The sequence below is a fragment of the Oryctolagus cuniculus genome, chromosome 19 (assembly GCF_964237555.1).
Source record: "Oryctolagus cuniculus chromosome 19, mOryCun1.1, whole genome shotgun sequence".
Taxonomy (NCBI): domain Eukaryota; kingdom Metazoa; phylum Chordata; class Mammalia; order Lagomorpha; family Leporidae; genus Oryctolagus; species Oryctolagus cuniculus.
The window spans coordinates 51671078-51815256 of NC_091450.1; the positions used below are offsets into that span (position 1 = coordinate 51671078).

At 45.3% G+C, this 144179-nt stretch overlaps 1 protein-coding gene and 1 pseudogene across 5 annotated transcripts; both read right to left on the reverse strand.

The window, feature by feature from the left end:
• Positions 1-6274: 6274 nt before the first annotated feature.
• Positions 6275-68880, reverse strand: LOC103347328 (uncharacterized). Of its 5 annotated transcripts, XM_070064682.1 has the most exons (32): positions 68756-68880; positions 67023-67143; positions 60473-60583; positions 39592-39689; positions 34102-34299; positions 32746-32842; positions 31787-31995; positions 30576-30627; positions 29599-29774; positions 28178-28226; positions 27387-27568; positions 26247-26310; positions 25303-25484; positions 24217-24286; positions 22892-23073; positions 21911-21980; positions 20876-21060; positions 20388-20457; positions 19364-19545; positions 18222-18291; positions 17361-17542; positions 16227-16296; positions 15558-15739; positions 14621-14690; positions 13637-13842; positions 12518-12587; positions 11530-11711; positions 10427-10496; positions 9358-9539; positions 8311-8380; positions 7293-7473; positions 6276-6719 (listed from the first exon to the last, which is right to left on the reverse strand). In XM_070064682.1, the coding sequence occupies exons 5-32, from the start codon at positions 34262-34264 to the stop codon at positions 6681-6683; spliced, it is 3507 nt and encodes a 1168-aa protein (XP_069920783.1). In that variant the 5' UTR covers positions 34265-34299; positions 39592-39689; positions 60473-60583; positions 67023-67143; positions 68756-68880; the 3' UTR covers positions 6276-6680. The 5 variants fall into 5 exon arrangements, with proteins under 5 accessions (XP_069920786.1, XP_069920783.1, XP_069920784.1 ...); XM_070064685.1 differs by lacking the exon at positions 68756-68880 and having other exon boundaries at positions 6275-6719; positions 14621-14684; positions 67023-68078; XM_070064683.1 differs by lacking the exons at positions 60473-60583; positions 68756-68880 and having other exon boundaries at positions 67023-68077.
• Positions 68881-105402: 36522 nt separating this feature from the next.
• Positions 105403-108276, reverse strand: LOC127489487 (serine/threonine-protein kinase LATS2 pseudogene; annotated as a pseudogene).
• Between the last annotated feature and the right edge of the window lie 35903 nt (positions 108277-144179).

Consider the following 144179-nt stretch of genomic DNA (forward strand, 5'->3'; position numbering starts at 1 on the left):
CCTGGTAAAGAGATAATGACTACTTATAATTGAGTTATTCCAATGGATGGAGCTTAAATTTGATGAGCAAAGCTTCACAGAGTCACCACTTTATTGTAACAATGCCATAGAAGTAACCCCTATGTTGTGGCTCCTTCACCCACAGCAGCCCCCAGTGTCCAGATTCCAGACCCAGTGATATTTTTACACAATATTTTACTTGCTTACAATAAATGCATGGTAGAAATGTCATGGGCATTGCATGGGTTTCACTTGAAGAAGCCGCTCTGGGGGTCCTTGCAGCCACTGTGTCACACCAGCATCATGTGCAGGCACCCATGGCATGCATACATATTTGCTCTCTTTCCATTTGCAATGCATTTTCAGGATGCTGTGAGTAGGTCTTCCTCAACACAAAAAAGCAAACTGGAAGAGCAAGTTTGATGTGTGACTTCCAGTGACCAAAGTGGAACAGAAGCATTGTTTCCTGTTATTCTTGACCTGTACACCCTGTCCTGTGGTCTGAATGGCAGGATCACTCCATCTCCCAAAATATATGCAGCTCAAGGTTGTTTCGGGGCCAGGGATTCTGCATTATCATCTCACCACCAGGTTCCTCTAAGACTGGGTGTATGTGAGACTCACCTGTCTTGTTGATATAACATGGATACCTGTGTGAGGGCTGCTGAATGGTGACCCCAAAGATGCCCACACCCCAATCCCTACACCTATGAATATACTTCCTACCCAGAAAAAGGGGTTTGCCAGACATTATGATTGGGGACACCAAGATGGCACATTTGACTGGTTAGTCCCCTGTAAGCTTGGATCCCTTCTAAAAGGACAGCAGGACCCAGAAGCAGAGGAAGAAGCATGTGAGGCCAGGGCCACATGCCAATGAGTGCAGACACCCTCCATACACTGGCAGTGCAGCACACAGATTGTGCCCCGGGGTCTGCAGAAGGAAAGAATACAACAGTGGAAGGCCTTTTCCAGGTAACATGGTGTGGCTTGTTCTGCAAAGCCACATTATTGGAGTGTCCTTCCCAAAAGAAGCACCAGAGACAAGTTTCAGTGACCATGTCCAACTTTATTTGCAGCATGTACACTTTTTAAAGGGCAGGGATAAAGAGAAGGGGTGCAACTAACTCTGGGGAACACTAACTATAGGACAGAACTGACACTGGCGCCCATATGCCTCTCCAATCAGCTTGAGGGTAGGTTTCCATGTGGGCAGTTTGCCTGACTGGCAGAAGGTGGGGGTGGGGAGAAATGTGCCTGGGCTCAGGCTCACTGCTGGGATCACCCACTATGAGGTCCTTGGCTTCCAGTCCATGACAGATGGTTGGACTGTGTAGATAGCCTTGGGAAAGAACAACAAAGGCCCAATGTCTCCCTTCACTTGTAAATGCAAACTGCTTTTCACTCTCAGGAGCTACATTGATGGAGAAGAAGGCATTAGCTAGGTCCACTATATAGCAGTACCCTCCCAAAATCAGAGTCAAATGATCCAGAGGTTGGTAATCAAGGGAACAGCAGGATGCAGAGGTGGTGTCACCTTGTTTAACTCTCAATAATCTATATTCATTCACCAGGTACCATCTTGCTTCCACACCAGCCGTATTAGTTAGTTGTGGGGACTGTGTGCAAGATACACAATGTCAGCTTTCTCCAATTTCAGGATAGTCCGTCCAATTTCTTCACTTCCTCTAAGCAATCAATATTGTCACACCCAGACTACTAATTAGGGTGCTTCCAAAGTCACTACCACATGCAGCAGGTGTCCCCTGACCATGGCTTTAAAATTCACACCCACAATGGGAATTCACTCTGTGTGGTGAGCACAGTCAATCCTTTGAGCACATCTATTTTAAAATATACTCTGGTACTGAGGAGACATAAATTGTGTATGCCTGGGCAGAAGATGGCCTATGCCTAAAGTCATTGTTGCCTGTCACACCAGATTGTGTGGTCTCTATAGCCATCAACAGATGCCACAGAAACACTGGAGCAATCAGGAATCTTATACAGAAGGTTGCAGTCAGCTCCAGTGTCAACCAGTATCAGCATATGCTGAACATTAGGAGGGACAATAGGTTGTTAATTCCACATGTGGCCTCCCATTCACCTGGGTCCCCCACAACTCAGTTCCTCAGCCTTTCCAGTAGTCTAATAGGGAAAACTCTTCTCTTGGGGCCCCCATGAAATCTTGGAGGCATATTGGGTGAATTGAGTTCTTTTCTCTCATGGGTATTTTCCAATAGTGCTGTCCAGTGGGCAGCTGTCACCTAACATTAACAGCACGTCATTGGCTGGTGATTGATTTTGTCCCTTCTTATTCCTGCCATTGGCAGGTCAATCCACATTTATATCTGGGACATTTTAATGACCCATTTTCTTGTTTTTCCCTCTCCCCGAGGCAGAATTTTCATTTGTTTGCCTTTATTTTTTTCCTAGCAGTTGTACCACCCTGTGATCCTGCTGCTTTATCTCTACATCATCTACATCTTTCCATAACATCGGTCACCTCACAAACATGGCGGTCAATACAGGTGGTTATTATGGCTGCAGAGACCCAAAGGCAGGAGGAGGTAAAGAGGCCAAATTTTTCATTTGAGTGGTTAAGTGCTCAACACCAGTGCCCCTAGTATTCACATTAAACATACCCTGCCACATGGGCATTTATCTAATAACGTGAGCCAAGTCCACATGCATGGCCCATTTACTCACACAGTAGCCCTTAAGCACTCCATCAGGGAATGATCCCCTTGCAAGTCTCCAAGGCAATGGCTGATTTACAGACATTGTCATAGTAATGGGTGAAATGTAATGGAAGTTAATTTCTTTATTTCTAATGGGGACAACTGGAGGCTATCAACTCCATCACTCCACAAGCACAAAAGCCATACTTTCCTTGGTTCTCCTGGCCTCTGTCTGCTTGCTTCCCCAACTCCCTCTGCTTGGTTGGGGTGTAAGCAGTATTAGCAAATTCACTTCCTGAGGGAGGCCTTGTGGCCCATGTCCTGGGGCTATATGCTGGTTGAGCTCCAGCTGACACTTTCTCCCATGGTGGGCATGCAGAGGTGGCAGGGGCCCAGCTCTTCACTGGGTCCTTCCTCACTGGGCTGCTCACTTCCCATTCATACTCTGCCCTCTACAGACACGGCCAGTCCTGCTCCAAAGCCTGTGCCCAGATATTCAGCTGCATCTCCCCAGCACATAGCTCCTTTACCTGGGCATCACTGATATGGGTGTCTTTACACTGACACCTTAACACAGTGAGGAAGCCTTCATGCTGCCACCCTAACATGGTGAGCGACATCCATCCTGTCCACACAGCACTGGTCTGATCTCCTTCCAGCATTATGACTTCCAGGACATGCAAAGCCCATTTTACCTGTTTCCACTCCTGAAGAGGAGTCCAAGACATTAGGACCTCTGCCACAAGGTATTATGGTCCTATAAGAGGCCACATGTTCCCTGGCAGGAAACCCAAATACTGTGGACTGTGAGAGATGTCAAACCCATGCACAGTCATCAGGGATGCTGAGGCACTCTGGGTCAGATTCTGAAAGAACACTCCCAGAGCTGTAAGCAGATGCAGAGTCTTTATTCAGCCAGGAGCAGCACCAGCAGCAAGGTGACCTAGCAGAACAGCAGCATCCCACAAGGCTCTTTCTATGCAGGGTTACACAATAATGGCCATTAGCCAAGGAGGTACTTGGATTGAGATCCTGGCTCCAGACTACAGTCCTGGCTGAGGCCTGAACATCACAGGCATTTAAATCGTAAACCATCAGATAAAATCACATGTGCATGCTCTCTCTCTCCTACACACTCTCTCAATTAAATAAAATTTTCAAAAGTTAAATGATAGTGGAAGAGGAAGCATCAAATCAATAGTGACGCTTATACAGCTTAGTGTGGTAGCAGTTTATACTAAGGGAACTGCAATGAATTCCTTTGAAATTTCATAAATTATTGGACACTGTTATGCCAAAATGCAGATATAATAGTACATATATTTTAGACTTTTTCTTGGGTATTCATTAAAATCTTGCAATCCACTGGTGAGCTTCAGCTTAATATATATCTGTTGCATCAAAAAGATCCACAGGTGTTTTTTTCATTTTTGTTATAATTACAATAAATTTAATGTATATACATAGCAAGATTTAAATCATGTATTTCCAGCCTCCTCTTGAGAATTACAACTGATTTAGACTGCTTAAATTTCTGATTTCCTAATTCTGTCCAGAATTTTGAATCTAAAATATTCATGACTTCCATATGAAATATATTTTGTACCAGTCTATAACCATCAGTGTGATGATATATTTATGATGTATTTACCAATTGATTTTCTTATACTTGTTGAAACAAATAATTATAAAAGTATTTTCATTATTTTTGAAGTATGTCTTAAATGTTCCTTTTTTGATTTATTGAACATCTATTAGTATTTTATTAGCAGAAACTATTTTTTGTTTTCATTCTTTTTCCAATGATATAAATTGTTTTTGTATTTTTAATTAAGATAGATAGAAAATTTTTACTCCCAACAATCTTTCCCAAGGCATTTCAGAGTACATTGACACTCCATGGGTTCTCACCAAGTGTATCAGTGTGTATTTCCCAAAGCAGGGACAGTCTCTGGTATATACAAATGGTAATGACTGAAGTCAGGCAATTGGAACATGTTACTACTACTGGAGCCTCAGGACACTTCTAGGCTTTGCAGTTGTCTCAAAAATGCCTTTTATGGGTGCGAGCATTGTGGCATAGGCAGCTAAGCCACTACTTGCAACACTGGCATCCCATGTGGAGCACAGGTTCCAGTCCTGACTACTTTAATTCCAATCCAGCTTCCTCTTAATGAGCCAGTTAGGGTCACCCAAGTGAGAGACCCAAATGGAGGTCCTGGCCCCTTTCTCTGTGATTACTGAATGCTTTGGGACTTTGAAGAGAAGCAGACATGACTGTTTCCCATTGTACAAAGGGGACTGATCTCTGGCACATGCTTCCCAGCATTGCCCAAACAACATGAAATGGCCACACAGCTGCCTGGTGTACCAGGTGTTTTTTAAAAATCCCCTTTTGCATACACTAGAGAGGCAGAGAGAGAGACAGAGGAACAACAGACAGACCTCTCATCCACCGATTCCTCCCACAAATGTTCAAAGTAGTCCCTGGTTGGGGCCAAAGCCAGGAGGTGGGGTCCCAAGCCAACTCCATCCTGTGTGTGACAGGAATCCAATAATTACTTGAGACATCTGCTGCCTCCCAGGGTCTGCATTACAGGGTTCTTAGTCAGGAGCACGGTTGCAAAGTGAACCCAGGTGAACTCTAAGGTGGGACACGGGCATCTTAACCTCTGCACTAAAGATTCGGCTCCATGTTATGAGCTCCTAATTTGTTCCACCTGGCAAGGGAAGGATGCACTCCTGAAATGTTCTCACTTTCCTCCCTTGAGAGTGCTCAGGAACCATTCTATGGTTTCTCAGCTGTCTCTGTCATAAGAAATACAGACCCTGAGCCACAGTGGCTCAGACGCTCATGAGGCAGACGGAGTTCCTGGCCCAAGATGTAATATCTTTTTAAGAACCTTACTGGTCATCTCTGCCTTTCCCTTTCCAGGATTCCCCTGGTTAACTTCTGCTGTTTGACACAGCAGGGACTACACCCCTTGGGACAGCAACATCCTGTATCAGAGTGCCTGAGTTCAAGTCCCGGCTCCACGTCCAGGTGTAGATTTCTGCTAACACACACACTTGGAGGCAGCAGGCAGTGGCTCCAGTTGTTGGGTCCTTTCCTTTCCAGGGTTTCTGTCTCTTCTTCTATTTAACGGGTCCACCAGCCTATTGCCTGGTGGTTGTAGCATTGCACTTGTCACGGGCATACCAGTGGATGGAAGATCTCTCTCTCTTTCTCTCCCTCTCCCTCTCTCTGTTTCTCTTTGTCTCTTTCTCAGCTTCTCAGAGACACTGAGTCAGTCCAGGGACATAAGTTTGGTTCTACAGTTGCCAACACTCTCCTTGGAGGGAGGCCTCCACCAGTCATACACCACCACTGGGGCCTGGCTGGGATGTGGGCCACCTCCTACCCTTTGCTCAACAGTCAGGCAGCAAGGGGCCCAAGGCTCACTGCACTGTGCAGAAGAGAAACAGCCAAATTTTGTAGTTCTCTGTGTGCTTCCTGTGATGATGTGCTGACAGGAAATGATCATTTTCCTTGTTTTGTAAACCAGTATGGAGAAAGACCCATGAAATTCAAGGGGACACCTTCATATGTTGTTGAAAGTGAATATCCCCACTAAGATTCCAGAAGAGTCCCACAAGCCTTTCTAATGACACTCCCTCACTGTCTTGAGAGATTCTCATGCTCATCTTGAGTATATGCATTCTTGCGTTCACCTTAGAACTGCCTCCTTACTGTGCACTCCTAGCAGGTCTGCTTTAACCTGTACTCACATGGTATTGGACTATGTCTGGCTTTTTTCACTAGACTTGATGCATGTAGACACATCCTGTGGCATAGGAGCAATCTTGACTACAGTTATCAGAAGACACCTAGAATTCCAGGTTCCAGTGTTATACTAATCCATGTATTTGTGAGGTTTAAAGATTATGGAGCAAAATATTCAACCCAAATAATTAACAAAACCAAACTTTAATATAAATGGGGTACTGGAATGAACAGAGTCAGGTTTCATGGTATCCACCAGAGGAAGTTCTTAGCACCTGAGAGGGAGACAGAAAGAAATCAAATGAGAGTCTTGGTCAGGGCCTGCTGCCAGCCGAGTCTGGAGGGACTGCTCAGCAGTGACAGAGACTAGGACCAAACCTAGCTTGTCTGCAGTGCATGAGTTACTAAGAAAACCTAGAATCTACAAAACAATTCTAAGTCAGACATTCTGAAAACCATTAGACTTAATAGTCCAACAGAAAGAATACAGATTTTTTTCCCAAAACCCTCAAATGAGATATAAATACTTAAGAGTAAATAATTTGTTCAGCAACAAAAGTTTAGTAACAAAAGCTGGGGCCATGCCCCATCACGTGCTTCAGGCACATCAAGTGTGTCAGAAAGGGGGGCATAACCTGGGACTATGAGGCTAAGACACACCAGCCACACTACAACTGTGCTGCAAACTCCACCATGGGTTCTGCCTCTGTCCATCCAGATATAGCCCAGGGGACAGCCTGCCACATCACCACCTTTCCCTGCGGAGTAACAGCAAGCAGGCCTGAATCATAGGAGTCCACTCGGGCACTTTGACAGGTCTGCAGCAAGATTCACATCTAAGGACTCACCCAAAAAGCCTCAGCACAGCAGATGGGCTGCTGGGTTTTTGCATGCCAGGCCTCAGCCCAGACCTGGGCTGGGGCTTCAGGCTCATCTGCCCAATATCCACAGAGGAGGTAGGATCCATCATCCTTGAGGATAGGCACAATGACATCTGGCCCTTCCAGTGGGGGTGGATCTCCACACACCCTGAGGTGTGAATGCAGAGGGGAGGACGGAAGAGGTAGAAAAGATGAGGGCTTAGCACAAAGTCATTTAGTTCCAACCCTGTTCCACCAAACCTTCCTAGCAGTCCAGAAAGGTCTGTCAGCCAACAGGGAAAGGATCAATCTCTATGAGCCATCTGATCTAGATCCTCCCCTGGTGCAGACAAAGTGAGCCTTCACACAGATAGCTAAGACCCAGCAGGATGCAGAGAAGGATGGGACAGGAAGACAGAGGAGAGAAGGATGGCAGCCGAAGGGCAGAAGGCACTGAGGATCAGAGGGTTCTGTGTCCCTCTCCCAGCCCCCTGGGACAGGAAAGGACAAGCTGACCAGAAGCCTGTTTAGTTTCAGGGAGAAGAATCCCCTTGGTCTGGAATGCTTCCAACCAATGAAAGCAGTTTAACAACCAAGATGCCCTTGGCATTGATCCCATTTCACTAAGCACTGTGGAAAGCATTGGTGCATTGGACATCCCTGTCTTTATTGTTGTACTGCAGGGATGTGGATGAAGCACAAGCAGAGGGGCTGAGGGAGCTGCCAAACACTTTTTATGGAGGTGACATAAAAGTGTGGCATGAGGAATGTCCTCGGCATGACTGGACCCCAGGAAAACTTATGTAGGTTCCAAAGAGGATATGTAGTTGGTGACCTGCACAGTGTTTGTGACCTGCCTCAGCACATGGGGCTTTCAAGACATGGTCCACAGTCTGTAGGATGAGATTTGAATGGGAAAAATGGCTCATGGGTCCCTTTCTCTCCTCCCGTGTCTGGCATGCCAGATGTCCAGAGTAAAACACCCTCAACCCATCTGTAGATTTACCTCTGATTAGCCTCGGCCTGGTCTGCATGTGCCACCTTCCCTTCCTCCTCTTGTGATGAGGGCTCTTCCACTGCAAAGATGTGCAAATGGGGCAGGACATGGTAAATGAGATGACAAACAAAAGAGAAGGTATATTAAAGCTCAGGTACCACCCACAGTCACACAGGGATATCTATGCTGTCCAGCTGTGGCACTATCTTGCTTAGCAACAGCTCCCAAACAGGAGGACATGCCTGTTTAGACAGGTCCTCTGCCCAATAGTGGAAATTTCCCTCCCTGCTGGGCGTGTGTCCTCTCACTCATTTGGCATCCTGATCTTCCAAAAGTGATCAGCTGCTCTCAATCCCATGGCTATATGTTGTAAGTTCCAGGTGTGGGTTACTTTTTTAAAGATTTTATTTATTTTAATTGAGAGTTAGGGTTACAGACAGTGAGAGGGAGAGACAGAGAGAAAGGTCTTCCTTACATTGGTTCACTCCCCAGATGGCCACAACAGCCAGAGCTGCGCCAATCTGAAGCCAGGAGCCAGGCACTTCTTCCTGTTCTCCCATGCGAGTGCAGGGGCCCAAGGACTTGGGCAATCTTATATTGCTATCCCAGGCCATAGCAGAGAGCTATACTGGAAGTGGAGCAGCCAGGACTAGAACAGGTGCCCATATGGGGTACTGTCACCACAGGCAGAGGATTAACCTACTGCACCATGGCGCTGACACCCAGATGTGTTTTAAGTGATCAACCACACAATGGGGGCTCATCCAATCCTAAGCCATGGTGAGGGACTCCCAGACTCCTCCACCATGCCAAAATATGAACATGTGAACCCTCAGGGCTCCACACACACAGGAGCCTTTTGGTGCCATGCTGACACTGTGGTTCTTAGTAGATCCTGAGAGGCATGAGCCAGCACAGGCAACCACAGGATGGAATCCTCAGTACATTCCCTAGGATTCCAGAAGATGAGTGGAGTCAGAGCACCAGGCCAAGGTTATAGGAGTGCACTCAGGAGGTTTATCAGGTCTGCAGCTAGAGTCACATCAAAGGACTCACCGAGAATGGCCTCAGCACAGCAGATGGGCTGCTGGGCTGTAGGGTGCAGGGCCCCAGCCCAGGCCTGGACTGGGGCTTCAGGCTCATCAGCCCAATATGCACAGAGCAGGTAGGATCCATCATCCTTGAGGATAGGCACGATGACATCTGGCCCTTCCAGTGGGGGTGGATCTTCACCCACCCTGAGGTGTGAATGCAGAGGAGGGGACAGGAGGAGCGGAAAAGATGAGGACTTAACACAAATTCTTTCAGTTCCAACCCAGTCGCACCAAGCCTTCCTAGCATTTTGAAAACATCTTTCACCCAATAGGGATAGGATCACCCTCTAAAAGCCTCTGATCTAGATCCTCCCTGCTTCAGACACAGTGACCCTTCACACAGATAGGGCAGACCCAGCAGGATGTAGAGAAACTGGACAGCAAGACAGGAGACAAGGAGGTTGTCAGTAGAAGGCCAGAAGTCTCACTGGAGCACAGGGCTCACCGCCCCTCTCCAACACTCACCCCCCTTCCCCAGGGGGGACAGAAAAGGACAAGATTGCCAGAAGCCAGTTGCCTAGTTTCAGTGAAAGAGTCCCCTTTGGTGGAATTCTCACACCCTCCTAAAGCCCGTTAACACCACAGAGCACCTCAGGATGGTCCCCATTCCCTCAGCACTAAGGAGTGCATGGGTGCAGTGGACATTCTCTGTATCTACCATTGTACTGCGGGGTGGGGGGGCTGATGAGAGACAACCGACAGGCTGAGTGAGTGGTCATTCTCTCAATGGGCCACACAGAGGCAGTGGCATTAGGAATGCCCTGGCCTGGTGACTTTCCCAGGGAAACTTCTGCAGCTGTCCAATGGAGGCTGGACATGGGGCTGACGTGGAAAGTGTTTGGGGCCCACCTTAGACATGGAGCTTTCAAGAGGTGCTCCCAGAGTCTACTTGGAAGGAACTCTGAATGCTATAAATGGACTCCAGTTGCACATTGTCACCCCCCATGTCACGAATCTCCAGATATCCACACTTAAAAAAAAAAAAAAAAAAGAAAGAAAGAAAGAAAGAAACACCCCATCTGCAGATTTACCTGGGTATGGCCTCAGTCTGCTCTGCAGATGCCACCTCTATTTTCTCCTTCTGGCTGGAGGCATCTTCCACTGCAAGGAGGGCAAATGGGGCAGGACATGGTCAATGAGATGGCATGCAAACACATTCTCATAGTAAAGCCCAGGTATCACAAATGCCCCACCAGCTTCTGAGGACGCCTATGCTGTTCACTTAGTGAACAGGTGTTAGCAACAGCCTCACTCCCAGGGGACATGTCTGCAATGGCAAGTCCTCTGCCTACCAATGGAGAGCTCCCTGCCTGTCTGGAGTGTGATAGCCACAGATCAGGCATCCTGATCTTCCATGACGGGCCAGCCGCTTTCACCACGTGGCTCCTTGGTCTATGTCTGATGTGTCACAACAGGGGGCTCATCCCCACAGCAGTCATTGGTGGGGGACTCCTGGGCACGTACACCCTGCCACAGTATAAACATATGAAACCCACAGAGCTTCACACACAGAGCCTTTTGGTGTCATTCACACAGTGGCCCTTAGTGGATCCTGAGAGGCACGAGGCCAGCACTAGCAACCTCAGCATGGAACCCTCAGGACATGGCTCAGGGTTCTAGATGAAGAGTGACATCAACACAATTGGAATGAGAGAGACAGCATGCCCAGTTCATCGGGATCTGAGAAAGATATCAGGCTGAGAAGGTAACCCGAGTAGAGCTGTGGTGGCAGGCATGCAGTGTAATGGCATCTAGGGCAAAGGCCTCAAGGGAAGCCTGTCACTGGCCAAAGGTGCCCCACTCTTCCATGTGTAGGCTAGAAGAAACCCTTGACACATGCAGGAGCACAGGCTGGGGCCCTGCCATCACACTTGCCTCTTATGCAGCAACATGGTCAGCTTGCTTGTCAGAAAATGGAGCATCACCTGGGGCTCTGAGGTTATGAAATACCTGCCTACACTACATCCCTGCTGCAAACTCCACCCAGGGCTCTGCTTAGTCCATCCAGAAGTAGCGCAGAGTTCCTGCCACATCACACCTTTCCCCAGGGGTATAGAGCAAGCAGGCCTCTGTCACTAGGGTGCACTCAGGTGGTTTGGCAGGTCTAGAGCAAGATTCCCACCAAAAGACTCACCCACAATGGCCTCTGCACAGCAGATGGGCTGCTGGATTATAGGGTGCAGGGCCCCAGCCCAGGCCTGGACTGGGGCTTCAGGCTCATCAGCCCAATATGCACAGAGCATGTAGGACCCATCATCCTTGAGGATAGGCACGATGACATCTGGCCCTTCCAGTGGGGGTGGATCTCCACACACCCTGAGGGGTGAAAGCAGAGGGGAGGATGAGAGGATTGGGAAAGATGAGGGCTTAAACCAAAATCATTGAGTTCCAACCCAGTTCCACCAAACCTTCCTAGCAGTCCTTAAGGTCTGTCACACAATGGGGACAGGACCATCCACTAACAGCCATCAAAATGGATCCTCCCTTGATTCAAAGTGAGTCTCACAGGGACAGGGCAGACCCAGCAGGATACAGAGAAGGTGAGACAGGAAAATAGGAGAGGAGTCTGTCAGCCCAAGGCCAGAGGGCCCTCTTACAGCATCCTGGGACAGAGAAGAACAAGCTGGCCAGAAGCCAGTTGTCTAGTTCCAGGGAAAGAATCCCCTTGGGGTGCAATGTTCCCACCCAGATAAAGCTCTTCAGTACTCCAGACAGCCTCGGGATGGGTTCCATTTCCATCAGCACTGTGGTGCCATCATGCCCTGCACACTCCCTGTCTCACCATCACACCACAGGGATGCTGATGAAGGACAAGCAGAGGGACCAAGGGAGTGGCCCTCACTTTTTAGAGAGGCCACACAGAAGCAGTGGCATTAGGAGTGACCTAGACAGGTGACGGGTTTCCAGGGAAATTTATACAGGGGTCCACTGAGGGTAAATGGGCAGTGAGCAGGACAGTGTTACAGTGCAACTCAGCACATGAAGCTTTCAGGATGTGCATCCAGTCATTGTGGGAGGAAAACTGAATGATATAAATCACACGAAGGGCACATTCTCTCACCTCACCTCTGATATTTCCCCATGTCCATACTAAAACACCCTGAACACATCTGTCGATTTACCTGGAGGTAGCCTCAGCCCAATCAGCAGTTGCCAACATGACTTTCTCTTTTTGGTAGGTGGCATCTTTCACTGCAAAGAAATGCAAATGAGGCAGGACATGTGAAATGAGATACCATGCAAATGCGATGGCCTAGTAAAGCACAGGTACCACACCATATTCTAGCATCTTCCTAAGAAATGTGTGGTCACATGACCTTGGTCAGCCACTGCCTCACTCCCAGGAGGGCAGGCCTGCAATGGCAAGTCCTCTGCCTGACAATGCAGCCCTCCCTTTCTTGGGAGTGTTTCATCACACACAACAGGCATCATGATCTTCCACAAGTGGTCAGCTGTTTTCAATTATATGGGCCCTTGGCCTATGAGTTAGATATGTTCTAAGAGACCAACCAGACAATGAGAAGCTCATCCCAGGGGAACTCCAGGCTCACACACTCTGCTGCAATATGAATATGTGAAACCCTCAGAGCTTCACACCACTAAGACTTTTGGTGCTATGCAGACACTGTGTCCCTTAGTGAACCCCGAGAGGCAATAGGCCAGCACTGGCTACCACAGGATGGAGCCCTCAGGACATGGCCCAGGGTTCCAGATGAGGTATGGCATCACCACAGTAGGAATAAGAGAGACAGTATGGCCCTGTTCAAAGGGATGTGATTAAGATCTCAGTTCAGCAAGGTGACCAGAAGTATAGCTGGCCTAGTGGGCAGACATTGTCTTTGCAAATTGCTGGCCAGAGGTCTCACAGAGAAGCCTGCCACTGGCAAAAGGCATCCCACTCTTCCAAGAGGAGCCTTAGAAAAATACCTTGTCGCATGCATGAGCACAGGCTCATGGTGGATCGATGCCACAACATCTGCCTTGGGCACAGTGACACAGCCGGCTTTGGTGCCAGAAAGTGGAGAATAACCTGGGCTCTGAGGTTAAGAAACACCTGCCTACACTAAACAGTTGCTGCAAACTCCACACAAGGTTCTGCCTCAGTCCACCTCAATGAAGTCTAGTGGATAGCCTAAGATTTCAGACCTTTTCCAGAGTGTTGCAGAAAGCAGGCCAAGGGTTTATGGGTGTACTCCTGTGGTTTGGCTGCCCTGCACCAAGTTTCACATCAAAGAACTCACCCACAATGGCCTCAGCACAGCAGATGGGCTGCTGGGTTGTAGGGTGCCAGGCTTCAGCCCAGGCCTGGACTGGTGCTTCAGGATCATCCATCCAAACTGCACAGAGCATGTAGGACCCATCATCCTTGAGAATAGGCACAATGACATCTGGCCCTTCCAGTGGGGGTGGATCTTCACACACCCCGAGATGTGATGCAGAGCAGAGGCTGGGAGGGGTGGAAAAGATGAGGGCTTAATACAAGGTCATTCAGTTCCACCAACCCAGTCCCACCAATCCCTCCTAGCAGTCTGAAAGGGTTGTCACCCAAGAGAGACAGGATTATCCTCTAAGATCGATCTGATCTAAATCATCCTCTGGTTCAGACAACATGAGCCTTCACATGGACAGGGCAGACACATTAGAATGCAGAGGGGCTGGGACAGGAAGATAGGAGGAGAGGAAGCTGTCAGTAGAAGGCTTGAAGGAGGAGCACAGGGTGCTGGTGCCCACTCTCACAGCCCCCTGAGGACGATGAAGCACAAGCCGGCCAGAAGCAAGTTGTCTAGTTTCAGGGAAAAGATTCTCATTAACGTGAAATGCTCCAACCCACGGAAAGTACTTTAACAACCCCAGGATGGGTCCCATTTCTGTCAGAACTGTGCAGTGCATCCCTGTCTTTATCATCGTATTGCAGGGTTGCTAATGAAGGAAATGCAGAGGGGCTGAGGGAGTTGCCCTCAGTTTTTAGAGAGGCCACACAGAAGCAGTGGCACAAGGAATGACCTCAACAGGAGACTGGGCCCAGGAATATTTGTGCAGGTGTCCAAAGGAGGATAAGTGATGGCATCTGGCAGGATTTGGGGTCCACCTCAGCACATGGAGCCTTCAAGAGGTGCTCCAGAGCATTTGTAGGAAGAGATTTGAATGGGGCAATTTCTCTTCTCCCACGTCTTCCATCTCTAGGGGTCCCTAGTAAAGCCCCCTCAACCCATCTCTAGGTTTACCTCTGATTAGCCTCGGCCTGGTCTGCAGGTGCCACCACACCTTCCTCCTCTTGAAATGAGGGCTCTTCCACTGCAAAGATGTGCAAATGGGGCAGGACACGGCAAATGAGATGATAAGCAAATGTGAGGGCTAAAGCACAGGTACCGCCTACTGTCACACCAGATTCCAAGGATATCTATGCTGTCTGGTTGTGGTACTATCTTGGTTAACAACAGAACCAAACCATAAGGACATGGCTGTTTTGACAAGTCCTCTGCCCATCAATGGAAATCTCCCTCCCTGTCTGAGAGTGTGTCAACTCACTCATCGGGCATCCTGATCTCCCACAAGAGGTCAGCCACATTCAATCCCCTGGCTCTCTTAGGTGTCTCAGTGTTCAACTGCACAATTAGAGGCTCATCTGATCCTGCAGGCAATGTGGGGACTCCCTGGTTACTATCCTCTGCCATAAAATGAACATGGGAAACCCATAGAGCTTCCCACACACAGGCACCTTTTGGTGCCATGCAGACACTGTGGTCCTAGTGGATCCCGAGATGCACGGGGCCAGCATTGACAACCTCAGGATGGAACCCCCAGTACATGGTTAAGGGTGCCAGAGGGGAAGTGCAGTCTCCACCATGGGAACAAGAGAACAAACAGCCCAGTTCAAGAGCATCTGGTTAAGATCTTGGGCTGAGAAGGTAGCCAGGAGTACAGATTTCCTGGGAGAAATGGCAGGGTCATGGCACAGAGCTGGGGCAAGAAACACCTGCCTAGACTACATCCATGCTGCAAACCCCACCCAGGGTTCTGCCTTAGTCCATCCAGATGTAGCCCTGGGTAAAGCCTACCACAACACCACCTTTCCCCAGGGGCTTAGAGCAAGCAACTAGGGTCATTGGGATGCTCATAGTTTTATCATACCTGCAACAAGAATCATATCAATGGACTCACCCAAAGTGTCCTCAGCACTGCAGATGGGCTGCTGGGTTGTAAAGTGCCAGGCCCCAGCCCAGGCCTGGACTGGTGCTTCAGGCTCTTCAGCCCAATATCCACAGAGCAGGTAGGATCCATCTTCCTTGAGGATAGGCACGATGGCATCTGGCCCTTCCAGTGGGGGTGGATCTCCACACACCCTGAGGTGTGAATGCAGAGGGCAGGACAAGAGGGGAGGAAAAGATGAGGGCTTAACACAAAGTCACTCAGTTGCAGCCCAGCACTGCTAACCCTTCCTAGCTCTCAGAAAGAGTCTTTCACCAATAGGGACAGGAGCATTCTCTAAGAGCCATCTGATCTAGATCCTCCCCTTGTTCAGACAAAGAGACCCTTCACAGGATTGGGCAGACACAGCAGGATGCAGAGAGGATGGGACAGGAAGACAGAAGGAGAGGTCACTGTCAATAGAAGGCCAGAAAGCATTCTAGGAGCAGAGGGCTCTGGTGTCCCTCTCCCAGACCCCTGGGGCCAGCCTCACCACATGAAACTTTGAAGAGGTACTCGCAGAATATTCATGGGAGGAGATTTGAATGGTAAATATTGCTTATGGGGCACATTCTCTCCTCCCCATGTCTGCCATCTCCAGGAATCCATAATAAATAACCCCCACCCCATCTGCCGACTTACCTGGGTATAGCCTCGGCCTGCTCTGCAGATGCTGAGTCCCCTTCCTCCTTTTTGCAGGAGGGCTCTTCCACTGCAGAGAGTGCAAATGGGGCAGGATGTGGTCAATGGGATGACATGTACATGAGATGGCATAAAGTAAGGCACCACCCACTGTCACACAGCTTCTGAAGACACCTATGCTGTCAAGTTGTGGAACTGCCTGTGTTAGCCACAGCCTCACTCACAGGAGGACAAGCCTGGAATGGCAAGTCCTCTGTCTAATAATGTAGCCCTCCCTCCCTACCTGGGAAGTTTTTCATAACACAAAACAGGCATCCTGATCTTCCACAAGTGGTCAGCTATTTTCAACCATATGTGCCCTTGGCCTGTGAGTCAGATATGTTCTAAGAGATCAAACACACAATGGGAGGACCATCCCATGCAACATCCAAAGTGGGAGATTCCCAGGCACACACACTCTGCTGCAATGTGAACATGTGAATCCAACAGGGGCTCACAGCACTGAAGTCTTTCGGTGCCAGGCAGACACTGTGCCCCTTAGAGCATCCAGATAGACATGAGGCCATCACTGACTACTTCAGGATGGAACCCTCAATACATGGCTGAGGATTCCTGATTTGGAATGACATCACCACAGTGGGAACGTGAGAGTGTGACCCTACTCAGCGGGATCTGGTGGAGATCTCAGGCTGAGAAAGTAGCCAAAATAGCTGTCCTGGCAGGCATGCAGTGTCTTGGTAACCAAATGGGGCAGAGGTTTCACAAGGAAGCCTGCACTGACCAAAGGCATCCCACTCTTCAAGTGGAGGCCTGGAAGAAAACCCTGTCACATGAATGAGCACAGGCTCCAAAGCCCGGGCCATGCCATCACACCTGCTTTGGGCACAGTGACATGGTCAGATTCATTGCTGAGCATGGGGCATAACATGGGGATCTCTGGTTAAATAACACATGCCTAAATTAGTGCAGCAAACTCTACCCCAGGTTCTGTCTCTGTCAATCTAGATCTGCCCCATGGTTCAGCCTACCCCATCACAATCTCTCCCAGCAGTGTTCAAGAAAGCAGGACAGGGTCACCAGGTGCACTCAGGAGGTTTATCAGGTCTGCAGCTAGAGTCACATTAAAGGACTCACCGAGAATGGCTTCAGCACAGCAAATGGGCTTCTGGGTTGCAAGGTGCCAGAGCTCAGCACAGGCCTGGACTGGTGCTTCAGACTCATCAGCCCAAAATCCACAGAGCAGGTAGGACCCATCATCCTTGAGGATAGGCATGATGACATCTGGCCCTTCCAGTGGGGGTGGATCTTCACCCACCCTGAGGTGTGAATGCAGAGGGCAGGACAAGAGGGGAGGAAAAGAGGAATGTTTAACACAAAGTCATTTAGTTGCAATCCAGTCCCCCCAATCCTTCCTCCCCGTCCAAAAGTGTCTGTCACCCAACAGATACAAGATCATCCCTTAAGAGCCATCTGATCTAGAGCCTCCCTTGGTGCAGTCAAAGTGAACTGTCACATGGACAGTGCAGACCCAACAGAACACGGGGAGGATGGGACAGGAAGATAGAAGGAGAGGAGGCTGTAGGCAATTGTCAGAAGGCATGCTGAAGAGCAGAGGGCCCTGGGGCACCTCTTGTCAACCCCTGGAGACAGAAAAGGACAAGGGATGCTGATGAGGGACAAGCAGTGGGGCTGAGGGCATGGCCCTTCACTTTTTAGGAAAAGCACACAGAAGCAGTGGTATTAGGAATGATCTAGATAGGTGACTGGTTTCCAGGGAAACTTATGCAGGTGTCCAGGGGAAGATAACTGGGCAGTGACCTGGGCAGCAGTACAGTGTAACTCAGCACATGGGGATTTCAAGAGGTGTGCCAGGTCTTCCTGGGGAGGAGCAATGAATGTTTTAAAAATCTCACAGGGCACTTTCTCTCACCCCATTTCTGCCATCACCAGATAGCCATACCATACTAAAAACCCTGGAGCCAGCTGTCAACTTACCTGGACATAGCCTCAGCCTGATCTGAGGATGCCCCCTTGACTTTCTCCTTTTTGTTTGAGGAGTCTTCCACTGCAAAGGAGTGCAAATGGGGCAGGGCATGGTAAATGAGATGACATGCAAATGCAACGGGCTAGTAAGGCACAGGTATCACAACTGTCCCACCATATTCGGAGTAAATCTGTACTGTCTGGTTGTGGCACAGCCTTGGATAGTGACAGCCTAATTCACAGGAGGACATGCCAGTAATGCTCAAATCCTCTGACTAACAATGCTGCTCTACCTCCTTTTGGGGGAGTGTTTCACAACACACAACAAGAACCTTAACCTTCCCAATTGGTCAGCCATTTTCAACGTTTTGTGTCCTTGGCCTGTGGGTCAGATATGTTCTAAGAGACCAAACACACAATGGGAGGACTGTCCCATGCAACAGCCAATGTGGGAGGCTCCCAGGCTCACACACTCTGCTGCAATATGAACATGGGAAACCCAGGGAGCTTCACACCACTGAAGTCTTTTGGTGCCATGCAGACACCGTGCCCCTTAGTGAATCCTGAGAGGCTCGAGGCCAGCACGGGTAATTTCAGATAGAACCCTTAGTACATGGTCCTGGGCTTCAGATAAGGGGTGATGTTACACAAAGGAAATAAGAGAGACAGTGTGGTCCTGTTTAGGGGGGTGTGGTTAAGAACTCAGGCTGAGAAGGTAAGCCAAGACTACAGCTGTCCTGGCAGGCATGCAGTATCTTAGCCATGGTTGGGGCAGAGGTCTCACAGGGAAGCCTACAACTGGCCAAAGACATCCCACTCTACCAAGTAAGGCCTAGGAAAAAACCCATCCCATGCATGAGCATAGTATATATCACTGGATCCATGCCACCACACCTGCCTTGGGTGCTGACATGACCGGCTTTGGTGCCAGAAAATGGAGCATAACCTAGGGCTCTGAGGTTAAAAGACACCTGCCTGTAATACATTTTTGCTGCAAATTCTACCAAGATTCTACTTCATACCATCTAGATTGAGCTAAGGGACATCTTACCAAATCAGGACATTTTCTCTGGGGGTTAGAACAAGCAGGCCAGTGTCACTGAGGTACAATCAGGTTTGGCAGGTCTGAAGCACGATCAAATCAAAGGACTCACCCACAATGGCCTCAGCACAGCAGAGGGGTTGCTGGGTTGTAAAGTGCCAGGCCCTAGCCCAGGCCTGGTCTGGTGCTTCAGGTTCATCTGCCCAAGATGCACAGAGCAGGTAGGATCCGTCATCCTTGAGGACAGGTATGATGGCATCTGGCCCTTCCAGTGGGGGTGGATCTTCACCCACCCTGAGGTGTGAATGCGGAGGGGAGGATGGAAGAGGTAGAAAACATGAAGGGTTAACACAAGGTCATTCAGTTCCAACCCATTTCCACCAAACCATCCTAGCAATCTGAGAGATCTGTCACCCAATAGGGACAGGACCGACCACTAACAGCCATGTGATCTAGATCCTCCCCTGATCCAAAGTGAGCCTTCATTGGATAGGGAAGACCCAGCAGAAGGCAGAGAGTATGGGACAGGAAGACAGAAGGAGAGGAGGCTGGCAGCCAAAGGCCAGAAGACACACTGAGGAGCAGAGGGCTCTGGTGCCCACTCTCAAAACCCCCTGGGGACAGAGAAGGACAAGCTGGCCAGAAGCCAGTTGTCTAGTTGCAGGGAACAGAATCCCCTTGTCGTGGAATGTTGCCACCCAGCTAAAGCACCTGAGCTCCCCGGACAACCTCAGGATGTGTCCTAATTACATCAGCACTGTAGCATGCACCCGGGCATTGGAATCCCTGTCTTTATGAATGTAACACAGGGATGCTGATGAGGGACAAGAAGAGGGGCCGAGGGAGAGGCCTCTCACTTTAATGGAGGCCACACAGAAGCAGCGGCATTAGAAATGACCTGGACTGCTGACTGGTTCCCAAGGTAACTATGCAGGTGTTCAGTGGATGTTGGGGGGAGTTGACTGGACAGTCTTTGGGGACCTCAACAGCACATGGAGGTTTGGAGAGCTGCTCTCAGAGTCTCTGTGGGAGGAGTTTTGAATGGTATAAATGGCCCTTGGGGCACATTCTCTCCTTCCTGTGTGCAATCTCCAGATGTCCATGCTGAAACACCCTGAACCCATCTGAAGGTTTACCTGGGTATAGCCTCCGCCTGGTCTGTAGATGCCAACTCCACTTCCTCCTTTTGGTGGTAGGGGTTTTCCACTGCAGAGAGTACAATGGGGCCGGATGTGGTAACCAGGATGATATGCAAATGAGATGGCACAGTAAAGCTCAGGTACTGCCCCCCATCACACAACTTAGAGACATCCATGCCGTCTAGTTGTGGCATTACCTGTGCTAAAAAGAGTGTCACGCCCAGGAGCACACGCTTCCAGTGGCAAGTCTTTGCCAACCAAAGGAGAACTCCCTCCCAGGGACTCTGAGGTTAAGAAACACCTGCCTACATGACATGTGTGCTCTAGCCCCACCCAGTGTTCTGCATTTGTCCATATAGATGTAGCCATGTGATTGCCTACCCATCACCTCCTTTCCTGGGGGGTTACAGCAAGTAGGTCAGAGTTCTTGGGGTGGTCTCAGGAGGTTTGGCAGGTCTCATCAAGATTCCCATCAAAGGACTCACCCACAATGGCCTCAGCACAGCAGATGGGCTGCTGGATTATAGGGTGCCAGGCCCCAGCACAGGCCCAGATTGGAGCTTCAGCATCATCATCTGCCCAAAATCCACAGAGCATGTAGGACCCATCATCCTTGAGGATAGGCACGATGACATCTGGCCCTTCCAGTGGGGATGGGTCTCCACACACCCTGAGGTGTGAATGCAGAGGGGAAGACGAGAGGGGTGGAAAAGTTGAGGGCTTAACACAAAGTCACTCAGTTCCAACCCAGACCCACCTAAGCTTCCTAGCATTCTGAAAGCATTTTTCATCCAATAGGGATGGGGCCATCCTCTAAGAGCCTTGTGATCTTGATATTCCTCATGTTCAAAAAGCACCTTCCCATGGATAGGGCAGACCCAGTAGAATGCAGAGAGGAAAGGACAGGAGATAGGAGAGGAGGCTGGGAGCAGAAGGCCAGAAGTCACACTGAGGTCAGAGGGCTCTGGTGCCCCCCCCTTATAGCTCCCTGGGGACAGAATAGGAGGACACACTGACCAAAAGCCAGTTGTCTAATTCCAGGGAAAAGAAGTCCCTTTGTGTGGAATGCTCCCAACCACCTAAAGCACTTTGGCACCCCAGACCACCTTAGTATTGAGTCCCATTTCCTGCAGCACTGTGGAGTGTATCCGTGCACTGGACATTCTCTATCTTAATTACTATACTGCAGGGATGCTGATGAGGGACAAGCAGAGGGCCGAAGGAGGGGTGCCTGACATTTTATTGAGGACACACAGGAGCAGGGGCATGAAGAATGACCTGGACAGTTAAATGGCTCCTAGGGAAACTTAGAGAGGTATCTAATTGAGGTTAAGGGGGTGGTGAACTGGACAGTGTTTGGGGCCCCCCTCAGCACATGGAGCTTGCAAGAGGTGTTCCCAGAGATTTCATGGGCAGAGCTTTGATGGTATAAATGACTCATGGGGCACAGTCTCTCCTCCCCGTGTCTGCAATCTCCACATGTCCATACTAAAACACCCTCAACCCATCTGTAGATTCACCTGGGGTTTGCCTCGGCCAGGTCTGGAGATGCCACCTCTCCTTCCTCCTTTTGGCTTGAGGCATCTTCCACTGCAAAGGAAAGCAAATGGGGCAGGACATGGTAAATGAGATGGCATTTACCAAAAAGAATTCCCTCCCTGTCTGGGGAGTGTGACACCCCACACATATCATCCTGATCTTACATACATAGTCAGTTGCTTTCAACCATGTCAGTCAATGGCCTTTTTGTCTGAATGTTTTAAGAGACCAACCACATGATGGAAGACTTGTCCCATTCAACAGCCACTAGAGGGGGCTCCCCAGCTCATACACTCTGCTGCCATATGATCATATGAATGCCATCGAGCTTCACACACACAGGAACCTTCTGGTGCCATGCAGACACTGTGCTTCTTGGAGGATCCTGAGAGGCACGAGGCCAGCACCAGCTACCCCAGGATGGAACCCTCAGAACATGCCCAGGATTCCAGATGAGGACTGCAGTCACCACAAAGGGATCAAGGGAAGGAATGGCCCAGGTCACGGGCATCTGGTTAAGGTCTCAGACCAAGAACATAGCCAGGACTATAACTGGCCTGGCAGGCATGCAGTGTCATGACACATAGCTGGGACAGATGTCTCACAGGAGATCCTGGCACTGGCCAAAGGCATCCAGCTCTTCCATGGGTAGGCCTAGAATAAACCTGTCATGTGTATGACTTCAAGCTGGGGCTATGCCATCACACTTGACTCTGGTGCAGCATCTTGGCTGGTTTCAGTGCCAGAAAGGAGAACATAACCTGGGACTCCAAGGTTAAGAGACACCTGCCTACAATTATTTTGTTCCCCTTCACCCAGAGTTCTGCCTCTGTCCATTCAGATGTAGCCATGGGACAGCCACATCACCACCTTCCCTGGGGGAGTTCCAGCAAGCAGGCCAGGGTTATTGGGGTGCAGGAGCTTTGGTAGGGCAACAGCAAGATTCAAATCAAAGGACTTACCCACAATGGCCTCAGCACAGCAGATGGGCTGCAGGGTTGTAAGGTGCCAAGGCTCAGCAGAAACCTGCACTGGTGTTCCAGACCCATCAGCCCAATATCCACAGAGCATGTAGGACCCGTCATCCTTCAGGATAGGCAGGATGACATCTGGCCTTTCCAGTGGGGGTGGATCTCCACACACCCTGAGGTGTGAGTGCAGAGAGGAGAGGAGGGTGGAAAAGATGAGGGCTTAACATAAAGTTATTCAGTTCCAACCCAGTCCCACTAAATCTTGCAAGGAGTTTGAAAGGTTGTTACCCAACAGGGACAGGATTATCCTCTAAGAGCTATCTGATCTGGATCATCCCCAGGTTCAGATAAAGTGAGTTTTCACATGGATAGGGAAGACTCAGTAGAACTTAGGGAAGACTGCACAGGAAGACAGAAGGAAGGCCAGAAGCCATGCTGAGGAGCAGAGGTCTCTAGCACCCATTCTCAGACCCTGGGGACAGAAAAGGACAAGCTGGCCAGAAGCCAGTTCTCTAGCTTCAGGGAAAAGAATCAGCTTTATGGAATTCTGCCACCCAGTTAAACTACTTTAGTATCCTCAACCACCTCGGGATTGAGTCTCACTTCTGTCAGCCCTGTGGAGTGTGTCGGTGCATTGGACATTCCCTGTCTTTATCAACATACTGCATCAATGTTGATGAGGGACACTTTTATTTTTATTTATTTTTTTTTGACAGGCAGAGTGGACAGTGAGAGAGAGAGAGAGAGAGAAAGGTCTTCTTTGCCATTGGTTCACCCTCCAATGGCCGCCGTGGCCAGCACACCGTGCTGATCCGATGGCAGGAGCCAGGTACTTATCCTGGTCTCCCATGGGGTGCAGGGCCCAAGTACTTGGGCCATCCTCCACTGCACTCCCTGGCCACAGCAGAGAGCTGGCCTGGAAGAGGGGCAACCGGGACAGAATCTGGCACCCCAACTGGGACTAGAACCCGGTGTGCCAGCGTCGCAAGGTGGAGGATTAGCCTAGTGAGCCACGGCGCCGGCGAGGGACACTTTTAATGGAGGCTGCACGAAACAGTACATTAGGAATAAATTGGACTGGTGACTGGTTCTGTGAGAAATTTATGCAGCTGTCCAATGGAAGTTGGAGAGAGGTGGCTGACCTGAACAGTGTTTGAGGCCCACTACAGCACAGGGAGCTTGCAAGAGTTGCTCCCAGAGTCTCGTGGGAGGAGCTTTCCATGGTATAAATGGCTCACAGGGCACGTTCCCTCCTTCCAGTGTTGCCTTATCCAGATGGCCATGATAAAACACCCTCAACCCATCTGTAGACTTACCTGGGGATAGGCTCGGTCTGGACTGCAGTTGCCACCTCCCCTTCCTTCTTTTTGTAGGAAAGGTCTTCCACTGCAAAAAGGGCCATTGGGGCCGGATGTGGTAAGTGCGATGACATGTAAATGAGATGGCATCATAAAGCTCAGGGGCTGCCCACTGTCACGGAGCTTCCAAGGATGCCCATGCTGTCTGGTTGTTTCACTGCCTATGCTAATAAGAGCCTCACACCCATGTGGACATGCCTGCAGTGGCAAGTCTACTGCCAACCCAAGGAGAACTCTCTCCCCATCTGGGGAGTGTGGTATCCCACACATTAGGCATCCTGATCTTTCACAAGGGGGAAGCAGCCATCAGCCATCTGGGTCCTCGGTCTATGTGCTCTAAGAGACTGACTGCACAACATGGGGCTAGTCCCAGGCTCATATGAGCACCCTGCCACAACATAAACATGTGAAGCCCATAGATCTTCACACACACTGGAACATTTTGATTTCATGCAGCACTGTGGCACTTAGTGGATCCTGACAGGTCAGCAGAGGCTACCCCAGGGTGGAACCCTCTGTACATGGCCCAGGGTGCCAGATGAGGAGTGATGACAATAGAACGGGAATGAGAGAGACAGCATGGCCTAGTTCAGGGGCATCAGGTTAGGATCTCAGGCCGAGAAAGTAGCCATGATTACAGTTCCCATCAGGCATGCAGTGTTATGTCACATGGTTGGGGCAGGGGTCTCACAGGGAAGCCTGCCACTGCCCAAAGGCATCCTGCTCATCCAATTCACAAGCATGAGTTAGCACAGGCTGCATAGCTGGAGCCATGCCATCACTCTGGCCTCTGCTACATAGACATGGATGGGTCCAGTGCAGGAATACAGAGCATAATCTGGGCTCTGAGGTTAAGAAACACCTGATGACACTACATCTGTGCTTCCAACTCCACCCAGGGTTCTCCCATAGTCCACTCAGATGTAGCCAGGGGACAGCCTCTCACATCACCACCTGTCCTTGGCAGGTTAGATCAAGCAGTGCATTGGGGTGCACTCAGGAGATTTGGCAAGTCTGCAGCAAGAGTCAAATCAGAGGACTCACCCACATTGGCCTCAGCACAGCAGATGGGCTGCTGGATTGTACATTTCACAGTCTCAGACCAGGCCTGGGCTGGTGCTTCAGGCTCATCAGCCCAAAATCCACAGAGCAGGTAGGATCCATCTTCCTTGAGGATGGGCACGATGGCATCTGGCCCTTCCAGTGGTGGTGGATCTCCACACACCCTGAGGTGTGAATGCAGAGGGGAGGATGGAAGAGGTGGAAAAATGAGGGCTCAGCACAAGGTCATTCAGTTGCAACCCAGTTCCACCAAACCTTCCTAGCAGTCTGAAAGGGTCTGTTAATCAAAGTGACAGGACCATCCTCTATAAACCGTCCAGTCTAGATCTTCCCCTTGTTCAGACAATGTGAGTTTTCACAAAGATAGGGCAGACCAAGCAGGACATAGAGAGGGTTAGACAGAAACACAGGAGCAGAGGATGCTGTCAGCTAAAGGCCAGAAGGCACATCAGGAGCAGAGGGCTCTGGTGCCCCTCTTCCAGCACCCTTGGCACAGGAAAGAACAAGCTTGCCAGAAGCCAGTTGTCTAGTTTCAGGGAATGGAATCCCCTTGGCGCTCAATGTCCCAATGAAGCTAAAGCACTTTAATACCCCAGACCACCTTGGGACTGTGTGCCCATTTCTGTGAGCACTGTGGAGTGTGTCAGGGCTTGGATATTCCCTGTCTTTGTCACTGTACTGCAGGGATGTGGATGAGGGACAAGTTTATGAATGCCGCACAGAAGCAGTTCATTCCCAGTTGTCCAGCGAGGTTAAGGACACAGTGTTTGGGGCCTGACTCAGCACATGGATTTTCCAAGAGGTGCTCCCGGAGTCTTCATGGGAGGACCTTTGAGTGGTATAAATGGCTCTCAGGGCACTTCTCTCCATGTCTGCCACCTCCACATGTCCATGCAAAAATACCCTCAACCCATCTGTAGATTTACCTGGGGATAACCTCAGCTCTGTCTGCAGATACCACTTCGTCCTTTTGGGAGGAGGTATCATACCCTGCAAAGGAGAAAAATGAGCAGGAAATGGTAAATGAGATGACATGCAAATGCTATGGCAAAGTAAAGTACAAGTACTGTGCAATGTCCCATTAGCATCTGAGGACTTCTATGCTGTCTGCCTGTGGCACTGCCTCTGTTAGCAACTGTCTCATTCCCAGGAGGTCATGCCTACAGTGGCAAGTCCTCTGTCAATAAATGGAGACCTCCCTCCCTGTCTGGGTAGCATGTTATCCCACACAATAGGCATCCTGATGTTCCACAAGTGGTCAGCCACTTTCCTCACTAAGGGTCCCTGGCTATGTGTGGTGTGCTCTAAGAGATTAAATACAACATAGGAGGCTCATACCAACTGCCTCCCCCCTGTACATCAACTAATGGGAGCTATGGGCTCTAAGGGTCAAATACCTTAGGGTATTTGGGATGGACAAGTGTAATCCATGAGTCTCCCATTCATGGGAGTCCTTGCAGTTATGCAGGGTTTGCAGGGTTTGCAGGGTAGCCTGATAGGCATGAAAATTACACCAGATGCTTCAAGATGGAACTTCAAGACATGGCCAAGGGTTCTACATCAGTGAGGTGTGAAGTCAACATGGAAGACAGAGTATGGACTGGTTCAGGGAGATCTGGGTAAGATCATGTGCTGAAAGCTGGTCATGATGGCAGCTACCCTGGCAGCCATGCAGTGTCATGGCATGTGGCTAGGGCAGAGATCTCACAAGAAAGACTGCCACTGCACACAAAAACAATTCCATTATCCCAAGTGGAGGCCTGGCAGAAACCATGCCACATGCATTTTAAAGGCTCCATGGCCATTGCAGGTGCCTCAGGCAAGGAGACCCAACAGGGGCTTTGAGGCCACAGGTGTTTGTGACCCAGGGATACGAGGCTAAGACAAAGGTGTAGACCCATGCTATCATTATGTTGCAAACTCCATCCTCACGTCTGCCTCCATCCATCCACATGTGCCCTTAGGATTTCCCACCACATCGCACCTTTCACCAGAGGGCCAAGGATGTTATGGTGAATGCAGGAACTCCAGAAGGGCTGCAGCAAGACTCCCAGTGGGACACTCACCCTCAATGGCCTCTATCCAGTGGATGGACTGCTGGGCTAAGGGCTGCTGGACCCTGGCCCAGGCCTGGAACAGTATTTCCAGCTTGTCCCCCCAGGAGGCATGCCACATGTAAGATGCATCTGCAAGGTGTGTGCGTGCCATGATGCGATGCCCTTCAACTAGAGATCGGTTTTCACACAATCTGAAGTGCAAATGTAGAGGGGAGATGGAAAGGATGAGGGTTTAACACACAGGCATTCCTGTCCACCCCAGTCCCACCTGGCTTTCCTAGCAGGAAGAAAGGGTCTGTCACTCATTGAAAACATGCCATCATCTAAGAGCCATTGGACTGTGAACTTCCCATTCTGAGACAAAGTGAGCCTTCACGGGGAATGGACAGACCCAACAGGATGCAGATTCAATGCAGGACTCCTGGCCCCATTTCCTTCAGCACTGGGGCATGACCCAAGACACTGGCCACTTCTGTCCTTATCAAAGTCCCATGGGGACACTGAGGAAGGAGAAGCAGAGAGGCCTAGGGAAGGGCTCCCCAATTTTTATGGAGGCCACACAAGCTGTGAAAGCAGCAATGGCCTGGAAACATGACTGGATCCCAGGCCACCACATGCAGATGTCCAATGGAGGTGGGAGGTGGGGATCCACCTCAGCACATGGATAAAAGTGGTGCTACCAGAGTCCTCAGAATGAGCTCTGAGGGGGTAATTACTCCATGGGGCCCATTCTCTCCTCCCCATGCCTTCTACCTCCAAATGTCCATACCAAAGAACCCTCCATCCATCTGTAGACTTACACAGGTTTGGCTTCATGTGGCACTCTGTCCTCAAGGGAATTCCCATAGACTACAATAAAATTTAGATAGGGAAGTTGCTGTGAGACAAAGAGCCCAATTATAGGTCAGAACAGCCCCAGAGGCCCAGGGAGATGCCTGCTGACAGCTGTCTTGGTGGCCTTTGCCCATTAACAGGGGACCACTTCTCTCTTCCAGTCTGCCTGCCTCCTGCATATCAGGCACCCCCAAATTCCAAAAGGGATCAGCTGCTGTTTGGCCCTGTGGGATCACTGCAAATGGCCCAGCTGGTTTCTTCCTCAACAGCTGCCCTAAAGAGCCTCCCCACAACCAACAGCCAGGCCTTTGTGGTTCTCATGTTGCAGTGTGTCATAGATTGGATGGGGAAAGCCCTGGAACCTATTCCCATAGGGTTTTTTTTTTTTGGACAGAGTAGACAGTGAGAGAGAGAGACAGAGAGAAAGGTCTTCCTTTGCCGTTGGTTCACCCTCCAATGGCCGCCGCGGCTGGTGCGCTGAGGCCGGCACACCATGCTGATCCGATGGCAGGAGCCAGGTGCTTCTCCTGGTCTCCCATGGGGTGCAGGGCCCAAGTACTCAGGCCATCCTCCACTGCACTCCTGGGCCACAGCAGAGAGCTGGCCTGGAAGAGGGGCAACCAGGACAGAATCCAGTGCCCCGACTGGAACTAGAACCCGATGTGCTGGTGCCACAAGGTGGAGGATTAGCCTAGTGAGCCATGGCACTGGCCCCCATGGGGGTTTTTAGGGTCATGAACACACCCCAAATGTTAGGGACCTGTGAGAGTCATAATGATCGGACTGGTTCCCTCCACATGGCAATCAGTGGTATGGCCAAGGGCTCTAGATAAGGAAAGAGTGACATCAATTCAATGTGGGAGAGTGACATGCTGTCTCAGTTTAGAGGTTTTGGGTCTTTCGTGAGATCACAAGTGGAGAGGGTAGCTTTGATGATAGTGGCCCCTACAGGCAGTGTGTCATAGCATGTGACTGGGACAAGGATCTCACAAGGAAGACTGTCACTGACCACTTAGGATCCACTAGTACAAGTGTAGGCTTGGAACACACCATGCCATGTGCACAGGGCTGGTGCACACCACGCTGGGATCCACAGACTGCTGCCATGTTGTCACCCCTGCTAAAGGAGCTGCAGCACAGCAGTGTGCTGAGGAAAACCACCCTTTGGGGAAGCAGAGCTACTGGGTGAACACACAGGTGTAGACCCACATGACATCTTTGCTTCAAACTCCCTCTGGGGGTTCTTAGGCTTTCCTTTCTAGTCCAACTAGAGCAGCCCATCCATTGCCCAACCACACCAGGGTCTTTGTGAGAGCAGGGCAAGTATGCTGGGGTTTACTCCTTACCCTAAGTGGCACTGGAAGCACCCCCCAGTTGGTGTACTCACCTCCAAACCTTGTGCACCACGAGTACTCTTCCAGCACTATCGTCCAGCCACCACCAGGATAACGCTGCTGCATAACCAGCGTGGCTTTCATGATGATGCACCAACAATATTCACCCATGATCAGCCCTGGTACCAACTCAGGCTCTACTTGAGGTGGAAAGCACCCACTGATCCTGCTGGATTAGGAAGGGTGGAGAAGTTATCATGGTAGTTAAGGTACTAGAGGGCCCTATCAGGCCTGCATCACAGGCAGGTTGATTCTGCCACCAATGAAAATGGGCCTTTCAGCTAACAGCTGTCTGAGCAGGATCCTCCCCTTGCTGAGCAAAGTGAGGAACTGCAGGACGTGGAGGCACAGCATGAGCTACAGGTGGAGGCACCAGAAAAAGGATGGAGAGATGGTGTTGGAAGATGGCCAGGATTCCAGCTGAAGAACAAAGAGCTGTGATGCTCAGTAATGGAATCCTCATGACACCCAGATACAAGCAGAACAAATAGTGTTTGTCACATTCAACAAAATCAGTTGAATAGTACTAATCTCAGGTGTGGTAATGCACCTGCTACAGCACAGTGGGCTTCTAGTTCTGTGGCCACCCTGCTGGCTTTCTCAACATTTTGGTATGGTATTTTCCCCTGTACTTCTTTCTATCAGCCATCTCCATAAACACAGAGATGAGGAAAAAAAAGAAGATAAGGAACCCTGTCTTTTAATCTATGCACAACAGAAGTAATAACTGCAGGAGACCCCTGTAAAGTCCAGTTGATCTGAAGCAACCTAATGGAGACCACATGGGTGTTTGAGGAAAAATGGCAATCTCTATGGGTGCCAAAATGATTACAATAATACTCTTCATAGAGAAACAGTGTGATCACCTAGGGTGTGTGAAATCCTTCCATTCAGCATATTCAGTTTCTCCCTAAAATATGAGTCCCCAGATGTCAATATCAATGAAATATCCATGATTCCTTAGTCTTACCTGGGGCAGATTAAGTCCCAGCAACCACCCTTCATTTGCATCATTTCTTTTGCTGCAAATAAATTCCAACAGGGATGGTCAAATTAGGGAGGTACTAGGGTACATGTGCAATCCAGTTCCCAACAATGACACAGTAATACCCATAAACTCTATTTGACAATGGCATACTGTGAGAGAAATACTTCATGTGCTGACCCTTTGAGGAAAACCTTCTTGGCATGAAAATCAATATCCAGACCTCTTTGTCTTGAAAACAATGAACCTCATCTTTTCCCCGCTAATTCTGGGAAACTACCCTATCTGCATTCTAAAAGAATTAAAAGTTATTCACTTTTCTCCTGTTAGAATGCCAGGATGTAGATGATTTAGAGGAATCTATACACTGAGGTGAGACTGAGGATGAGATATATTCAATTTCTTCTCAAGATTAGTCTTCGATGCTTCACAGAAACAGTTGTCATTCATGACCACTACGAGCTACAGTGGTCATTGTTGCCTCTGGAAATCTTGGAAGTATGGGAGTGGCTTCAATTTTATGTCCTAGGTTTAGATGGATAATGAGCTGGAAGAAGAGAACTTAAAAGATACAGAGGATGGGCTATGTTTGGAGAAATGTGGGTTATGTCTGCAACAGAGATGTAGACAAGATGCCTCTGGCAGTGTGCAAGCATAGATCGTCAAGAGACAGGTTCTACTGCCTCAAGTATATGTAACAATGCCACATGGCAAAGGCTGTGTCTTATTTAAAATACATGTGTAATTGTTCCTAATGGCAATGCCACAACTGCCAGGCAAATGTTTCATGGGCCCACTCCATAGAAAAGGAAACAGAAATACAGAAATCAACTATCTTTCTACAATCAGTGAAAACAGTGCTGAGGACACAGGTGGGCCCTTTCACTCTCAGCACGGGTTTCAATCTCCGTCTTACAAGCCACCACCTGTCCCAACCTCCTTCCTGTCCTTTCAAACTGGATGGATACTGCATCTTGATCAAAGGCCACCTGCACTGGGGAAAATGGAGACTTCTGAAATGCTAGGAACTTCAAGTCTGTGTGTTTCTCACTCTAGTTCTCATCCAGAATTCCTGATCATGTCATGGCCACAGATATTTCAATGAAAACAAGGTAGCAGGAAAATGTCTCCTGCAGGGAAGTGGAGTCTCCTGTAAATTTGAGACTTTCTGAAATCATAGCCTGAGGTCCCCTTACCCAGGCTACATTTGTAGACAAGATGCTTTTCCAGCCTGATGTGAACAACCAGTGGCTCCAGCAAGCCCCGTGCGTAGTGGCTGTCAGGGTCATGCTGGGTGAGGAGGGCTCTGGGATGTAGGCTGAGATGACAAATCTGTGTCTGTTTTCTTGACTTCTTACGTAGCCGGCGCTGCTTGCGGGTGCGTGCCTTATTTACATGGCATTTCCTAAGGTAGGACAGGAGAGAAAATGTAAGGATAGAAATATGTGCATGATACCATCTCTGTATTTCAACAGATTTCATGGAGAATTCTCTCACAGAGCCCTGCAAACAGCAGCACTGACAGGTTCAGGTAAATGCTTGTGGTGAAGAAGACAAAACGAGAGCTTCCCCTGTGTTAGAGGGTGACCCTGTGTTCAGTCCACATTGCCAGGACTCTTCCTTCACCCCCTACACACAGCAGCTCCTTTAGCTGCTAACTTCAACCACAGGCATTTCCAAGTAAAACACATAGCCCACTGCAGTGACTGAACACCAAGGCGCACTCAGATGCATGTCCCTTGTTACTGGTGTTCTTCAGAAAGAAATGAAAGGCTGGCAGGGTCAATCTTAGACAATATCCTCAATCAGGAGGTGATGGTGATCTATAGAGAATGACACAGTGATGACAACACATCATGTGCATACCACGCCATGTGTTGCTCACTATCCTCTGTTTGGTTAGTTATGAGAATTTGAACTCAAGAAATTCCTTGTTTTTTTGAAAGAGGAAAGGAGGCTTTGATAAGCACCACAGCCCATCAAGCAGTATTTTCATTGTTGTGCACATGTTTTATAAATATTTATGAGATAGGTCCCCAACATGTAAATTCCTGCCCTTCTCCTGATGCAAGTCTGTCTCCCCAGCTGAGCTGGCCCACTTCACTGATACCACATATATCTTCCTCCTGCTTGCAATGCCCAAAGCCCCACTTACTTGAACTCAGCAGGTGCCAGCTTCTCAAGCTGTGGAGTTCCAAGTGCTGGCTTCTCCCTTAGCCTGGATTGAATCACCTCTCGGCCCTCACCATAATCTGAAACAGACACACGTGCCTCAGTGGACAGCTGGACACACAGCCGAGGTCACTGTCTCTAGGGAGGAGCCACTCTAGTACCATGCTCCAGGTAAGCATTTCTTCATCTTTGTCTCTCCACCTCCCAACAACAGGATATTTGATAATCCCCCATTTAGAGTGAACAGTGTTTCAAGGTGAATGGTGACCTGACAAGGCAGTTCAACTGGTATTTGACAGAATCAGAATTCCCTTCCACTAAGCTGTGACTGAATCATGGCAGAGTAGTTAGCACACCTTGCAGATTTTTAAGTCAAGCACTAACTTGTAGCATGAAGCAGTGACCTCCAGTATGGTTGGTAAAGTACACTAGCACTGGGGATAGTGGTTCTTCTGTGCTGAGAAGTTCAACTTTCATGTTTGGGGAGTTTCCAAAGACAAAATCACAGCTAAGTAGAATTGTGTAAAAACAGTGCTAAACACCCAAAAGCCCTGAAAGAAATATACACACCTACTAATACAGCTCCTGTTAAATTAGAAAAAAAATGAAAAGGAATGAATAAATCTACTCCAGGCCAGGAATTGCCTTACATATTGTACAAAAAATATATCCCATATTTCATGGCAACAATTTACAGAGGTAGGAATTATGACAGCACTTGTGGGAACCGAGGAGGGGTCTAAGGCATGCAGAGATTGGCAAGTTGGAGAAAAGCCCAGGGAGGGTCTCCGAGTCCCTGCTCTACATTCTGCTCTGTGCTACTGCAAAGACTCAGGAGCCTTCTTCCTCTTCGAGAAGACCTTTCGTTCCATGAGTGTGTTTCCCCCTGACCAGGGCAGTCCCTGGTCTAGACAATGTCATTTACAAGTACCACAATGTCAGCACAGACTCCATTAGCACCTATAACAGAGATTTTGTGGACTCTTCACATTTCTCTGTGTGACCAGCCCAAGGATTTGCCAACTGGAACTCAAAAGAAGCTTGAATTGAGTAGAAGTTCATTAGCCCCATACATGAAACCCACACCAGCTGGTACAGGACAAAGAGGTTGCCAGTTAACTGACATCTCACCCCACACTTAAAGGAAACATGGAAAAGTTGTTGAACTAGTGCCTTGGTTATTCCAAATTGACATGAAAATAGCTTATACAGTTCTCAGAGTATTGTAACAATGGATTTTCTTAGGATAAAGGGAAGAACCAAACCTAGAAAGCCTTTATTTTCTCAGAGGGACCAAATCATCATTTACCACTTTAGTGAGAGGACCTATGGAACTCACTGTTTTCCTCTTGGTGGAGGATGAAGCTGAAATGACGAACTATCTCTTTCAGATCTTGTATTTCCCGCTGGTTCTCTGCTAGTCGGCAACGCGATGCCTGGTTACACACAACCATATTATTTTTATTGGCTGGATCGGACGAAGGGCTCAGTGGTACTGCCATTCTGATGGTTCTGGCAGACCAGGGGGCTCCAGAGACTAGGTGGAAGATACCCAAGAACAGAATGAGTTACAACAAATGACATTCAATAGCTCTAATGAGGGCTAGGGGATGACAACAGCCATATTTCTGAACTTACTGTTGGGAAACACCCCACAGAACTTCAAAGTCTTCAATCAAAATCCTGTCACTATTAAGTGATCAACGCTCAGCTTTTAAGTGACTTCTTATTACTCAGTCACTGTCACAAGTGAGAGAATGAACTCCCTGCTTGCCAGCTTGCCAAGTAACTGTTGGAAGTAGCAATAGCAGAATGAGAAGATGGCCGGTACTGGAATGTTAGGAGTTGTTGACTTCCTGTCGCCAAGGATACCTGGTCCCTTCTTAAAGGCACCACCAACTCATTCCTCATTCTCAGGAGCAGCGCGCCCAGTGCTGATTTTAAACACCTGCATTTTCCACTAGGAAAATCTAAGCACATTTCCCACTCTCCCTCCCTCCCTGTGGTGGAAAACACTAAGGAAGAATTCATTTCCAAACAAGTGTTATTTTCTCAAAGCACTCTCAGGAAGTCACTCACCCCGCCTTTCTGTTAAAATGGGTCTCCAGGCTTTTCCTCCAGGGAGACATGTCACATGATAAACTACCAAGATGCTCTTCTTTGGGTTTCTGCAAGCCTTTCTATAGCCATTAAATAGTGTAGGGTCAGAAAGCAGAGTAAAGCACGTACAGAATGAAAAAATAATAATTTGTGTCCTGTTCTGTCTCAAAATATTTTTGGCTCTACTCAATGTTGTAATGGCTTCTTTTCCCTCACACAGGCAGCATGTTGCCATTTCACACTACTAAAATCAGTTAGACCTCCCTACATCCTAAGTCCTTCCTCAGACTTTGGGGGCATTGTTTTGTTTTCAATGTCATTAAATACAGCATTTCCTACTTGTCACTTCCATGTTTTGTTCTAAACCCAAACGAGATCATTTTAAAGATACTAAGGCACTCCAATAGTTTATCTATATTCTCCTGCATACACATAGTCACCATCTATGTCTAGAATAGATATGAAGCTGATGCTACTTTTCAGATGTTTTCCTTTGGTTCCAACACATATAGAGTTGAACAGGGCCCAGTGGTACTTCTTATGCAATGTTAACTGATAGATTTTTTTTTCTTATATGGTTGAACCTTATTGAATGATGGCTGAATTCCACTAAAAATCACTGTTAACACTGAGCATGCTTTTGTGTTGCCTGGTGATCCACCGTGTGCATGTGCAGTACAAGCTGATACTGTGGTGGGAACACTCACCTTCTCACTTTCTTGGCTTCCATTCCCAACCAGCTTTCATGAACCTCAGACTTAGGGGACTCTCCTGGAGTCCAGGTTTCTTCAGTTCAGCTGCTGGACTTATCTAACTTGGGGAGGCAAGTGGACTGACATTGGGATGCTGAATATTCCTCTTCAAGTAGAGGAAGAAGTGGAATGGATCGAATACCTTCTAAAGCCTCTCTACCCACCCTACACTGTCTCCCAAAGACACTGTATAATGGTATCATTTTGTGAGATGAATGAAAGGTTTCTTTTAAAATTTATTTTCTTGTGTCAGTGGACTTGACATTCAGTGGCAGAAAGTAATATATATCAAAACCTTCCTTGTCAAAATGACAATCATGGGGAACACAAAGTCACATATCTCAATCTCACACAAGGATGAGCTTGGGCAGTGCTAGTAAAAGATCATTATAACAGTAACAACTACTTGAGTAGCATATGCCAGGCCTCTGGCTAAGTACTCTACACGTGATGGCATTTCATTCTCACTACAATCCTTGAGACAGCAGTGTAAGCAGAAGCAAACACACCTACAGGAGAGGGACAGGCAGTACCTTTTTAGCCAGGTTTATTTTTTTTTAACTTTTATTTAATGAATATAAATTTCCAAAGTACAGCTTATGGATTACATTGGCTTCCCCCCCATAATGTCCCTCCCACCCACAACCCTCCCCTTTCCCACTCCCTCTCCCCTTCCATTCACATCAAGATTCATTTTCGATTCTCTTTATATACAGAAGATCAGTTTAGCATACATTAAGTAAAGATTTCAACAGTTTTCTCCCACACAGAAACATAAAGTGAAAAATACTGTTTGAGAACTAGTTATAGCATTAAATCACAATGTACAGCACACTAAGGACAGAGATCCTACATGAGGAGTAAGTACACAGTGACTCCTGTTGTTGACTTAACAAATTGACACTCTTGTTTATGGCCTCAGTAATCACCCTAGGCTCTTTTTTAGCCAGGTTTAAATGTTTGTGTTTCACTGGTTCATGCAGAGCGATCAGTGAACCAGAGAAGTATTCATTGCAGCATCATTTGCCTGTACAGAGGACTGCACTCCTGGATCATCAGGAGCAAAGTGCACAGGCGTCTGCAGCATTCTTCCGTATGACGTGAAACTACTCCGGCGACATAGACTATCCTTTAGGATATCAAGAGAAGTACAAGACTTGAGTCTTCATTTGAATGGCTTTCCTGGAATCCACTCTTTAATACTTAGCATTCCCTCTGAAGACTTTTGGTTTTTAGACCCACAATATATGCATATAGAGAATATTTTACTCTTAGAAAGATGGAATCAGTGGCTTAGGCTTTCTTCCCTGAACCGAGAATTGTTCTGATTTCTATAGAGACTAAATAAGTATACAAGTAATACTTCCTCATACTTATTAGAGCAAAGGAGTTATCAGATTGGAACCCTCTGATGTCACTGAATTCACACGTGGTGGGATGATTATTATTTCAAATGCATTCAACTTGTGAGGAAAGCATTGCATTTCCACTTGCTGCTGATGTACAAAACAAGGTGGAGTGAGTATTGCCCAGGTCCCCCTGATGTGAGAACTGGAGCCAGATCTCAGCTACAGATCCCTCTACCTGCAAATTCCTTAAAACATTTCCAATTAAGTTGACAGAAGTCTTTCCACATGGGTACATCACTTACCTCTGCCTCAATTCTGCTAAAAGCCATTGACAAATTCAAAATTTTCATCTGAGGTTTGTCACAATGGATCGTCAGCACCACATTCTGGCCACTCACTATTAATTGGAGATGCACTGTTGGATAAAGATGCAGGGAACAAGAGCAGAGTGAGGGTGATATTTGGCACTAGGATTAAGATGCTGCTTGTAAAGACATACTCTATGTCACTGGCTGGGCAAACATCGCAGTTCAGTTTCCTCTTTCCAATTCCTGGGAGGAAGATTGGAAAATACTGCCATCAATGTGGGGGTCCTGAATTAAGGTCTATTCTTCATTCTTAAGGCTGGCCCAGGCCAAGCTGTTGCAGGCATTAGTATAGTAACACAGAGGATGGAAAATCTCCCTCTCACTGGTTCCCCCTCTTCCTTTCTCTGCCTTTAAAATCAGTAGAAATATGTTGCTATTATAGAAATAAGAAACTGAGGCATGTTAATGTGAAAAAACACATTATTGCTATTATTATTGAAGTAAAATTCAGCTACCATAAAATCTACCACTGTTAGGAATACATTTGTTATATTGCAAAGAATTTTCAATCATCCCCAATTCTAGAATATTTTGATAAACTCTCCATTTATATCTTTTTTTTGACAGGCAGAGTGGACAGTGAGAGAGAGAGACAGAGAGAAAGGTCTTCCTTTGCCGTTGGTTCACCCTCCAATGGCCACCGCAGCCAGCGTGCTGCGGCCAGCACACCACGCTGATCTGATGGCAGGAGCCGGGTGCTTCTCCTGGTCTCCCATGGGGTGCAGGGCCCAAGTACTTGGGCCATCCTCCACTGCACTCCCTGGCCACAGCAGAGAGCTGGCCTGGAAGAGGGGCAACCAGGACAGAATCTGGCACCCTGACCAGGACTAGAACCTGGAGTGCCAGCGCCGCAAGGTGGAGGATTAGCCTAGTGAGCCGTGGCACCGGCCTCTCCATTTCTATCTTACAATGCCTGGCATCCACTCCCCCACATTCTCTCTGGAGATCCCATTTGGAATATTTCTGGTGCATAGAATAATACATTTGACACTTTGCACCTGGCTTCTTTCACTTTGTGTAACATTTTCAAGGGTTATCCAGGTTGTAGCATGTGTATGTACTTACACAGAATTCTATACATGAGGTCTCCTGTCTGTTTCCACCTGCATCCTGTTGGATGTTCAGAGGGTGTAATGCTACCTGTGAAATCTATTAGCATCTATGGATTACAGTGCTATATTCACTTAATGCTGTGGCTACTCTTTTGGTATAGCAGGTCCAGACTGCCACCCATGATGTTTGCATCCATATGAACATTGTTTCATATACTGGCTACCCTACTGTCAATCCAACACATTTTTAATGGCCCAGGAAAGCAGGAAAGGATGACCCAAGTACGTGGATGCCTGTAACTCATTTGAAAGGCCTGGATGAAGCTCCTGGCTTCTGGCTTTTGCCTCGCCCAGCCTTGCCTGTTGCAGTCATCTGGGGAATGAGCCAGCAGTTAAAAAAATCTCTCTGTCTCTCCCTCTTGTTTTGTAACTCTGACTTTCAAATTAATTAATAAATGTTTTATGCACATAATTATAGCAGTAACAGTTTAGAATAGGCACTTCTTTGGTTGGGTCAGAAACTAAAATTTGAGAAGTAGAAGCTCAGTCATTATTTGTGACCTTTTCTTGAATAAACACATTTTCATTTCTGGTGTATTACTGCTCTGCTGACGCGTTATCACCCTTACAGAAGTCATTGCTGGCTCAAGTCAGGAAGAGGATCATCTGTAAAGGATGACTGTAGAAAGTGGGCTAAATGGTCAGTGTCTACAGAGGCAAATGGTACTCTCTCATTGTTTTTTCCTAAGGTTTTTCTCTTAGCCAGCTCATCAGCTTGTCCCAGAGCAATAGATCATTTCCTCCAGTATCTCTAGGCTGTTATGAACTCCACTCTGTCTCTTCCTATTGCACCCACAAACAAATTCATTACCTTGAATTGGCCCTGCAGGCAAAGCTTCTTCTCCAACTTGTTGAAGTGTGTTCAGGTCCTACTACTTCTATTAGACCAGAGCCTCATGGTCATATTCTTATTCTACAGGAAGTGGGGCATCCACTCCCTATAAACCTAATCTGGGTCCAACAGGGAAGCTCCCTGGCCAGGTACACAAGTCACTGTGAAGTAAGTTCCTCTCCCAATCCTTACTGCTCAGCTCAGGTTGCCCCTTGAGGAGCTGGAGTAGATCAAACAAAAGTCAGAGTTTCTTTAACTTTCTGATTCAGGTTATATTATTCTCACCCTCTTTTGGTGACATTTTATATAGTGTTACCTGTTATTTCTTGGTCTAATTCTTGTCCCAAAACAGGCTTTCTTTCTTCGGTGTGCTCCCTTGGCTCTTGAATCACAAGATGTACCTCAGCCCAGATGCTGCAGGAGACAAAGAATAAAGACCAAGTTCATCTCTCAGTTGTAGTTCACCAGGCATATGTTACACACATCACAAGCCCCCAGGGACCCAGAGAAGTCTCATAAGGGACCTCAGAATGGTAGAACATTGGGAGGGAAAGTTTAATGAACTGCTACTCGAATTCCATGCAGATCTCACATGGGTAGGAAAAAAAACGGGGGGGGGGGGGAATGTGCATCTCTATTCCCTCTGCCATCACTGCTACAGTGGAGACCTGTGGCCAGCAGGGGGAGAGCCTACACCCAGTGTTGGACACAGGCAAGGAGCAGATGCACAAGCTTTAGTGTCAGTTGCACACCTCTGGTTGTCTGGTAATGAGAGCAAAGGGGGAAAGCTGCATAAGGGAGCCTTTTACAAGCCAGTACAATTGAGTGGCAAGTGGGGCTGAAGCCTACAAACCACAAATATAACCAGAGAGAAAAGAAGTCTACAAATACCATGAACAAAGGCAAAAATCAAAAAATCAAAAATAAGGATGACACTATGAGACCCCCAAAGGAACATCACAATATGTCAATATTAGAAAATGATGATGAAGGCCAGCGTCACAGCTCACTAGGCTAATCCTCTGCCTTGTGGCGCCAGCAAACCAGGTTCTAGTCCCAGTCGGGGTGCCAGATTCGGTCCCCATTGCCCCTCTTCCAGGCCAGCTCTCTGCTGTGGCCAGGGAGTGCAGTGGAGGATGGCCCAAGTGCTTGGGCCCTGCACCCCATGGGAGACCAGGAGAAGCACCTGGCTCCTGCCATCGGATCAGTGTGGTGCGCCAGCCGCAGCGCGCTGGTCGCGGCGGCCATTGGAGGGTGAACCAGCGGCAAAGGAAGACCTTTCTCTCTGTCTCTCTCTCTCACTGTCCACTCTGCCTGTCAAAAAAATAAAAATAAAAATAAAAAAATAATAAAAGAAAATGATGATGAAGAGATTAAGGAAATGCCAGAAACAAAATTCAAAAAATTAATCATTGGATTACATAGAAGCAATCAGAAGCAAATTCATTAACTAAAGAAAAATACATACGATTGAAAATTTTTCATTTGAAATTGAGGTTTTAAAGAGAAATCAAAATGAAATACAAGAAATGAAGAATTCAATAGCTCACATAAAAATTTTAGTGAAAAGTCTTAACAACAGAGTAGGTGAGGCAGAAGAAAGAATATCTAAGCTAGAAGACAAATCCCTGAAAATTTTATAGTCAGACCAAAAGCAAGAAGAAGAAATCAGAAAACAAAAATACTGTTGAAGAGCTGTAAGAAGCTCCTGGTTCCTGGCTTTGCATGAGCCAAGCTACAGCCATTATGGCCAATCAGGGAGTGAGCCAGCAGATGGAAAACTTCTCTCTCTCTCTTTTTCTCTCTCCCTCTCCTTATCTCTCTATGCAACTCATACTTTCAAATAAATAAATAAATCTTTAGAAAAAAAGAAGTGGAACAGCCAGGACTGAAACTGGCAACCATATGGGATGGACATTGCAGGCAGTGGCTTTACTTGCTGTCACAAGGCTGGCCACTTTCAATTTTTTTAAAATTATTTATTTGAAAGGCAGACTGACAGAGCAGAGAAAGAAAGACATAGAGACAAACATCTTCCATTTACTGGTTCACTCCCCAAATGGCCACAACAGCAAGGGCTGGGCCAGGCTACAGCCAGGAGCCTGGAATTCCATCCAGGTCTCCTAGATGGGTGGCAAGGGGACCAAGTATTTGGGCTGCTCTCTCATGCACATTAACAGGGAGCTGGATCATAAGTGGAGCAGCTGGAACTTGAACTGGGGCTGTGATATGGGATGCTGGTGTCATAGGCAATGGTTTAACCTGGTGCACCAAAATTCCAGCCCCCATTTGCACATGTATTTACTCTCTGTATATCAACTTTCACAAATAATAAAAAGCATTTGATATTTGTCTTTGTGAGTCTGGGTTAATTCACTTAGCTGATGAAGTCCATTCCATCCATTTTGTTGCAAATGTCAAAATTTCATTCCTTTTTCATAGCAAATTAAACAATTCTTATGTAAAAGTATCTCTTTTTTATCCAGTAATGTTTGCAGACATCTATGTTTTTTATACTTTTCAGAAGGTTTCATTTTTAAGAAACCATTTACTTAATGTGTATAAATTTCATGAGTACGTCTTTAGGAATACAGTGATTCTTCCTGCCATATCCACCCTCCCACCCCACTTCCCTCCCCACTTACTACTCCTTCTCATTCCCAGACCCATTCTCCATTAAGATTCATTTTTAATTAACTTTATATACAGAAGACCAACTCTATACTAAGTAAATATTTCAACTATTTGCACACAAGAACACAATATATATAAAAAACTGAGAACAAGTTTTACAGTTGAATTTAATAGTATGACTTATTTAGGACCAAGGTCCTGCATGGGAAGTAAGTGTACAGTGACTTCTGCTGTTAATATGCCTTGAAATCTGGTATGGTAATGCCTCAGGCTTTGTGTCTGTGGTATACGATTGTGTTAGCTAATCAAGGTCACCTGTGTTTCCAAATGAATTTCAGCATCACTTTTTCTAGATCTGAGAACAATGATTTTGGTATTTTAATTGGTATTGAACTGAATCTGTAAATTGCTCTTGGAAGTATGGACGTTTTGGTGATACTGATTCTTCCAATCCATGAGCATAGAAGTTTTTTTTTTTCATTTTATGTGTCTTCTTTTTTTTTTCTTTAGTGTTTTATAATTCTCATTGAACAAGTCTTTGACATCCTATGTTTATTCCTAGATAAATTTATTCCTAGATCTCTTTTTCCCTCTACATCTCTTTCTCTGTCACTCCCTCTTTCTCTGTTGCTCCTTCTTTCTCTGTCACTCTGCCTTTTAAATAATAATAATAATAATAATAATAATAATAAAATGGCCAACAGACATTTGAAAAAAATACTCAGGATCACAAGCCATCAGGGAGATGTAAATCAAAACCACAATAAGGTTTCAACTCACTCCAGTCAGAATGGCACTCACACAGAATTCAACAAGTAACAGATGCTGGTGAGGATGTGTGGAAAAAGGTATCCTATTTCACTGTTGCTGGGAATGTAAACTGGTGTAGCTACTGTGGAAGACAGTCTGGAGATACCTCTGAAGTCTGAATATACACCTACCACCTGACCCAGCCATCCCACTCCTGGAGATTTAGCCAAACCAAAAGAAATCAACATATGAAGGTGTTATCTGTATACCCATGTCCACTGCAGCACAATTCACAGTAGCTAAGATATGGAATCAACTCAGATGTCCATCAACTGTTGGCTGGATAAAGGAATTATGGCATATACACTATGGAGTACTACTCAGCTGTAAAAAAAATGAAATCCTCTCTTTTGCAACAAAATGAATGTGAGTGGAAACCATTATACTTACTGAAATAAGCCAGTCTCAAAAAGACAGATACCATATGTTTTCCCTGATCCAAGGTAACTAATAGAGTACCTGAATTGTAATGTGTTGTAGTGAAATGGACATTTTGAGGTATCTGATGATTGTTTACAGCCTTTGTCTCATCTGTTGAGCAGCAGTGGGTTTTTTCTTCATACTATTTGTTGAACTCCTTTATTTAGTGTAGGGTTAACTTGATGATCATTAACTAAACTGAAAGTAGATCTTTATAAAAATTAAGAGTGAGAATGAGATAGGGAAGAGGAAGAACAGTTGGAGCATGGGTGGGAGGGAGGATAGGGTAGGAAGTATCACTGTGTTCTAAATCTGTATATATGAAATACATGAAACTTGTATAACTTAAATAAAATTTTTAGAAACATGATTCCAAATTCTGCAAAAAGAATGGAAGAAAATAAAAAATAATAATAAAACTAGCCACCATACAGTGATACACATGAGAGTTTATGTTAACACTGATTTATAATCTTAGTGAGTTTTCCATTGATAGACTGTCAACTACCAGTCTTCTGAGTGAGCCCAAACTCCAGTAGTCTCAACTGAAATAATCATAACCCCTTGAAGGTTCACAGACAGTAACTGATCGACTGAGTCCAGGAAGCTCACTAAATCCACTAAGGCATGAGAGTTCAGAACAATCTATTCCTGGAGCCAACATTATGGCATAGCAGATAAAGCTACCATCTGCAGGGCTGGCATCCCACATGAGCACCTGTTCAAGTCCCAGCTGCTCCACTTCTGATTCAGCTTCTTGCTAATATGCCAGGGAGTGCTGCAAATGAGCCAAAAACTTGGGACCCTGCTACCTATGTTGGATATCCAGATGGAGTTCAAGGTTCCTGGTTTCAGATTACCTCAGCCCCAGCTATTGTTGCCATTTGGGGTATGAAACAGAGGGGAAAATGTCTCTCTGTCTCTTCCTCTCTCTGTAACTCTGCCTTCCAAATAAATAAATAATCCTTTTACAATAATATATTATTAAGTGATTGCATTTTGAAATTAGTATGTTACATCAGCTAAAAGGAAAAGAAGATAATTTCACAAATGTAGAAATAGTGTGCTCATCTCCATAGAAGGTGGGCAGAGGAGGAAGAGAAAAAAGAGCAGAAATAAAAGATACATGATAGTTATGGATTTATGAATTAGAGATAGACATTTGGCCTAGAGGTTAAAATATTGGTTGGGTTGCCATGTCCCATATCTGAGTATTTGGGCTCAAGTCCCAGCTTTGCCCCAGATTCCAGTTTCCTGCCAATGCAGATCCTAGAAGGCAGTGGTAATGCCTCAAATAATTTGGCCCTTGCCTTCCACTTTGGTTCAAGAATTGAGCTCCTGGCTCCAAGCTTAAGCATGGCACTGCCTCAGCCATTGCATGCACTTGAGATATGGCTCAGTAGATGGGAGCTCTCTCTGTCTGTGTGAGTGTGCTTCTCAAGAAATAAACGAAACAATTTTGCTGATTATTACTGTTCCTATTTCACTCAAACCACCAAAAGCAGACAAGATAATAACTAAACTATATTAACCTTTCTAGAGTGATGAGGACTCTACTAGATGCCCTCTGTTAGAGTCCTTATTTTTCTTGGCTGTCATTAATCACAATTTTAAGATATGCCACTCCTTGATTTAAGGTTAAAAAAAGCAGGCTCAGAGAGGATAATTAATTTTCTTCATATCACACATCTAAGGGTTGACACAAACCAGTTGTGGAATTAAGTCTTTCTAAACCCAAAGGCGGGACTAGCGTTGTGGCATAGTGGGTTAAGATTCAGCCTGCTGTGCCAGCTTCCCATATAGCAGTGGTTCAAGCCCAGCTGCTCTTCTTTCATCCAGCTCTCTGCTATGGCCTGGGAAAGCAGTAGAAGATGGCTCATGTCCTTGGGCCCCTGCACCCATGTAGGAGACCCAGAAGAGGTTCCTGGATCCTGGCTTCAGATCAGCTTGGCTCTTGGAGTTGTGGTCATTTGGGGAATGAACCAGCAGAACGGAAGACTTCTTGCTCTCAGACTCTCTCTGTCTCTTGCTCACATTCTCTCTCACTCTAACTCCTCTCTCTGTAACTCTCAGTCTTTCAAATAAATCTTTTTTAAAAACCCAAAGGCCTAATTTAAGTCCATCAGTTTGCAAGACTTGCCATTTTTTTGTTATTCAATAGCCTGAAGCTGGTTCAGTAGGAGTTGCTTGCTTATTTCAAAAGAAAGGATACAACATAAATCAATTCAAAGCTAATAGCTGAGAGTCACTCAGGTGATTTTGAGAAAATACCAACTCCTGGTAATCTATATTTCCAACTGCATATCTAATTTCATGAGCAATGCTAGTGCTGGAGGCCTCTACACAAAATTATTCCCTTTGAAATATGATTGATTTATGTCCTATCAATACATGCTTTCAGGGCCATTCTAAGACTTGCAAACCACCCATTTGTCTGTACCCAACAGCCTAAAGATAACAATTCATTGTGGAGTAAGTGCAGAGATGTGTAAAATTGCTCAAAATCATTATTTCTTTATTTATTTTATTTATATAAAACATAAGTAGTGTATGATTGTGGAGTCACACACTGATTCTTACTAAAATAAATTAGTTTTGCAATGAATTCTTACCTTGCCATGATTACAAGTAATTTTTAACAGGGCAACTATAACAATGAATATATCCAAACACATTATTTATTAATGGCATGCTAAGTCCACAATCAAAACAGGCATCTAGGGTCCAGTGCTGTGGTGCAGCGCATTAAAACACTGGCCTGAATCACCAGCATCCCATATGGGTGCCAGTTCTAGTTCTGGCTGCTCCACTTCCAATCCAGCTCACTGCTATGTCCTGGGTAAGCAGAAGATGGCCCAAGTCCTTGGTCTTCTGCACCCAAGTGGGAAAACCCAGAGGAAGCTCTGGCTTCTGGCTTTGGATTGGCACAGCTCCAGCTGTTGAAGTTATCTGGGAGTGAACCACAAGAAGAAAGACCTCTCTCTTGCTCTGCCTCTCCTTCTCTATCTGTGTAACTCTTTCAAATAAAGATTATTTTAAAAAAGGAACATAAAAAAAAGAGTTTGGCAAACTTGCTGGATATAAAATAGGCTCACATAAATCAATAGCCTTTGTATATACAAACAATGCCATGGCTGAGTAAAAGCTTCAAAGATCAATCACATTCACAGATTGGATTAAGATGACAGAGTAGGGAAGGAGCTCAATTATCTAGTCTAGGATAAGATAGTTTAAAAAAGGGAGAGAGTGCAGTCTCAGAGAAGAGGTAGGGAGAAAATGACAGAGGGAATTCCACACAAATTAAAGGGACACAGTAAACCTATAAGGAAGGTGTCGACATGTACAATTCATGATCCCAGAAGCTGCGAGCCCCTGCACCAGCTTTGCAGAATAAGGTGAGATTAGACTGAAACAGCCTAAGCCATGGGTGATGAAACGGCTGGAAAAGCCTGGAGGGAATAGGGCTTGGAGCCCTGTAGGTGATAGTGTACCTGCCAAACAGAGGAGGAAAAAAATAGCTCATGTTTCTCCTTCCCCGATCACCCTGCCGTGGCATCCTGAAACAAGCTGATAGAGAGTGGGAGCCATTTTGGACGTACATAAAAGCTGCACCAGTTCATGTCCATGCACAGGAACCAGCCAAGCAGAAACTCCTGAGTCTGGCAGGGAAAAGTGACAGGGGGTAGGGTGCTCATTACTGTGGGAGCCTTGTGTGCTGGGACTGTAAAAACACTGAGGTTACAGGACTGGGAAAACACTGAGATTGTATGGGAAGGCTCAGGGTGTGGCTGAGACATTGGGTAATCACTGTGGGGGGCTCCACATACTCAGGGGTCCCTGGTTCCCTGGTGAGGGACATTGCTGGGGAATCTGCTACACTGAGGATTGCATAGGTCCTTTATGTGGGCCTTGTAGAACTGGATGAATATTATACCCACTGGGACTAATGCCCAGGCACTGATGTGCTTCAGAGGAAGTGAGCTGAGTCTATATGGACAGAGCAGAAGAAACCTTCCCTCTGATTAAAAAAACAGAGAGAGAGAGAATTTAGCACACCCAACCTGGGTGCCAGCTTAACACTCCCTTCCACCTGGAACAGTGTACAGAGCTCCCTGGCCACATCCACCACATGCCTCTAGGTAATCACTGAAAGCAAACACTCTCTAATTATGCAGATATAGTCCAAAGATAAAACCTGCCACAGCAAAAAAAGAAAATTAAAGAAGAAGAAACCAACAAGTATCTGCACAAATGCCAAATAATAAATGCACCAATTCAAGAGACAAGAATAAGAAACACAACATGATGCCCCCAGAAGAATACAACACTTTAATACTAGATTGTGAAGATGAAGAGATTGAAGAAATGACAGAAATGGAATTCAAAAACTTGAAAGTAGGATTACTTCAAAGTAATCAGAAGCAAATGCATGAACTAAAGAAATCCATACATGAAAGAAAACAACTCCCATGAAACTGAGATCTTGAAGAGAAACCAAAATGAAATTTTTGAAATTAAGAATTCAATAGAACAAATTAAAAATGCAGTGGAAAGCCTTAACAATAGAATCTGTAAAGCAGAAGAAAGAATATCCAACTTAGAAGACAAATTGCACGAAATTAGACAGCCAGATAAGAAACAACAAGAAGAAATTAGATAACTAAAAAACACTGTTGGGATCTACAGGATACTATCAAGTGACCCAGTATACAGGTTATAGGAGTTCCTGGAGATGTGGAAAGAAAAAAAAGGATTAGAAGGCCTTTTCAGTGAAATAATATGAGAAATCTTCCCTAATTTGGAGAAACAGACATCCAAGTACAGGAAGCACTCACAGTTGACTTCTCACCAGAAACTATAGGCTAGGAGAGAATGGAGAGATACAGTCTAAGGCTTAAGAAAAAAAGAACTGTCAACCCAGAATACTGTACCCTGCAAAGCTCTCATTTATGAATGAAGGTGAAATAAAGACTTTCTATAACAAACAGAACTTGAAAGAATTTGTCAGGACCCATCCAGCCTTGCAAAAGATGTTTAACATGATCTGCACACAGAAACACAGAAACATGGTCATCACTAAAAAAGAAGGTAAAGGAAGAAGATCTCCCAGTAAAAGCAGAAAAGGAAATCCAAAGTAAAACACACACACACAACCAAGAATATTTATGGAAAAATGGCAGGGCAAAGTCATTACTTATAGATAATCACCTTTAATGTAATGGCCTCAACTCTCCAGTTAAAGACACAGACTGGGTGAATGGATTAAAAAACAAAACCCTTCAATTTGCTGCCTGCAAGAAACACATCTCACCAACAAAGATGAATGCAGAGTAAAAGTGAATGGATGGGAAAAGATTCCATGCTAACATAAAGCTAAAAAGAGCTGGTGTGACCATTCTAAGATCAGATAAAGTAGACTTTAACACAAAAACTGTTGGAGGAAACAAAGAGGGGCACTATGTAATGATTAAGGGATAAATTTAACAGGAAGCTGTGACTATTATGGATGTAACAAATAACAGTGCACCTGGCTATTTAAAAGAAATGTAAAGGGACCTAAAGGGAGGCACAGATTCAAATACAACAACAATGGGAAACTTCAATACCCCACTTTCAGTAAGGAACACATCAACCAGACAAAAGTCAGCAAGGAAGCAATAGACTTAATTGACACTACAGACCAAATGGACCTAACAGATATCTACAGCACTTTTCATCCTACAGTTGCAGAATACACATTCTTATCAGTGCATGGAGCTTTCTCTAGGATTGACCACATGTTAAGCCATAAAGCAAGTCTCATCAATATAAAAAAAATCAAAATCATACCATGCATCCTCTTGGACCACAATGGAAAAAAAACTGGAAATCAGTCACTCAGGAATCTCTAGAACATACACAAGCACATGCTCCTGAATGAACAGTGTGACATAGACAAAGTCAAAAGAGAAATTAAAAAATTCTGGGAACAAATGAAGGTGATGATACAACACATCAAAACTTATGGGATAAAGCAAAAGCAGTATTAAGAGGAAAGTTTATAGCAATAGGTGCCTACATCAAGAAATTGGAAAGGCACTAAATAAATGAGGTAGCAATGCATCTCAAATCTAGAAAAACAAAAACAAAAACAAAAAACACCCAAAACTAATAGGAGAAAAGACATAATTAAAATTAGAAAAGAAATCAACAAAATTAAAACCAAAAAAAAAAAGATCAGCAAAATGAAGAGCTGGTTTTTTTGAAAACAATAAACAAAATTGACAAGCCATTGTCCCAAATAACCAAAAAAAAGGGAGAAGACCAAAATTAATAAAATTAGAGGTGAAAAATGAAATGTAGCAACAGACACCACAGAAATAAAAATCAGGCCACAAGGCAAGATGGTGGAATAGGAAGGGAGCACACTGATAGTCCGGGGAGAGACAGTTTAATAAAAGTGGAGATACTGCAAGTTCAAGGAAGAGTAGGGGAGGAAACAGCAGAAGAAACTCTTCCGGAATGTGTGATTCACAGTGGACCTGCATGGAGAGCGTGGGAGCCCACAGTTCGGGACACCAGCGGCAGACTCAACACACCAGCGCTGGAACAGGAGGTGAGCCGAACCTCAATAGCCCGAGACACCGGCAGGCAAGCGGAGAGAGGAGACTAGAGAGAACGACCCCCGGGGGGGGGGGAAGTACAAAAGGCTAACTGGAAGAGAGAGAGAGAGAGAAAAAAAAAAGGTGACTGGTATGGACACAGGTTTCTCTCTCTCCGCTCACCTCTCAAAGGCTAGCAAGACAAAGAGCAGGCGCCATCTTGGAAATACATCATAAGCAGAGTGACCTCAGGTCTGCACCAGCCCTGAGCCTAGCAGAAAAACCTCACTCTGGGTGGGGCGAATTAACAGGATATTAGTACCTAGTAAATTTGTGGTGCTACTGAACTGAGACTGTGAAAAAAGAGACGGTGGGGGAGAGAACTCATGGAATTCACGTGAGTACTCTCCAGAGACGCTACAATTCCATAACTTTGGCAACCCAGTGGGAGACTGAAGGAGAATTTGAGCCCACTCTGGGGGCAGAACAGATTCCCTGTGTGGTCCTTGGGAAAGAGCTTCCGATCTCTGGCTCCTATGGGTATATCATTTGCCTGCTAACTACCTCCAACTTCATTCAGCTGTGTGGAATTACTTCCCTTTTGAATCAAAAAAAGAAACAAAGAGAGAGAGAGAGATCTACCACGCCTAACCTGGGAGTGTCACCTTTGGCACACCAAACAGAACTCTCAGGCCACGCCCATCTCAAGCCTCTAAGGCTCCATCAAAAACACAGTCCACTGAATCTAGAGTCATAGTATAACAAGAAAAAGCACCACAGTGAAGAAACCAAATATCTCCAATATGTCAAATGACAAACGCAAAAACCGAGGTAATAAAAACAAGGAAGTCACTATGACGCCCCCAAATGAAAAAGACACCCCAATTCAAGATTATGAAGATCATGAGATAGAAGAAATGCAAGAAGCAGATCTCAAAAAATTGATAAGAACATTAAGAAGTTCTCAAAAACAAATTCTTGAACTACAGAAACCCTTAATGGACAAGATAGAAATCTTTCTAGTGAAAATGAAATATTAAGGAGGAATCAAAATGAAATGAAACAACTAGTACAACAGGAAACTGTGATAATGATGAGAAATCATAATGAAGTGAAGAATTCAATAGATCAAATGAAAAACACATTAGAGAGCCTTACAAACAGAATGGGTGAAGCAGAAGAGAGAATATTGGACTTAGAAGACAGAGAACAGGAAAGGATACAGTCAGACCAAAGAAAAGAAGAGGAAATTAGAAATCTAAAACATATTGTTGGAAATCTTCAAGATACTATTAAAAAAGCCAACATTCGGGTTCTAGGAGTTCCTGAAGGCATGGAGAGGGAGAAAGGATTAGAAGGCCTTTTTAGTGAGATATTAACAGAAAATTTCCCAGGTTTAGAGGACAGAGAAATCCTAGTACAGGAAGCTCATAGAACCCCTAATAAACACGACCAAAAGAGATCCTCACCACGACACGTTGTAATTAAACTCTCCACAGTGAAACATAAAGAAAAGATCCTAAAATGTGCAAGAGAGAAACGTCAGATTACTCTCAGAGGATCTCCAATCAGACTCACAGCAGACTTCTCAGCAGAAACCCGACAAGCTAGGAGGGAATGGCGAGATATACCCAGGTACTAAGAGAGAAAAACTGCCAGCCCAGAATATTATATCCTGCAAAGCTCTCATTTGTGAATGAAGGTGAAATAAAGACTTTTCATAGCAAAGAGAAATTGAAAGAATTTGTCGCCACTCGTCCAGCCCTGCAAAAGATGCTTAAAGATGTGTTTCACACAGAAACACAGAAACATGGTCATCAATATGAAAGAAGGTAAAGGAAGGAAACCTCACAGCAAAAGATCACAGGGAATTCAAAGCATATATTAGAACTTATCTTTGGCAAATGGCAGGGCAAAGTTACCACTTATCATTAGTCACATTGAACGTGAATGGCCTGAACTGTCCAGTTAAAAGACACCGATTGGCTGATTGGGTTAAGGAACAATACCCATCTATTTGCTGTTTACAAGAAACACATCTTTCCAACAAAGATCCATACAGACTGAAAGTGAAAGGCTGGAAAAAGATATACCATGCCAACAGAAATGAAAAAAGAGCCGGCGTAGCCATCTTAATATCGGACAACATACTTTACCACAAAAACTGTTAAGAGAGACAAAGAGGGACACTATATAATGATTAAGGGATCAATTCAACAGGAAGATATAACAATTATCAGTGTATATGCACCTAACTACAGGGCACCGGTTTATCTAAAAGATTTGTTAAGGGACTTAAAGGGAGACTTAGACCCCAATACAATAGTACTGGGGGACTTCAATACTCCACTCTCAGAAATAGACAGATCAACAGGACAGAAAATCAACAAGATACAGTAAATTTAAACAACACTATAGCCCAAATGGATCTAACAGATATATACAGAACTTTCAATCCTACAGCTAAAGATTTTACATTCTTCTCAGCAGTACATGGAACCTTCTCTAGGACTGACCACATACTAGGCCATAAAGCAAGTCTCAGCAAATTCAAAAGAATTAGAATCATACCATGCAGCTTCTCAGACCATAGGGGAATGAAGTTGGAAATTAGCAACTCAGGAATCCCGAGAGCATACGCAAACACATGGAGATTGAACAACATGCTCCTGAATGAACAATGGGTCATAGAAGAAATTAAAGGAGAAATCAAAAATTTTCTGGAAGTCAATGAGGATAACAGCACAACATACCAAAACTTATGGGACGCAGCAAAAGCAGTGTTAAGAGGAAAGTTTATATCAATAGGTGCCTACATCAAGAAATTAAAAAGGCACCAAATAGATGAGCTTTCAATTCACCTCAAGGATTTAGCAAACCTACAGCAAACCAGACCCAAATCTAGTAGGAGAAGAGAAATAATTAAAATCAGAGAAGAAATCAACAGGATTGAATCAAGAAAAACATTACAAAAAATCAGCCAAACGAGGAGCTGGTTTTTTGAAAAAATAAACAAAATTGACACCCCATTGGCCCAACTAACTAAAAAAGAAGAGAAAAGACACAAATCAATAAAATCAGAGATGAAAAAGGAAACGTAACAACAGACACCACAAAAATAAAAAGAATCATCAGAAATTACTACAAGGACTTGTATGCCAGCAAACAGGGAAACCTATCAGAAATGGATAGATTCCTGGACACATGCAACCTACCTAAATTGAACCAGGAAGACATCGAAAACCTAAACAGACCCATAACTGAGACAGAAATTGAAACAGTAATAAAGGCCCTCCCAACAAAGAAAAGCCCAGGACCAGATGGATTCACTGCTGAATTCTACCAGACATTTAAAGAAGAACTAACTCCAATTCTTCTCAAACTATTCAGAACAATCAAGAAAGAGTGAGTCCTCCCAAATTCTTTCTATGAAGCCAGCATCACCTTAATTCCTAAGCCGGAAAAAGATCCAGCACTGAAAGAGAATTACAGACCAATATCGCTGATGAACATAGATGCAAAAATCCTCAATAAAATTCTGGCCAATAGAATGCAACAACACATCAGAAAGATCATCCACCCAGACCAAGTGGGATTTATCCCTGGTATGCAGGGATGGTTTAATGTGCGCAAAACAATCAATGTGATACACCACATTAACAGACTGCAGAAGAAAAACCATATGATTATCTCAATAGATGCCGAGAAAGCATTTGATAAAATACAACACCCGTTCATGATGAAAACGCTAAGCAAACTGGGTTTGGAAGGAACATTCCTCAATACAATCAAAGCAATCTATGAAAAACCCACAGCCAACATCCTATTGAAGGGGGAAAAGTTGGAAGCATTTCCAATGGGATCTGGTACCAGACAGGGATGCCCACTCTCACCACTGCTATTCAATATAGTTTTGGAGGTTCTAGCCAGAGCTATTAGGCAAGAAAAAGAAATTAAAGGGATACAAATTGGGAAGGAAGAACTCAAACTATCCCTCTTTGCAGATGATATGATTATTTAGGGAATCCAAAGAACTCTACTAAGAGACTATTGGAACTCATAGAAGAGTTTGGCAAAGTAGCAGGATATAAAATCAATGCACAAAAATCAACAGCCTTTGTATACACAGACAATGCCATGGCTGAGGAAGAACTTCTAAGATCAATTCCATTCACAATAGCTACAAAAACAATCAAATACCTTGGAATAAACTTAACCAAGGATGTTAAAGATATCTACAATGAAAATTACAAAACCTTAAAGAAAGAAATAGAAGAGGATACCAAGAAATGGAAAAATCTTCCATGCTCATGGATTGGAAGAATCAATATCATCAAAATGTCCATTCTCCCAAAAGCAATTTATAGATTCAATGCAATACCAATCAAGATACCAAAGACATTCTTCTCAGATCTGGAAAAAATGGTGCTGAAATTTATATGGAGACACAGGAGACCTCAAATAGCTAAAGGAATCTTGTACAACAAAAACAAAGCTGGAGGCATCACAATACCAGATTTCAGGACATACTACAGGGCAGTTGTAATCAAAACAGCATGGTACTGGTACAGAAACAGATAGATAGACCAATGGAACAGAATGGAAACACCAGAAATCAATTCAAACATCTACAGCCAACTCATATTTGATCAAGGATCCAAAACCAATCCCTGGAGTAAGGAGAGTCTATTCAATAAATGGTGCTGGGAAAATTGGATTTCCATGTGTAGAATCATGAAGCAAGACTCCTACCTTTCACCTTACACAAAAATCCACTCATCATGGATTAAAGACTTAAATCTATGACCTGACACAATCAAATTATTAGAGAGCATTGGAAAAACCCTGCAAGATATAGGTACCGGCAATGACTTCTTGGAAAACACCCCAGAAGCACAGGCAGTCAAAGCCAAAATTAACATTTGGGATTGCATCAAATTGAGAAGTTTCTGTACTGCAAAAGAAACAGTCAGGAAAGTGAAGAGACAACCGACAGAATGGGAAAATATATTTGCAAACTATACAACTGATAAAGGGTTGATAACCAGAATCTACAAGGAGATCAAGAAACTCCACAAGATCAAAACAAACAACCCACTTAAGAGATGGGCCAAGGACCTCAATAGACACTTTTCAAAAGAGGAAATCCAAATGGCCAACAGGCACATGAAAAAATGTTCAAGATCACTAGCAATCAGGGAAATGCAAATCAAAACCACAATGAGGTTCCACCTCACCCCAGTTAGAATGGCTCACATTCAGAAATCTACCAACAATAGATGCTGGAAAGGATGTGGGGAAAAAGGGACACTAACCCACTGTTGGTGGGAATGAAAATTGGTTAAGCCACTATGGAAGTCAGTCTGGAGATTCCTCAGAAACCTGAATATAACCCTACCATACAACTCAGCCATCCCACTCCTTGGAATTTACCCAAAGGAAATGAAATTGGCAAACAAAAAAGCTGTCTGCACATTAATGTTTATTGCAGCTCAATTCACAATAGCTAAGACCTGGAACCAACCCAAAATCCCATCAACAGTAGACTGGATAAAGAAATTATGGGACATGTACTCTATAGAATACTATATTGCAGTCAAAAACAATGAAACCCAGTCATTTGCAACAAGATGGAGGAATTTGGAAAACATCATGTTGAGTGAATTAAGCCAGTCCCAAAGGGACAAATATCATATGTTCTCCCTGATTGGCGACAACTAACTGAGCACCAAAGGGGAAACTTGTTGAAGTGAAATGGACACTGTGAGAAACAGTGACTTGATCAGCTCTTGTCCTGACGGTTGATGTACAATGTAATACTTCATCCATTTTAGTATTTTTTTGTTCTAGTACCATTGGTTGAACTCTGTAATTAACACACAATTATTCTTAGGTGTTTAAATTTTAACTGAAAAGTGATCCCTGTTAGGAATTTGGAAAACATTATGTTGAGTGAAAGAAGCCAATCCAAAAGGGACAAATACCACTTGTTCTCCTTGATAGGTGACAACTAACTGAGCACCAAAAAGGAAACCTGTTAAAGTGAAATGAACACTATGAGAAACGGTGACTTGATCAGCCCTCACCCTGACTGTTGATGAGCAGCTTAATATGTTATCCCTCTTAGTATTTTTTTTGTTTGTTCTACTTAATACTTTTGGTTGAATACTGTAATCAATACACAATTCTTCTTAAGTGCTGAAACTTAACTGAAAAGTGATCACTGTTAAATATAAGAGTGGGAATAAGAGAGGGAAGAGATGTGCAATTTGGGACATGCTCAAGCTGACTTACCTCAAACAGTAGAGTTAGAAACATACCAGGGGATTCCAATTCAATCCCATCGAGGTGGCATGTACCAATGCCATCTCATTAGTCCCAGTGATCAATTTCTGTTCACAATTGATCATAATGATAGGACTAAGAACCAAAGGGATCACATAAACAAGAATAGTGTCTGGAAATACTAGCTGATAGAATCAAAAAGGCAGAGAATGGTCCAACATGGGAAGTGAGATACACAGCAGACCCATAGAATGGCAAATGTCCTAAACAGCACTCTGGCCTCAGAATCAGCCCTTAAGGCATGCGGATCCAGCTGAAAAGCCCATGAGACTATTTCAGGCATGGAAAGCCAAGACACTCTGGGGGGGAAAAAAACCTAAATGAAAGATCTCCGCGAGTGAGATCCCAGTGGAAAGAACGGGTCTTCAAAGAAGGAGGTACCTTTCTCTGAAGGGAGGAGAGAACTTCCACTTTGACCATGGCCTTGTCTAAATATGATCAGAGTCAGTGAACTCAGGGGGCTTCCATAGCCTTGGCAGCTCATGACAAGAGCCTAGGGTGATTACTGATGCCATAAACAAGAGTGTCAATTTGTTAAGTCAACAACAGGAGTCACTGTGCACTTACTCCTCACGTAGGATCTCTGTCCTTAATGTGCTGTACATTGAGATTTAATGCTATAATTAGTACTCAAACAGTATTTTTCACTTTATGTTTCTGTGTGGGAGCAAACTGTTGAAATCTTTACTTAATGTATGCTAAACTGATCTTCTGTATATAAAGAGAATTTAAAATGAATCTTGATGTGAATGGAAGGGGAGAGGGAGTGGATAAGGGGAGGGTTGCGGGTTGGAGGGACGTTATGGGGGGAAGCCATTGTAATCCATATTCTGTACTTTAGAAATTTATATTCATTAAATAAAAGTTAAAAAAAAGAAATAAAAATCATCATCAGAAATTACTACAAAGAGCTGCATGCCAACAAGCCAGGAATCCTAGTAGAAATGGGTAGATTCCTGGACACATACAACTTCCCTAAATTGAGCCATGAAAGAGAAAACCTAAACAGAACCATAAACAGGACAGAAATTGAATCAATAATACAGACCCTCCCAATAAAGAAAAACCAAATGGCTCAGGACTGAATGGCTTCGATGCTGAATTCTACCAGAGATTTCAAGAAGAAGTAACTGCAATTCTTTTTGAGTTATTCAAAACAATTGAAAGAGGGAATCTTCCCAAATTCTTTCCATGAAGCCAGCATCACCATAATTCCTAAATCTGAAAAAATGCAATTGAGAAAGGAAATTACTGACACTTTCCCTTAATGAACATAGATGCAAACTGATCTTCTGTATATAAAGAGAATCAAAAATGAAAAAAAAAATCCTCAACAAAATCCTAGTGAATTGAACCTGACAATTCAGAAAGATCATTCACTGGATAAGTGGCATTGACCCCTGGTATGCAGGTATGGTTCAACATTTGCAAATCAATCAATGTGATACATCACATTAACAAACTAAAGAACAAAAACAATATGATTATATCATAAAGAGGAAAACATTTCATAAAATATAACACCCTTTCATGATGAAATCTCTAAGCATTTGATAAATACAACATGATTTTATGATGAAAACTCAAATAAATTGAGTATAGAAGGAACATTCTTCAACATGATCAAGACAATATGACAAACCCACAGCCAGCATCCTATTGAATGGGGAAAAGGTGGAAGCATTCCTATTGATCTGGAACCAGGCAAGGATGCCCAATATCACAACTGATATTCAATATAGCCTTAGAAGATTTAGCCAGAGCCATTAGAGAAGAAAAAGAAATCAAGGTATACAAATTGGGAAGGAGGGTGTCAAACTCTCCCTATTTGCAGATGACATGATTCTATGTATAGGGGATCCAAGAGACTCCACTAAGAGACTACTGGAACTCATAGCAGAGTTTGGTAATGTAGCAGGATATAAAATCAATCCACAAAAATCAAGAGCCTTTGTATACACAGACAATGCCATGGCTGAGAAAGAACTTCTAAGATCAAGCTCATTCACAATAAGTACAAAAAATCATATACCTTAGAATAAACTTTTTTTTTTATTTTTTGACAGGAAGAGTGGACAGTGAGAGAGAGAGAGATAGAGACAGAGAGAAAGGTCTTCCTTTTGCTGTTGGTTCACCCTCCAGTGGCCACCACTGCTGGTGCACTGCGGCCGGCACACCGTGCTGATCCGATGAGAGGAGCCAGGTACTTATCCTGGTCTCCCATGGGGTACAGGGCCCAAGTACTTGGGCCATCCTCCACTGCACTCCCTGGCCACAGCAGAGAGCTGGCCTGGAAGGGGGGTAACCGGGACAGAATCCAGCGCCCCAACCGGGACTAGAACCTGGCATGCCGGCGCTGCAAGGTGGAGTATTAGCCTAGTGAGCTGCAGCGCCGGCCAGAATAAACTTAATCAAGGATGTCAAAACTCTCTGTGGAGGCACCTTTCTCTGAAGGGAGGAAGGAACCTCCACTGTGATACGGTCTTGACTAAACAAGTTCAGAGTCAGTGAACTCAAGGGGCTTCCATAGCCTAGACAGCTCATAGCAAGAGTTTTGGGTGATTGCTGATGTCATAAATAAAAGTGCCAGTTGTTAAATCAACAACGGAAGTCACTGGGTACATGCTCCCCATGTAGGGTCTCTGTCCTTAATGTGTTTTACTATGAAACTTAAAAACAACACTACTAGTCGAACAATACCCTATACCTTGTGCGTTTGTGTAAGTGCAGCCTGTTGAAATCCTTGCTTCGTATATACTAAGTTGATCTTCAGTATATGAAGGCAATTGAAAATGAAACTCGATGAAGGGTGGGATGGGAGAGGGTGTGGGAGAGGGGAAGGCCACAGGAGGGAGGGAGGTTGGGGGGGGAAGCCACAACAATACAAAAGTTGTACTTTGTAAATTCACATTTATTAAATTAAAAATAACTCTCTCTGATGAGAATAAAAAACATTAAAGAAAGAAATAGAAGATGACACAAAAAATGGTAAAATCTTCCATGTTCATGGATTGGAAGAATCAATATCATCCAAATGTCTATATGTCCAAAAGCACTTTACAGATTAAGTAAGGTACAAATAAAAATACCAAGGACATTCTTCTCAGATATAGAAAAAATGATGCTGAAATTCATATGGAAACACAGGAGATCCCAAATAGCTAAAGCAATCTTATACAACAAAACAATGCCAGAGGCATTGCAATACCAGATTCCAAGACATACTACAGGGCAGTTTTAATCAATACAGCTGGGTACTGGTACAAAAACAGATGGATAGACAAATGGAATAGAATAGAAATCAATCCAATCCAAACATTTACAACAAACTTGTATTTGAAAAAGGAGCTAAGGTCAATCCCTAGAGAAAGACAGTTTCTTCAACAAATGGTGCTGGGAAAACTGCATTTCCACATTCAGAAGCATGAAACAAGAAACTACCTTATAACTTACACAAACATCCACTCAAAATCAATTAAACACATAAATCTACAACCTGATACCATCAAACTATAAGAGAACATTGGGGAAACCCTGCAAGACATTGGCATATACAAAGACTTCTTGGAAAAGACCCCAGAGGTACAGAAATCAAAACCAAAATTCACAAATGGGATTCCAGCCAATTGAGAAGCTTCTGTGAAGCAAATGAAACACTCAGGAAAGTGAAGAGGCATCCAAGAAAATGCAAGCAATTATTTGTAAACTATTCAACTCATAAAGGTTTAGTAACCAAAATATATAAAGTGTGGAGAATGTGACTGGAAATTGGAGAGGGAGGAAGATAAGGGGTGGGAGAGTGTGTAGAAGGGCAGGTATGGTAGGAAGAATCACTCTATTCCTAAAGCTGCACTTATGGAATGCATGAAGTCTGTATTCCTCATACAAGAGATTTCTTTGTGGAGAACAATTTTAAAAGATAAAAATTTTTAGAAGTCCATCTACACAATGGGCACTGTAACACCAGCAAAAGCTAAAATACATGAATCAAGGACCTAAATCCATGACCTGATACTATCAAATTACTAGAGCACATTGGGGAAAGTCTACAAGACACTGGCATGGGCAAGGACTTCTAGGAAAATACCCTGAGGCACAGGTAAACAAATCCCATTGACAAATGGGATTACACAGAGCTGAGAAGATTCTGCACTGCAAAATAAACATTCAAAACAGAGAAGAGGCAACCAACTGAATGGGAGAAAATATTTCCAAACTGTGCAATTATGCCACTGAATTGTACACTTAAAAGTGGTTAAAATGGCATATTTTGTTATTTAACACAATAAAAAAAGAAGAAACTTACTTGTGCTGGCAAATATGAACTCAACATTCTTATCAGTTACAAAATTGGAAATTTCATAACACACATAAAAAACTTGATGTAACAGATATATTATAACTCACCAAGTCTTCTCTAGGTTGTAATTTAGAGACTTTGGAACTTTAGGGTAATTTCCACTGGAGTTATTCTGACTACTGTATGCATATCTATATTTATTCTCTTTATCAGGTCATCTGGAATCAGAAATTTAAAAAGAAAGAAAAATATAATATAATTACATTCAAATTAAATGTTAGGTATTATCTTTGAGGAGTTTACATTTGTGAAAGTTGAAAACCAATGGAAAAGTTGGACTAGTCAAAGATAATCACCGGAGCAGGTGCTGTGGCCCAGGAGGTTAACACCATGGCCTGAAGTGCCACCATCTCATACAGGTGACAGTTCAAGTCCCAGCTGCTCTACTTTCAATCCAGCTCTCTGCTATGACCTGTGAAAACATAAGAAGATGGCCTGAGGCCTTGGGCCCCTGCACTCCCGTGGGAGACCTGGAAGAAGCTCCTGGCTCCTGGCTTTGGATCAGTCCAGATCTGGCCGTTGCAGCCAACTGGGGAGTGACCCATCTGATAGAAGACTGTGCTCTCGCTCGCTCTCTCTCTCTCTCTCTCTCTCTCCCCTCTGTGTAACTCTGACTTTCAAATAAATAATAAAAAATAAATCTTTAAAAAACAAAGATAATCACAGATCATCTGCTATAGGCACAATTAAATCCACATAAAAACTTAATGAATAGAGTGTAAAAGTTCCCACATCCATTGATGAAAATGGTCTAAACTTAGATTGTGATAGTTGTACAACTATTACTAATACACTAAAGTCAACTGAATTGTACATTTCAATTTTATCTCAATGAAGATGTTTAAATTTTTTCTCAGGGTTAGTGAGGTGGTGTGGTGAGTTAAGTTGCCTCTTACATTGATGGCATCCCATATTGAGTACTGGTTCAAGTCCTGGCTGCTATGTTTCCAATGCAGCTCCTGTTAATGTACCTTGGAAAGCAGCAGCAGATGGCTCAGAAAACAGAAAACAATGATCTGGAGCTTTAGAAAATGATGTAGGCAAAGATTAAAGCTTTGCATGTTATTTGCACAAGGTCATAGATGAGACTGTGGGAATAAAAACAAAAACCTACCAAGGAAACACTTTCCTTTCCTATTTTCCATCCTTTCCCTAAGCTTGCCCCTCTTTATCACATTGAAGTTTCACTTCACAGTGGCTCAACGTTATGTCCAGGTACACAGAGCTGGCAACTCATGCTATACAAATTCAGCATTAGCATCCAGGGCAAGCATCAGGGGTAAGAACACTATTGTCCCTGTCTACTTCCTTTCCCAGATGTGCAAATTAAGAGCACATACTAGCTGCATAAGCAACTTTGAATGCATTCCCACCAAGGCACAAGCAGGGAGGGTATCGCACACACCAGATCTCCTCCTACACTGGGTATTTTCCTGCACTTTCCAGAACATTGGAATAAACCTCCTCTGAGGCTCCTTAGGGCATCCCATGCTAAGAGTGACCCCTGGACCCAGTCTAAAGGTTGGAACTCTTGTACTACCTCATACAGCTTTGCAACCTCAGGCAAGTATTTTGTACCATCTAGGCCCATATCAGTCCCAACATTTACTTGCCCAAGCTTACTTGGCCACAAAGACTTGACACTGCAGAACCATGTCCCTCCCCATGACTCTTTTTTTTTTTTACTTTTATTTAATGAATATAAATTTCCAAAGTAAAGCTTGTGGATTACAATGGCTTCCCCCCATAACTTCCCACCCACCCGCAACCCTCCCCTTTCCCACTTCCTCTCCCCTTCCATTCACATCAAGATTCATTTTAAATTCTCTTTATATACAGAAGATCAGTTTAGCATACATTAAGTAAAGATTTCAACAGTTTGCACCCACATAGAAACACAAAGTGAAAAATACTGTTTGAGTATTAGTTATAGCACTAAATCACAATGTACAGCACATTAAGGACACAGATCCTACATGAGGAGTAAGTGCACAGTGACTCCTGTTGTTGACTTAACAAATTGACACTCTTGTTTATGGCATCAGTAATCACCCTAGGCTCTTGTCACGAGTTGCCTAGGCTATGGAAGCCTTTTGAGTTCACCGACTCTGATCATATTTAGACAAAGTTGTAGTCAGAGTGGAAGTTCTCTCCTCCCTTCAGAGAAAAGCACCTCCTTCTTTGATGACCTGTTCTTTCCACTGGGATCTCACTCACGGAGATCTTTCATTTAGGTCATTTTTTTTCAGAGTGTCTTGGCTTTCCATGCCTGAAATACTCTCATGGGCTTTTCAGCCGAATCTGAATGCCTTAAGGGCTGATTCTGAGGCCAGAGTGCTGTTTAGGATATCTGCCATTCTGTGAGTCTGCTGTGTATCTTGCTTCCCATGTTGGATCGTTCTCTCCCTTTTTGATTCTATCAGCTAGTATTTCCAGACACTATTCTTGTTTATGTGATCCCTTTGGCTCTTAGTCCTATCATTATGATCAATTGTGAACAGAAATTGATCACTTGGACTAGTGAGATGGCACTGGCCTCCCCTGTGACTTTAAGCATTGCTTTTTATAATATTGGTTTCCAATTTACATATTAAAATGTATTCTAGGGGGCCAGCTCCATGGCACAGTATGTTAATCCTCCACCTGCATCACCAGCATCCTGTATGGGCCCTGGTTCTAGTCCTGGGTGCCCCTCTTCCAATCCAGCTCTCTGTTATGGCCTGGAAAACCATTAGAAGATAGTCCAAGGCCTTGGGCTTCTGCACCTGTATGGGAGACTGGGAGGAAGCACCTGGCTCCTGGCTTTGGATTGGTGCACCTCAGCCATTGTGGCCATCTGGGGAGTGAACCAACAGAAGGAAGACCGTTCTCTCTCTTCCTCTCACTGTCTGTAACTCTACCTGTCAAATAAATAAAACCTTTTTTAAAAATGTTATTCTAATTCATGAATATTATATAAACTTTCCCCAAAATCTTAAAATGTATACTAATCTAACTTTACCAAAATTGGAGAGCTTCTACATTTTTTAAAGATTTATTTATTTATTTGAACATCAGAGTTACACAGAGAGAAGGAGAGGTAGAAGGAGACAGAGAGGTCTTCTATCCACTGGTTCACTTCAAATAGACCACAATGGCTGGAGCTGAGCCAATCTGAAGCCAGGAGCCAAGAGCTTCTTCTAGGTCTCCCACATGTGTGCAGGGGCACAAGGACTTGGGCCAACTTCTGCTGCCTTCCCAAGCCATAGCAGAGAGCTGGATCTGAAGTGGAGCAGCTGAGACTTGAACCAGTGCCCATATGGGGTGCCAGCAGCTGCTTTACACTCTCTGCTACAGTGTTGGCCCCAAGCTTCTACAACTTTGGTGTAATTTTAGAGCATTGTTCAAATCTTCAAGACCATTCCAGATGACATTCAGCACATGAGCCTGTCCAACTCCTTGACTGTAGTAATCTGAGGCAATGTGGTTTTGATCTGGTGGCTCTCACATTGGCTTCTCTTTTCCAGGTGAAAGGACATTTTGGTTGGGTTTATTTTGCCACTGCTCAGGAGAAAGTAGCTTAATTAGCTTTCCATAGGTCACAGTGATGCTCTCACAGTCCACTGAAATCTCACAGTATGTTTCATAAGACTCAGAAACTCCCACAGTATATAACTGAAATTGCTTGGGTTGAAATCCTTCTCTCATTCCCTGTGTTCTCTTCCAAAACTTTGAAATTCCCCCATGTATATCATCTGCTTTTGAAAGTGTATTCTTTTTGGCTAGCCATGTGTTTGGCTGAATCAGGAGTCTGATATCAGTGTTGAGCCTTCTGTAAGAGGCTGCTGGCATCAGTGCAGCTGTGTAGAATACACAGTTCTAACTGCATGTCCGTCTAGGCTCTGAACTCAGTGCTACGCTGGAGTGTATGAAGGTAAATCTTACAACAGTACCTGGCAATTTGGATAAATTTATACTGTTGTGGACAGACTGAAACAAGAAAAATGGCTTTTGGGAAAACTTTCTGAATTTGTTTCAGAAGATGCTGTTTAAGGGAAGTAATGTGTAGCATCTATAATAAACAAATACACAGCTCACTTTACATTCTGCCCCTTCCCTTTGTGGGTTTATTATGTACATTCAAGGGATATAACATGATGTCATAGGATACACATAGTTAAAATTAATATATTCAAGCAAATTAACATATCCATCCTCTAACATAGAGACCCAGGGTTTTTTGTTTGTATAGCAAAAGCAGCCAGAATATACTTATTTATCATGAATTTCAATTCCAGTTCATTTTTTACCTATATTCCTTGTGTTTATTCACTATTCTCATAACTCAAACCAACTCAGAATATATAACAAAACTCAGAGAAGAAAAATCTGAAAACACTGGTATCTAGAAGAAGTTTGTTTCATTGGCCAGTAATTTCCAGTCCTCTGCCAGGAGCAGCTTCACCTCAGTTTGTTGACAGGACACTACATAGGAGCAAAGCTTGAGAAATGCTCCAAAAGTTTAAAATCTGAAGCTATTTTGAAAAAAACTTCTGTATCTTCAGAAAATCGGTGCTTATATAATCTTATGTGTAGTCTTTTGTGTGACAATATTTATTATGTATCTGTTATTAGCTACCCTTGACATACTTAGCATTCTGGGAAAAATTATTTCACAACCAACTAAAGAATAAGGGAAATACATCTCTTCTGTCTCAGTATTGCCACCTTTCATAAAAATAAATAATTTTTTTCAAAAAATAAGTATGAGCATGTAAGACAAAATGATAAAGTCATCAAGTCATGCTTGATCTAACTCACAAACACATATTACCTCTGTAAGTTTACCAACTGTTAGTTTTTAAACCATGCCGCTTCCAGGAAAGTGAACACATTGAGCTGAGATCAGAATCAATAATTTAGATAATAAGCACCCCCATTGTAATCTTAAAGATACATGAAACACGCATGTGTCTCAACAATCTGGGGCCCACTATCTCATCCTCTCCCCTCTGTAGGCCCTTCTGGGATTAAGGATTAAAAACCAAAGCCATGCCCCAGGCAATCAGCCCTTCCTAACTGCCTTGGAGCAGCACAACTTCTGCTTGCTGTCTCCTTTGTCCCATATGTGAACGGGATGAATCTGAGGAAGCACAAAGCACAAAGATTCTGCCCAGCAAGAAGTCAAGGACTCCACTTCCTGTTCCTAACCGTGACTCTTTGGGAAATGATATCCCAGTGGCATTGCCACAAAAGAGGATCTTATATACAAAGATGTTCGATGTAAACTGTTTGTAACACATGCAAAGGCATCTTTGATTTTTTTTTTTTTGACATGCAGAGTGGACAGTGAAAGAGAGAGAGAGAAAGGTCTTCCTTTTGCCATTGGTTCACCCTCCAATGGGCGCCGCAGCCGGTGCACTGCAGCTGGCACACCGCGCTGATCCGATGGCAGGAACCAGGTACTTATCCTGGTCTCCCATGGGGTGCAGGGCCCAAGTACTTGGGCCATCCTCCACTGCACTCCCGGGCCACAGCAGAGAGCTGGACTGGAAGCGGGGCAACCGGGACAGAATCCAGCACCCCGACTGGGACTAGAACCTGGTGTGCCACTGCCGCAAGGCAGAGGATTAGCCTAGTGAGCCGCAGTGCCGGCTTCTTTGATATATTTAGTAGGGAAAAACATTGAGAACATTCTTTATGATCTCTTCTTAAAATCCAAAGGGTCTAGTGAGACCCCCAAACAACAGGAAAAATTCACACCAAGACTGGGAATGGGGATAGGGGAAAATCCCAGTTTTTGCTTTCAATTGTAAAATATAATAAATGCATGTTACTCCTATAGTTTAACATCTGTTTAAAGGATTCAATTGGCAAAAAAAAAAAAAAAGAATTAAAAACAGACACAATTCCTTAGCTTTGAGGCTTGCAATCATGCCCATTAAATTCCTAGGCAAGGAACCAATATTGTGGCATACCAGGTAAAGCCAGTGCCTGTAATGCCAGCATCCCATATGTGCACTAGTTGGAGTCCTCGCTGCTCCACTTCCAATCCAGGTCTCTGCTAATGTGCCCGGGAAAGCAGCAGATTTGGCACAAGCCCTTAGGTTCCTGCACAGATTGGTGACCCATAAGAAGCTCCTAGCTCTGGTTGCAGCCATCTGAGAAGTGACCAGCAGATGGAAAATTTCTCTCTGTGTTTGTCATTCTCTCCATAGCACCTCCTTTCAAATAAATAAAATAACTCTTTTAAAAAATTAATAGGCAAGACTAAAGTAGGAAAATAACCCATTATGGAATTGGCATTTTTAGTCAAGACCATGGAAAGCTAGAAAATAAAGTTCAATAACAGTAAAACCCAGTAATTCATAAAGGAAGAGGAATTTCACAAAAACAGAATTAGTAAACCTAAGCAGTGTGTAAAAAAATAGAACACAAATAAATCAAGTATGGTAAACTACAAGATAATGACTTAATCACTTGAATATCCTTGTCTGGGTATGACAATACATAAATTGGGTATCATCTCACCTCATTTAAAAAACATCTGAACTTTTCACTCTCTTTGCTATATTGTGACATCAGAAGAAATTCATTCCCATTACACTTTGTGCTTACCTCGGCCTCTATTTGGGAGTCCCAGTTTAGACCAACTTGTGTCAGTTGCAGCCACATTTTCACCATGATCACTAAAATGCCTGCCTTCCATCCAGCTCTCAAATCCAGGCTACTTCCAGAGCTTGATTTGATTCATGTAAAAATGAGAAGGAAAAAGGTTTTAAAAGTTTGTAACCTGTTTTTTTTTTATCCACACAAATATAAAACAATTATTATACTCCACACATACAAGATGAGTTCTGCAGAACTGAAGATCTCTCTTAACCACATTTGTCATAACATTCAGAAACTTATTTTCATTTCCAACAGTCAGTGCTGGTGATGACACAGATGAAACCAATGCCCTCATATTCCTATGACCACATACAAATTGATTCAACCATCTCAGAATTCAAAATGGTAATAGGTTGCCCATAAATGTACACAATCTTGGATAAGTAAATAAGTCAGCATGTTATTCCAAATTCATGACTGAAAGATCACACCAGAAGATTTTCTGCAGAATTTCTAAATGTGAAATCTTAAGGCTGTTTTAAAGTCTATCAACAGCGAGATTATAGTTAAGTAAAATATAAACTTATTATTTTAGTAACATGATTAGAAACATATATCATGAGCTCTAAAGACTATAGATTTAGGATTCTCAACTGCCAACCAAATGCAATATCCACTCCGTATTTATTTCTTCCTTATCAGAGTGGGAAGGTATGGTATGGGAAAGTAAAGACAGGGCCGACGCAGACCTGGCGTGGACTGCAAAGACCACCGAGAAACATCCTGCCCTCCTGAGAGCCGCGGCCTGGCCGCTGCACGGCCCTGTGCCCAACTGCGCACAAGACCCCGGAGGGACTCCGCCACATCCCACCCCAGGCCGCCGTCCAGGTTTTCCGGGACCGGCGCATCACCCGCAGCAGCTGGGCCACGAGGCGCCGCGGCAAGCGGAGGACGCAGTCTCAAGCACGGGTGAATGGCCGGGCCTCCCCCGCCCCGCGCGGCGATCGCAGCCTCACACTGCAGTGTGGCCCCGCCGCTTGGGAAACGGCCGCCCTAGCGGTTGTCTGACTCCAACGGAGAGCGATCGGCCCCGCCCCCTGAGGCCCCGCCCCCTCTCCCCGCCCTGCGTCCCATCAGGTGCCCTGTGGCGGGGAGGCGGGAGCAAGTCTCTCACATCCTCTCTGCGGGGCTGCCAGGGGGCGGCACCACGTCCCTTCAGTCCGTGCTCTCAGGAAATGATGACCGATGCTGTGGATTCTCCAGCCAATCCTGGCACGCCTTGATCTATCCTACTTCCGGGCAAGATGGCGTCCAGTGGCGGGCACTTTGGAGGCTTATTTGAGCGCCTCCTAGAAAAAAAATATACAATACGGGCCAAACCTCAGGAGGGAGGACGGCTTCACTCCGTCAAGGTAAAACGATTTCAATTTCATTCATTATCCTTGGAGGCGCTAAGTGAACGGCAGCACCACGCGGCCAGCCTACAAATAGAAAGTGACGCGGCTGCTGGCAAGGCGCTCACTGTGCAGGGCCTAATGGAGCAGGTACCAGAGTGTGGCCACGGCTGTGCTGACGTCATTGTGCGGGTGTCCTCTGTGTTGACGGCAATACTTGAGCATGGTACTAAGCTCTGGAAGAATATTTGAGTGATGTTCAGAATAATTTCTACCCAGGCAACTTCTGGAAAAAATATGAACTGAAGTTACTTTGTTATGTGCTTTAGTTAGATACCTACTCACCTGAAGTGTGTTTCTTTTTTCATGCAGATAAAGTGGCAACATTTTTTGGTTTCTGTGCGTTTTGCACACCGGTTGAGCAGGATTTTTTTTTTTTACAAAACTCCATTTTAATATAAGGGCAAATGACTCTTAAGCTTCACTGTGAAATACAGATCAAAAACAAAGAAAAATATTACTTCGTGTTTTTAATATTAATAGACTTTGTTATGATTTTTTGTTATTTCTGTATATTATAAATCCAACACTAGGAACATAGTAATTCTTCCCACTCACTCTCCCCCCTTCATCCTCCTTCTCCTGTTTATTCTAAGAAAGAAAAAGAAAGGAAAAAAAGAGTGAGAAACAATCCATTTAGTAATTTAATTGTCTTTCAAGAAGAACCCAAGAATGTTTCATCTTTTGGGAGCCCTTAGACATAACGATAACTTACAGGACATAATAATATCCTCCATTTAATACACTAAAAGGAAGTGATTCTTGATAATACATTTTACTGTTAAATCTCATGATGCAACTCTTTGGGGACAGAGGTCCTGCATGAGAAGTTAATGCACAGTGACTCTTGTTATTTATTTAACAAATAGGACTCTTAGGTATGATATCAGTGATCACTCAAAGCTCTTAACATGAGTTGCCTTGCCCTTGGAAGCCTTTTGGATCCACTAGTTTGACAAGGCAGAGTATCACTATTCTGCCACCTTGGACCTCATTGGTTTAAATGATTTAGATTTTGCAAAAGTGATCCCAAGTGACTTCTAGCTTAAAACAGCATGCAGACTCACTTTTATTTTAAGAAGTACTGTAAAGTCACAGGAAGTCATTGATGTAATTTGAATGCACATCTGTCTAAGGATCACAACCCTACTTGCTGTAGTGTGCTAGATTGGGAAGTAGGTGGCAGTGAATAGGAAGTAATGAAAAGCAAAAAGGCACCGCACCCTTCCATACCTGGTCTCCTCCCAGTTGTAATCCTCTTTGTAACCAGGCCAGCAGGTAACACACAAGAATCTAGTACTATAACTGTCCTAGGAAGTTCGGTCAACCAGGGACCCTCAGTCACCATTCTCCATGTCATTTAGAGTAGGAATGTGTACAAACACCATCGTCTTGGTGATAAACTCCCTTGCCCACTGGCAGCAACTGTGCCTGGAGTTCTGGGCTGAATGCTGATTCCTTCTAGAACTTTGGAACCAGCTTCTAAGGCTGAGCATTTTGTGTTCCATGAGAAACCCATGGTTGTTCAATTCTTCCCTGTGGGTTTGTTCTGTCCTGGGAGCTTTCAGGACCTATCATTCCACTGAAATTTCCAAATATTTGAATTGTTGGTTTATGGCACAAGTGTTGGGCTGGATACTTGAAGTGCCTTTTGAAATGAAAACACACATACCTAAGTTACAATCATTCCCACCATTTTGTCCTTATCTTTCTACTTTGAGATCATGGCTTCCCTTGCAGAGGGCTGTGTCCAGGGCCCAGTTCAGCTGCCTGTCATATTCCAGAGAGGCTATTCAACTCATTTAGAGAATGTCTCCCTGCCAAGTGGGTATGAAAATCCCTGTCCCCAAGACCAGGCACTGAATCCCTCCCTGGCTTCTAGGTGGTTCCATGACAGTTGACAAAAGACTTCACAGGTGTGACAGGGGGAGGTTTTCCAGGGTTCTGCTTGTGGGCCCATTGTTATCACCTGGAAGTGATGTGGCAGGAGGGGCAGTGGAAGGGGACTGGAGCCTCAGTCCTGTAGGTACATGGGACACCATTTGCCCACACTCAGCATCAGCTGAAAACTGGAATCTCCTTGGAGCTGCCAGGCAGGTCACAACCTAGTAGATACTTGGACATGGACCTGGTTGGCTCATGGGCCTACAACCTGCAGTTCAGCTAAAGTGCATTCAGGTAGCAGCAGACAACCAACAAGTGGGTGTGAGAAGGGGATGGAAGTGCCTGGAGCAGACCCTGCAGGTACTGCACAGCAGGCATTTTGGAGTCCAGAACCTATCTGGGCTAGGAAGGACCCCATCCCCACACACACTCACACTCATTGTCCTGCCAACAAGGCCTGCTGCTTTCATTCCATCATGACAACTCTTCTCAGTTGGTGCATTAATAAAAATTAAAAACAGTATTGTAGAGAAAAAACAACTGTCAACCTAGAATATTGTACCCTATGAAACTGATTCACAAAGGTGATTTTAAGACCTTCCATAACAAATCAAAATTGAAAGAATTTGTCACCATTCAGCCTTACAATGATGCTTAAGGATGTGCTACACACAGAAGCATAGAAATATAGTCACCACTGTGAAAGAATGTGAAGGCAGAAAATCTCCCAGTAAAAGTACAAAGGAAATGCAAACAAAAAGTAGGAATATTTATAGGAAAATGATGGACAAGTAGTTACTCGTGAATAGTCACCTTGAATGTAAATGGCCTAAACGCTTCAACTAAAAGATATAGGGTGGTTGAATGGATTAAAAAGCAAGACCCATCATTTGGTGCTTACAAGAAACACATCTCACCAACAAAGATACAGATGGATGAAAATGAAAGGATGGAAAAATGTCCAAACTAACAGAAAGCAAAAAGAAGCATGGATAACCATCCTAATAGCAAACCAAATTGACTTTAACACAAAAACTGTTAAAAGAGACAAAGAAAGAAACTGTAATGATTAAGGGATTAATTCAATAGGAAGATGTGACTGGCCGGCGCCGCGGCTCACTAGGCTAATCCTCTGCCTAGCGGTGCCGGCACACCGGGTTCTAGTCCCGGTCGGGGCGCCGGATTCTGTCCCAGTTACCCCTCTTCCAGGCCAGCCCTCTGCTGTGTCCAGGGAGTGCAGTGGAGGATGGCCCAGGTGCTTGAGCCCTGCACCCCATGGGAGACCAGGAAAAGCACCTGGCTCCTGGCTCCTGCCATCGGATCAGCGCGGTGCACCAGCCGCAGTGCGCTGGCCGCAGCAGCCATTGGAGGGTGAACCAACGGCAAAAGGAAGACCTTTCTCTCTGTCTCTCTCTCTCACTGTCCACTCTGCCTGTCAAAAAATTAAAAAAATTTTAAAAATTAAAAAAAAAGATGTGACTATAATAAATATATATGCACTCAATGCCATGGCAACAGGCAATTCAAAATAAATGTGTATGGATCTAAGGGGAGACATAAACTCTAATACAATAGTAACAAGAACTTCAACACCCCACTTTCATCAGTGAACATATTAACTAGACAGAAAACTAGTCAAAAAACTTAGGAAACAAATGAAGACATCAATATAACATACCAAAAATTATAGGATATGGCATAAGCAGTGTTAAGAAGGAAGTTTATAGCATAGATCAAAAAATCAGAAGGCACCAAATAAATGAGATATCAATGCAGCTCAGAGCAACAACAAATCAAACCCAAAATGAGTAGGAGGAAATGAATATTAAAATTTAAAAATACCGATATTGAAACCAAAAAAAAATACAAAAGATCAGCAAATCAAATACTTAAGTCAGCCATTAAAAAAGGAATGAAATCCTGACATTTGCAACAAAATGGATGGAATAGATTTCATCTGCTAAGTGAGTTAACCCAAACCCACAAAGAAAAATATCTCAGGCTTTGTATTATTTGTGGAAGTTAATATACAGAGAGGAAAATAAATGTGCAGATGGGGACTGGCATTTTGGTGCAGCATGTTAAACCACTGCCTGTGACACCAGCATGCCATATTACAGCCCCAGTTCAAGTTTCACTGCTCCACTTCTGATCCAGCTTCCTGCTAATGTATGTAGGGGAGACCTGGATGGAGTTCCAGGCTCTGGCTGCAGCTTGGCCCAGCCCTAGCTGGTATGGCCATGTGGGCACTGAACCAGTAGAGAGGGAAGATGTATCTCTTGGTATGAATCTGTCACTAAATGTCACTCTGCCTTTCAAATAAATAAAAATATTTAAAATTGTGTGGATGGGGCCAGCATTGTGACATAACAAGTAAAGCTAACAAGTCCAAAGCCCATTCCATATGGCCACCAGTTTCAGTCCTGGCTGCTGCACTACTGATCAAACTCTTTGGGAATGGCCTGGAAAAGCAGTGGAAGATAGACCAAGTGCTTGAGGCCCTGCCACCCATGTAGGAGATCTGAATGAAGCTCCTGGCCCCTAGTTGGTGTAGCACAGCCACAGCAACTTCAGCCATCTGGGTAGTGAACCAGTAGGTGAAAGCACTCACTCTCTCTGCCCTTCACTCCCTCCATTCCTCCATCCATCTGTGTCTCTCCCTTGTTCAGTAACTCACTTTCAAAAAAATCCTTTTGAAAAATTGTAGAGAATCGTATTATTTGATATATAGTTATAAATATTGCTTAACTGAATTACACCCTTCCCACGCATTGATCATTGTCATGAATCCCCCATTTTGTGATATTAATAGCCCTCATTTCAAGAAAAGATGTGCATATCTATATATAAGGTGAATGAAGTCAAATGCAAAAAAAAGTTAAATCTTAAAACTAAATGTAAATTAAAATAAAAACATCTACTGCCCATCTCTGGCTGTTTCCTTGATAAACTTCTCTTTGGGGAATGCTTGTGTTTGGCCCAGCACTGACACCACTGGGACACCTACATCCAGTATCAGAGTGCCTGAGATCAAGTCTCAGCTCCACTTCCAGTTCCAGCTTCCTGCTAATATGCATCCTGGAAGGCAGCAGCTCAGGTTGTTGGGTCCTTGCCACCCACATGGACTCAGGTTGAATTCCTGGCTCCTGGCTTCAGCTTGGCCCAGCTATGGGAGTTGTACTTACTTAGAGAGTTAAACCAAGGGTGAAAATTCTCCCCATCTGCCTATTGTGTGTCCCTGTCTTTCAGATCAATGAATAAAAATAATTTGGGGCCTGGCATTGTAGTGTAGAGGGTTGAGTGGCTGCTTGTGATGCCAGCGTCCCATATGGGTGCTGATTTGTTTCCTGGCTGCAGCACCTCTGATCCAGCCCCCTACTAATGGCCTGAGAAAATCAGTGGAAGATGGCCCAAGTGCTTGGGCCCCAGATATTCTCATGAGAGACTTGGAAGAAGCTCCTGCTCCTGGCATCAGCCTGGCCATTGTTGATTGTGACAGCCATCTGGGGAGTAACCCAGTGGGTAGATCTCTCTTTCTCTTCCTCTCTCCCTTACTTTGGACTTTCAAATAGATAAATATATCATAAAAGTAAAAATTGGTTCACTGGTGCACCCCTATCCCAAAAGGATCTTCAACCTCAGGCCAGCAGAGCTGCTGATCTCCATTTATATCCTACATTTCTTCTATTTACTGGCGAGAACATAAGCATGGGTTCCTCTCCTTCCACTCCACACCAGGTCCAACAGGGCTGCTGGTTTTCACAGCCTCACCCACCCTGGGAGCACTGTAAGCTCAGGGTGGGGAGGAAAGTGACACAGCTCCAGGCCAGCACACCAGCTTCTCCCACTCTTCTTTCCTGGGTGGTCACCATTTCTTGATCAATTAGTTCTGTCTGTTTTTTCATTGGTTGGTTTGTTTTGGCTGATTCCCAGAGGCCATAAAGATTGTTGATTTTGTTTTGTTTCATAGCTATTGGACACATTGCCAGGGAAAGCCAGACATTCATACCTCCTTCAGCACTGGACACAGCCTAGGATATGGCTGGGATCAGGACCTCCCCTCCCATCTCGAGTCCCAAGAGGTGAGTCGACCCTCTTAAGTGAAGCTCTCCACTCAAAGCCAGGCCTCCCTCAGCTGGCAAGGGGAGGTCCCAAAGTTTTAGGTTTGCCTGCATGGCTGCGCAACACCATCTCAGGCAGTAAAACCCAGCGTGGTATACACATGACCTAGCAGATGGAACTCCACCATCAATGCATAGGGTGTGGTAACTGTGAGACAAAATGACACTTCACAAGGGAGCTGGCCTTTGTGGGGCTTCTGCTGAAGCTGAGCTCCCATATTGCAGCACTATTTCAAGTTCCAGCTGCTCCACTTCCCATCCAGTCTCCTACTCATGTGCCTAGGAAAACAGCAGATCCAGGCACAAGTACTTAGGCCCCTACCACCCACTAAGCAGAGCAGTAGGAGTTCCCTGCTCCAGGCTCCATCCTGGACCATACCTGATGGTTGTGGCCCTGTGGGAAGTGAACCAGAGGAAGGAAGACCTCTCTCTCATCCCCTCTTTCCCTCATTTGCATTTCCAATACATAAATCTTTGTTAAAAATTATACATCACATGGTAATTTTTGGACAAATGTGGAAACTTTATTTATAAACACAGGCAATGAGTGGGATCTGGTTCCAATGATCCAAACCCTTGCCACATAACAAGGGAGAGAAGGCCAGGTCAGGCTGAGAAATACCCAGCACTCTCCCCCCCACACCCGGGATATAGCAGGAATGCCACAGGGAGCTCCTCCATTGCCCCCCCCCAAGTCTCTGCTTCTACTGCTCTCCCCATTGCCCTGGATCCAGTGCCCCATTCCATGCCTGCCACCACCATCACACTGGGTTCCCCTTCTCCCTTCCCATTCCATGCTCAGCCCACCTCACCCTCCCTTGCCTTCTCTCACCCACCCTTGGCCCACCAGCATCCTCCCTCAGCCCACCCTGACCCTCGCTTGGCCCACCCGCACCCTCCCTTGCCCTCCCTCAGCCCACCCATGCCCTCCCTTGCCCTCCCTTGGCCCACCCTCAGCTTGTCCACACCCTCTGTTACCCTTGCCCGTGCCCATACCCCCATCCTGCCTTCTCCCTTCCCTCACCCATGTACACCACTCCCTTGCTCCCCAGGCCCTCTCCCCACCAACTGCTCTCCCTGCTCTGTCCCTGCCCTCGGCACCTGTCCCTGTGCCACTGTGCTGGCAGCAAGGCCTAATAACTGCTATGCAGGATGACATCACAGAGGTCTGGCCTGTGCCCACATTCTGTGCAGGTGATGTCATCACCCTCAGTGGGTCTGTGAGCCACATATGGAGCACACTCACTCTTGTGCACTGGGCACTCTCCATATTGGTCCACTTCCCATCCCATCATGGGGTGGCAGGTGTAGATGGGCTCTTACGGGGCTCATGACCAATGTGACCTAGTTTTAAATGAACCCCAGAGCAGGGATGAGTAAGTGTACAACATTCCTTCAAATCAATCACAGCAGAGTTGCCCCTTCTCTGCTCCTAGGTCTTCCTCAGGCTGGGTAAGAGGTCAGTGCCGTGGGCTTTACCCCACAGAAAATGATGACAAATTGATCAGACCACAATGGGACATGGACACTGACTGATGGAGTTATGAACCTTGCCCCTAATGCCTATGTGACCTCAGATCTTAGCTAAGGACATTATGCTCTCCCAATTGCCAAGGCATTTTAAACTCCTCTATTTCCTGTTTTCATATACATTGGATTAGACCCATGATGCAGTGTGTCTACAAAAGGTTCTAGGCAGATTTCCATCTCTGTGCACAGAGTCTGATGACTCTAGAAGTGTGGGCATTGGGTCCCTGGGCTTGGGGGTGTTCTTGAAGTGGGATCACATGTTGGGACCCATGCTGCCATGTCAGCCCATACAACTGCCATGGAGCTGGCAAGTTCCACACTCACTGTCCCTCTGGCCCCAGTCAGGTGTCACATAACTACGGGGCATTTCCTGGGAGCCTGTTGGAGATAAACCAGCATACAGGGATGAGGAAGAGGTGGTAGTGAACAGCAGATTTGATTCCAACCTCCTGTTCCACCTGCTCTAGACAGAAAGGAGGAGGAGGTGAGGGAGGTGGAAACAGCTCCCTGAGATCTTAGCATCCTCAAGGCTGTTCCTGTCAATTTCCTACAAAAGTAGTCAAGTTTTCTCCCTTTGTCCTTCCTAATCTCACATTTGTTATCAAATCTCCAGAGCCTAACTTACTACTTAGAACACAGTATGTTGTTGGTAAATGTTTAATGGGAGAATGGCTTAATTAATAGCTTGATCAAGAAATTCAGCAACTTGAACCATGCCGGGAGCTGGCGGCACTGCAGGGCAGTGATCGCCACTGACCCAGTCGACTCAGTAGCCTGGGTCACCCTGTGTTGCTGAGCCGCAGCCCCCCCCCATGCACACAGCTGGAGGAGCTGAGCAGGAGGCAAATGAAGATAAAACAATGTCTGCCAACCTGAAACACCTTTCCTTGGGAATTTTGGTCTTTCAGAATACTAGTTTGGTTCTAAAAGAGGAGGGACCACGTTATCTATCTTCCACAGCAGTGGTTATTGCTGAACTTTGGAAGATAATGGCCTATATTTTATTAGTTTACAAAGACAACAAATGTAGTCTAAGAGCACTGAGCTGAGTATGACAGGATGAGATTCTTAATAAACCCATGGAAACATTATATATATATATATATATATATATATGTATGTATGTATGTATGTATGTATGTATATGTATTTCACCTTTGAAACTGTGGGAAAATGTTATGGACAATTGGTGCCCAATCAGTTAGATCAATTAGATTTCCTGGTGTCACACAATACGATTGGGTGACTATTGTTCACAGAATCTATTATGTATTTTATGAGAAAATGGAAGAAAATAGCTCAGGGTTCCAACCATAAAATAGTGTCACAAGATAAATGTGCATTTGATCAGTTCAATTTGTATACGTGGATTGAAATGCCACACTGTAGCCCATAAATATTACAGCTGTTAACAAAAAAATGAAAATACCAACATTTTATTTGATGTATAAAGTTAAGAGATGTTAAAATGTTTACTATCACAACTAATATTGCAGTATTTAGAAACATTTCATTAATATTGAGACAAACATAATCTGGAAGTAATTGGTCTTACCAAGATGAGTGGAAAGGCTACCATGGTTTATTTTATTGTTGCCTTCAGTTAAGAAAAATGGAATTAGAGCAATGCAAAAATGTGAAATCAAATGATAGACTGTTTTTTAAAAATTGAGATTTTACTGGTGTTGAGAATCAATACACATTTTGATGTGTACACAATTCTTAACATACACACCAAAAATCTTAAAAAGTCATGAATTTTCATTCTTTTTAAATTTGCTATTATTTTATTTTGAAGAGAACATGTTTTTAATTTATCTTATACTTAAAGGCTTAATGTTCACAAAAACACAGTAGAGTTAGAAAGGAAGAATATATGCCAGGACAATAAAGAGTAATCAAATTTAAAAATATCAACTATAGTCATCCACAATAAATTAGCAGTTTTCAGGCTCCTCTCAGAAATGATGTACCCGGGAGTGTCTGCCCAGCTGTAATTGTCACATGTTTTAATGTTTATTTCATGCTTTGGAGAGTTATGTGATCACCACAGAATAAAATCAGCATATTTGCATTGATGAAAAGATATTTTATGCAATTCCTCATTCTCCACCAACAGAGACAACTGTTGATTTAAACTTTTCTTAAGAGATTTGCCTTTTCTTACATGTCTGTATAATTGGATTCCTACGGTAGAACAGTGTTTAGTCTTTTGATTCTGATTTCTTTTTTTTAAAGATTTATTTATTTTATTTGAAAGTCAGAGTTACACAGAGAGAGAAGGAGAGGTAGAGAGAAAGGTCTTCCATCCACTGGTTTACTCCCTAGTTGGCCACAACAGTTGTAGCTGCACTGATCCGAAGCCAGGAGCCAGGAGTTTCTTCCAGGTCTCACACGCGAGTGCAGGGGCTCAAGGACTTGGGCCTTCTTCTACTGCTTTCCTAGGCCATAGCAGAGAGCTGGATAGGAAGTGGAACAGCCAGGACTTGAACTGGCTCCCATATGGGATGCTGGCACTGCAGTCAGTGGCTTTACCTGCTATGCCATAGCATGGGCCCCTGATTCTGATTTCTTTATGTGTTTCTTTTAGTTTGTTTCTTTAGTGACATGTTTTTTCTTAACTTCATTTTTGACTGCCACATAGAGTTAATTGTGAAGATACACAACTCAATTTTTTTCCTTTCACATAGACATTTGATGTTTTCCCATTTGGCTTTCATGAATAGTGCCAGGGTGGGCCTTTGTGTTCATGTCATTTTATATTTTAGGGGCATAACTGCAAGTGGAACTGCAGATCAATAACAGTAACTTCATCTAAAACACTCTGAGAAACTACTCAACTGTTTTTCAAAGTGTCTGCACCATTGTAGTGGAATTGCATGAAGCTCTCATGATCCTCAGTCAGATCTGTCAGCATTCATCTCTTGCTGAGCCATAGTCATTTTACTGGCTGGGAAGTGGTATCTTCTTGAGGTTTTGATTTGTGATTTCCTAATGACTAATAGTAAGCATATTTTTACATGGTTACTGGAAAAATGCATAATTTAATTCATTAAGTGACTTGAACATTGTTTATCTCCATTGTATTTTGTATTTTTTGTGTAGTATTAGGGTATTCTTAAAATTTTTATTTGTATTTTTCTTCCTTCCGATGCCATTTTGAATGCTGCTGTTTTTTCAGAATATTCATTGTTGCACAGAAATACAATTGATACTTTTACATCTGTTCTATGCCCTGAAAGATTACTGAATTTTACTTTGAATATATAGTAAATTCATCAGTATTTCTTTTATATGCAGGATTATGTCTTGAACAATGCAAAGCGATTTTACTGTTTCCATTTGAAATCTGAAGACTTTTTCTTTTTCTTTTCATGATTTATTTAGTAAAGTTTTCCATTACCATGTTGAATAGAAGTGGTAAAAGTATTTGTTTCTTGTTCCCAGCCCCAGCATTTGTATATTTTTCCATGGGTGGCCTTTCCCTGACAGAAGTTCTCTTCAATTCCTAATTTGTTTAGGGTTTTACTATAAGATAGATTTAGAAAAAAAAAAAAAAACCACAAAACTTGTATTTATGGGGTTATCGTATCTTGACTTTCCTTTACTTTACTAGTGAGTATAATATTAACTGAATTTTTAAATTTTAAATTTTTTAATTTGAGAGGCGGGGACTGAGAGCTCTTACAAGCATGCTTACTGCCCAGATGCCTACAATGGCCAAATCTGAGCTTGCACAATACCACGCCCCCAGAAACAGAATCCACATTCCCAATGTTGGTGGCAGGAACCCAATTATTTGAGCTATCACCACTGCCTCCAGGGGTGTGCATTGGCAGGGAGCTGGAGTCAGGAGCCCAGGCTGAGATTTAATTGTGGGAATCTTAACCAGCATCTTAACTGCTAGACTAAATGCCCACCAGTTCTCTCTTTATTCTATGCCTCTAGTCTGTGTATCTGATGTTATGTCAGTATCATCCTATTTTGATTGCTGTTGATTTGTAGAGAGTTTTGAATTCAGGAAATGTGAGACCTCTAACTTCGTACTTCATTTTCAAACTTATTTTGGTTGTTTGGGGTCCTCTTACATTCTATATGAATTCTAAGTTGTTTTTAACATTTTCTGCTAAAATGAAATGTTGATATGTTTAGAAGGATTGCTTTGAATATGTAGATCATTTAGTGTGGTACTAACTTCTTAAAATGCTTTTTATTTGTGTCATCTTTAATTCATTTCATTAACACTATAGTTTTTGGTGTTTAAATATTTTATTTCTTCGGTTAAGTTTATTCCTAAGTAATTTACCCTGTTGATGCTATTGCAAATCCAGCTGTTCTCTATATTTCCCTTCAAGGTTGTTCAGTTTTGTATATAAACACAACTGCTTTTCTATGTTTATTTTGTATTGTACAGCTTTGCTGAATTGTTTTTGTACCAGCTTTATTGAGGAATCTTGAGTGTTCTCTACATACAAGATCATATGAAAAAGGCAAAGATAAAGCTTACCTGCAGAAAGTATCTGCTGTTTGCCATGTGGGAATTAGAATAACATCTAGTAGACTTATGGACTAGCACTGCTAAAGGAGTCCACTGATTCACCCATTGGTGTATCACTGCTATCTATCTCCCTGCACAGACTCCCCAGGAGACTTCTTATGGGATGGCCTACACTGACAGATGCCTGTTGTGTGTTGCTGGCAGCTGCATATAAGAAACATGATTGGGGCTAGTGCCATGGCTCACTTGGTTAATCCTCCACCTGTGGCACCAGCATCCCATATGGGTGCTGGGTTCTAGTCCCAGTTGTTCCTCTTCCAGTCCAGCTCACTGCTGTGGCCTGGGAGGGCAGTGGAGGATGGCCCAAGTGCTTGGTCTCCTGCACCCACATGGGAGACGAAGAATCACTTGGCTCCTGGCTTCAGATCAGCGCAGCTGTAGTGGCCATTTGGGGAGTGAACCAAGGAAGGAAGACCTTTCTCTCTGTCTCTCTCTCTCTCACTGTCTGTAACTCTACCTGTCAAAATAAATAAATAAAATTTTTTTAAAAAGAAAGAAATGTGATTGATCTCATGTGCTCATTTCAGACATGGGTACCTCCATCTGGGTGTTCCAGAGCCTTGTGTGCCATGGGATGGTGAGTCTGTGTGCACCACATGATGGCTTGCTGCAGCTCAGGTGCTGCTGATATTGGAAATGACCCCCTAAAATTATATCAAAATGTGGCCCTTTTAAGTTCCCCAGAAGCACCATCAGGGATGCCACATATGGTATTGAAATTTGAGGTACCATATGTTATCACCAAATGCTTATTTAAAAATCTTTCATATTAATAAGCCTGAGAGCGTTCTTGCCTTGGTTTGAATCCTGGCTCTGCCTCCAACCCTAGGTTCCTGCTGGTGCACACTCTGGCAAGCAGCAGTTGATGGCTCAACAATGTGGGAGACCCAGATAGAGTTCCAGGCTCCTGGGTGTTGCCTGCCATGGCCTGGCTCTTACAGGCATTGGAGATTGAGCCAGCAGTTGGAAGATATCTATGTCTCTCTTTCTTATAATAATAATAATAATAAATGAATTACATAATAAAAAGCCTAAACCCTGACACTGAGCAGGTATTGGCAAAAGTTCATTCCTAGAATTTCAGCAAATGGTTACCGCAGACACAGGCAATGACACCTATGCTTACATTGTCATCTCTTCTAAAACCAGCCTGGAGGCATCTGGGAAATGTCCCAGCTCAGTTAGTGGAGGAAATTAGCACCCAGTTGAGCCTGGAAAAGCCAGCTGGGTGGTTAAAGTGAAGGCAAAGCCAGGATGTTGGAGCTGCTTCCTCCACTTCTATCACTTGTCATGTCACACAGGGTGTGATCACACTGGCCCTGCCGACTCCACAGGCCATTTAGGTTTACCTATGGGGCAGGTGTTTAATTGGAATTTAAGAAGCCCATGTCCCACTCTGGAGTGCTTGAGTAAAGTCCTGCAAATGGCTCTTGACTCCAGCTTGCTGCCAATACACAGCCTGGGAACCAACAGTGATGGCTCAAGTGATTGGATCCTTGAACAGAGTTGTTGGCTCCTGGCTTTGGCCTGGCCGAGCCCTGGTTGTGGTGGGTATTTGGAGAGTGAACCATCAGATGAAAGCTTGCTGGCTCTCTGCTGTTCAAATAAATGCCTACATGTAAAATTTAAGTGAAAAATAAATTTTCCCATAATATTGCTAGTATTCACTTGCTTTAACCCAGGGATACAGTAACAAGCAAGATGTGTTTAATTAGGGACTTGTGTTGTGAAGCAGCATGTTAAAGCACCACCTGTGATGCCAGCATCCCATGTCAGAGCACTGGTTCAAGTTCTGATGCTCTGTGCCTGATCCAGCTGGTGTATATCTGGGAGAGAAGTGAGGTATGGCCTGAGTGCTTGGCTCCCTACCACCCACATGGGAAACCCCAGTGGAGTTCCTTGCTCAAGACCTAGTACAGCCCTGTTTTAGCCATTTGAGGAGTGAACCAACAAATGGAAGATCATTCTCTCACTGTATCTCTCTCTCCCCTCATCTCCTTCTTTCTCCCTCTCTCTCCATTTTAAATAATCTTTATAAAAAAAGATTCAGTGATCCACCCATCATCCCCAGACATGCATGTTGATTGCTAAGCATTCACCACCACCAACAGCTAGTGGAGCTGTGTGATTTGGGAAGCTTGCAGCCTTGCAAAATAAAAGTCATCACCCCCACTTTACAGAGAGGAAAAAAGACAGTCTGACACTTGCCATAGGTGAAATTGGTATAGAGAAGGCCCTACATCCAAGTTTAGCCTGATAGGGCTGCCAGATTTAGCCAAGAAAAAAACAGAAGTACCTGAAACAATAACACCCAAATGCCCAGTTCCATTTGCATGCTACATAAACATTGAAAGACCCCTTAGTGTAATCATATCCCAAATGTTCCATGGAATGCAATATATTTGTTATGTTTTTTTTCCATTCATCTGACATGTGAATTGATCTGGGTTGATCAGAAATGCAAATGCATCTAAATATTGCATAGAATATTGACTAAACTCATGAATTATGCATTGGTCAACTGTTGAGAAAATTCATCTTGGAGTCCTGTATTTTTCCTTTAAAAGATATTTTAAAGATCCTTATATTTATCTGAAAAGCAGAGTGACAGCACAGGAGGGAGAGACAGAGATATGTTCCATCCACGGATAGACTCCTGAAATCCTTGCAACAGATGGGGCAGGGCCAGGCTAGAGCAGTGAGCCAGGGCCTCATTCCAGGCCTCCCATGTGGGTGGCAGGAACCCAATTACTTGAGCCCTTGGTGTTGCCTCCCAGGGTCTGCAGTAGCAGGAAGCTGGAGTCAGGAGCAGAGCCAGGGATCAAACACAGGCACTCTGATGTGTAAGAGAGGCAGGGGAATTCCACTTTTTGAATGTTATCCTTTCTTTTTTGAATTCCCTGTGGTACTGAGTAAAAAAATTCAATTGAGTATATTTGTGTGGTTTATTTGGGTTCTCTGTTCTGTTTGTCTAAGTCTGTCCTTTTCCCAGTGTCACAAATTCTTGATTACTGCATCTACAGAGTGAGACTTGACATTGACTGCAGTGAATCTTCCCACTTTGTTCTTCCCACTCTCCCAAGACTGTCTTAACTCTCCGTATGAATTTTAGAATAAGTTCACCTAGACCTACAAAATCTTGCTGGGATAATGATGGAAATGCATTAGAGTTATTTACTAATTTGGGGAAACCAGCACCTTTATTACATTTATCCTGTAATCCACGGGCACAGTACAGTTTCCAGTTCTTTAGATGTACTTCACCTTTTTTAAAATCAGTATTTTGTTATTTGGAGTGTACAATATTACACATATTTTGTTAATGCTATACATAAGCATTTCATTTTCTCAGATTAGTTGAAAGTGGCATAGTTAATTTCAGGTTCTACATCTCCATTGTGAGTATTCAGAGAGAGAATCAAATTTTTCATGTTTTGTAGCTGGAAAACATGCAAGAAAGAAAGAGAGCGAGAGAGAGAGACTCAGGCAGCATGGCCCTTTGCAGTAACCAGGAGAGGCCAGGCCCACACAGCTGGACAACCTGTCCCCAAATCATCATGACATGAAGAGAGCAAGTCCCACTCACCTGGACCTGAATCCATCCCCGTGTCCTGAACTTGCTTGCTGCCTAGAAAACAAACTCCAGCTCAGCTGGTCACTTGACACAGGAGTGCCTCTAACTGCTGTAGAATATGGAAGGAGCAGTGCTTGGCAATGATGACATCATGGAGTGCATTCACAATGGCACCCTCCTAGATCAGCAGGTCTCGGGGTCAGGGTTCCCAACCCCCTGAGGAATAAGAATCCCCTAGCAGTGGGGCCTGTGGTCTCTCCTGGGATCAAGAGAAAAGGGCAGATGTGCAGGAGATACGTCATGGGCTCAGATGTCCTGGTTCCCTCTGTCACTCTCTGGACAATGTCCCAGGTCACTGCCACCCTCCATCCTCCATCCTCCTTTTCCTCCTCTACAATTATATTTTGTATTGACTTTTGAGCATTTGCATTTTGGATTAATATGAGTGCAGTGTGTGCTCTCATAATTGAGAATACAACTACCTGAGGTCCCCGTACTTTGCCTACCCTTGCAATGACCAGAACTGGGGAATCCATGTGGCACAACCTCCTGCCACATGACAGGCTTAACCTAGCACTGCTGATCCAGGCTGTGCCTCTTGCCTGCCTCCTGGCTTCTCCTTGCTGCTGCTGTTGCTGTTGGGTATCAGAATCCAGAGACTAGGGGCAGGGGTGAGGCAGGCTGCCTGCCACCTGCCTGGGACCTTGAGCCAGCAGGGACCAGACTATCTGCAGGAGGAACTGGGACTCTGTCCTGGACACAGGCAAGAGGTGAAGTATTGAGTCACTGTGACTTTACCACCAGCCCCTGACACTGGTGCTGACCACACAGACACTGATGTTGACAATAAGCATATGGGGTCAGGAGCACCCACAATCCCTAGGGCTCCCAGATAAGGGACATCCACATCTGGGGGACACCTTCACGTCAGCACCATTAGGCCCCTTCCAGCTCCTCGGCTGGGCATGGTTGCCTCTTGTCCTGCAGGGACAGTGAATGCCTTGCAGGATTTGTGGAGCCTCCTGGGTCCTGCTGTGGCCAAGCTCCTCACTACTCTCCCTGTCCCAGAGGACCTGAGCTGTAATATCCCACTGGGGACAAGTGTGAGCCTGTGTGTGTGTGTGTGTGTGTGTGTGTGTGTTTGCACAAGCCCATGTGTGTTCCTAGCTATACAGGTTCCATTGCTGCTGTTGTATTTACCTGTCTCCTCACCACCCTTGTCTGGTCTCCCCTGGAGGTGAGGATGGAGGGAGGCCAAGGGCAGGGTTCTGTGAGGAAGCTGGGCCCTGGCTGGTGGAGGTGACTGTGGTGTGGTGCTGTGTGTGCTCTGCAGAGCAGGGATCCCCACCCCACCCCAGACATCACCACATTCAGGGGCTCCAAGGATGAACCACTTCCCAAGGTCTCAGGCAGCTGGGTTACCAGGTGCTGCTGACCAGGCCATGGGTTGAGTAATACAAGATGAGAACTGGGAGAACTCACCTCAGGGACATTGCTTCTGTCACTCAGGGGGTCATATGGAGACACCTCTCATCTGTCATCCTCTCTCTGCCATCCGCCCTCATCATTGGAGACTAAACAGGGTGAAGTCATGGCAAACGTGTCCCTGCAGCCTGTCCTACCCTCCTGAGGCCCCACAGGGTCCCACTCCCTGTTCCTTAACCCTGACTCACACTGTGATAACCCCACACCATTGCTGGCCTGGCCAGGGCATGTGACCATCAGGGTTAAGGAAATGACACAGCTCCTCCCACACAGAGGAGCCTGAAGCCTCCCAGCCCTGCTCCTGCCAGGACAGTCATTCAGGCCTCACCTAACCTGTGCTTAGTCTTGGATCCACCCACTCTTAGGCTGCTACACTCCTGCCTGACAATTCTCCATCATCCCTTCATGATCCTGCTTGTGCTGACCTCCTGTGAGCTCACAGCTTGCCCAGGAACTGAGCCCACAGTGTCCAGTGTCTCCAAGGACTGCACTTCCACAGTCTCTGCTCAGGACAGGCCACCAGTGTCCTTGTGCCAAGGAGACTCTTCATGTCCATGAACTCACCAGTTGTCTCCATCACCCACTGGTCTACTTCTTCAGTTGTTAAATTATAGTATATATAGTAATTATTCTTAGTCAATTTGTTTCTCTTCTCTAGGTTGAATCCAAAGATTTTTGTTCAAATAATTAGAAGAAATATTTATAGAAGATAATTCACATTTTCCGTTCCTAATATTTAGGTGCCTATCAACAAACACTGTGTCTTTTCTGTGAATCCAGATTCTTGTGGTTTCTGGTCCATAACATGAAGCATTTACTGAGTGAATGTGTTATTTTGAAACTACCAAGTGTCTGCTGCATGATAAAATAATGTAAAGAAGCTCCAATACAAAAATATTTTAATAGTTTTTGAAATATACAGTTATAGAATTCTCTGAATATTACCGATGAAATTAGCTTCTCATTTGAAAATATTATTTTAAAACACAAATAACACATTGACAATAACCCTTGTGCTCCAAGAATATTCCCCATCAATACTATAAATCCCAAACACATAAAAATCCTACAGATATTATTTACATATTTAAACCAAACTATGATTATAGTAAACACATTCATTGATCAAGTACAATACATCAGAATTGTGGCTTAGAGACACTACAAATGCAATTATAGGTGCAGTTTCATCAATTTTCATAAATCTTCTACCATAGCCGCCCTAGCACTGTCTTTGTACACCCATTCCATATATATGGTAGTGCAGCACACATCATACTGAAGACTACTTCCCTTCATTACTGAGCTGTTTATGTTACTGAGAAACAGGCCAAAATTTAATGCCAGTGAAGACAAAAATGTAAAATTAAAAAAAATCTTGAAAATATCATTCTAATTTTTTTAATTGCATGAGTACTATTTCATCTTAGGTAGCATCAAAATAAGCAATAAGAATTTAAATAACACAAAAGATGATCAACTGTTCCTAAAATATTCATAAATATTTTCAATAAAAATAAAAGCACTTTGTCAGTAAAGAAATAATGTCATATCTATTGCCAGTTTTAGGTTGTCAGAGATTTGAAGATAAGTGTGCAGCATAAAATATATATATATATACTATAATATAAAATGTGGTGTAAAAATTGTAAACAATATTTTAAAGGGATCATGCAGGTAAACGTAGTATAAACAGCAATATACTTGAATGGCTAAGGTGTGTTCACACTGTAGAAACTACAGCTGGTACTCACACGGTTTACCTGGCACTGCTGCTCTGCATCATGATCGGTCCCTCCATTAGAGAGACTGCAGCACAGGATTCGTTCTAAAACACTCTGAAGCACGCTAGTGAGATCCTTTAATCCATAAGCAGCGCCCTCAGCTACTTCTTTGCTAGGAAACACATGAGCAAAACTTGTGATTCCCTTGCAGACTTGTGCAATGGCAACCAGAAGGAAGACAGCAGAAAATCTTCTGGCAGGGAAAGTAAGATTCTGTGCTAGTCTTCCTGTGACATGCTTGCACGTTATGTGACCGAAACTATGACAACTGTATTTTAAGGACATATTTTCTTTCTAGAGGAATGTTTAAAAGTGGAGTCTAAAATTAAAAATTGTCCTCCTATAATTCAGTAGTCTACCATCTGGGTTAAGTTTTCACACATGAGAACGTGCATTCCACAGGCAGAGCAAAAGTTAAACAGTTTCAATCAAACTCCCTAACTGGCTTCTCTCTTCCTATTGATTTCTACTTCACTAGGCTGGAGGGGAAAGAGAGGGGCGCTCCTCCAATCCACCCCCACCAGCTCCCACCAGGAGCAAGGGCTTTGTAAAGAGAAAGCTACACTCCACCCTGCAAACATGAATGTGCAGCAAGAATGTATCCTTTCTCTAAGGGAAGCCAGGCTGGGGACATCCACAGGGAGGGAACCAGATGCAAATGCACAGCCCTGCTCCTCCTGGGTGGGGGGCTCCCGGTTGGGGTTGCTCAGTGCTCCTGAGATTACAGTGTCAGGCGCAAGCAAGACAAAGCAGCTTCCACAACAGGCATCTTCTATCAGACCAGTGCTGGGGAGAAAGGCATTTCAAAGGGTGCTTTTGTGAAAAGTCCAAGTGGTTGCCAAAATTATACTCCAGGGGGCATGGGTGCAGCAAGGGGAGGCACGGGACAAGGGCAGGGGTGCGGGGACAAAGCTACACAGCCGGGTCAGCAGGAGGGTCCAGTGGAAACTGGGGGGCGAGGGCGGCCCTGGACTGTGGAATGAGGATGTGCCCTGAAGAGGGCTGTGAAGCGCAGGGAGTGGAGAGGAAGGAAGGGGCTCGGGGCTGCTGCGCCCTTCGTGGCCACAAATGGAGCACCGCATGGCCGTTGTCTGGCTGGGTGGCCCCTGTCTGAGCCCCTGGACCCAGTGCCCAGGCCTCGCCAGAAGGGTCTGCGGCCCTCGCAGCCCAAAGGCCTGCCAGACCAGTCAGGATCCAGGCTCCTCATTGAGCCTCTGGGGTCAAACCTGCCCCCTGCAGATCTGAAAGCAAGGGACACATCCCCAGAAGGGGGCGCCATGGAGCCCACTGCCCAGGAGTTGTCCCACCTCCTCCCCTCCCCTGGTGAAGTGGAACTGAAGCCACCAGCTGTCACCCAAAGACACCCCTCAGGCGGCTTAACCACCCTAGCGTCCCCCAAACAGGCCCAGGTGAACTCTGCGGTGTGCAGCACTTCCTGGTGTTGCATGCTTGCTGAATTCCAAGCTATCTCAGTGACTATCAGGGAGGAAGCACCATCTTAACAAGGTGAGTAGAGGCTTCTGTGGCTCATACCTGTGTGCAACCACATTACTATGTGAGAGGAATAAATCTGTGGTCCCCACTGAATCTGAGCTGGCCTGGCCTGGGTGGTGCTCCCCCCCTCACTGTATCACAGGTGCCAGGAATCAGACTGCCAGGGTGGAATACGACAGGCAGCTGGCTCTGGGAACACCTTGTCTCTTTCTGTGCAGGGGGCAAGTTCGTGGGCTGAGAGGGGACCCCCTGCCCCTTGTGAGTTTGGGAGCCATGTACACCATGAGTGCGGGAATTCTGTGACAGAGATGTGGAAATATGTAGAAAACTGCCAGTGTCATTATTCACTTAGAAAGAAAAATATTTGTATGGTGCCACAAAGGACCTCAGCCAAAACAGACATAAGTAAAAAGGACAAAGCAAGAGTAATTTTTCCATGGATTTGAAATATAAAGATATTTTCAATACATTCAGGAAGGTGTGCGAGCACACTCAAGAAAGAACTGTACCAACAAGGTTTGAGTCCACCACTTTATGTGAACTGGAGGCATGGGGTGGTGTCTGGGGCAGAACTTAATTAAATATTTAAAGGGGGCAGGGTTGGGGGAGGGACCTGAGTATCACTCATTTCCTTGACCTTTTAGGGAAATCTCAGAAGTGTCATGGCTTCAGGTGCATGATGAGAGTAGGGTGCCAACCATGGTGAGTTTATTACAATGACTTTATAATGAGCTAAAGGCCATCATGGAGACACAGTTGGCAGCCCTTGTGGGGAGCAATCCGGACTGGACTGAGTTACTGGAATTAGGACTTATTCTATGCATCTGCTCTCCCACAGTATGGCGCTGGGAGAGAAGTAAACAGCTTCCGCACAGCTGCCTCCAGTTCAACCAATAAACTGTAGGACTTGCTACTGATTGGAGGAGAGCAGCGTACTCGGCGTGTGGGCAGCCGAGTTAGGATTGGCGGAGGAGGACTATAAAGGAGGAGAGAGATGGCATGCACCGGGAACATCTAAGGGGAACATCTAGCTGAAGGAACACCTGTGCAGCCCCCGAGAAAGCCGGCCGGCAGTGTGCCGCTCCCCTGCGGAAGTGGGGAATGTGGCCAGGGGGAACTGCCCTTCCACGGAGGTGGAAGGGATAGTAGCCAACCCGGGAAGAACCAGCAGCAAACCCGGGGAGGGCCGAGCAGACGAAAGAACAGCGCAGGGTCCTGTGTCATTCCTCCATGAAGAGGGGGAGCGACACCTGTTGGTTATTTCCAGCTGGCACCTGTTGTAAGTGCCTAAACTGCAGGAGCTTCCATTTTCCACTGCATGGAATCTGGCGTGTTTGGTGCTGCAGCAGTCAATTTTCCTGCTAGCTATCCCCCACCCCGATACATCAATGCTACCCCACACATAGGTACAATTTTATGTGCCTTTTAAAATTTGTTTTAATTATTTTCATATATCACTTCTCAGCCTTTAGGCTAAGATCAAGTGTAAAAACTTATTTTTGTAAAAAAAATTAATTTTTCCCTATGGAGTCCAGAAAGAACACGGCCCAGCTGACACCTTGATTTTGACCCAATGAGACCTCTGACTTCCCAAACGCTAAGATCAGACAATTTTACTGTTTTAAGCACTAAGTTCCTGGTAATGTTTTAAAGCAACAATAAAAAATTAATACTATCACTTAAAAAATACTGTCAGATAATGACATAGACACAGATGTATAAACTAACAGAACAGAAAAAAAAAAAAACAGCTTTGGGGCAAAGGGCCCAAATACATACAGTGGGAAAAATGCAATCTTTTCAGCAAATGGTCTGGGGGAAAGTTGTATCCACATTCAGAAGAATTAAATTAGATCCTTATTTCATACCATAGACACACATAAACCCAAAATACATTAAAATCTTAAATATAAGACCTGAAGGTGTAAAACTACCAGATAAAAGCATAAGAGAAAAGCTCTACAACATAGGCATGGCTGATAATGTTTTTGATATTAACCTGAAAGCAACAAAACAAAACAGACAAATGTGACTACACAAAATGAAAGTTTTTGCACAACAAAGGAAACAACAAGGTAGAGACAAGACAGACAAAGGACCTCAACATACATATCTGAAATGAAAACATGCACATGAACATCATGCACATGGGAAATGGCTGGACACCACCAAAAATCAGGGAAATGCAAATTCACACCACAGTGAGCTGCCAGCATCACATCCGTTAGAATGGCTTTTATCACAGATGAAAGATAACATGTTTTTGTGGATACAGTCTAAAGAGAACTTGTGTATCACTGCTGGAAGTGTAATTGTACAGACAGTGTGAGAAACACCATGGCCATCCCTCAACAAACTAAAACAGAATTACCACGACCAGGTGCACGCACAGAAGACATGAATAAAGTGTGTTGAAGAAATACTTGCTCCCATGTTCACTGCAGCAGTTTTCACAAGAGCCAAACTATGAAATCAACCTACATTTCCATTTAGGATAAAGAAATAAAATGTGGTCAGTGGGATACCATTCAGCTATTAGAAAGATAAGGCTGATACTTTGGACAACATGGATGAACCTGGAGGATATCACGCTGAGTTAACTGAGTCAGAGAAAGACAAATACCACTCAGTCTCAGAACCCACGTGGAATATTTACAAACTTAACTCAGAGAGGAGAATGATGGCCTACAAAGGCTGGCATGGAGGAAAGGAAGGAATAGCAAGTTGTTACTCAACGCATACACAGTTTCAGATATGCTGGAGCAATAAGTTTGAAATCTTTACACCTTGCAGTGATTACAGTCAACAACAACATATCACCTATTTTGAAATTGCTAAGGGTTCATTTCAAATGTCTTATCCCAACAAACAAATAAGTTGACAAGGTGATGGACATATTAATTCACTCAGTTTAATCATTCCACATTGTTTAAAGATACAAAAGCATCAATTGTACCTCATAATTGTATGCAATACAATTTGTTAGTCGAAGATTCTATTAATATTGAAAGACATGTATTAAATTATTAATAGTGGAAATAATAAAGCAATTGAGAGCAGTACTATTTGGATGGATGGGCTGGTGCACAATACTGTAATATATGTTTAAAAGTGTTTAAATACACATACATAGTACACATTTGTAAGATTTCACTGGGTTGAGCAGTGCCATTTCAGTGACAGATGTGTGTTCATCACAGAAAATTCCACAAACATAATTTAAAGACATATATATTAAAGACATTACTGATAGGGCTACTTACAAGTTACTAATGGCACTATTTCTCTGGATTGTTATTTTCAAAAGTCAATCATGCCTGCATGGAAAATAATGTGTAAAGACATGAGAGGGTACTTTAAAAAGTTCATAGAAAATGGAATTAAAAGATAATTATGGTGCAAAAAAATGAAATTAATTGATACATTTTCAGAATACATATTTGCATAAACTTTGAAGGCCCTTCATATTTCTTTGATCTTTTTCATTTTGAAAAATATTCACTAAGTACCGCATTTGTGGCTAGTCTATGTCCTAAGTGATAGTAATAAGGCATCTAACAAGACTGACAAAGTATCTGCTCACAAGGAGTTCACATTTATTTAGAGAAAACATACAAAATCCCAAAAATGTAAATATTAGAACTGTAATCAGAGTTAAATGCTGTGGGGAGCAACTGAGACTAGACTAAGTTACTGGAATTAAGACTTATTCTATGTATCTGCTCTCCCACAATATGGCGCTGAGGGAGCAAACAACCTCTACGCAGCTGCCTCATCAGTTTGATAAGCTGCAGGAGCTGATCCTGCTCCTGATTGGAGGAGAGCAGCGTGCTCGGTGTGTGGGTAGCAGAGTTGGGATTGGTGGAAGAGGACTATAAAGGAAAGAGAGACAACATGCACCAGGAAAGTCTGAAAGAAACACCTGAGGAACATCTGAGCAGCCCCCAAGAGAGTCGGCCGGCAGTGTGCCGCTCCTCCATGGAAGTGGGGAAAGCGGCGGGGGGGTGCCGCCTCTCCACGGAGGTGGAGGGGTCGGCAGCTAACCCGGGACAGCGTCGTTCCTCCGTGAGTGAGGGACCGGCAGCTAACCTGGGAAGAGCCGGGCAGAAAGAACAGCGCAGGGTCCTGTGTCATTCCTCCGTGAATGGGGGAGTGACAAAATGCTATGAATACAATCTCCTAAGTAAGTGGAATAGAGAATGGTGGAACTCTCCAACATATAGAAGGTAAGAAAAGACTATTTGTATTCATGTATTTATTTAAAAGGCAGAGAGAGAGAGAGAGGTGCAGAGACAGGAAGAGAGATTTCCATCTGCTCATTCACTCCTCAACTGCCTACAACCATTGGTGTTGGGCCAGGCCAAAGCCTGGAACTCCAGCCAGGTTCTCCGACATGGGTAGACAGGGACCCAAGTACTGTAGCCATCACCCAGTGCCTTCCAGGGTACCCATTACCAGGATGTGGGAATGAAAATGGAATTGCAGGGCTGGTGTTGTGGTGCAGTGAATTAAGCTAACACTTGTGATGCCAGCATCCCATATCAAGTGGTGGTTCAAGTCCCAGCTGTTCCACTTCCAACCCAGCTTCCTGTTAATGTGCCTGGGAAGACCACAATGTCCCAAGTACTTGGACCTCTGCCACCCATGTGGGACCCCAGTATGAAGCTCCTGGCTCCTGGCTTCAGCCTGACCCAGTCCTGGCCTTTGCAACCATTTAAGGGGTGAACCAGCAGATGGAAGCCCACTCTCTCTCTGCCTTTCAAATAAATAAGTTAAGAAAAAAACTGATCTCAGACTCAAACCCAAGCACTCTGTATGGAATGTGGGTTTCCTAACTGATGTCTTAACCACTGTGCCAAATGCTCACCCCAGAAAAAACTATTTCTTACGATCTTTGTCCTTTTTTACATTGGTGCACACAGGCGGCTGAAATGTGTCAGAAGTAGCCTTCATTTTATAAAGATCTACTATGTCTTCTTCCAGTTGTCTTTTCTCTTCTTCAAGCTTTATCTCCTTGTGTTGAATCCTCTTCAGGTTCTCAAACTTGTCCTGTAACTGGGACATCAATGTGCAGTTGTGACTCAAAGCACAGTGCGGCAGAATAGCTGAAAGAATATACTTGCCTTTTAGGGTTATCAAACAGCTCAAACATTCACAATAAAAGAAAATACTCGAAGCCGGCGCCGTGGCTCAATAGGCTAATCCTCCACCTTGCGGCGCCGGCACACCGGGTTCTAGTCCCGGTTGGGGCGCCGGATTCTGTCCCGGTTGCCCCTCTTCCAGGCCAGCTCTCTGCTATGGCCAGGGAGTGCAGTGGAGGATGGCCCAGGTGCTTGGGCCCTGTACCCCATGGGAGACCAGGAAAAAGCACCTGGCTCCTGGCTCCTGCCAGGATCAGCGCGGTGCGCCGGCTGCAGCGGCGGCCATTGGAGGGTGAACCAGCGGCAAAGGAAGACCTTTCTCTCTCTGTCTCTCTCTCTCACTGTCCACTCTGCCTGTCCAAAAAAAAAAAAAAAAAAAAAAAAAAAAAAAGAAAATACTCAGATGTGGGGTGTCCTTGATGTTAATTTTGACTATGTTCCCATGGAATCAAATGTAATAGAACCCACAGCTGTGAACAAAAAAATCTGAATTTTTCATTTTTCCTAATAACCTATATTTTCTGAGTCAACATTTTCTCCTCAAAACATGTTCTAATAAAGTTTAATAAATCCATGCTCACTAAAAATACATGCACATTAAGATACACCATGGTTTGTGAAACAGCAGCTGAGACTTGAATTGGTAAAGATGCTTTGAAAGAAAGTCTAAAATTTCCTTGTTAAGTAAAATCAGTTCATGTGGAAAACAACAAGAACTCACTTACATTTTAGCTCCTCAGGAATTCTTATTCATCTATGGGGCTTAAAATCAATTCAATTAACTATGAAAAAGAGGCAGAGCCACCTTGGATCTCATTAGAGGCAGGCCTGCATCTGTGATATGATTTGTCAACAGCACAAAGATTGTTATATGCATCAGAGAAGCTCTTTGTAATTCAAATTACTTATTCAAATTATGTACTTACTTAATCAGAGAGACATAGAGGCCACTATCCACTGGCTCACTTCTCAAATGTCCACGAGCTGGGAACTACATCCAGGTCTAGCTTATGGGTGGCCTGGATCCAACCACATGGGGCATCGCCAGCTGCTTTCTAGGGTATGCATAAGCAGGAAGCTGGGACAGGGAGTAGGGCCAGGACTTGAACCCAGGCAATCTGACACAGGATGTGAGTTTCCTCACTGCTATGCCAAATACCTGCTCTAGAGAAGGTGTGCTTTTTAAAGCTATCATTTGCATGGAATAATATGATGAAGGAGAGGTGCAATTGTGGCTTAAGTTTTAAAAAATACATATGCTGGGGACTTTTGCTACCACACTAATGGTCAGTAGGCTGAGGTGACTGCCAAGAATGCAAGCAGGGTTGATTTCAGTGACTCTCAGTGCTGTGTGTTCATTAGTCATCCAGTGAGCCTGTAAGTCTCCCAATGTGTAGATTGCATACAGGTTAATTACATTAGAATACCTGGGTTGAAATCCACGGGACAGAGCCTTTTAAAGTTCCCTACATGATGTTAGTGTGGGAGAGGGATCTGGAAGGTCAGACAAGGGGCACAAAAACACAGTAGCGAGGACCTAGCAGGTTCTGGTATTTGACATCCCAGTGGGGCGATCACTAGCCTTCAGGGAAATGCAAATCAAAACCACAGTGAGACTTCACCTCACCCCAGATAGAGTAGCTCTCATACAGAAATCAACAAACAACAAATGCTGGCAAGGATGTGGGGAAAAAGATACCCTAATCACTGGTGGTGGGAAGGTAAACTGGTAAAGCCACATTGGAAGACAATATGGAGGTACCTCAGAAATTTGAATATAGACCTGCTGTATGACCCAGCCATCCTACTCCTGGGAATTTACCCAAACAAAAAGAAATCAGCATATTAAAGAGTTATCTGAAATCTATGTTCATTGCAGCTCAATTCATAACAGCTAAGATATGGAATCAACCAGATGTCCATCAACTGAAGACTGGATAAAAAAATTATGGTATATATACACCATGGAATGCTACACAGCAGTAAAAAATGAAATCTTGTAATTTGCAACAAAATGGATGCAACTGGAAACCATTACACTTAGTAAAATAAGCCAGTCCCAAAAAGACAAATATTATATGTTCTCTCTTATCTGTGGTGAATAATAGAGTACCTAAAAGGTAATCTACAGAAGTGAAATTGACACTTTGAGATATGATGATTTTGAATAGCCTTTGTCTCAACTGTTGGGAAAGTGTTTTTTTTCTTCATACTATTTGTTGAATTATTTAGTGTATAGTAAATATTATAAGGATAAAATTAACTGAAAATGTCTTTGTAAAACATAAGAAGCCAGCGCCGTGGCTCAACAGGCTAATCCTCCACCTTGCAGTGCCGGCACACCGGGTTCTAGTCAGTTGGGGCGCCGGATTCTGTCCCAGTTGCCCCTCTTCCAGGCCAGCTCTCTGCTGTGGCCCAGGAGTACAGTGGAGGATGGCCCAAGAACTTGGGCCCTGCACTCCATGGGAGACCAGGATAAGCACCTGGCTCCTGCCATCAGATCAGCGCAGTGTGCCGGCCACAGCACACCAGCTGTGGCGGCCACTGGAGGGTGAACCAACGGCAAAAGGAAGACCTTTCTCTCTCTCTCTCTCTCTCTCTCTCTCTCACTGTCCACTCTGCCTGTCAAAAAAAAAAAAAGAAAAGAAAAATAAGAATGGGAATAGGAGAGGGAAGAAGAAGAAGGGTGGGAGTGTGGGCAGGAGGGAGGGTAGGGTAGAAAGTATCACTATGTCCCTGAATCTGTATATAGGAAGTACATGAAATTTGTATGCCTTAAATAAAGTTTTTTTTTTTTTAAAGAAACAGAAAGAATCCCCCTGGCCACCAAATCTGGGTAAGACTTGAATTCCACAGCCACTGACCCCATGAATTCCTGTGAGTGCATGTCAGGCCCACCTTAGGCCCGTGGTGACACACTGAAAGGAGTATAACCTAACACAGCACAGGCCTCTGCACAAGGCCAAGAACTTCAGAGGCTGCATCCATGAGCACCCCCTGGGGTGGGGTACAGGTCTTTGGGCTTTAACAGGTGCTGGGTCTCACAGCAGCTGCTGGATGGGCTCAGAGCTCCAAAGCAAGGTCCTGAACTCCCTCTCCTGCCCTACTCTATAGTAGCTGTGGTCTTGTTCCAGTTTCTGCCAAGGTTTGTGGGAGGAGTGACAGAGGTTGTCTGGCTATGGAAAGCCCAATACTCAGTCTGCAGGCACAAGCCTTAGGGGCAGCAGCCACAGGGTTCTGTGTGATTCTGAATTTTATTGCAGTGGGCCTTGCACTGGAATTCAGCTCCCTCTGCCTCTCACAAGCAGGAAGCATCTCTCTCCAGACTGTGCTGCTTAGAGTAGGGAAGGGATGACACAGGCATCTCTTTCCTTTCTGATTTCTTCATTGCAATGCTTCTTCTTATTCTCCTAAAGGCACTATGGTCTCCCGCCTGGCATCTGTAGCTCTTGTGATGGTGACTTGATGTGTTGATAATTGTGAAACTTTCTGCCTCCATGGGAAGGTGGTCCCCAGATTATCTTACTCAGCCACCATCCTGCTTTGTACCACCTATAAATGCCTTTTGAACTGAGTAATGGGCACAGGCTGGAAGAATTATAGGATTAAGCCAGAAAAAAACCTAGATCCCCATAATTTCAGCATAAAGGGAAATACTGCTGAGGAATAAGAAGACAAGAGCTGCAGGGAAAATCTAAATCTTCTCAGGCATTAGTTAGGACCAAGTCAGAATACTGATAGAAATACAGACAGTAAGGCCTTCTTGATGAAGTTGCAGATAGAAACAAAGTATTAGAAACTTCAGTAAAGACCTTCCTCAGTGTACAGTTGCAAGGAACATAGTTGAATTGTTCCTATGTCTAAGGCATTATTCAGGACATAGTTTAAGAGCCATGAGCCAGGGTATCTGGCAGAAGGAAAATCTAAGGAGCAAAGCAGTCAAGGGTCTACACAACTTCTAACTACCTCCAGTAAAAAGAGGAGAGAAATTATTTAAAGATGGAATTTATAACTAAAATGGAAGGAGGGGCCGGCACCGTGGCTCAATAGGCTAATCCTCTGCCTTGCGGCACCGGCACACCGGGTTCTAGCCCCGGTCGGGGCGCTGGATTCTGTCCCAGTTGCCCCTCTTCCAGGCCAGCTCTCTGCTGTGGCCTGAGAAGGCAGTGGAGGATGGCCCAAGTGCTTGGGCCCTGCACCCCATGGGAGACCAGGAGAAGCACCTGGCTCCTGCCATCGGATCAGCTCAGTGCGCTGGCTGCAATGCACCAGCCGTGCCGGCCATTGGAGGGTCTCTCTCTCTCTCACTGTCCACTCTGGCTGTAAAAAAAAAAAAAAAATGGAAGGAGGAAGTAAAATTTTGAAAACCCTAAAGCTGGCCCTGTGAGTAATAATTTTCATGTTCAGGAGAGAATACTACAGATGTACCCAAGTGGCCATTTGCCAGGGGTTAATGTGGCTGTCAGTTACCCAGGTTCTAGTCATGAAGACAAGGCTTTTCAGAGGGATCTGTGAGGCAAACCAGGGCCTTCACCGCAAGATTCCTGGAGAGGACCCTTGGGGATCTCAGCATTCATTTCTCTGCTCCACCTCAGGACTCTGCTCCCCAGATTCTGGTACAGCATCCTGGACCACCACAGTCATCACCAAGTGAGCTCAGGTGTGGCCCGTCCCACTGCTACGTGAGGTACAAGCCAACATTTCTAGCAGCATCCACATGTTACTAATTCTGTGGCCACACAGACTGCAAGAGCTGTGGAAACACAGATGTCTCTATCTAGACAAAGGATAGCATGTGGGCAATCTGGGGCCCAGGTGAAGACTTGACACAGGGTACAGCCACTGCATAGAATTCCCACCACAGCAATGCCTCATGGGATTCATACTTTTTGAAGTCAAGCAGCCTCAAAAACATCATCTGATCTCTCTAGTTTACCCCCTAGTTAGGAAGACCACTAAAAGTTGATGTAAAGTATATCAAACCGGCAGCACCTGCCTCTTTCTTAGCTTCTTTAAATGTTGTTTCTTTCTCCCTCACCTGTTGCATAAATCTCTGTTTTAGCTTCATAGATCTCCTGAAAGCTAAAAAGCACATTTGTATTACTCTCACATTAAAATGCCCACATAAATAAATATAGGTTCTATAAAAGAACATTTACCAATATGACAACTTATAGATCATGGGATATATAAACTGAGGTATAATATTTAACCTGAGTATATGTAGACTATAAATAAAGAGTACTAAAAAGGGTACTATAATTTTTAACTACTTATAGTAGAGATTTCTTATTTCTGCCATTTTCTGTACTTCTTATATTTTGGCAATAAAATTTGAGGAAAGTTCTAATGATTGAAACTACTTTCAAAATAGTTGAAATAGGAGCTGGTGTTGTGGTGTAGCAGGTTACGCCATCACCCGTGATGTCAGCATCCCATATGAGCACCAGTTTGTGTCCTCGCTGCTCCACTTCCAATTAGTTCCCTGCTAATGCACCTGTGAAAGCAGTGGGAGCTGTACCAAGTACTTGGGCCTGTGCTCCCATGTGAGAGACCCAAATGGAGTTCCAGCTCCTGTCCTTGGCCTGGCCTAACTCCAACCCCAGCCACTGTGGCCATTTGGGAAGTGAACCAGTGGATGAAAGATATCTATCTCTGTCTTCCCAACCTGTCTTTCAAATAAATAAATCTTTTTAAAATAGTTAAAATAAAGCTAGGCATCTTTAAAAATATCATTCACTTAAGATAGTTCAATTCTGGTTGTCATCAAGGAATCATAACCAACTGACTACTAAAGTACTATAAATACTGTTACAACACAAATACCATCCATCTTCAATAGCGCTAAATACATCTGCTCTAAAACTTTTTCACTTGACTTCCAAGAATTGCATTAATGCTTTTCAACTCTTTCCTTCACCAAACCTTCTTAATTTCTTTTGCCAATCTGTCAGTGTTTGCTTATATTCACCAATCTCTTCCCTGATTCTGTTTCACATAAATACAAAAATCAAAACAAAATAATACCTTGGGTACATTTTTCAGTATACACAAATATTTCACTTATAAATGAGCTTTTTTAATATTGCTTCTATTAGTTCCACCTAAGACTTAGGATGATTAAAAAACCTAAAATGAAGGATGGGTTGGGATGGGAGAAGTACAATTATCTGCATGCCCAAATGACTACACTTTGTGGTTGTAGGGACTTTCTAAATTGTTCATCTAGTTGTTCCAGCCATGTCTGTACTCACTTAACTGGCTGGTTGTCCGGGCCCACATCAGTGAAACCCATTGACTGCACTTTGAAGTACCTGAAACGTTCTGGTTTCAGGTGGACGCTGAGTGTGCATCTGTTCTTTCAGGTCTTGCATATTGGTAGAAAGAAGCATATCCCAGAGCTGAACAAAGTCACAGTGATTTTCATTTTCCACTGGTCAGAAAAACAACACATCTACAACATTCACTGTCAATACCTGGCACTCAGTAAGCTTTCTTGAAAGAATGCAAGAATGGAAACCACGTTTAAAGGAAAGCCAACATTATCATCTGAATAACAGCAATAATTCTTTTAACAACATAACTGTGTTCCTACTAATACATACCAACTATATGAAGTTTATTTCTAGATTAGCAAATTTTCTTTAAATTCAATACATAAATAGAAAATAAAAAATAGTAAAACAATGTGTCTCACTAGCATCCACTATAGGTTTTCATGGTTAGTGCATTAGTACTTTACAAACTATCCTGAAGGTATTTCACAGACTTCTAACAAAGTATGTATTATAACATCACTGAAGGAAATACTTTTATTAAGTAAAATTCTACTAACAAAAATATATGCAAAAGATAGATTATGCATGCTTTAGTTATAAAATCCCATTTATATTCCATACATGTGTTTCACTAAACAGTATACTGAAATAAACCAAAAATGCAGAAGCAACTATAGTTCTATCAGATAAAGTAGGCTTTGAGGCAAAAACTGCAAACCAAGAATTAGAAGGTCATTGTATAAAGACAGAGGAGTCATTTAATCAAAAGGATATAGCAGGACTGGCATTTAGTCTAGTAGTTAACATGCCAATTAAGATACCTGCTTCACATATTGGAGTACCTGGATTCAGTACCAACAGTCAGCTCCTGGCTCTGGCTTCCTGCTAAGGCAGCTCTGGGAGGCAGCAGTGATGGCTTCTGCATCCACAAGGGCAGCCTGGACTGATCTTCCAGCTCCTGACTTTAGCCCCAGCTCAGTCCCAGTGACTGTGATCATCTAGGGAGTGGACTGGTAGGAGGACGCTCTCTCTGTATAACTGTCTCTCTGCCTCTCAATTCAATAAATATATTCAAAATGACATAGCACTTATACATATATTTGCATCTAAATATATATTTTCACCTAAATATAAATATAGACTTATATATAAATATATTTGTACCTAAATATATAAATCAAATATTAATAAATCTTTAAGAACAATATAGACTGTAATATCATAGTAGCATACTTAGAAATCCCTTTCAGAAACTGGCTGATTGGGGCTGGCATTGTGGCAGTGAACTAAGCTGCTGCCTGCAATGTCAATATTCCATATGTGAGCACAAGTCCTGGTTGCTTTGCTTCCAAAATAACAATACGTCACCATCTTTTAAAAATAAATAAGTAGGCCGGCACCATGGCTCAATAGGCTAATCCTCCACCTAGCGGCACCGGCACACCGGGTTCTAGTCCTGGTCAGGGCACCGGATTCTGTTCCAGTTGCCCCTCTTCCAGGCCAGCTCTCTGCTGTGGCCAGGGAGTGCAGTGGAGGATGGCCCAAGTGCTTGGGCCCTGCACTCCATGGGAGACCAGGAGAAGCACCTGGCTCCTGCCTTCAGATCAGCGCAGTGCACCGGCCGCAGCATGCCGGCCGTGGCAGCCATTGAAGGGTGAACCAACGGCAAAGGAAGACCTTTCTCTCTGTCTCTCTCTCACTATCCACTCTGCCTGTCAAAAATAAATAAAATAAATAAATAAATAAATAAATAAAAATTAAAAGAAAAAATAGTCAGGATATGAAATCAACCCAAGAGTCCACCACTCAATGAGTGGATAAATAAAATGTAGCAAATAAGCACAATGGAATACCATTCAGCCTTAAAATGAAGGAAATTCTGTCATTTATAACAACATGAATAAACCTGGAGGCCATTTAACTACGAAATAAGCCAGGCACATGGGCAAATATGGCATGCTTTCAGTTATTTAAGGAATATTAAAAAGTTTAATTTACATAAATAGTGAATAAAATAGCAGTTATCAGGAGCTGGATAGAGTAGTGGATAAGGGAGATTTTGGTCAAAATATAAAATATTTTGTTAGATAAAAGTGAAAGTTCAAGACATCTACTGTACACTATGGTTACTATTGTTAACATACTGTATTCTTAAAAATTTCAATACTGAGTATATATTAATATTCTCACCACAAAGCTTGTGTATATGGTGATTAGCTCAATTTAGCCTTTCAACAACAGACACATAGTTCAAAGTGTCACGTTGCATATGAAAAGTACATACAATTTTGTCAATTAAAATTTTTTGTTAAAAAATCAACTCTCATGTCTTTCTCTTGTGTTGCCATTTCTAAAAGTCTCAGGATGACTTATTATTTATAGCACATGATAATTTTATATTTTATTTATATTCATTATATTTATATTTATTTTATATGATAATTTTACTATAGCTTATTTTACTTATAATTATTTATATTATACCTACATAATATTACATGTAGTATAACATATAGCAATATAGTAAAACATATTTGAATATTTCATAACTTTGAAACTCTAAAAATCCTACAGGTGACAGACATGGAATGTTTAACTCCATATTTCCAGAGCCTGCACTCTTTCATCACATTTACCTTGCAAAACTCCCCAGGGGTAGTCACGGCCTCTGACCATCCTTTTCCCAACTGTCACCTCATCCATGCTCCCTGCCACAGTGAAAGGCCTAGAAAATAAGAGTGATATTAATTGAATTCTTTCATACTAATGCAGTTGACGCTGTACAAAAATAAGAGATGAGAATGTCACAATACATCTAATTAAACAAAGGATATATACTGCATCAGATCTCAATACTTGACAGCATATATGTGCTAACAAATTTTTTGCCAACATTGATCTCAGATTATGCACATAACTGAAAATTATCTACTGAGCAGAGCCTACAGCAGGGTATCATGCTGTGGGGAATAAAAAGAAAAAAGATTTTAGTGGACATATAATTCTTCCCTATATTTACCCTGAAACACAGAGACATTGTTGAGGAAATGACATTCATACCACTTTTAATTCTAGTATAAAAATTAAAAGAAAATGGTACTGCCGGCGCCGCAGCTCAACAGGCTAATCCTCCGCCTAGCGGTGCTAGCACACCAGGTTCTAGTCTCTGTCGGGGCTCCAGATTCTGTCCCAGTTGCCCCTCTTCCAGGCCAGCTCTCTGCTGTGGCCCTGGAGTGCAGTGGAGGATGGCCCAAGTGCTTGGGCCCTGCACCCCATGGGAGACCAGGAGAAGCACCTGGCTCCTGCCTTCGGATCAGTGCGGTGTGCTGGCCACAGCGCGCTGACTGTGGCAGCCACTGGAGGGTGAACCAATGGCAAAAGAAGACCTTTCTCTCTGTCTCTCTTTCTCACTCACTCACTGTCCACTCTGCCTGTCAAAAAAAAAAAAAAATGGTACTAAAAAATAACTAAAACAATGTTACTGGATAAACATGGCATTTGCTTATAAGGAATACTATATGCATCCCAGTGAATTTGAAGTGCAATTTAGAGCAAAATGGGGTCTCTATAGCTCATGACAGAGAGGTTCTCCAGGCCAAGAATGTCTGAAAAATGATAACCAAAAAACCAGTACACAGGATTTTTTTTTTAGATTAGGCATTGATAAACGTATAAGCATTGTTTCTTAGATACATACTAAGTAATGCATACATTATGCCAAGAATTCAAAGAAAAATATGGAGAATAATATAATGAAAACTGTGATCAGATTTTTAAAAAGCAAAAGAATTTAAATAAATCACTTTAAATAGGCACCATACTAATTTGAAATAAGGAATATTTTGTTTACCTATGTAGTTATACATACATCTATACATCTAAGAAAACATGTATGGTTTATTTTTTCATCACACTGTCAATAAGAATCTTTGCTTGTTTACAAAGGTTAGAAAAATGTGCTAATTAAACCAAGCTACAGTTCAACATTTCAAAGCACACTAAAACCGTAAGATTACTCAAAAACCATAAGATTACTCAATTTCATTATGGTAACATCTCAGCTGTTACAACAGCGGGAGGAAGAAGCATTCAAGAGGTTAAGTAGCAGGGTTGGAGTTATTGAATTCCACATACCAGCTGCACCAAGAACCCAAGAGCATACTGACTACAGAAATGAACATGCGTCCACCAGTAACTTCAAAGTTCTGGCATAGCTATGTTAATCCCTTTTGATGTGTGAAAGTTTAGTATATGACAAACATTTCACTTTACCCCCCAAAGAACCCAATCATACCCACACACACACAAATCACTTTCCAGTTACACTTCTGCATGTCTTTAACAAAACAATAAGGGATATAATCATAGCAAACCACGGGATACCTTATCAGCACGCTATCTAAAATGCCTCATTTAAAAACACTGGGTAAAAACATATTCACAGCAGCTGCTGTGAATGGCTATGGTAATTTTATAATAGAAAAACCCTGCTCCAGCAGTGCTTTCCCCAGCAGATGTCTGAAATCACAGCACATCATCACCCTGCTCACTTCCTATTATACTGTAATACACACAAAGCCAAAAAAGCACCTTAACATCATATCACGATTTTGAAATGTGGGAAAAAATACAAACAAAATCCACTGTGTGGATAAAATGGTCTCCATGATATCTGGGCAGAGTGCTTTTTAAGTTTTTTATATTATTGCACAGACATTTGTTCTCACATGTTTTTCAGTTTTTATGTCTTTTCTTAAATGTGAATAAGTGCTACGGATAAAATACAAATGTAGAAAATAACAGCAGCATGATTTGTCAAAGTTAATCTATAATTCAGTAAGAAAAATAGGATTTCTAAACTGTACTAAATGTTTAAAAATATTGTTCTAATGCAGTGTTAAGTCCTCAAAAGCCGATTCAAAGTCACGTACACCCTCCCTGCGCAGCAAGCGGAACTGAGAAAAGCAGCTCAGCTGGAAAGAGTCCCTTCAGCTTCTGTGTCGGGCGTTCCCAGTGAAAAAGAAGTAGCCCACCTGGGCTGCTCCCCCGGTGACTGACACCTCATGGCCCCTGGCTGCACGGGCTACACGTAGACCGGCTGGCACCCTCTGTCGGATCCACCAGATCGGAGTTTTCCAATCTGAGTTCTCAGACTGTGAAGCCTCTGCTCCTGAAGGCTTGTGGCATCTAAAGGGGAAGCCACTGTCATCACAGCACCTTCAGAAAGGGAATTCACAGAAGGCGAGCTCCGGTGCCTGTTTCCAGGGCAGGCGAGCGTGTCCCAGGACTTGGTACTCCCTTCGCTGGCCTCATTCCACAGGCTTTCTTTATCTATGGGGTCAAAATCTGAGGTGTCCCATGGGGTGGCTGCTGGTGGGCACGTAGGGGGCTGGCTGCTTCCAGATGTCGCTGGAGAAGTCTATGGTGTGAAGAAGGGGTGGGCCTTTAAGTCATCTGCCTGTCCCTCCCCCAGGCAGACTAGAGCAGCTCAGCTTGGTGATAAGGTTGACCTGGCCTCTGGCTCAGCTTGACCTGGGCAGGAATGTGGAAGTGTTCTCCCAGTTGACCACCTTCAGCTGGGTTTCTGTGAGTGTGGGCACCAGCCCGACCGGCATCTCAAAGAGAATCATGCTGATGCTCCACAAGGGTGTACCTTTGCAGAGGAGTGATGTAACGTGGCAACCCAACCAGGGGGTGCACCAGACACCGCTGGTGCTGCTTGCTGCCTGCTGTTCCAGGGTCTTCAGCCTGTCCTCACACCGACAGTTAGACACATCATCCCAGAGGTCACTGAGCTCCATGCTGTCCTGTCAGATGTGGTTTCCTTTCTGGTAGTATTGGGAATTGTGAGTTCCACCTGCACCCCATGAAGAGGCCGAAATCTGTCCCTTTGATGTGACCATCCAGCTCTATCCAAATGTTGTCAGGCATGATGTCCCAGTAGATAAAGCCTATCTTGTGGACGCTCTCAATGGCCAACATCAACTCTATGATGAGAACCAGGCCAGGTGCTCAGGGAAGACCTCCATGTGGATCAGCAGGCTCATCACATCCCCACCAGGGACCAGTCCCTTACAAAGTACAGGCTGTCTTTGTCTTGGAAGGAGTAGTAGAGTTTCACCACGCACTCGTTGTCGGCCTCAGCCAGGATGTCCCTCTCAGCCATGACACAGGCCACCTGATTCCGGCTCAGCACATCCTCCTTCCTCAGGGTCCTCATGGTGTACAGAGAGTGAGTGTCCACCTTACAAGTAAAGTGCACTTCTCCAAAGGCACCAGGGTTTTGATTTTCACAAACATGGGCTTGTTCACCTTGGCCCTCTTCAGCCTGCTGTAATTAGACTCCTCCTGGTAGAGGATCTCCCTCTGTTCCTGCTCAGCTTCGCACAGTCCAGCTTTGGCCATCCCTTGCTCCAGCTGCATCCTCCGGTTCACCTTCTGCTGGTAGGTTTCTATGACATTTTCCACTTGTTGCTCCATGAATTACTTAAAGTGTGACTCGCTCCTCCTCCTCCTTGCTGTTTTTGCAGCCAAGGACTTAGGAAAAAGTCTGGATCTGCTTTTTGTCCTTCCCGCATCTGTGCCCCTTGGCGCCCTAGTGGCTCTTGTCTGCCCTTTTGGCGGGCTTGGCCGCTGCACCCCCTCGGAGGCTCTGCTCCATGCCCACACACAGGCCGTCCAGGTCGTACTGCTCCGACATGCTGGGCAGCAGCAGGTGATTCGGGTAGGGGGGCAGGCACCTGCAGTGTGGGCTGCCCAACTCCAGGTCTAGCAGGTATGGACTGCCGAGGGTGTTGGGGGCCAGCAGGGAGGGCTCGGCCTGGATGGGGACGCCCACCTGCAGTTGCTGGCTGTTGAAGGAGTAGGTCCTTCTGGGCGCGGGGCCGTCGGGCTGGCCCTTGGCTGTCAGGCCCCAGTAGACCCCAGCCTCAGGCAGCACCTTGCTCTGGAACAAGAGGCTGTGCCGCACGCCTTAGGCCAGAGGCTCCCAGGGCACCAGCAAGAGCGCGGCCTTAGGTGGCGCCAAGTAGCGGCAGCGAGGGGCCCGCAGTGCGGGGACCCAGGGAAGTGCGCCCCCCGCCCCCTCCATGCCCGCTGTCCCATAGCCTTAGGAGGGGTGCGCTGTCCAGGGGAAGGCTTGGCACCTCCTCCCGCGCCGCCCAGCAGGTGGTAGGGTGGGAAGGCGTCGCCCTGGAAACTGGGCCTCCATGACATCCTCACCTGGGTTGGCACCAGGCCCTTTCCTGGGGAGTCTGCTTAACGACTCGCACTGTCTGTTCCTTCCTGGGGCCCAGGCAGCCCGTCTTACTGATGTATTCCGGGGCCGTTTCTATACTCCTGCTGCCAGTCAGCTTGAGCGCTCTGCCCGCCACCTCCTGGTCACACCCTGCATTCACCAGCCTCTGCTGCATCTGCAGGTTCCCAGCAGTGCAGGTGCCGGATTCCTTAGCATCTGATTTCCCCCAGCGCTGTCTGATAAAAGCGGTGGCCCTCTGCCGTCCAGGGAGGCATCACTGCTCTGTCCCTCGGGCAACCCCTGAGTGGAAGGCCTGGGCGGCTGTTACAGCCCCTCGCGGGTCTCTTGCAGTCGCTGCCAGCTATTTCCAGAGTAAGTCATGGCAGGAAAAGTCTTTGGCCTCGTTGTTAGTCCAGTTTCCTTTCACCATAAACCTTCTTAAAGTCTTAAATTATTTAAAAATATAAAAAGCTGTCAATATTGTAAATATATTTTCAAGACAACTTCCTTTTGAAAATTTGCCTTCCTTCAACTTTTGTAGTCCCTAGAGAATCTAGATGTTGCAGAGCCTCCATGGTGAAGTCCTCACTCTCCTGCAGCGTGGTCTACGCCTTCCAAGGTGTCCTGGCCCAGGGCTCTGGGCCAGAGACCTGATGACAGTGGCTGGAGCTGCTGCAGGCCCCCCAGGGACATGGGCTGCCCCGGAGGCAGCTGCTCCATCTTCCCGGGCTCTCACGCTGCGGTTCCAAAGCGCACATCTCCGTAGGTTTCACAATTACAACTTTAGGATCTTGCTAATTCTTCCCACTGTGAACGCCCCCCTTGCTCTTCCCTTTCTTATTCTCACTCTTATTCTTTACTAAGATCTATTTTAAATTAACTTTATATATATATATATAATTAACTGTTAAGTATAGAATTCAATGAATTGTATGAAAGAGAAAAAATAAGGAAAATATTATAAAGGAAAAGATAAAAGATATAGAATAAAAAGCAACAGTCAAGAGAAGGGCTCCTGAAAATTGTTGCTTCTCAAAGTGTGAATTTCATTTCTACATGTTGTCTTTTAGGTGCTTTATTAGTTATCACAGGTCAGGGAGAACATACAGAGTTTGTCCCTTTGGAACTGGCTTATTTCACTAAGTATGGTGTTTTCCAGTTTCATCCATTTTGTTGCAAATGACCAGTCTTCGTTTTCTTTTCATTTTTTTTTACTGCCTGCTGTGTTGTATTCCATGGTGTACATATCCCATAATTTCTTTATCCAGTCTTCAGCTGATGAGCATTTGGGTTGATTCCATGTCTTTGCTATTGTGAATTGAGCTACAATAAATATGTGGTACAGATAGCTCTTTCGTATGCTCCATCTTCCAGTTATAAGGTCAAAAAGGAGAAATGTTGATTACCTTGTTTTGACCAGTATACACTTTATACATCTATTGAAATGTCACAATGTAGCACATAAATATGCACAATTGTTAATTTTTACATAAAAAGCACTAAAGGAAATTCTTCATACTGAAAGCAAGAAACTTCTGTAGATAATTCAAATAAATATTTTTAAATAGTAATTGTAGGCCGGCGCCGCGGCTCACTAGGCTAATCCTCCGCCTAGCGGCGCCGGCACACCAGGTTCTAGTCCCGGTCGGGGTGCCGGATTCTGTCCCGGTTGCCCCTCTTCCAGGCCAGCTCTCTGCTGTGGCCAGGGAGTGCAGTGGAGGATGGCCCAAGTGCTTGGGCCCTGCACCCCATGGGACACCAGGAAAAGCACCTGGCTCCTGGCTCCTGCCATCGGATCAGCGCGGTGCACCGGCCGCGGCAGCCATTGGAGGGTGAACCAACGGCAAAGGAAGACCTTTCTCTCTGTCTCTCTCTCTCACTGTCCACTCTGCCTGTCAATTATAATAATTATAATTATAATTATAAAATATAATATAATATATAAAATAATGGCTTAAATGTATATCCTGCTTATCCTTTTAATTTTTAAATAATATATAAAATATTTATATAATGTTTCTATAACCTAGAACACATAGAAAGGTATTACATTTGTAACACATTTGCTAATAACCATGCAAAGACTATAGGCAGCACCAAAGCTGAACTGGAATGAGGAAATTACTAATGTATTACTAAGTTTGAAATATAAAAATATGTGTATAACAATAATGCCACAGAAAATATGAAAATAGAATACAGCTATATAATAGTAAAGTTTCTATACTATTAAAATCAAAAGTGGAATATATGTGAAGTCAGTTCTGGTAAGCTGAGGTGTATGTATATGGTGAATCTTGAGCAACTACTATAATCAAAGCTAAAATTTCAGTGAAGAGGCATTAGACAAATTAAAAGTCTACATAAACATTTGCTTAATGGCAAAAAAAGAGAATAATAGAACAAATATAGCATGAGAAATTTAGAGAACAAAATGTAAGATGGCAGTCACAAATCAAATTATAGAAGTAAGAATATTACTTATGAATGGATTAAACAAGTGAATAAAAGCACAAATTGCCAGACTGAACAATTAAGCATGTCTCAGCTCTATCTTTTCTGCAGGAGAAACAATTTGGTTCAAAGACACAAATATATTGAAAGTAAAAGGATTGAAAATGCGCATCATGATAACAGCAACTACAAGAAAGCTGTGGTGGCTCTTCTAATATTAGATAAAATATTTTAAACTTTTCTACTAAAGTTATAAAGACTGTCTTACTTATAATTTTACATGAAAGGGCCCACCCAATCCTTGATTTATGAATCCATATGCACCTATTCACAAAGCACCAAAATCACACACAAGAAATGAAAACAGAAATGAGGAGGTAAACAGGCAATTTAATAACACTTACAGACTTCAATACCTCAACATGAAAAGTGGACAGAGCAAAGTGAAGTTCAACAAACAGAGATTCAGACACCACCATAAACTAGAGTTAACACTCCAATGGATAACAGAATATACATTCTTTTTAAGTGTACATGGAAAGTTCTCTAGGATAAACCACATGATAGGCCACAAAAGCAAATATCAATACGTATTAAAGAATAGAAATAAGAAAAAATGTCTCTGGCTATTTAAAACTAATGATAATGTATCTAATGGGAGACACAGGCTCCAAAACAATAATAATAGGAGACTTAAACATCCCACTTTCATCAATGGACAGATCAACTAGGCTAAAAATCAACACAGAAACAACAGAGCTAATCTACACTATGGACTAAACAGACCTAACTGACACCTATAGAACATCTCATCCTAAAGCTGCAGAACACGCATTCTTTTCATCAGTGCTTGAACTTTCTCTAGTGCAGACCATGTGCTAAGCCATAAAGCAAGATTCAACAAATTCAAACAGCTGAAATCATACCATGTATCTCTTTGTCCACAATGGAATGAAGTTGGAAATTAACAACTTAACAGACTCTAGAAAATATGCAAAGTATGAACATTAACAAGACATTCTTGAATGAACAGTGTGCCAGGAAATAAAAAAACTCCAGGAAACAAATAAAGATGACAACACAACATATCAAAACTTGTAGTATATAGCAAAAGCAGTTTTAAGAGAGAAGTTTATAGCAATTAGTACATCAAAAAATTGCAAACACATCAAATAAATGACTAAAATTGCATTTCAAATACTAGAAAAATAAGAACAAACCAAACCAAGTAGGAGGGAAAAATAATTAAAAGTGGAAAACATTTTTCAAGGTCAAGAAAATGTCTCCTCGCACTGGATTTTGGGGAAAACACATTATTAATCTTCTTTTTGTCAGATACAAATGAAACATATGACTAATACTGCTACTTATAAATGGTATCTTCATTCTCACATGTAAAACAATTAAACAGAAGCTTACATTCATGGAGGAGTTCACCTGACTCAGAGTTTCATCATCTGTCAGGAAGTGGTATATTTGGATGCCATTGCTGCTCAACTCACTCATAATCCTACTCTTAAGCTTCGGTAAATTACTCTTAGAAATCGTATCTGCTTTGGCAATCAATGGTATAATGTTCACCTATTAAGAAGAAAGACAAACAAATTTCACCTTCTAATGATTTGTTGTTTGTCTTGTAGTTTTCAAAAAGCCTCACAACCTCTGAGAATAAATTTGTATAACTAGATGATCTCTGGTTATCATATCTTCCTTCCAAATATTTTTCAAAAATCATTAGTACCTTTTAATATTCGTCTTTTATAATTCATCAATGTTGTTTTTCTCCTAAAAGTCTTTCACTTACAACACATTTTGAGTTAGTAAAATGTAAGCTATTCTATGAAACAGACCATCTATTTCATTATCAATTTTATTTCTTATTAGACTGAGTGACAAAAGTCAGAATTAGAAACCTTTCAACACAATTGTGGAAGAGGATTTTTATGTCATAGCTCTCAGTCATGCACAGCACCTTCTCCATAAAGACATCCTAATCAGGGTCTCATCTCATCTTCACCTATCTGTGCCTGACCTACATGTCCTTGCAGACAGAGGCCAGCATTGTGGTACAATGGGTTAAGCTGATGCAGACCTCCCATACTGGAGCACCGGTCCAGGCTGCTCTGCTTCCCATCCAGCTCCCAGACAGTCTGCCTGGGGAAGCAGCAGAGAACAGTCCAAGTACTTGGGCCCCTGCCACCCATGTGAGAGACCTGTAAGAAATTCCAGGCTCCTGGCTTCTGCCTGACTCAGCCCTGGTCGTTGCAGCCATTTGGGGAGCTAACCAGTGGATAGAAGTGTTCTCTTTCTTCCTGTCAAATAAATATAAATGTCCTCAAAGAGAGGCCAGCACTGTGGTGTAGCAGGTAGTCTCCACCTGTGGGGCCAGCATCCCTTACAGGTGCTGGTGCTTGTCCTGGCTGCTCTACTTCTGATCCAGCTCCCTGCTAATATGCCTGGGAAAGCAGCAGAAGATGGTCCAAGTCCTTGGGCCCCTGCACCCACATGGAAGACCTGGAAGAAGCTCCTGGCTCCTAGCCTTGGACTGGCCCAGATCTGGCAATTTGGAGAGTGAGCCAGGAAATGGAAGATCTGTGTGTGTGTGTGTGTGTCTGTAACTCTGCCTTGCAAATAAATAAATAAATCTTTTTGGAAAATGTTCTTGAAGATGGATTTGCTTGTTTCCCAGAGACCACATAAATGTAATAGACTTTTTTGGTTACCATAGTTTAATGACTGAGTGTGAATTTGCATGTGTATCTGTGTGTGTGTGTGTATGTATGAGTATGTGTGTGTGAATGTACATGTGTGTGTATGTAGGTGTATGAGTATGTGTGTGTATGTGTGTGTGTGTGTGAAGGGCACCTTTCTAACAAGTAAGTTAACTTGAATTTGCAAAAATGAATTATTTTCACATTTAAAGTTGAATATTTACATATTTTAGGTTGAAGCTTTACAAATAAGCTTTTTTCCAGTTCTACTATATGATCGTTCTCACATCTGTGAATTTATACTGAAATAGCTAAACTTGTAGAAAGTAAAAATGTCCAAAATTCTAAAATATGCTTTACTACTGTTATATTAAAGTCATAGCTTCACAATATCAAAATGTGGCAAACAGACATCAGTGTTATTGGATAATTTTTGTTTTAAATTTCTCAAATCACTTTTTAAAAAACACTGAGCAAATACAAGGCTTCAAAGTTAAAAAATAGTTGTTCAAAATTTTGTCAGAATGGGCCATCAAAGGAGGTACCTTTCTCTGAAGGGAGGAGAGAACTTTCACTTTGATTATGGCCTTGTCTAAATAAGGTTGGAGTTTGTGAACTCAAGAGGCTTCCATAGCCTTGCCAGCTCATGACAAGAGCCTCAGATGATTACTGACTCATAAATAAAAGTGTCAATTATTGCTGGTGCCGCAGCTCACTAGGCTAATCCTCCACCTGTGGTGCCGGCACCCCAGGTTCTAGTCCCAGGTGGGGCACCAGATTCTGTCCCGGTTGCTCCTCTTCCAGTCCAGCTCTCTGCTGTGGCCCAGGAGGGCAGTGGGGGATGGCCCAAGTGCTTGGGCCCTGCACCCTATGGGAGACCAGGAGGAAGCACCTGGCTCCTGGCTTCAGATTGGTGCAGCGTGCCGGCCATAGGGGCCATTTTGGGGGTGAACCAACAGAAGAAAGACCTTTCTCTCTGTATCTCTCTCTCTCACTGTCTAACTGCCTGTCAAGAAAAAAAGAAGTGTCAATTATTAAATCAACAACAGGCATCACTGTGTACTTACACCCCATGTAGCATCTCTGTCCTTAATGTGTTGTACTATGTGAATTAACAGTAAAACTGGTCTTCAAACAGTACTTTATACTTTGTGTGTCTATGTGGGTGCAACTGTTGAAATCTTTACTTAGTATATACTGAGTTGATCTTCTGTATATAAAGATAATTAAAAATGACTCTTAATGGTAATTTCCGGATCCAAGATGGCTTAATAGGGAAAAGATGTGCTGACTTTGACCATGGGAATATAACAGAAGAAAAGGGTGGAACTGCATTCTGCAGGGGACAGTTGGAGAGAAGTGTGCAGTGGAAATTCTACAGAAAGCAGACAGACACCATGGAGCAGCGAGGATGGTACAATCACACAGCAGTGGCAGGGCATCACCAGCAACTCACACAGCTGCTGGCTGCAGGGGACACCATCTATCTGCATCCAGGTGCCCGGTGACCAGCAGGGAAGAGGAGACACCTCAGCAAAGCAGGTAGAGACTGCTGGAGGCTGCACATGACAGGGAGTTTACAGAGGGATAGATCCGTGGTCCACACTGACTTTGAGTCTGGCATGAACAATTGGTGGGGAGCAGGGCACCCACTTAGGCCTGTGAAGTGCTCCCCTCCCATCACTCTACCAAGGCACCCAGACTCATTTTGGCGAGGCAGAGCAGCACCATCTTCTATCCAGCAGACATCTGGCTCTGGGAAAGCAGCAGCTCCCTCCACAGCCGGGGGAGGCTCACACTGCTAAGAGTGGACCCCCCACACCCTGTGACTGTGGGAGCTATGTGGGCTGTGACTGGGAATTCTGTGACTGTTGGATAGGGCATGGGTGTGGTTGTGTAATCATGTGTCTGGCTTCAGAGGCTCAGAGTTCCCTGAGTGTCTTGGGTGGGTCATTGCAGAGGGTTCTTCATGCACCTGAGTGGGTGAGGTGCATACCAACTGTGGGCTCACATTGAACAAATGGTTCACTTGGTAGAGAGAAGCTGAGGCTGTGATCATGACAGCCAAAGTGATCATACCCACCCTCTGCTGACAACAGAGATCTACCATGCCCAACAGGGGTGTCACCCCAGACTCTTACTCCACACTAGGGTGTTAACCAGGGCTCCATGGCCACACCCAGCACATGCTTCTGGATATCCACTGATGGCATAGACACTCCACTAAGCCACAGTGGTATATTTCAAAGACAAAAGCCCTCAGAGGAGAAAACCAAGTGTTTCCACAAATGTCTAAAAATAAACGGAGAAATACAACAAACATGAACATTTATCACCTCACCACAGTTAGCACAGCTATCATCCAAAAATCAAAAAATAGGCCAGTGCCGCAGCTTACTTGGCTAATCCTCTGCCTGCAGCACCAGCACCCTGGGTTCTAGTCCCAGTTGGGGCATCGGATTCTGTCCCAGTTGCTCCTCTTCCAGTCCAGCTCTCTGCTGTGGCCCGGGAAGGCAGTGGAGGATGGCCCAAGTGCACCTGGCTCCTGGCTTTGGATCAGCGTGGTGCACCAGCTGTAGCAGCCATTGGGGGATAAACCAATGGAAGGAAGACCTTTCTCTCTGTATCTCTCTCTCTCACTGTCAAACTCTGCCTGTCAAAAAAAAATGCTAGTGATGATATAGAGGAAAAGGTAACCTAATCCAATATTGGTGGGAATGTGAACTAGTACAAACATTATGGAAGACAGTATGGAGATTCCTCAGAAATCTGAAAATAGATCTACAATACAACCCAGCCACTCCACTTCTGGGAATTTACCGAAAGGAAATGAAATCATCATACAAAAGAGTTATCTTTACTCCTATGATTCTAGCAGTTCAACTGACAATAGCTAAGGTATGGAATCAACCCTAGACTGAAGAATGGATAAAAAAATTTGGTATATATATATATATGATGGAATACCACTAAAACAGTATGAAATTCTGTCTTTTGCAACAAAATGGATGCAACTGGAGAACACTATGCTTACTGAAATACACAAAAACTCAAAATATTATATATATTTCCCTGACTTGTGGTAACTAATATATACAGTACAAAAAATAATGTTTTGAGTGAAACTGACATTTTAAAATTTGATTAGTATTTACAGCCCTTGTCCATATTCCTAAGGAACAGTGGTTTTCTACTTACTACTTGTCTTCACTACAAACCAACAATAATAGCATGTGTATTCATTCATTTCACTTGTAAATGATCAAACTGGGAGAATCCTGTGGCAACTGGTGAAAAGTACTGGTGGGAATACCTAATTCCAACGATCATTCTAGAATTACTGGATGAACTGACACATGAGTTTCCACAAATACAGGGGGAAATGCAGGGCAAGCTGAAAAGGATTGAGACCGGAGTGTTAATAAGGCAGATAAGAAGCCAAAAGTAAGATGGACAAGTATTAGAGGCACTGCTTCTGGGTTCATCTTTGGTCCAGAATTCCATTTTAATACATGGCATCACTCATGTGCCTACAAACTGAAATTTTAGAAAAGCACCTACATCATCCTTCCCTAAACAACACCTCTAAAACAAGGAAATACTTTTGATCAAAACAGCTACATATCTATTTCTTAATGTTTGTTTGTTTGTTTTTATCTACCTGAAAAACAGGGAAAGAGGTGGTGTAAAAATCATCCATCTGTTGGTTCAGCCCTGAAATTCCAGCAACAGCTGGAGTTGGGCCATGTGAACCCAAAACCCCACCTGAGTCTCCCATATGGGTGGTAGGGGCCCAAGCACTTGAACCATCATTTGCTGCCTCCCAGGATGCATTAGTAAGAAATTAGGCAAGAAGCAGATTACCTGGAATTTGAACCAGCATCTGATATGGGCTGCAGGGGTTCAAGTGGCAGTTTAGCTTGCTGTGTCACAATACCTACCCATGGTCATACATCTAATATCTTGTCAATGTTAGCACCAGGAAGACTAAGTGCCTCATACGATTTGTCATCACAATGAGAATGTCATCAACAAGAGTCAGCATGGGTAGAACAGACATATTCACATACACAAGAGAAATCTTTGTCTGCAGCAAGTGTAACATTGACTTCCAACAGGGATCTGCTAAAATATCACAGACCTGGAACATTTTCTGACCATCTTCTGTTAAGCAAAATATACTCATACAGCAGACAGCAGCAAACACCATGGCCCAATTTCTGCTATTTCTGGGATAATAAGTGTCTTTAGGTAAATACAGAGAAAAACAAGGTTTGGGCCAGCACAGTGGGTTAACGCCCTGGCCTGAAGCGCCGGCATCACATATGGGTGCCGGTTTGAGACCCAGCTGCTCTACTTCCAACCCAGCTCTCTTCTATGGCCTGGGAAAGCAGTTGAAAATGGCCCAAGTCCTTGGGCCCCTGCACCCACATGGGAGACCTGGAAGAACCTCCTGGCTCCTGCCTTCGGATCATGCAGCTCCAGCCGTTGTGGTCAACTGGGGAGTAAACCATCAGATGGAAGACCTCTGTATCTGCTTCTTCTCCCTCTGTGTAACTCTGATTTTGAATAAATAAATAAATCTTTAAAAAAAAAAAGGTAGGCACTCTAGGCCTTGACATGTGGGAACATTATATCACCACAAAGTAGAAGAGCAAGACAGACACATATACAGTCACGGGCAGCCAGTCAGTAGCAATTCTGCAACTTCTCCTATTGAAATGAAAATTCCCATCACAAATACAGAAAATACATGACATATAAATGGAAGAGTGGATCACTGAAATTATTCCAAGTTCTGAAAAGTACTGCCAACCAAGGATAGTTTGTTAAGTGAAACTATCTTTCATAAGTAAAGGAGAAACAAAAGCATGCAAAGGCAGGAAAAATTTAAGGAATTCATCACCACCATGCCAGGCTTCCAGAAGATGCTTAAGGGACTCCTTCATACAAAAACAATGAAATAAACCTACCATTTAGAAGGACAATGCCCACAAAAAAAGAACAAAGGGTAATCAAAATAAGCAGAAGCAACTTTTAAATTATAGGACTAAGTCATTACTTATTAACAAGAACTTTAAATGTAAATGATCTAAATTCCCCAATTAAAAGAACCAGACAGGCTGAATGGATAAAAGAAAAAGGCTCAACAATACACTGCCAACAAAAATTTGCTTCTCCAGAAAAGACACAGAGAGACTGAAAGTAAAAAGATGAAAAAACATACTCCATGCAGGCAGAAACCAAAAGCTTTTTGAACAGGGGTGGCTATAAATATCCCAGACAAATTAGACTTTAATGTAAAAACAGACACAACTGGTGACCATATAATGATCAATAGGTCAACTCAGCAAGAAAATACAACGGTTTTAGATGAACATATACTTAAAGCTAGATTGCCCAAACATTAATAGATCAAAAGCGACAAATAAGCTCCAGTACAACAATGGTAGCGGAATTCCACATTCCACTTTCATCTATGAACAGAACATCCAGACAAACATATCAACAAAAACATATTAGAGTTTAGCTATATAATGATATATATAGGACCAATGAACACATCAGATACTTAGAGAATGTCCCATCAAACAGGTACAAAATGCACAATCTTTTCATCAGCACATGGAACATTCTGTAGTACAGACATATATTATCGCACAAAGCCAGCCTCATCAGATTAAAAAAAAGGCAAAATAATATCATGCATCATTTCTTACCATAATGGATTAGAACTAGGAATCAGAAACAAAAGAAACTCTAGTAATTTCACAAATATGTGGAAACTGACAGTATGCTTCTCAATGAACAGCAGGGTCACTGAAGAAACCAAAAGGAACATTTAAAATTCCTTGAAACAAATAAAAATAGAAACACAACATACCAAAACTTCTGGGATACAGCAAAACAATACGAGAAGGGATATTTTTAACAAGAAGTATATACATAAAAAATAGAATACCAATTAAACACACTAACTATACATTTCAAACATCTAGAAAAACAGTAACAAAAATGAGAAGGAAAGAAATAAAAAAGCAGAATAAATGAAGTAGAAACTTAAAATGCAGTACAAAAGATTGATAAAATAAGAGCTTTTTTTTTTTTTTTTTGACAGGTAGAGTTATAGACTGTGAGAGAGAGGGAGAGAGAGAGAGAGAGAGAAAGGTCTTCCTTCCATTGGTTCACTCCCCAAATGGACGTTATGGCCAGCGCTGTGCTGATCTGAAGCCAGGAGCCAGGTGCTTCCTTCTGGACTCCCATGCAGGTGCAGGGGCCCAAGCACTTGGGCCATCCTCCACTGCCCTCCTGGGCCACAGCAGAGAGCTGGACTGGAAGAGGAGCAACTGGGACTAGAACCTGGTGCTCATATGGGGTGCCAGCACCGCAGGCAGAAAATTAACCAAGTGAGCCACGGCGTCAGCCCCAAGAGTTGGTTCTTTGACATAAGTAAAACTGACAAACTTTAGCTGCGGTAAACAAAGGGAAAAAGAAGATACAAATAAGTAAAATCAGATGTGAAAAAGTAGATGGGACAACTGATAGAACAGAAATACAAGGGTCATTAGAGATTACTATAACAACAATATACCAACAAACTGGAAAACATAGAAGAAATGCACATATCTCTGGATACAAACAACCTACCAATATTTAACCATGAAAACATAGAAAACACAAACAGACAAATGAGTAATTAAATCAAGTCAGTAATTAAAAGTCTCTAAGGAAAGCCAAGGACCCATGGGTTTCTTCACTGCTGAATTATACCAAATTTTTAGGGAAAACTAACACCAATTCTTCTCATACCAGCCCTCAAAACTGAATCAGATGAAACTCTCCAAACTCAGTCTACGAATTCAGCATTACCTTGATTCCCCAAGCAGAAAAGGACACAACAAATAAAATAGATAACAATATGCCTGATGAGCATACATGCAAAAGCTTTCAACAAAATGCCAGCAAATAAAATCCAACAAAACATCAAAAAGATCATACATCATAATCAACTGGGATTTATCCCACGAAAACTGGGATGGTTCACATTCCAGAGTCAGTAAATGTATATTATAATGGCTCTAATCAGAAAGACAGAAAATAACAAATGCTAGTAAGGGTGTGGCCAACATGATGCTTTCTTCTTGTTAATGGTCATTAACAGTTGAAGTTTTCTGTATTAAAAATAGGGCCAGTGTCAAGGCTCAATAGGCTAATCCTTCCCCTGCGGCGCCGGCACCCAGGGTTCTAGTCCCGGTCGGGGCACCAGGTTCTGACCCGGTTGCCCCTCTTCCAGGCCAGCTTCTGCTATGGCCCGGGAGTGCAGTGGAGGATGGCCCAAGTCCTTGGGCCCTGCACCCGCATAGGAGACCAGGAGAAGCACCTGGCTCCTGGCTTCGGATCAGTGCAAAGCGCCAGCCGCGGCGGCCATTTGAGGGTGAACCAATGGCAAAAGGAAGACCTTTCTCTCTGTCTCTCTCTCTCTCACTGTCCACTCTGCCTGTCAAAAAAAAAAAAAAAAAAGTCCCATCCTACTTCAAGCCACGTTTATGTTAATACAGTAAAGAGAAAGATTACAAGTGATTAACCATCCTAGAAACCAGATAGTAGTATTTTAATAGAACAAAACTTCACAAAGGCACAGTAGAATTACGGAATTCATTTTATCCAGTGATTTGCATTGGAAACTGGGTGGGACATACTTCTAATGAATTCTGTGACTTTATGATTTCATGCGTAGTGTAAGACTTCCAGCCCTACAGGAATCACAGGCCTGGGTTAGGCCACTGTTCTGACTCAGCCATCAGGCAACTACGCCCACTTCTTTCTGCATTATCAACGCTAGCACCCTTCATCTGCTTGACACCAAAAAAAAAAAAAAAAAAATGCCAATTTCAGCGACTAGTTTTAAAAGAGCAAGCTAAAAGTCTCAAAAGTACTTTCATCCTTCAAAGACAAGACTCTGGCATAACCCTATTTCTTTCAGCCCCTCGATTTTTTTTTTTTTTTACTTTTTAATAATTACATTTTTTACATTCCACAGGAGATTTTCTATATTTCTGATGGACACGCAATAATTTTACATATTTATAGGCTACACTGATAATTCAGGATATTGATCCTGCAAGGACGGATCTCTTTTCTCTTTATCATTACCTTATGTTGGATCCTGCGAGCTCCTGTCTTGTAGTTGTCTGGCCTCCGCGTCGGCGCCCAGCGACTTGGGGGCGGCCTCCCGTGCCCCTCATTGCCGCTGCCCACTCCAGCCCTGCAGGTCGCCCCGGGCCGCCGCCCGGGCTGCCCCTGCTGTGGCTTCGTGACTTCGGGGCGCCACGAGTCGGAGCAGGAGCCCGGGAGCACCCGGAGCCCCGCTTCCCGGCACCAAGAGCGAGCGCCCCGCGCGGAGAGGGCGCGGACTCCACCTGGAACGCCCGGGAGCCAAGGCGGGCGCCGCCTGCCGGGTCCTCACTCGGGGGACGCGCTGTGCCGCAGCCTCCCGGCCCAGGCTCCACCTTCCGCGTCCTTGGTCCTTGACCTTTCTGCCTGGGCCGCCGGCCATGCCCCGGGGGTCCCGTGGCACTTCGGCCTGGGACCCTCTGCACGCCGGGACGCCGCGTGCCCAAGCATTCCCAACTGCGGACTCGGAGCCGCAGGGCGCAGGCGGTTGGCTCGCGGGGTGCGGGCCCCGGGCGGGCGTCGCCCGTGAGGAGGGATGAGCCGCCTTCTCCACGGGCCGTCACCGCCGCCCTCCTGCTTCGGGACACCGCGGGATCCGTTTCCGGTCCGGCTGCGCCTGGCTGAGCGGCTCCTGTGGGAGAAATCTCTGTGCATGAGGGAGCAGGAGCTCCGGTTACCCCTTGGCTCTGAGGCAAAGCCTGGCCTCACTCTCAGCCACCAACATGTGTCCACCAGCAGCCAGGATGCGGTCACCACAAACAGACCCGCCCTGGGACTCACGCAGAGACACCCTGGGGCTCACAGGGGCCTCTGGCCCCTCACCCTCATCCTCAGCCACCTGCCCGCACCGCGTCCCGCAAGTACATTCCCATGCCATGGGTGGCGTGCGTGCACATTCCAGCCCCAACACAGGCCTTAACCTCAACCTCATCCTGTTAGGTAGGAATTCAGTTATGAGCTTCTGTGTGTGTGACATAAAGGCCTAAAGAGAAGACATCTATGTCCAGCATATGCATCTGTATCTCAAAGTCATCCTGACAATGTTTCAGGGGCAGCCCGGTATTCGCATCCTGCCCTGCCCCCTTCTACCTGATAACCTGCCAGGTGGAGGTCCCCGCCCCTTCTGCCTGACAAATCTTCCACAATCTCCCAGGTGCAGCCCAGTGTCTGCACTTCAAACACCCTGCTCCAGATCCCCATTCTCCAGGGTTCCTGCTCACCCTTCCTCTAAACTCAGGATGGTGCCAGCTAGGCTTCCTCCAGTCAGATACCTTCAGGGGAAAACTCAGATAGAAGTTTTTCTATTTACATCCAAAAAGCCCTTTGTTCCAAGAGGAGCAGAGGTGGGGAAGCAAGACCCATCTCCTTAAAAAAAAACCCTTCCCAGGCAGGGCAGCAGAGAGATGGATCAGAAGCAGAGTGGCCAGGGCTCCAACCTGCACTCAGGTATGAGAAGCAGGTATCTTTTTTTTTTTTTTAAACTTTTATTTAATGCATATAATTTTCCAAAGTACGACTTATGGATTACAATGGCTTCCCCCCAATACCGTCCCTCCCACCCACAACCCTCCCCTTTCCCACTCCCTCTCCCCTTCCATTCACATCAAGATTCATTTTCGATTATCTTAATATACAGAAGATCAGCTTAGTATACATTAAGTATGGATTTCAACAGTTTGCTCCCACACAGAAACATAAAGTGAAAAATAATAGATGATTTTTTTAAATGATGATGAAATCAGAGCAGACCTATTGTCATGTTTAATCCCAGTGAGAGTCAAGTTGGGAATTGATAATTTCTTTCTTTCTTTTTTTTTTTTTCAGAGGATCAGTTTAGTATGCATTAAGTAAGGATTTCAACAGTTTGCACCCCCATAGAAACACAAAGTGAAATATATTGTTTGAGTACTCGTTATAGCATTAAATCTCAATGTACAGCACATTAAGGATAGAGATCCTACATGAGGAGTAAGTGCACAGTGACTCCTGTTGTTGACTTTACCAATTGACACTCCTGTCTATGGCATCAGTAATCTCCCTATGCTCCAGTCATGAGTTTCCAAGGCTATGGAAGCCCTCTGAGTTCTCCGACTCTTATCTTGTTTAGACAAGGTCATAGTCAAAGTGGAGGTTCTCTCCTCCCTTCAGAGAAAGGTACCTCCTTCATTGATGACCTGTTCTTTCCACTGGGATCTCACTCGCAGAGATCTTTTGCCAGAGTGTCTTGGCTTTCCATGCCTGAAATACTCTCATGAGCTTTTCAGCCAGCTCCGAATGCCTTTAGGGCTGATTCTGAGGCCAGAGTGCTATTTAGGACATCTGCCATTCTATGAGTCTGCTGAGTATCTCACTTCCCATGTTGGATCACTCTCCCCTTTATTTACTCCATCGGTTAGCGTTAGCAGGTACTAGACTTGTCTATGTGTTCCCTTTGACTCCCAGTCCCTTCACCATGACCAACTGTGAACTGAAACTGATCACCTGGAACAGTGAGATGGCATTGGTACATGCCACCTCGATGGGATTGAATTGGAATCCCCTGGTATGCTTCCAACTCCACCACTTGGGGCAAGTCAGCCTGAGCATGTCCCAAATTATACATCTCTTCCCTCTCCCATTCCCACCACCATGTTCAACAGGGATCACATTTCAGTTAATTTTCAACACTTAAGAATAACTGTGCATCAATTACAGATCTAAACCAGTCATATTAAGTAGAACAGATAAAAAAAACTACTAAGAGAGATAATGTATTAAGTTGTTCATTAACAGTCAGGGCTATGCTGATCAAGCCACCATTTCCCATAGTGTCCACCTCACTCCAACAGGTTTCCCTCTTGGTGTTCAGTCAGTCGTCACCGATCAGGGAGAACATATGGTATTTGTCCCTTTGGGACTGGCTTATTTCACTCAGCATGATGTGTTCCAGATTCCTCCATTTTGTTGCAAATGACTGGATTTCGTTGTTTCTTACTGCGGTATAGTATTCTAAAGAGTACATATCCCATAATTTCTTTATCCAGTCTATCGTTGATGGGCATTTAGGTTGGTTCCAGGTCTTAGCTATTGTGAATTGAGCTGCAATAAACATTAGGGTGCAGACCGCTTTTTTGTTTGCCAATTTAAATTCCTTTGGGTAAATTCCAAGGAGTGGGATGGCTGGGTCGAACGGTAGGGTTATCTTCAGGTTTCTGAGGAATCTCCAGACTGACTTCCATAGTGGCTTGACCAGCTTGCATTCCCACCAACAGTGGGTTAGTGTCCCTTTTTCCCCACATCCTCGCCAGCATCTGTTGTTGGTAGATTTCTGCATGTGAGCCATTCTAACCGGGGTGAGGTGAAACCTCATTGTGGTTTTGATTTGCATTTCCCTGATTGCTAATGACCTTGAACATTTTTTCATGTGTCTGTTGGCCATTTGGATTTCCTCTTTTGAAAAATGTCTATTGAGGTCCTTGGCCCATCTCTTAAGTGGGTTGTTGGTTTTGTTTTTGTGGAGTTTCTTGATCTCTTTGTAGATTCTGGTTATTAACCCTTTATCTGTTGCATAGTTTGCAAATATTTTTTCCCATTCTGTCTGTTGTCTCTTCACTCTCCTGACTGTTTCTTTTGCAGTACAGAAACTTCTCAATTTGATGCAATCCCAATAGTTGATTTTGGCTCTGGTACTGGTACAGAAACAGATGGATAGACCAATGGAACAGAATTGAAACACCAGAAATCAACCCAAACATCTACAGCCAACTTATATTTGATCAAGGATCTAAAACTAATTCCTGGAGCAAGGACAGTCTATTCAATAAATGGTGCTGGGAAAATTGGATTTCCACGTGCAGAAGCATGAAGCAAGACCCCTACCTTACACCTTACACAAAAATCCACTCAACATGGATTAAAGACCTAAACCTACGACCTGACACCATCAAGTTACTAGAGAACATTGGAGAAACCCTTCAAGATATTGGCACAGGCAAAGAATTTCTGGAAAAGACCCGGGAGGCACAGGCAGTCAAAGCCAAAATCAACTATTGGGAGAAGCAGGTATCTTAAGCCTCCACTTAACCCACTGTGACACAATGCCCACCCTTATTAAGCCTATTGCCCCGAGTCCTAACCCTGTATTTCAAAAACATTTTCCAACAAAGTGACTAAAGTGCTAAGGTGATATTCATTTTCTTTGATATTCATTTTCTTTTCCTAATAAGTATTTAAAGCAATGCACCACTTTCGCCTGCCTTTGCTTCAAGCCTTTTTCTACTATATGCCTAGTCCTGTCATAAGTTTCACACAAATCGTTTCTATATTTAAGTTATAATGAATATTTTTAAATGCTTGTCTAACTGGTGAGATGTTTGTGAATGTTTAAGAGGAAAAACGCTGACTCGCAGCATTTGCTCACATAGAGGTTAACACTGGCCTGTTGTTGATTTCAAGCCACCTGCATAATGCCCTGGAATGCAGAGCTCTCACTAAGTGCTAAGTGCTAGGTGCCAGCCAGCTTAGGAGCACCACTGGAGCTAGGTCATCCCCCACAAAGCAATATGTGAACCACATTTTGATTCACTCTGCCTTCCAAATAATTTTTTTTTTTTGACAAGCAGAGTAGACAGTGAGAGAGAGACAGAGAGAAAGGTCTTCCCTTACCATTTGTTCACCCTCCAATGGCTGCCACGGCACTGGCCCAAATAATTTTTTTGAAAATATAACAAATGAGAAAACTAGGTGAAATACAAAAGAATTAAACATAACATGTTGCATATATATACTGTAGCTTAATGACAAATTAAATCTAATAAAAGCATAAAGGGAGGAGGCAAGAAACTAAAATGACTACAAGTGCAAGAAAGAGTTAATGGTGTAATATAATTTCAAAAAAACTATGATAGTCCATGTAACGAGATAAAAGGATGCAGCCAGCTGAACTTGTCTCTGCTGGTCAAAATTTTAGGAAATTCATGTTCAACTCTAAGGGGCACACTGGAACACTGCATGTCATCCCATGATTTGCAGAGTTCCTGATACAGTGTTTTTTATTAAATAACCAGGAATAAAGGCATCAAGGGAGGAAGAAAGGAAAAGGAGAGGAAGAGGGAGGAGGGACAGGAAAATGATGGAAAGAACCCAAAGTGGAGTGCTTAGCTGCATAACAGAACCTTGTATATGCAAAGTGAAGACTTGGAGAGGGAATAAAACAAGCATTTTAGAGGAATAAAGCCTGAAAATGCATGAAGATCATCATATGGAAAAGGTATTACATTTATTGTGGGATGGCCAAAAGAATGGCAAAAGGAGAGCAAGTTCCAAAGAACTAATTTTCTATAACATATGAAAGGGACTTTATCATAAAGTCATTCAGTAATTGAATAGTGGTGGAGGAATGAGCATTTAGCCTAGTGGTTATCCCACATTGGAGTGCCTACATTTGATGCTCAGTTTTGGCTCCCAGCTCCAGCTTCCTGGAATCCAGACCCTAGAAGTCAGCTCTGATGGCTCAAATGAGTGGGTTCCTGCCACTCAGCTGGAAGACCTGGATTATATCCCTGGCTCTTAGCTCCAGTCCTGGCCAATACAGGCATTTGGAGAATGAACCAGCAGATAGAGCGCTCTCTCTCTCTCTCCCCTTCTCAAATACATAATTAAAAAAATTTTAAATTTATAAATTAAGTGTGTCCACTTAAGCCTTAAATTCACATAGGAAAGGAATGAAAAATGGGCATTGTCACTAATGATGAGAGTGTATCTTGGCATAGTATCTACAATGATTACCCAATTTTAAAACTTCGAACACTTTCTGACCCAACAATTCCATTTATAAGAAAATAGTACAAAATATACATGAAAAGATAGGTCTGTTCAGTGCTGCAGCATTATAAGAAATAGAGAAAATATCACCTTTCAACTACCCAGAGGGGACTGGCTACTGAAGAACAAGACATCTATGCACCGAGAAAGTACAGAACTTAAAAGGAATAGGTTGACCTGTGTTTGCTGATACAAAAAGTCAGCCAAAGATTAGTTATTGCTGAGTTGAAAAGATGTTTTCTCTCTCCTATTCTTTAAATTCTTTAATAATGTGAGAATGGTATTTTTTAATACTTAAAACTATGTTGTCCAGTTGTAAAAGCATTCAACAAAAGGTTGGAAGATTACTCACTGCTGTGGTCTGAAATATTGGGTGCCTCTAAAAATGTGTATGTTGAACCCCAATCACCAAAGCAAGGTGTCAAGGGGTAGGCCACTGGGAGGTGATTAGACTGTGAGAGTTCTGCCCTCATGAAAAAGGCTTGATAGAAACTGTTTCTTCTGCCATGTAAGGATACACTGAGGGGCTGGCATTGTGGCACAGCAGGTTAACACCCAGGCCTGAAGCACTGGCATCCCATAGCCACCGGTTCAAGACCTGGCTGCTCCACTTCTGACCTAGCTCTCTGCTGTGGTCTGAGAAAGCAGTGGAAGATGGCTCAAGTCCTTGGGCCCCTGTATCCACTTGGGAGACCCAGAGGAAGCTCCTGGCTCCTGCCTTCAGACTGGTGCAGTTCCGGCCATTGCGGCCAATTGGAGAGTGAACCAATGGAAGATCTCTCTCTCTCTCTCTCTCTCTCTCTCTCTCTCTCTCTCTCTGTGTGTGTGTGTGTGTGTAACTCTGACTTGAAAATAAATAAATAAATCTTTTTTAAAAAAAGAAAAAATGTGGATGATTGAAAAATAAAGGTGAAACAGACCATTCTTTCAAAGAGAAGAAAAAGGGGAAAAAAATTGGTGGTTTGGTAGCTCAAACTTAGATACAGAATTTGAAAAAAAGAGAAAACACCACAGGAATGCCATTAGTAATTAAGACATAAACAAACACTATTTAACATAACTGAATATCCATGTATAAATTGGATGTTCTCCATCATAAAGAGTTCTGAAACCCAAGTTTCACTCTTTAGGACATTTTACTTTTTGGACATACTACTTTTTTAATGTAAATTTTAATATACATTAATTTAATAATTTTTTATTTAATAAAAATATTTTAAGATGAGTCCCTAGTACAGAGACTCATCTTAAAATGGAACTTGATTCAAACTGACACTCAATAAAGCAATCAGCAAGCATCAACCCAACCACTTTCTAAAATAACTTCATTTAAAAAGTTCTCATTGGCATGGGCATGGCGCAGTGAGTTAAGCTGCTGGTTAGGGTGCTCACATCTTATATGGAAATGCCAGTTATAGTCCCTACAGCACTTTTTCAGATCCAGATTCCTGCTAATGCACCTGGTAAGGCATCAGGTAGTGGCTTAAGTCCCTGGGTCCCTGCCACTCAAGTGGGGAGATGGAATTCCCGGCTCCTGATTTTGACCTGGCCCAGCTCTGGCTGTTGTGGTCATTTGGGGAGTGAACCAGCTATGAGCAAAATCTCTCTCTCTCTTTTCTCTCACTTCCTCTTTTTCTGCCATTCTTTCAGATAAATAAAATAAAACTTTAAAAATAAAAGGTATTCATTTTTGGTACATAAACTGCACAAATATCCTCATCACGATAGCATTTTTCTTCTCACCTATTGGTAAGCTCTGGAATTTTAATGTGTTTGCCTTTGCTGTTAAATAGGAATAGTCTTCTGAATTACTAACAAAGTCAGGAGACTCAAAAATGTAATCATGATTTAAACTGTCATTGATATTTAACTGCAAGGAATATAAAAGTTAAGAAAAGTTAATTCATGTGCAACCATAAAAAGCAAGCCTTTAACATCTGGGTCTGTACCAGTGTACTCAGTCAATAGTTTCCAATCTTACTGAAGCCACAGAGTTCTATTGGGAAGATATACTGAACTGTTTCTTCATCATTATTTTTCTTTGTAGGCATACATGTTGGTTTTTCTGCCATGTCAGACAGAAAGAACTGAAAATGAAGAAATTAAGTCTTAAAAATGTACTTACAAAGGTTACATTCTTATTTTATATCACCACAGACCTGTTTTGAGTTGTAGCTGTCTTGCTACAGAGGCTTCTACACAATAAATAATATACATTCAAGATACGTGGTAATGCATGTAACCATAACACAAAAGCATTCTAGGAAAGGTAACTTCCTTTTTGAAATCAAGAGGACAAAGAGCACTCACTCTTCATTAAAGGACTCTACAGTCATGAGAAACTAGAGACTTTTGTTTTAATCCATGCTAAACCAACCAAGAAGCCTGCATAATTGCTTAACTTTCCAGAACAGCTTACCAGGGGAGTCTGGGCATTAGAGTACAACAACTGAAGGAGAATTAGAAAGACAGAGCTTATAGAATATAAAGGAGTCCCTTGGACACTGAACTAACATAATGATAATTCTCACAAAGCACCTACTATGCATCCAGCATTGTGCCCAGGGCCTTGTGCTTTACCTCCTTTAGTGCTCCTAGGAGCCCTGAGGTGGACAGATTTTCATTGCCATCTGCCAGGTGGAAAAAAGACACAGAAAGCCGAAGGAACTTACTTACCCAGAGGTCCAGCAGGTCTGAACTGGTCCCAAAGCTGGTGTTCTTCCTACTGGCCACACTAGTGGACCAAATCACCATTTCCTATGTTTGCAACAGTTGCAAAAAAGGTGGGGAGGATACAAGGGAGTCCTGTGTGCTGATTTCCCAGCAAGACCACCTGGGATGGCCCTGCTGCCCTACTCTTGAGAGCAATAGCACAAAGATATGAAGAATAAGAGGCTTATTTTAAGAGGAAATATTATATATGGGTAATGTAAAAAAAGAAAAATTAACTAAATCAAAAAATGACTCTTTGTGGTGATCTCTTCCCTGGATCTACCCTGAAAATTGCTACCCTTTAGAATATATAAATTCTCTCATTTTCCCTAACATTAGATGAGTTCTCTTCTATAGATAACATTCTGTTTTGTGGCATGGTTTACTCTAGCATAGATTATACAAATACGCTATATTTGTTTATGTTGGGCATCACAGTAACTTCTAGTCATTTAATTACAATTGGTAATAAACATTTAAATTACTGGGAAAACGTTGCTCCCTTACTTCTTATTCACTAAGAATGCAAATAAGTTACTACAAATTCAAGAGTATCTGTTTCTGTATAACTGCTGATATATTGGCACATCTGCCCAAGTCTAGTTTGAATACCAGACATTGGTTGGCGAGTATTTCAAAACCCAATTATAAATGAATTGCAGGAGACCAGCATTGGGGCATAGCAGGAAAAGCTGCCACCTGCAATGCCAGCATCCCAGCCCCTGCCTATGTGATCATCTGGGGAGTGGAGCAGCAGACAGAATATCTCTGTCTCTCCCTCTCTCTCAATAACTTGGACCTTTTGGCCTTGCAGTTAAGAGACTGGTTGGGGAGCCAGCGCTGCACCAGAATAGGTAAAGCTGCGGCCTGTGGCACCACCATCCCATATGGGTGCTGGTTCAAGTCCCAGCTGCTCCACTTCTGATCCAGCTCTCTGCTATGGCCTGGGAAAGCAGTAGAAGATGGCCTGAGTTCTTGGGCCACTGTACCCATATAGGAGACTCTGAAGAAGCTCCTGGCTCCTGGCATCAGATCTGCCCAGCTCCAGCCATTACAGCCACTTGGGGAGTGAACCAGCAGATGGAAGACCTTTCTCTTTGTCACTCCATCTCTCTGTAACTCTGTCTCAAGTAAATAAATAAATCTTTAAAAAAAAAAAAAAAAGACTAGAGCAAAAGTTCTCAAAACATGGTTCCTGAGCCTTGAGAGTCCCTGAGACTTTTTGATGGGGCCCAGGATGCTCTCTCTTTTCTTTTTCTTTTTCTTTCTTTTTTTTTTTTAACAATACCAACGTGTGATTTGCCTATCCCACTGTGTTAACACTTACAGTGATGGTTCAAAAGCAATGGTGGATGAAAACACCTGCTGATCTTCAGCTCAGCAGTGCCACAAAATTGTATTATTGCTCATTGTGCTATTTCCCACACACGTTCACAATAACAACAGGAAATAATGTAGAATGAGCCCTCATAAAGCACTTATGTTGTACATAGACGTGTTGGTTGTCTTGAGAATAACAGGTTCTGTGAGTGGCAAGAGATAGTTATTTCTTTTTATGAAACATTGTCAATTATAAGAAAAACTGACGAACACTGGTATTTGGGTTTGGATGTCACAAGACAATTTCTGGGAAATAAATGAGGTGTGATATAAAACATCAAGAAAAATAACCAAGGGGTCGACTTTTGGCCCAGTGGTTAAGATGCCAGTTAAGATACCCATATGCCATGTCGGAGTACCTGAGTTCTATACCCGCTCTGGCTCCTGACTCCAGCTTCCTGCTAATGAGGATTCTGAAAGACAGTCGAGGTGACTGAAATAATTAGTTTCCTGCCATCCACATGAGGGACTCAGATCTGAATTCCTGGCTTGTGGCTTTGGACCAGTCTAGCTTCAGCCTACTCTCTCTCTCTCTCCAAATCTCTCTCTGACCCTCTGACCCTCAAATAAAAAAATTTTTTTTTAACAGGCAGAGTGGACAGTGAGAGAGAGAGACAGGAAGAAAGGTCTTCCTTTGCCGTTGGTTCACCCTTCAATGGCCGCTGCAGTCGGTGTGCTGAGGCCTGCGCACCGGCTGATTCGAAGGCGGGAGCCAGGTGCTTCTCCTGGTCTCCCATGGGGTGCAGGGCCCAAGCACTTGGGCCATCCTCCACTGCACTCCCGGGCAATAGCAGAGAGCTGGCATGGAAGAGGGGCAACCAGGACAGAATCCAGCGCCCTGACCGGGACTAGAACCTGGTGTGCCGGCGCCGCTAGGCGGAGGATTAGCCTAGTGAGCCACGGCGCCGGCCTCCTCAAATAAATTTTTAATATGTAATAAAATAACTAAAAATATATTCTGTAACTGATTAAATTTGAGCTTTAAAGCTAAAGTTTGAGTTTTTGGAAAACTTTTATCCATTTTTTTTTTTTATTTATTTGACAGGTAGAGTTATAGACAGTGAGAGAGACAGAGAGAAAGGTCTTCCTTCTGTTGGTTCACTCCCCAAATGGCTGCTACCACCAGCACTGCGCGGATCCGAAGCCAGGAGCCAGGTGCTTCCTCCTGGTCCTCCCAAGCACTTGGGCCATCCTCCACTGCCCTCCCTGGCTACAGCAGAGAGCTGGACTGGAAGAGGAGCAACCAGGACTAGAGCCTGGTGCCCATGTGGGATGCGGGCACCGCAGATGGAAGATTAACCAAGTGAGCCACGGCGCCAGCCCCTATCCATCATTATAATCTTGACAGCTTCCCAATACTTAAAAACTTTTCCAAAGATATTGGTGATTATGACAAATATAAACTTTTTTTAAGGTTTATTTATCTATTTAATGAGATAATAAGAGAGGGAGGGAGAGAGAGAGGGGTCCTCTACCAGCTGGGTCACTCCCCAGATGGCCACCACGGCCAGGGCTGGGCCAGGCTGCACCCAGGAGCCAGGAGCTCCATCAGGGTCCCCCAGGAGGGCACAGGGCCCAGGTGAGCAGAGCCGGGATGCAGGCGAAGCCCTCCCGGAGAGGAGAATTTCTAGCCGGTGTCCTGGTCACTGGGGAAGGGGAAACTGGGAATAAAGGCGCAGGAAGCTCGAGAGAGAAACACACGAAGGAGGGGGCGTTGGTCCTGGTCCCCTGGCCGTCCCACCCAGGCCTCCAGGACCCTAGCCTCGCCCCCCAGCAGTTCCGGGAAGGTTCAGAGGAGCCATTTCTTGCCACTCCCCTTGGTCAACTCTGAGGACCACAGGCTCGCTCCTGCCCGCGTGGCCTCCCCCCCTCCCCCGGCCCAGCTCCCCCAGCCCTGGTCCGGACCCGTGGGTTCCCGTGGGTTCCTGGGGTTGCTTCCACTCGGGGGAACTCTGCTGGGAGATCCTGTGAGCGAGCGTCCGCACACATACATGCACACGGGTACACACACACACGCACAGGTGCACATGCATACAAGGGTGAACAAGCACGGATACGCACACGGCTGCACACAGGTACACGCAGGCACACACGGGTGCACACGGGCAGTCTGCAGGGCCAGCCCAGCTTCCTCTCCCCTCGGGTTCCCCCCCCCAGGGAACCCCAGACCCCTGAGCGGTGGCACCAGGTGGGCCTTGGGATCCCAGGGAGTGGCTCAGCCCTTAGCCCCGGGGCCTGGGCCCCGGGGACGTCCCAGTGACGCCCCTCCCAGCGGAGAGCGGTGTGGGGGGCGGCGGGCAGGCCCCTGCCTGGGAAGGGGGAGGCGGCCAAGGACAGAAGGGACTATGCAGAGCAGGCTTGGGGTACAGACCCTGGGGCCCCACAGGGCGGGTCCGGGGCGGTTTCGGGCTGGAGTTGCCTCGCCCTCGGGGAGACCCGCGCGGGGCGGAGCTCCCAGCTGAGGCCGGCGGCTGGGGAGTGAGCAGCGGATGCGCGAGGGTGCGTTCACGCCGGCTGGGGCCTGGGGCTCCTCGCGGCTCAGCGGCGTCCCCGTCCCGCGCAGGCATCTCCTCGCCCGTGAAAAAGAGATGGACAAGTCGCCATTCAACAGCCCCTCGCCGCAGAACTCGCCGCGCCTGCCCAGATTCACGCAGCACCACCGGCCCGAGATCGCCACGCACAACGGTGAGCGCGGGGCGGGGCGGGGGCTGGGCGGGGGCCAGGGGCAGAGTGCGCACACACAGGCGGGGGGTGGGGCGGAGCCGGGGGCAGAACGCGCACACAGGCGAGGGGCCGGGGCCGGGGCCGGGGCCTTGGGGCAGAGCGCACACACAGGCGTGGGGGGGGGGGGGACCGGGGCCAGGGTCGAGCGCTGGGCCCAAGCCCCGCGCTGACCGCTCCGCCGCGTAGGCATCGTCCGGAATCCGCACCCGTCCTCCGCCCTGCACTTTCCCACCACGTCCATCCTGCAGCAGACGGCGTCCACCTACTTCCCGCACAGGGCTATCCGCTACCCGCCGCATCTCAACCCTCAGGACCCGCTCAAAGATCTCATGTCGCTGGCCTGCGACCCGGCCAGCCGGCAGCCTGGTCCGGTGAGTGCGGGGTGGCGACGGGCGGAGGGGGCGCGGCGACGCTGGCAGGGTTCCGCGGGTGGCGGAGGGGGCGCGGCGCCGCGGACGGGGTTCCGCGGGCAGCCGCAGATTCCTCCTCCTTGGCTCCTGCCAGGCCCCCGCAGCTATGCGCTTCCTGCCCTCGGGGTTTCGCATTTGGGAGCGGCGGGCGAGGTGGCACCTTGTGAACAGAGAGGCGGGGTGCAGGGGTCCCAGCCCCCTGGACCTCCAGCCGGTCTCAGGCCTGCCCAACCCCCGTAGCCCTGCGGGCGCCTTGGTCCCTCCTTGGCCGCCCCCCACCCCCGCTCAGCCTGGGCACCCAGTGCTCTTCCCTTGCCGGAAGGCTCTGGCCCCAGTCTAGCGGAAGGGGCTGCACGCGTGTCCACTCCTCCCTCCCCCTCCCCCCGCACCTACCAGGCTCCTTCCCCGCCCCCCCCCCCCCCCCCCCGGCTAGGGGGAGCCTCCTCACAGGAAGCCGGTGGGAATCGGGGCTCCCCTGCAGGACCCACGGTTTGCCCTCCAGAGAGCCCAGGGCCACGTGGTCAGGGCCAGAGGGGCGGGGGGGGGGCAGCACCGGGGGCGCAGGGGTCTCAGGCCCCAGGTGTCCGCGGGCTGCAGGAAGGAGGATCCGGACTTCACAGCTCTGGGGACTCAGGGGGACGGAGCCCCGGGCTGGCCCACTCCATTCTGGGTGTTTTTAGGATACATTTATGATTTATCTGAAAGCAGAGTTGGGGGCGGGGGCGGGGGAGAGAAGAGAGAGAGAGGTAGGGGTGTTCCATTCACTGGGTCACTCCCAGAATGGCTGGGGCAGAGCCAGGCCAGAGCCAGGAGCTCCATCCGTGGTTCCCCTGCAGGTGCAGGGGCCCAGACACCTGGGCCATCAGCCGGGGACCCGGATGGGAAGTGGAGCGGCCGGGACTCGAACCAGCACTCCCTGGGTGCTGGCATTGTGCACAGCCCGCCGTGGGCCACATCTCGCCGTGCAAGGGAGGGTTCCACCTGGCCCTGGAAGCCCCCTACCCCCTTCTATACTTTTCCAGCTGAGAACCCTGGATCACAGCTTGGTGACCTCTGTCAGCCCCGCCCCGCCCCCTCTCACACCCAGGCCAGGAACCAGCTTCCCTTGAACTGCCAGGAAGCTGGCCCCAGATTCAAATCCTGCCTCAGCCAGCTTGAAGGCCCAGGCTTTCCCCACCCACTCACCTGTGAGGTGGGGGAGGGCAACTGTGTCCTGTGAAGACTCCCCTGGGGGTGAACAGGGCTGTGCCCAGGGCCTGGCATACAGTAGGCACTTAATAGATGTGGACAGCACATAGATCCCCTCCCTGCAAGCCACACGGGGCTCTGACCACAAACCCAGGCTCCTGCCCCCAGGCCTGGCTAGGCCCCTGCTCCCCTCCCCCTCTGCAGCCCCTGACCAAGTGCCCTGGTCACCCTGATTAGAGTGAGGGAGTGAGGCCTGCAGACCTGCGGCTGTCCTGCCTTGCCCCATGCAGCAGTTTGGAAGTTACCAAATGCCCTTGGTGACAGGTGGCCCCCAGGACTGTGGGGCGCGGGGTGCCACGGGAGTGCGTGCAGAGGGCTGGCTGTGTGACCCCAGGCTTTGCACACCCTCTCTGGGCCTGGCCGGCCCTTCCCTAATGGGCTCTTGGTCTCTCTCCTCCCTGCAGCCTACTCTGCACCCAACACGTTTCCTGCAAACCGTTCCTTTGGGATTAGGACCAAGGGATCCTGTGGGCAGCTTTTAGGCACAGGTGGGGGCCGAGAGGCCGGCCAGAGGGGGGCAGGGAGCCAGGCAGAGGGGCCGGCCTGGCCTGGGGGGCACACGGAGAGGAGAGGGGAGCCCGCCCGCCTCTGCTGCCAGCCACAGCCCGGGCTCCGGGGTCCTCAAGCAAGCCTGGGCTGCCTTCTCCTGGGCTCCCCCTCCTGCCTCCTGCCCAACATCTGTCCAGATGGGGAGAGGCCCAGAGAGGCCGGGGACCTGCCCAGGGTCACACAGCCATCAGCTGGAACTTGCCTCACCCCCACCCCGTGCCCCAGGCCCAGTGGCCTGGGGGGAGACCCTGCTTCTGGGAGGGGCTCAGAGCAGGGATGTGAGTGACCCCGGGGCCCACGTGTCCCCCAACCTGCCCGCCTTCGGGGACCCTGGGCCTGAGACAGTAGGAGGGGCCCCAGAGCCCCAGCCCCCCACCGTGTTGTTGGGGAGGGGTCTCAGATGCACAGAGAAGCCAGCCCAGAAGCTCCAGGTCATGTGGGGGAGGTCCCCGAGGCTGTGGCTGGACCCTGCTGCACCATTCTGGGCCTCAGGCACAGGGCGGGGGCCAGCAGCTCCCACACCCAGGTCACTGGGAGCCAGGGCGGCACTGACCCCAGGGCCCAGACCCCCTCCAGTGGGGGCTTTGAGCTCCTAATTGATTCAGAAACCAAAGCTAATAGGGCTCAGGCCTGGCCCTAACTCTTCCCCCGCCACCTGCCTGAGAGCAGAGGGAAACCAAGCCAAACAAGGCCCCAGCAAGGATGGAGTGGGGGGCCAGGGCGCAGGGAGAGGAGGGGAGGGGCCTCCCTGGCAGGGCTCACAGGGAGGGGGGTCCACAGCGGGTCAGGGCGCTGGGACAGGTTGTGAGTGTTGGGAGGGGGGTGTGAGGGCAGGCGCCGCCTGCTCCCTGCAGCCAGGGAGAGGGGAGGAAGCCAGAGCCCCGCTCTGGGCCCCCTCAGGGCTGATTCCAGCTCTGTCCGCACTTCCTCCCCCATTGGTGTTATTCCTGGCAGTGTGCCACTCAGCCCCCCACCCGCCCCCAAGCCTCCTCCTCTGCAGCCCCTCCCCCAATCAATACCCATTGATCTCCACCCCCACCCTCAGCATGTGCCTAGCCCTCTGAGCTGGGCTCACCTGGACACCCCAGCCCCCAGCCACCCGCCGGCCCTGGGATCGCCCCAAGGAAGGCCAGGGTCATGTGCCAGAAGCCACGTGGAGGCAGAGGCTGTCCACTGGAGAGAGTCATGCCCAGAGCCTGACTGGTTGCCAATGGAAACCAGACATGAGGTAGTTGCCAAGATTAACTTGAATATGGCTGGAGATGGGCAGCTGCGAGCTCAGGTGCCACTTCATTGGGATGGCCCAGTGGCTGCCACGTTGCCTGGTTTCCGGGGACACCAGTGATAAGTGACAGGGGTGGGTGACAGCTCAAGCCCCCCGGCAGACCTGGGGTCTAGGGAGAGAGACCCAAGATGCCCCCAGCTGGCCCTGGAGTCAGGAGATAGGCCCAAGCAAACACCTGCAAGTCCTGGGGTCTAGGGAGATGGGCCCTAGCTACCTGCCACCACCCTGGCCCTGGAGAGAGGGAGACAGGCCCAAGCTGCCCCTGGCCGGCCCTGGGGTCTAGGGAGACAGGCCCGAGCTGCCCTCAGACAGCCCTGGGGTCAAGAGACAGGCCTATGGCACCATGGCTCAATGGGCTGATCCTCTGCCTGCGGTGCCTGCACCCTGGGTTCTAGTCCCGGTCGGGGTGCTGGATTCTGTCCCGGTTGCTCCTCTTCCAGTCCAGCTCCCTGCTGTGGCCCGGGAGTACAGTGGAGCATGGCCCAAGTCCTTGGGCCCTGCACCTGCAAGGGAGACCAGGAGAAACACCTGGCTCCTGGCTATGGATCAACATGGTGTGCCGGCAGCAGTGCGCTGACCACAGTGGCCACTGGGAGGTGAACCAACAGAAAAAGGAAGACCTTTCTCTCTGTCTGTCTTTCACTGTCCACTCTGCCTGTCAAAAAAAAAAAAAAAAAAAAAAAAGAGAGAGAGAGAGAGGGAGAGACAGGCCTAAGACCCCACTGGCCAACCCTGGAGTCTAGGGAGATAGGCCCGGACTGCCCCCAGCTGGCCCTGGAGTCGAGACACAGGCCCAGGCTGCCCCCAGCCAGCCCTGAGATCTAGAGTGATGGGCCCAAGCTTCCCCCAAGCGGCCCTGGGATCTAGAGAGTTGGGCTCAGACCACCCCCCACCCCAGCCCTGGAGAAGAGGGAGACAGGCCCAAGCTGCCCCCAGCCAGCCTGGGAGTCCAACACTGGCCTGAGTTGCCACCTGGCCGGCTCTGGAGTATAGGGAGAAGGCCTGGGCTGCCCCCGGCTGTCCTAGAGTCAGGAGAAGGGCCCGAGCCACCCCTGGCCAGCCCTGGGATCTAGAGAGATGAGCCCAGGCCGTCCCCCCCGCCCCAGCCCTGGAGAAGAGGGAGACAGGCCCAATCTGCCCCTGGCCAGCTCTGGGGTCTAGGGAGACAGGCCTGAGCTGCACCTGGCCAGCACTATGGTTGAGACTTGGGCCTGAGCTGCCTCTGGGCAGCCCTGGGGTCTAGGGATACAGGCCTGAGCTGCCCCCAGACAGCCTTGGAGACAGGAAACAGGCCCGAGCTGCCCCTGGCCGGCCCTGGTGTCTAGGGAGACAGGCCTGAGCTGCCCCCAGACAGCCCTGGAGGTGAGACATGGGCCTGAGCTGCCCCTGGCTGGCCCTGGGGTCTAGGGAGATGGGACTGAGCTACCCCTAGCCAGCCCTGGGGTCTAGGGACATGGGACCGGGCCACCCCCACCCCTGGCCCTGGAGAAGAGGGAGACAGGACCGAGCAGCCTCTGGCCGGCCATGGGGTCTAGGGAGATGGGCCTGAGCTGCCCCCAGCCAGCCTTGTGATCTAGGGAGACGGGCCCGGGCTGCCCCCACCCCCTGGCCCTGGAGAAGAGGGAGACTGGCCCGAGCTACTCCTGGCTGGCCCTGGGGTCTAGGGAGACAGGCCTGAGCTGCCCCGAGCCAGCCCTGGGGTTGAGACACAGGCCCGAGCTGCACCCGGCTGGCCCTGGGGTCTAGAGAGACTGGCCTGAGCTGCCCCCCAGCCAGCCCTGGAGTCAAGACATGGGCCGGAGCTGCCGCCTCGCTGGCCCTGGAATTGAGACACGGGCCGGAGCTGCCCCTGGCTGGCCCTGGGCTCTAGGAAAATGGGCCCAAGCTGCCCCCGGCCAGCCCTGGGGTCTAGGGAGACAGGTCTGGGCTGCCCCCCCTAGCCCTGGAGAAGAGGGAGACAGGCCCAAGCTGCCCCTGGCCGGCCCTGGAATTGAGACAAGGGCCTGAGCTGCCCCCGGCAAGCCCTGCGGTCTAGGGAGATGGCCCAGGCTGTCCCCCACTCCAGCCCTGGAGAAGAGGGAGACAGTCCCAAGCTGCCCCCTGCTGGCCCTGGGGTCTAGGGAGACTGGCCCAAGCTGCCCCTGGCCAGACCTGGGGATGAGACATGAGCCTGAGCTGCCCCCGGCCAGCCCCTGGGGTCGAAGGAGACAGGCCTGAGCCACACCCCTGGCCAACCCTAGGGTCTAGGGAGACGGGCCTGAGCTGCCCCCAGCCAGCCCTGGGGTCAAGACACGGGTCCGAGCTGGCCCTGGCCTGCCCTGGAGTCAGGATATGGACCCGTGCCACTCCCGGCCATCCCTGGGTTCAAGACACAGGTCTGAGCTGCCCCCGGGCAGCCCTGGGGTCTAGGGAGATGGGCCCAAGCTGCCCCTGGCCGGCCCTGGGGTCTAGGGAGATGGGTCAGGGCCGCCTACCCCCTGGCCCTGGAGAAGAGGGTGACAGGCCCAAGCTGCCCCTGGCTGGCCTTGGGGTCTAGGGAGACTGGCCTGAGCTGCCCCCGGGCAGCCCTGGGGTCTAGGGAGATGGGCCCCAGCTGCCCACCCCCCAGCCCTGGAGAAGAGGGCAAAAGGCCCAAGCTGCCTCTGGCTGGCCCTGGGGTCTAGGGAGATTGGCCCGAGCTGCCTCGGACAGCCCTGGGGTCTAGGGAGAGGGGCACGGGCCACTCCCTCCACCGGCCCTGGAGAAGAGGAGAAGGCCAATGCTGCCCCCGGCTGGCCCTGGGGTCAAGGGAAATGGGCCCAGGCCGCCCCCCAACCCTGCTAGCCCCGGGGTCGTGACAGACATGAGTTGCCCCCGGCCAGCCCTGGAGTCTAGGGAGATGAGCATGAGCTGCCCCTGGCCAGCTTTGCGGTATAGGGAGCTGGGTCTGGGCCAACCCCCTGGCCCTGGAGAAGAGGGAGACAGGCCCAACCTGCCCCTAGCAGGTGCTCGGCTCTAGGGAGACTGGCCCGAGCAGTCCCCAACCAGCCCTGGAGTCGAGACCCGGGCTCAAGCTGCCCCTGGCAGTCCCTGGGGTCTAGGGATATGGGCCTGAACTGCCCCCAGCCAGCCCTTGGGTCTATGGAGTCGGGCCTGAGCCAACCCCCCCCCTTCGCCCTGGAGTAGAGGGAGACAGCCCCAAGCTCCTTGGCTGGCCCTGGGGTCAGGAGAAAGGCCTAAGCCCCCCACAGGCCAGCCCAGGGGTCTAGGGAGATGGGCCCGGGCCAACCCCCCCAGCCCTGGAGAAGAGGGAGACAGGCCCAGGCTCCCTGGCCAGCTCTGGGGTCTAGGGAGTCGGGCCCGAGCTGCCCCCAGCCAGCCCTGGGGTCAGGAGACAAGCCTAAGCCCCTCAGCGTCCAGCCCTGGAGTGTAGGGATTTTGGACCGAGCTGCCACCGGCCAGTCCTGGGGTCTAGGGAGACAGGCCTGGGCTGCTTCTCCGCCCCAGCCCTGGAGAAGAGGGAGACGGGCCCGAGCTTCCCCTGGCCAGCCCTGGGGTCAGGAGACAGAACTACGTCCCCCACTTGCCAGCCCATGAGTCTAGGGAGACAGGCCAGAGCTGCCTCTGGTCAGCCCTGGAGTCGAGACAGGGTCCCAAGCTGCCTCTGGCTGGGCCCTGGGGTCTAGGGAGAGGGGCCTGAGCTTCCCCCAGGTCTCCTGTGCCCCTGCTGGGCAGCCCAGGCTCATCAGCTCCTCTGTGATACCAGGCTAAGGGTCCGCCCTCCTCAGGGCTTGTTACTAACTATTGTGAACTGTAAACAGGATATATTCAATGAAAACCACATCTCATTATGAGCTACAACAAGTATTGATAACTGAAATCTAAGAGATCCTCTTAATACCAGCGAAAAGCTCAACTCATGTTGCTTTCTGAAGTATAGCAGTGAGACTGAGAGTCAGCTTCTCAGAGACAAAAAAACCATGGAGCAACAGACTGAAGGTGAAGAAAGCACTAGAGGAACCTAGAAGTGTACAAGCAAGAGTAAACTTTACCAAGGAAGGCAAAATAGCAGTGAACTTCAAAAATTTTGTGTAGAACTGGTAATAAAAATAGTTATTTTGCTGTAGCTTTGGAATTCATGTACATTTTTCAAAATATGCGTTTTCCATCAATTTTTTGAAGACCTCTCTTGTACATAGGTTTATGTACCAAATAAAGTGCAGTGAGGCAAGGTGTTGGGTCTCCCGGTTAAACAGGCCAGTAAAGATGCCCACATTCCACACCAGAGTACGTGGATTCAATACCCACCTACAGCTTTTGATTCTTGCTTCCTAGTAATGCAGACCCTGTGAGGCACAGGTTATGGTTCAAGTAATTGAGTTCCTGCAACACATATGGGGACTTGGACTAGGCTTTCAGATCCTGGCTTTGGCTTGGCACAACCCCAATCACTGTAGTCATTTAAAGTGCTTACCAGATTGGGAGCTCTCTCTCTGTCTCTCTTTCTCTATCTCTATCGGATGATCTGCCATCTATCTATATATCTATCTACATATCTATCAAATCTATATCTGTTTCATTGTCTTGCTTACTCTCAGACAATAAATGAATCTTAAAAAAATACATTGGCAAGAAATTTGTATGAAAATGATTCTTAAAAGAGTTTTGCTTTTGGCAGAAGAAAAACAATCTAAGATAAAAGCAAAGCAATATAAGCAGGAATGATAAACAACAGAAGGATTAAATGTAGGGGTAAATTTAAGTTATTGACTTTAGAAAGCAATCACATGGATACCTTACTTGTTCAAAATGTGTATAATTTAAATTCTGATAATGGAAAAAAGATGAAAGTGAAACAATTACAGTAAATATGATTCTAGTGTTGTGAAAAGTAGTAAATTTGAAATACTGATGATAAATCAGCAGTAAATCTGACAATTGCTAGGGTAACTACAAAATTAATTAAGGAATACATAACCAACAAACCAATGGAGAGGAAATTAAGTAACAAACTATATAGATTCAAAATGAGGGAGAAGAGGAAACTACTAAAACAGGAAACAAAGTAAGATGCTAAATTCAGGTAAAATATCACAAAATTTTAAATGTAAATTAACTAAGTGATCCAGCTAGAAATCAAAATTTTCTTATTTAATGGAAAAACAGTTAATTATTTGCTATTTAAGATACAACCCTTAAATGTTTAAGAGTAAAAATGTTGAAAATATACCTACACATTTTGAATAGAAGACTCTCTTGAGATCTGACAAGACAGACTTTCATGCAGGAACTATTACTAGATATATTCAGAGAGATTTCATAATGATATAGTTATCAATTCAGTGGGAAGATATAGAATTCTAAATTCTTATGTAGGTTAATGTGGGAAGAGTTTTAGCACTTGTCCTTTTTTTTCTTAAAATTTTAAGCTTTTTATTTAGTGAGAGAAAGAACTTATCTTCAGAAACAGTAAAGATTCAGGTGAAAACAACAAAGAAAATTAAGAACATGCTCATAATTCATATTCATATGAATTGAACATGAGTTTTGCTGCACACAGAATCTTTCATCAAATAAACTTTATTAGTGTGAGCGTAGTGGCACAGTAGGTTAAGTCAACACTTACAGTGCCCGTGTCCCATATCAAATGCTTAGTTTGGGTCCCTGCTACTCTTCTTTTCCAGCTTTTATGAGTGTGCCCAGGAGACACAGAAAATGGTCCAAGTCTTTGGGTTCCTGCCACCCTTGTGGAGTGAGTTCCTGGATCCTGACTTTGGCCTAGCCTAGTCCCAGCTGTTGCAGGTATTTGGAGTGTGAACCAGCAGTTGGAAAATCTCTCTCTCTCTTTTTTCTCTCAATGTTGCTTTTGATCTGCAATACAAAGAAATAAATTCAATTTTAAAAAGATACACTTGATCAGCAGCCACTTCCCCTCCCAGGTGTAGGTTAGGCTTGACTAACTTGTGTTGACTAAGGAGAGCCATGTGAGGAAGAAGTTGAAAGGGATAGGTTTTGTGTTACCGTGTTCCCTTTTCCTTGTGCTATCATGGGACAGGATTCTACTATTCTTGCTTGGCTAGCCTGGGTAACAAAGATAGTATGACTTCTGTGAGGAGAGTCCCCTGCCACAAATGATGGACCTGTACAGTGAGTAAACCAGCAATCTGTTACTATAAAACCCTGCGAGTCACAGTGTTAACCTAGCCTTCCCACCTTGACCTCGTCAACTCTCCCTCCATCCCCTACCCCATGGCCACTGTCCAGCTTATGTTTTATTCACATTCACATTTTATTCAGATTCATGATAGAAGGAGGAAACCATATTAGATGATTTATATTTTCAAGATTTATTTATTTATTTACTTAAAAGTCAGAGTTACAGAGAGGCAGAAGCAGAGGCAGCGGCAGAGAAAGAGAAAGAGAAAGAGAAAGAGAAAGAGAAAGAGAAAGAGAAAGAAAGAGAAAGAGAAAGAGAAAGAGAAAGAGAAAGAGAAAGAGAAAGAGAAAGAGAAAGAAAGAGAAAGAGAAAGAGAAAGAGAAAGAGAAAGAGAAAGAGAAAGAGAAAGAGAAAGAGAAAGAGAGGTCTTCCATCTTCTGGTTCACTCCCCAGGTGAACACAATAGCTGTAGCTGAGCTGATCCAAAGCCAGAAACCAGGAGCTTCTTCTGGGTCTCCCATGGGAGTTCAGGAGCCCAAGGACTTGGGCCATCTTCTACTTCTTTCCCAGGCCATAGCAGAGATCTGGATCAGAAGTGGAGCATCCAGGACTCAAACCAGCACCCGTATGGGATGCCAGCACTGCAGGTGATGTGTTTACCTGCTACATCACAGTGCTGGCCACAAGATTATATACTTTTATGAATGCTATAAGCAACTAGCACTGAAAGAAATTATAAAAAGGAGATTTAATAGGTAACACTTGTATAGAAACTACTTAGTGACTCTGTTTCCAAATAATTCAGGAGCATATTGTTATGATCTGTTTTCATAGGTTAATATTAAATAGAAATTTATTTTTAGATACATCCATCAGGAATGTCATATGTGCATACATCTGTATGTTCTCTGAATGGTTGAGAGCGAAATAAAATAATTGCTTACATCTGAATCGATAGATTTCATGAATAGTGATAGGTTTTAAGAGGGATATAATTCAGCCGGCGCCGCGGCTCACTAGGCTAATCCTCCACCTTG

Coding starts and splice junctions, on each gene's coding strand:
- LOC103347328 (XM_070064682.1), bottom strand. CDS start 34,264: ATGGCAGTACCACTGAGCCCTTCGTCCGATCCAGCCAATAAAAATAAT. Junction 24,287..25,302: donor CTGTGCTGAGGCCAATGTGG/GTGAGTCCTCTG, acceptor CCCTTTTTGCAG/TGGAAGACCTTTCCTACAAA. Junction 9,540..10,426: donor CAGACTGAGGCCATACCCAG/GTAAATCTGCAG, acceptor TTCACACCTCAG/GGTGGGTGAAGATCCACCCC.